This window comes from Callithrix jacchus, chromosome 2 (genome assembly GCF_049354715.1).
Source record: "Callithrix jacchus isolate 240 chromosome 2, calJac240_pri, whole genome shotgun sequence".
Classification (NCBI taxonomy): domain Eukaryota; kingdom Metazoa; phylum Chordata; class Mammalia; order Primates; family Cebidae; genus Callithrix; species Callithrix jacchus.
Genome location: NC_133503.1, coordinates 76727284 through 76849179, shown reverse-complemented (window position 1 = coordinate 76849179; position 121896 = coordinate 76727284). Strand labels below are relative to the sequence as shown.

Here is a 121896-nt window from a genome sequence, read left to right as displayed (position 1 = left end):
GCAGCCTTTTTAAGTTTAACAAGTCAGCAAAGAGGAAATGTAAGAAAGAAAATAATTATCTACTCATTCATGCTGTATCAATGTGAACTATTGGGTAACAAAGATTAGACATAAGGCCTACACTCTCACTCAAGGGTAGAAGATTCAATCTCCCAGTCTGGGTTTCTGTCCACCTGCTTCAAAGATTTCCCTCCTGATAGCATAAAAGACATGGGTACTCTTTGCTATAGGCATGTGCTGGTTACCAAATGTAATGGAACAGAAGGAGTTAATAACGTTTACAAGTCATGGACAGACTCTATATCTTCATTTCCTTATCATTGGGAGCATTCCCAGCTCAGAATTTTCCCAATGCAAAAAAAAAAAAAGGCTCTGAAGAGCCGGACCTGGGAACCTGGCCAGTTCCCTGATCCAATTTTTGGTAAACACCTCAAGGATGTTAGTTACATGATGAAGATGTGGACAGTGTCCTGACTTGACCCTTCTTTGTTTTAAAAAGTATAAAAGATTGTTTAGCAGAAGCCAAACTGAGCTTCGGTGGTGACTTGGTCTGGACTTGCGAAAACCCGTGCTGCTTTACTGCCAGTGTTGAAGTTTGTGAGCGTCTCTAGGTATCCTTGTAAATAAACTCTTTTTCCTTCCTTGTAAATAAACTCTCTTTTCTCTATATACCTTGGCTGGTGTTTTTTCTTCTCACGAATCTGCCTGAAAAGATTAGAAAATCCAAGCTTGGTACTGAGCAGTGCTCACACACCAAATGTAGGAAAAGGTGGCAACGAAACTAAAATCTTCCTCCTTTAACCACCATATTAATAAGTATAGCCTCAATTATGCTGAATTATCCTGAAACAAATTATTTCATTGATAATAGCTCATAACAAGACATTCAAAATCAAGATGATCAAGTATACCTGCCTGAAAAACATTTAGATGGGCTCAAAGTACCTCACTTTTAAAAACTCTTAAACCAACTGACCATTTATTGCTATATAATAAGGAAATGGCAGTAGTCTCAAGCACCAGAAAACATAAACAGTGATTAATTCAACAAACATTTCTTGAGTCCCTCCAACATCTCAAACTCTAGGTATGGGGAATATGGTACTGAACAAGAGAGTCCTTATTCTTAGAAACTGAGTTTTTTTGTGGGAAGAGACAAAATAAACAAGATGTTTGCAAGTTGTGCTAGGAGCTAGGAAAGAAAGCATGGATAGCAAGCAACTAATGGAGACCAAATTTAGATAGGGTGGTCAGGGAAGGCCTATCCAAAGATGGGGATTTGAGCTAAGATGTAAAGAATGCGAAGGAACCAGCCATAGGAAAAAGGTGGTGAAGAACATTCTGGCAAAGGGAGGAAAAAGTACAAAGCTCTAAGAGAGAAATGGTTTGGCCTATTTAAAGAGGAGAAAGGAGGCCAGAAGAACGAAAACATACTTTGAGAATGGGAGATGGTTTGAAATGGTTAGAAAGATACAAGGGACCAGATTACACAGGACCTTGTAAATTATGGAAAGGAGGTCAGACTGAGTGTGATGGGAGCTGTCAGAGGAGTTTAAAACAGGGGAGGGACATGAAACAATTTATGATTCTACCGTGGCTGTTCTGTGGATAAGGAGTTTTAGAAGAGGAAGAATGGAATCAGAGAAACAAAACAGGTGACTACCTGTACTTTAAGAGAGAATTGATGGTGGCGAGCACGCTATTTTGGAGATACACACTTGTAATAGGAATGAAGGAAAGAAAAATCAAAGATGACTCTTAGGTTTTTGCTGTGAGCAACTAAGTAGAAGTCATTTCCTGATTAAAAGACCAGGGAACACATGAATTTGAAGAGGAAAACCAAACATATCAAGTTTGGATGTATTAAGTTTGAATTGCCTATTAGACAGCCATGTGGAGATATTGAGTAGAATATATGGGGAGAAAGTAGGATTAGTGAGAGAAATTTGGGAGGCATTAGCTTCTAGATGGAATTTAAAATAATGGAATGGATGACTTTACCTGAAGGGAGTGTGTATATAAAGAGGGTTCAGAACTAAGACCCAAAGAGGATAACACTTACAGGTCTGAAGGAGAATGATCCAACATAGAAGAATGAGAAGGAGCAGCAGTAAGACAAGAGAAGAAAACATCTCCAAAAAGAGAAATAAGTCAACTATGTTGAAAGTTGCTGAAAATTTAAGTGTTCATTACATTTGTCAATATGGATATCTTGACAAGAACAATTTCAGTGGAGTAATGTGAGTAAAAGCCAGGTTCCAAAAGACAAAAGGGGCAAATAGGAAGTGGTAAAGGAAACGCAGACAACTCCTCTTTTTTTGCTGAGATGGGAGGCAGACAGGAGATGGAGAGGGAAAATTGGTTTTCTTTTGTTTAAAATGGGAAATATGAGAGAATTTTGTATGCAACTGAAACAACCTAATAGAGATGGTGAAAATAAGCATCTACTATGTTCCAGGTGCTAGGAATACAATATAAACAGGAAGGAACAGGCCCTGTCCTTAAGAAACTAAGTAACAAAAAAGTATTACGGATTTCGATAAGTTCTGTTAGGTAATCAAACTTTTCCTTCAAATATAAATTGGCTTGAAATCCTCATCTAGAATTCTAAGTGCACAAAACTATGACAAAGATTATTTCAACAAATATTTTTCAAACATTTAATATGCTTAATATATGTCTGTGCTAGAATCCAGAAATAAATAAAGAAGCAGTCATAGTTTCTGTATTCAAGGACCTTACAGTCTAAGGAGAAAAAGCAATTGACAGGTTGGGTGCAGTGGCTCATGCCTGTAATCTCAGCACTTTGGGAGGCCCAGGCAGGTGAATCACTTGAGATCAGGAGTTCAAGACCAGCCTGGCCAACATGACAAAACCATTGTATGTACTAAAAATACAAAAATTAGCCGGGCATGGTGGTACACACCTGTAGCCCCAGCTACTCAGGAGGCTAAGGCAAGAGAATCACTTGAACCCAAGAGGCAAAGGTTGCAGTGAGCCAAGGTTGCATCAATGCACTCTAGCCTGGGTGACAAAGAGCAAGGCTCTGTAACAAAAAATAAAAATAAAAATAAAAAATTGATGGGCAATTATAGTACATTGTGACTATGATGTCAGAAACTCTAGAAAGATTTTCATTGAGTCCATTAGTCAGGATGTTCTATGTTGCACAAGATAGAAAACTCAAACAAAACTAACATAAGCAAAGAATGAAACTGATGAGCACTCATAACTGGATCTAATGTAGATGAACAGTTTAGGCACAGCATTAACCAAGGACTGCAACAATGGTATTGAGAATTCAGTTTCTTCTTCCCATCTCTAATTTCTCTGTACAGACTCTATTCCCAGGTAGTGTCTCCAATTGTGGACATAAGCTGGCTGCCAGCAACTTCCATGACATATTCTTTCAGATAAAAGTTCAGGAGAAAAAAGAAAGTATGTCCCAGCATTCCAAGAAAAAAAAGCTCTGATATTTAATCCCAATAAGATCATTATAGGCCTTGGACCCATCCCCAAACAATTACTGTGCCAGAGTTGAGAGGGGTAATGTGAATTGGCTTATGCCATTAAAGGCCTACCCCTGGAACTATCATGGGATCAATCCCACCTAAACCATATGGCTTAGAAATTTAAAATCCACTTAGGGTAAAGTTAGAAGGGCAATGGATAGATGCAGGGAGAGTCACCACAGATGTCCACAACCAATATCCATAAGAGACAAAAACATGGGGTCAACTGCACAGAGATAGTAACTAAAGTTGTGAGTAGATGACATCACCTAATGTAAGTGTGCTGCATGAAAAAAGGCCCCAGAACAGAACCCCAGGAAACACCAAAACTTAAAGATTGGGCAGAGGAAAAGAAGCCTTTGGAAGAAATTGAAAAGAGTGAGCTAAAGATGAGATGAAAGCCTGGAGGGTAATGTTTCAGAGAAGTAATTATTTTCTGGAGGCTTTTAGGAAGAAAGTACTAGTCTGCAACATTATTAGCTAGAAGAAGTTGGGTAAGATGAGAACTGAAAAATATCCTTTAGATTAGCATTGAGGAGGTTGCTGGGAGACTTAAGGGGAACCATGTAAGTGGAGAAACAAAGCTGAGGCCAAATTATGTGTGTTTGAGTGTGTTTAGGGAGGGTAAAAGGTGAGGGGTCTGTGAGAAAGTAGAAAGCACACTCTTTAGGAAACGTGAATGCAAACAGATGAGGAATGATGGGTTAGCTAGCAGAACATATGGAGTCAAGGTAGGATTTAACATGTAAGATGATGAAACATTTTTAAATTCAAGTTAGAAAATAAGGGTAGAGCAGGAGAGGTTCAAGATAACTTTTTGGGCATCACATCCTTTCTATAAACACATATGCTATATATACAACATAAAGAGGATATTCATAACTGAACAAGCCATGATGAATGATAGCTTGGAGAGGTGGAAAAAAAAACCCATTGTAGTTAAAAATTTTAAAATGGAAATGACATCACCTTTCAGGTTTTTGTTTTGTTTTGTTTTGTTTTTGAGATAGAGTCTCGCTCTATCTCACCCAGGCAGGAGTGCAGTGGGAAGATCATTGCTCACTGCAATTTCTGCCTCCTGGGCTCAAACAATTCTCCCACTTCAGACAGCTGAGTAGCTGGGACTACAGGCGCGTGCCACCACACCCAGCAAATTTTTGTACTTTTTTTTTTGTAGAGACAGAGTGTCCCTGCATTGCCCAGCCTAGTCTCAAATTCCTGGGCTCAAGTGATCTGCTTGCTTCAGCCTCTAAAATTGCTGGGATTATATAGGCATGAGCCACTATGCCTGGCTCTTTCATGTACTTTTAACTGAACTTTTTAACTGAACAAAAACCTGAGATTTGTTTTTAATGAGATAAAAATTTAAGATATAATTTAAAATGATTAAAAATAAAGTTCAGTTACATGCTGAAGTAAAAGGGTTGGTTTTTTTTTAGATTTCAGTCTATGTTGAAAATGGATGAAAACTATGAGCTCCTCATCCCAGAAAGAGATGAATTCCTTTTTTCATGTTCTTCCAGGGAGATTCAATGAAAGACCTCTGAGGCCTGCAACAGATACAAGATTAAGCATACAGTCTTTTCCAAGGACTTACCAATAGGATTCTTCTTTGGACTTCTCATGTTACCAGCCAGCAGGCTTCTTCTGCTTTCCTTGCTCTTAATCATAATTGAAGTTGTTGTGTCCTCAGTCCTAAGTCTTGAATACAAATACCAATTCCAATTCCTTACCCCCTCCCATCTTTCCTTGTACTCCAGTCTATAAAACAAAAATATTGGCCGGGCATGGTGGCTCACGCCTGTAATCCCAGCACTTTGGGAGGCTGAGGCGGGTGGATCATGATGTTAAGAGATCGAGACCATCCTGGCCAATATGGTGAAACCCTGTCTCTACTAAAATACAAAAATTAGCTGGGCATGGTGGCACGTGCCTGTAGTCCCAGCTACTCAGGAGGCTGAGGGAGGAGAATTGCTTGAACCTGGGAGGCGGAGGTTGAAGCTAGCTGAGATCGTGCCACTGTACTCCAGCCTGGCGCCTGGCGACAAAGCAAGACCCTGTTTAAAAAAAAAAAAAAAAAATTGAATGTGCCTTTTCTGGGGAGAAGAAAAAAATATATTATACTCAAATGCTACTGCCTCATATCTTGGCTCCACCACTTCCTAAATTACATAACCCTGGCCAAATACTTACCTCTCTGAGCTACCTATGTTTTATTCATCAACAGTATGAAACTATCAAATGTTTATTTCTTCCAACCCCACCAGGCCCAATCTAAGAATCAAGTATCATTCTTTCTCATAGGAACCTACCACCTGATAAGAAACTAGCAAATAATTCATTCTCATTCTCTCCCATCCCACCTGAATTATAAACTGCTTGAAGGCAAAGAACAAGGTTTCTACTTCATTCTTTACTTATCACATTTCTTCTAAACTCACCACAAGAGTTGCTGACTTAATTGAGTATTAATTCAGAATACAGGTCTAAATTTTATGCTAGCCTCCATCATTAATGGTCTCATCTATGTTTCTTCACAACTTTTCCATATTTCACCTTCAGATGAAATCACAAAAATCACAAATAGCTTTGTTAGTGGCTTAAAGCCTTGACAAATCATTACAAGGATATCTTCATAGGGATGCCTTGTTAAAAATGAATACCATACAGGTTATTTAACTACAAATTAACTCATAGATGTTATAATTTTTCTTAATCCTGAAGTTTTTAAAATTTGATTCTTATGAATATATAATATTAGTAAAGCCCTTTAGCATCAAGGACTAATCAGGTTAAAATCCCTCCAAGTTTTACAACTGGACTCTGCTCACTGTGCAGGATTACTGCTTTTAAAGAAGGGCATTGTTAAGATACTGCAAGTTATATTACCAAATTTTAAAACATCCTACAGATAGTATTAGCTAAAGATGGTTTTTTTGGGATAAGGTAATATATTAAATAATATGGAACTGATTATACATATTATATATCCCCTGCTTCAGCAAACCTTGAGTATAGAGTTTCTTTCAGTCAGACCTGAAATTAGGTCTCTAACTCATGTGGTTTCAATTAAGTTCTGTTAAAAATAGCTCATAATATAAGCATTTTCATTTTTAGCACTTCAGTAACTTCACTACCTTTTTGTGTTTTGTTTGTTTTTGTTTTTCTCTACATTGCTTTAGAGAAAGATTTACTACTTTTAATCATACTAACAATAAACTTTGAAGGAAAAAAAACATCAAAGGAAGTTACATTGTACCCCGGCATTGGCTTTCTTTTTTCCTTCTCAGACCTCTCAGGGATGAAGCCTCCTTTTGAATAGCTAAAACCATCTATTTTAGTGTACTGTCTTCTAATACTAGTGATTTGGTTCTTTATCTTATAATATAAATACACATATTTAAGAAGCATATGAATAATGTTTTTTTCTTAACTGATTAAAAGTAAATGACAAGAACCTTGACTGAATTTCAACACAGAGATATATCATAAATAACTACAGAATTTTTAATTTCACAAAATTTCAGGCAGACATTCTGCTTTACAGACTTTGACTTCACATTCCTATCTTCAAAGTACTGAAAATTCAGCAACAGCTGTTTTTTCATGCCATTTTTATTATGATATCTGGAGGAAAAAAACAAAACAATAGATTACTTCATATACAAGCAGTTGTCCAATAGTTATTAATAACTAGCCCACAGGGAGAGAGCACTTGATGCCCAGGCCACTCTAGTTTCACCCTATCAAGCCTTAGGAAACAAATCCAGAGGCCATTAAAAAAAAACAAAGAAAAAAAAGGAATATTTGGCTCATCCCTTCTAGGGCATGCGGAGGACATGTTCTCTTTGGAGAAACAAGGAGATCTACTCAATAACATTCTGGTGGAAAGCCCAGGAAAAATCACTGTTAGTGGCCATCACAGGGTATTTAACCCCAGCCTTGTAACCTGGAGCACCTGATACAGTTGTGCTTTTCATCCCTGTCCTCAGTCACCACCCAGGAAGAAGCCTCTCGTATTCTCTCACCTGCCCTTCCTTTGTGTTTTCCTGCCCTTTGTTGCAGTTGAACCCAGGTTCCATCCCAAAGACAGGATTGATTCTGGGGCCTTTGCCCCCACATCTTGGGCCAAGAGATCAAGAGTGGAACCAGCTTTACCTAGTTAGCATTGTTACTTTTGTGCCATGATATACCTCATCCTGTGGTCTAATCAGCCTATCTCAATGGCTCTGAAATTTTGTTGCATCTAAAACTACCTAGGATTTTAAAATCCTGATATCTAGGCTATCCTCCATACCAATTAGATCAGGGACCCAAATATCAGACAACAGGAAAGTATGATGTGCAGCTAAGGTGAGAACCAGACTCCTGTATCTTTGCTATTCAAAGTGGGGTCCATGGACCAGTTACATCAGCATCACCTAAAAGGTTGTGAGAAATGTAGAATCCTTGGTCCCATTCTAAATGTACTGAATCAAAGTCTCCATTTTAACAAGATCCTCAAGTGATTCAAAAGCACATTAAACTTTTGGAAGTGCTGGTTATATTATACTATTCTCTACTCCTCCCTGTTTCCTGACCTCAGACACTGCTCATTCACTGAAGACTTTGGAAACTGGTTCACAGTCGTCCTCTCCACATGAACTTCTAGGTAACTTCCCAAGTGGGTAATCAGCCAACCCAACTATCTTGTCTCACCTACCGTTTACCTTCTCAGTCTTGAAATACACATCAAAGACCATGAGCTATATTTTCCTTCATCATCACCTACAGTGCATCATTTCTGACACTTTACAATACTAGAGACCCAAAAGTCATCTCTAACTACCATTCTTTCTTACTATCCTGCACCAACACCTATGTTAGTCACTAAGCTCTGTCAATTATACTAATAAAAGTTTTTTAGTTTAGACTGGTTCTCCTAAATCCTACAGAAATCCTAAATCAGATCCCTGAGGCAATGACCTAGGAATGTGCATCATTTATAAATTCATCTGGTGGCCTGAGTACCACATTTTGAGATACACTAGCTCAGATACTTATTTTTTCAACTTTGCTCACTGGAGCTTTTGCAAAACTCCCATTTAGCCTTTTTGCTTCTAGGGTCAAATTTCTTCTCAAATCACCCCTATACTTCTTGTGAGAATGAGCAAATAAAAAGTAAATTTGGGCCAGGTGTGGTGGTTCATGCTTGTAATCCCAGCACCCTGGGAGGCTAAGGTGAGCAGATCGCTTGAGCTCCAGAGTAAAAGACCAACCTGGGCATCGTGGTGAAACCCCACCTCTACAAAATATATAAAAATTAGGTGGGCCTGGTAGCACTTGCCTGTAGTACCAGCTACTTTGCAGGCTGAGACGGGGAAGAATCACTGGATCCTGGAAGGTAGAGGTGGCAGCAAGCTATGATCACACCACTGCACTCCAGTGTGGGCAACAGAGCAAGACTCTGTCCCAAACAAACAAACAAAAACACATATATACCTCCACTGGGCTTGTTTTATATATTTGACTTCCTCTATAAAACTATAAACTTTATGAAGATAACTATGTCTTTATCTCAATATCACCAGCAACTATTTCTAGCATATGACATCCAGACTCAATAAATATTTGCTGAATGAGTGAACTAAACAACTAGAGAACCTCATCTTTTCAATCTATAACCACATGATACTAAAACAAGAGACTTAAATGGCCTCCATGATGTCAGACTAGCTTGATTTCTTTATCCCCAAGGCATTTGCCGGCATATTTCATCTCTGTTTTTTCACTAGAACAATGGATCTGTGTCAAAGACTATACACACTTACCAATCACTGTTTACATGAGATGGTATAACCACATTTATAACTAACCAGTCAGCATAGTTTAGGCTTTTTGCAATTTCAAAAAGGGAAACAAAGAAAGCTAAGCTTGAGAAACTAACCTAACCTATAGAAAGAAATAATAATCATTGTATAATGAGTGATTATTATATGTCACACACTTTACAAAGATTATCTCAAGTCCTAGCAACAATTCATTGAGGTAATAACTACTATTTTACTAATTTTACAGATAGGAGGCTAAAATTCAGAAAGTTTAAGGAATTTGCTTATATGACAGTTAGGATTTGAACTTATGGATGTCCTGTTTTTTTTTTTTTGAGATGGAGTTTCGCTGTTGTTGCCCAGGATGGAATGCAATGGCGCAATCTCGGCTCACTGAAACCTCCACCTTCTGGGTTCAAGCCATTCTCCTGTCTCAGCTTCCTGAGTAGCTGGGATTACAGGTGTCTGCCACCATGTCCAGCTAATTTTGTATTTTTTACTACAGATGGGGTTTCTCCCTGTTGGTCAGGCTAGTCTCGAACTCTCAACCTCAGGTGATCTGCCCACCTCAGCCTCCCAAAGTGCTGGGATTACAGGCTTGAGCGACCACACCCAGCCAGATGTCCTATTCTTAAGTGATTTCTACTGCCATCTTTCAGATACTCAAATTAATATGTTTCTACTTTGTCATATATCTGTGTGACACTTCTGCATGCTATAATCTAGAAAATCAAACTTATCACTAAAGATAACATATGCATCTAGTTAAAGGCTGTGATTCTACAGTACTAGCCTGAGATATGAATTCATAACACATAAGTTATCATCTCTTCTAGAGCTCAAAATAAGATAAAAAATTTAATATTAATATAAGGTTAGCTACAGGTTTTGTCTGATTTATCAAACAGTATTATTAGACTGGAAGTCTTCTCTAACACCTTAAAGTTAAAAGTGTCCTCTCTTGGGTTTCTACAGTGTCTTGTTCTAGTTCCGATTCTGCAAGTAATAAGCTCTGTGAACTTGGGCAAGTCACTTAACCTGGCCAGGTCATTTTTGCTACATGTAAAATGAGTAAAACAGACAAATGAAATGGTTCTCAAATGTTTGTGTTTAATGGAATCACTTTCAAAATGCAGGTTCCTGTGCCATCTGTAGAGACTGTAGTTTACCAAGTCTGCAGTTATTTTGGTGGAGGTGGTCAGAAGGACCACGTATTGAGAAACCTTAGAGATGTTTTCTATAGCCTCCTTTATCTGGCTGTCACTATTCTGACTACTTACCCACACCACCTCCTCTATCACATCTCTTTGGTTCACTTTCACCATTGTTTTTTCTTTAATCAGCATAATGCTGGTTATTAATGAACAAAAAGCATACTGATCACAATCCTAGACTGAAATTCAAAAGTGAATTTCACCCTGTAGTCCTGATTAGAGTACTGCCAAAACAGCTAAAACTTTAAATGCCAGGACTAAAAATAGGCTGCTGCATGTTTAAAATAACATGATCACTAGTTAGCTTGGTGCTTTGCTATTTTTACTAAGGAAAGAGACAAGTGGCCAGAGGTTGAAAGGGAAACAGGAGGCAGCTGTTATGGTAAGAGCCTAGAAAGAGGCCAGGAGATGGCACCATTAGTTCATTAGTTCAAAAGTAATGGGGTGGGGAAGTGAGGGCAGTTATCTCTGTAAATTAAATTAAAAGACTTCAGTCTGAACACTCAAAAGAACCACCCACACACATTTTGGTTTAGATTTGTTGCATACTTTAAGCCCAGAATTTTGACATATCTAATGTCAGAAACTAATATGACAGGCCAAAAATCAAATTAAGAGTGTTTCTGGTCACTCTGTTGTCTAGCCTGGTGTGCAGTGGCGCAATCTTGGCTCACTGCAACCTCTGCCTCCCAGGTTCAAGCAATTCTCCCATCTCAGCCTCCCAAGTAGCTGGAATTAGAGGCACCCGCCACACACCCAGCTAATTTTTGTATTTTTAGTAGAGAGGGGGTTTTGCCATGTTGGCCAGGTTTGTCTCAAACTCCTGACCTCAGGTGATCCACCCACCTTGGTCTCCCAAAGTGCTAGGATTACAGCCATGAGCCATCATGTCTAGCCAACTTTTTCTTAAAGTATAACAAAGTATGTATATGCATAACAAATACATATATGTACAGCTTGATAGGTTGTCACAAACAGAACACACCTGTGTAAACAGCACTAAGATAATGAAACACAACATTACCAGCATTCTAGAATTCCTCCTTGAGATCCCTTTCAAGTAATGCCCCACTCCAACAAGGTGATCCACTCTGATGATTTTCATTATAGTTTAAGTTTTGCCAGGTTTTATACTATATGTAAATAATGTTAAATGCACTCAACCATGTTTGGCACCCTTTGCTAAATGCATCTTTATGTTTGTAATTGTGTATCTAGCATGCAATATGTAACAGTTGCATCTCACTTTATATTATTGATTTTCACTGCTATATAGTACTCTAATGAATGAATATACCATAGTTTACTTATTCATTTTACTTAATGGGCATTTAGATAGTTTCCAGCTTGAGGCTATCATGAAAATTGATGCTATTAATATTCTGGTATATATATTTTTGATGACACACATATACATTACAGTTGGGTATATTCCTACAAATGGAAACGGTGGGTCTCCAAAGGCCTTCCATCTTTGTAATTTCCAGGGGTCCAGTGGTATAAGGGACATCCCTATTGAGGTGAGGAATAAGGTGTTGCCTCTGGCACCTCCTATAACCAAAAGGGAGATACAATGCCTAGTCAGCTTTTTTTGATTTTGGAGTTAACATATTTCTCATTTGGGTGTACCACTCCAGCCCACTCACTGAGTGACTTAAAAATCTGCCAGATTTGAAGAGAGGCCCAGAACAAGAGAATGCTCTGCAATAGGTCCAGGCTACTATGGAGATGCTCTGACAATTATGCCAAATGATCCAGCAGCTCCAACAGTGCTTGAAGTGTTAGTGGCAGATAGAGATGCTGTTTGGACCTTTTGGCAGGTCCCTGCAGGTGAATCACAAGGTGAACATTTAGGATTTGAGCAAAGCCCTTCCATCCTCAGTGGAAAATTACTCTTTTGAGAAACAGCTTTTAGCCTATTGCCAGACTTTAGTAGCCACTAAACATTTAACCAAAGGCCATCAAGTTACCATGTGACCCACACTGCCCATCATGAACTATGTGTTGTCTGACCTACCAAGTCATAAAGTTGGTGGTAATGGCTGTACTCCATTATCAAATGGAAATGGTTTACGTAAGATTAAGCTTGAGCAGGCCCTGAAGTCGTAAGTAAATAGCATGAGGAAGTGACCCAAATGTCTATGGCCCCCACCCTTACTACATTACCTTTTCTCTTACTACCTGCTCTTAATATGACAAGAGGAATTCTCTACAGTTGACTGAGAAAGAGAAAACTCATGTTTGATTTACAAATGGTTCTCTACAATATGCAGGTACTGCCTAAAAGTGTACAGTTAGAGCACCTACATCTTCTTTCTGGGACATCCCTAAAGGAAATTGGTACAGATAAGTCCCCCCATGGACAGAACTGAGAGGAGTGCACCTGGTTGTTGAAAGGAGAAATGGCGAGGTGTTTAACTATATTCTAGAGTGGTAGCCAATGATTTGGCTGTAGGGTTAGGGACTTGGAAAGAACATTGCATTAGTCAGGGTTCCCTAGAAGGACAGAACTTATAGGATATATATACACAAAGAGGAGTTTATTAAGGAGTATTAACTCACATGAACACAGAGTCCCACAGTAGGCCACCTGCAAGAAAGCCAGTCTGAGTCCCAAAGCTGAACAACTTAGAATCCGATGTTAGAGGGCAGGAAGCATCCAGCTTGGAAGAAAGATGTAGGCTGGGAGGCTAAGCCAGTCTAATCTTTTCACATTCTACTTCCTGCTTTTCATTCTGGCACAATGGCAGCTGATTAGATAGATGGTGCCCACCAAATTGAGGATGGGTCTGCCTCTCCCAGTCCACTGACTGAAATGTTAATCTCCTCACAGACACACCCAGGAACAATACTTTGCATCCTTCAATCCAATCAAGTTGACACTCAGTAATCCATCAAAAGTGGGCTGAAAAATTTGGGAGGCATTGGACAGACCTTTCTTTTTTTTTTTTTGAGACAGGATCTCACTCTTTTCCTTAGGCTGTAGTACAGTGGAATGATTACAGCTTACAGCAGCCTCCATCTCCCCAGGCTCAGGTGATCCTCCCACCTCAGCCTCCCAAGTGGCTAGAACTACAAGAGTACACTACCACACCTAATTTTTGTATTTTTTTGAAGAGACAGGATTTCACAATGTTGCCCAGGCTGGTCTCAAACTCTTGGGCTCAAACGATTCACTCATCTCAACTTCCCAAAGTGGTGGAATTACAAGCATGAGCCATTGCACCCAGCCAGGACAGACCTCTCTCGGGGGGGAGGAAATGAAGATGTATCCCATAAAATTTCACCAAAAGGTGACCTTAGCAGAGGAGGATTTTAATAATAAAGGGAATATAGGATAATCAAGTCTGTAGAATCCAGTCAGTCTCTCCCAGCCACCTCTGTCAAAACAGGGCTGGGGAAAGAGTCTAACTAGTATCCTCTTTGTTCATGGCTCATGAGCAAAGTATCCATAGTGGCAAGAATAGAGTTCATACATAGGCTCAGCAATATGGATTTCCATTACCCAAGGCCAACCTGGATGCCACTGCTGGAATTAGGTGTGGTGGTGTACTCTTGTAGTTCTAGCCACTTGGGAGGCTGAGGTGGGAGGATCACCTGAGCCTGGGGAGATGGAGGCTGCTGTAAGCTGTAATCACTCCACTGCACTACAGCCTAAGGAAAAGAGTGAGATCTTGTCTCAAAAAAAAAAAGAAAGGTCTGTCCAATGCCTCCCAGCAGTGGCATCCAGGTTGCTGAGTGCCCAACCTATCAGCAGCAGACAACAACACTGACTCCCCAGTATGGCACTATTCATCTAGGTGCTCAGTCAGCTTTGTGGTTGATTACACTGAACTACTTTCATCATGGAAGGAGTAGCATTTTGTTATTACTCGAACAGACATTCAATACAAATTTTCGTTCCTCATACAAAATTTTGCCCAAATTGACATCCATGGACTCATGGAATGCTTTACCCATGGTCATGATATTTCATACAACATTGCCTCTGATCAAGGAACTCACTTCACAGCAAAAGAATTGCAGTATAGGTCCTTACTCCTGGAATTCGCTGGTCTACGTTCCCTATCATGCTAAAGCGGCTGTCCAAATAGGATAGTGGGATGGCCTTTTGAAGAGGCAATTACAGTATCAGCTGGGGGAAATAACTTGCAGGCTAGGGCAAAGTTCTCCAGAAGGCTATATATATGCTCTGAATCAGCATCCAATAAATGGTACCTTTTTCCCCTCTGTAGCCAGGAATCAAGGGATAGAAACAAAAGTGGCACCATGCATTATTAATTCACTAGCTAAATTTATTCTTCCTGGTCTCATAATTTGATGCTCCACTAGCTTAGAGGTCTTAGTTCCAAAGGGAGGAATTCCTCCACCAGGATATTGATTCCATTAAACTGGAAGTTAAGACTGCTCCCACTTTGGAGTCAATAGGCTAAGGGGCTTACAGTGTTGTCTGGGGTGACTGATCCGGACTACCAAGGGGAATCTGAACTACTACTCCACAATGATGGTAAGGAAGAATATGTCTGGAGATCTCTTAGGGTATCTGTTAATTTTATCACACCCTGTGATTAAGGTTAATGGAAAACTACAATAACCCAATCCAGGAAGGACTACTAAAGGCCCAGATGCTCAGAAATAAAGGTTTGTGTTACCCAGCAGATAACCATGACCACTGGAAGTGCTTGCTGAAGGCAAAAGGAATATGGCATGGGTAGTGGAAGAAGGAGTTATAAATACCTGCTATGATCACTTGATTAGTCAGGCAAATAGCCTTGTTTTTTTTCCCTCTCTTATCCCCTTATCATATAATATATTAATAATAGTTAACTTTCTATCACAGTTTTTAAGTTACAGGATAGCAAGAAGGGTGAACATTGACCAAAACTTTGTATCCTCTTCTGGAGAAAGAGTTAGCACATTTTCAGTTTTATGCAGGACAACTGTAGCATGTTAGGCAAAAATATGACTTTATTATTGTCTTTATTTGGAGATTAAATATGGTTTAAGGAGATGCAAATGGATGAGTAGTTGATAAGGAATGCACTGTGATGGTTAGTTGTATGTGACAACTTGCCTAAGATATATTATACAATTATTCAGTCAAACTAATCGAAGTGTTGCTGCAAAGGTATTTTGTAGATGTGGTTAATATCTATAATAAACTTTATATGAACTTTAAGGAGATGATCCCTGATAATGTAGGTAGACCTCATCCAATCAGTTGAAAGGCCTTAAGAGCAAATCTTAAAAAGTTTATCTGAACAAGAAGAAATCTGTGTGTAAACTGCATCATCAGCTCCTGCCCTAGAGTTTCCAGCCTTCTGTACAGTTTGCAAACTTGCCCAGCTAGACTTGTACAATTCCATAACTGTATACGTCGATTCCTTGTTTTGTTCTCTCTAGAATGGTAATTGGCATACATTAGGCCTTATTCTATCCTCTATAACTTTCAACCTCTCTTTAATATTTTCCACATCTTATTGGCTCTTTTTCTTTGGTAGAATTCTGACAAATACAGGATCTTGCTATTCCCTACCACTATGCTGATGTTATCAGAGATAGAGATAGAAAGAAGTCCATTACATTCTTTCTCCTTGAAAACTTCATAACCTATGGAATATGAAATATGAAAAGTCAGCACTGTAAATTAGGTCAGGTTGCAATATATTATTGTGATAGTCAATTTTAGATATCAATTTGGCTGGAACAAGGGATACTCAGAAAGCTAGTAAAGCATTATTTCTGAGTAGATCTGTTTCTGTGAGGATGTTTCCAGAAAAGAATGGCATTTGAATCAGTAGACTGAACAAAGAAGATCTGCCCTCACTCAAAGTGATCAGGTACCATCCAATTGGTTGAGGACCAGAATAGAAAAGGCAGAAAAGGCTGGGCGCAGTGGCTCACACCTGTAATCCTCAGCACTTTGGGAGGCTGAGGCGGGTGGATCACGAGGTCAAGAGATTGAGCCCATCCTGGCCAACATGGTGAAACCCCATTTCTACTAAAAATACAAAAATTAGCTGGTGTGGTGCCGTGTGCCTAGAGTCCCAGCTACTTGAGAGGCTGAGGCAGGAGAATTGCTTGAACCAAGGAGGCAGAGGTTGCAGTAAGCTGAGATCGTACCACTGCACTCCAGCCTATCGAAAGAGCAAGACTCCATCTCAAGAAAAAAAAAAAGAAAAAGAAAAGAAAAATAAAGAAAGAAAAGGCAGAAAAAGGCAAATTTGCTCTCTCTTCTGGAGCAAGGACATCCATCTTCTCTTGCCCTTGGACATCAGAACTCCAAGTTCTCTGGCCTTTGGATTCTGGGAGTTGCATCACAACTCCCCAGTTTCTAAGCCCCCTGGACTTGGACTTAGCGATGCCACTAGCCTCTCTGGTTCTACAGCTAGCAGATGGCACGTCATGGAACTTTTCAGCCTCCATAACCACATTAGCCAATTCTCATTAAAAATCCCTTCACATATCTCTATCTATCTCCTTTTGGTTCTGTTTTTCTGGAGAATGCCAACAAATATAATTATTAAGTATCAAATGAGTAGCACTGAATTGAATATTCAAGGAACTTGTTAAAAAAGGAGAGATCTCTATAGACTTAGAGAATGATCAGGGCAGGCACTGTGGAGGAAACAAGTACAAGAATTAAGAGTAGACATCTTGGTTGAATTGAAGTTGTACATATCTAACTAAGGTTCAATTGCTTCATTGGCTGTTTACTCATAAAAATTCCAAAGTGCCACTGAGTCATTAGACATTCTGCCTGGGCCGGGCGTGGTGGCTCAAGCCTGTAATCCCAACACTTTGGGAGGCCGAGGAGGGTGGATCATGAGGTCAAGAGATCGAGACCAACCTGGTCAACATGGTGAAACCCCATCTCTACTAAAAATACAAAAAATTAGCTGGGCATGGTGGTGCGTGCCTGTAATCCCAGCTACTCAGGAGGCTGAGGCAGGAGAATTGCCTGAATCCAGGAGGCGGAGGTTGCGGTGAGCCGAGATCATGCCATTGTACTCCAGCCTGGGTAACAAGAGCAAAACTCCGTCTCAAAAGAAAAAAAAAAAAAAGACGTTCTGCCTGAAGCATAGTGAGGGGAGATGTTAAGCCTTCTAAACTGAAAAAAACAACAACACTGCAAATGATGCACTTGGATTTAGCAGGCTTAAAAGATTGAATTCCTCTCTACCACTTGGAAGAAATATGATGTTGAACAAACTGCATACTACTTTAAATCTCAGAGTCTTTATATGTAATATGGGAATAACAGTACATATCTCATCTATTATAAAGTCATAGTGAGAAATAAATGAAATATAAGGTTCTTAGCACAGTGCCTTTCACAGAGGAAGTACTTAACCAATACGAGGTGAATGCAAAAACATATCCACATCTCTAAAAAGAATGCAACTGAAATTGAAACCAAAACAATACAAAATTTCACATAATTGTAAGAGGAAGTATCCTGGATAGATTTTACATCAGTGTTATAAGCTAATTTTTCAAAAGATAAAATATCTGTCTTAAAAAAAATTATTTTACCCTGGTTCCAAAATCTGACCAGACATTTTTTTTTTTAAATAAAGAGACAGGGTCTCTCTCTGTCACTCAGGCTGGGTGAACTGATGATAGCTCATCATAACCTTGAACTCCTAAGTTCAACTAATCCTCCTGCCTCAGCTATCCAAAGTGCTGGGATTATAGGCAGGAGCCACGAGTCTACCCCTGACCAGGCTTTTATAATTTTACCATTCCCACTTTGTGCAAGAACTACTGGAATGCAATTTATAACTGAATTTCCTGTGTATATAAGGCATTTATAATGAAAAAAATGATATCATTCAAAAAGTATGCTCTGCATTCATACTACAGTACCTTGAGGGATATCCTTAGGAAAAGAATATTTCTTCTTCTTTACAATAACACCTTTATTTTTCACTTGTCTAGTTCCTGGTGATTCTCTAATAATACAACATATTTCTGATGTATTTGCAGGAAACTGAAAAATAAAAAAGGCAGATATTGCATAATTCCTCCAAATATTACACTTGTATATTGCTTTATTTCAAATGCAACTAGTCTCAATATCTGTATTTCTTAGATATTAATAACAGCAAGCATTTATTAAATGCTTACTCCACTACCAACAGTAATTGGTTTTATAACATATGTTCATTTAATATTCACAAAGACCAAGCAAGGCAGATTATATTACCTACATTTTATAAATGAGAAAACTTTCAGAGAGATTAATTGACTTACTTAAGGATAGGGAGCAAGTAATGGTAGAGTTGAGATTCAAGCATGCTCAAGTGAGAGAGAAAATTTGCATGTTTTATTGAGTTAAAACACAAATTTAAAGTTAACTGAGTTAAACACTAAATTCCTTGATTTTTCAAATCAGGTAATTTTGACAATTTTCCATAATAAAGAAATACTGGCCAGGCACAGTGGCTTATGCCTGTAATTCCAATACTTTGAGAGGGACTCTTTGAGGCCAGGAGGATGAGAGAGCGAGAGAGAGAGAAAGAGAGAGAGAGAGAGAGAGAGAGAAACACCATATCTTTCAGAAGTGATATATCTTCTTTTTCAGAATTCAGAAGCAGAGATGTATTTATCAAGAGTTTTTATTATTTTAAATAAAGACTGTATAGAAACTTCTTATGTAATTTTTGTTTTTTTGTGACAGGGTCTCGTTCTGTTGCCCACACTGGAGTCCAGTGGCATGACCTCTGCTCACTGCAACCTCTGCCTCCCAAGTTCAAGTGATTTTCATGCCTCAGACTCTCGAGTACCTAAAACTACAGGTGTGTGCCACTACATCCTGCTAATTTTTTTTTTTTTTTTTTTTTGAGACAGAGTTTCGCTTGTTACCCAGGCTGGAGTGCAATGGCGCGATCTCGGCTCACCGCAACCTCCGCCTCCTGGGTTCAGGCAATTCTCCTGCCTCAGCCTCCTGAGAAGCTGGGATTACAGGCATGCGCCACCATGCCCAGATAATTTTTTGTATCTTTAGTAGAGATGGGGTTTCACCATGTTGACCAGGATGGTCTCGATATCTTGACTGTAATCCCAAAGTGCTGGGATTACAGGCTTGAGCCCCGCGCCCGGCCCATCCTGCTAATTTTTATGTGTTTAGTAGAGACAATATATATTTTTTTCATTTTTAAGTTTCATAAGTACATAGTAGGTATAAATATTTATGCAGTACATGAGATATTTTGGTACAGAAATGCAATGCATAATAATCACATCTATAGAAAATTGGGTATCCATCCCCTCATTGTTTGTATTACAAACAATCCAATTATACTCTTTTAGTTACTTTTAAATGTACAATTTAAAATACCAGACTTTTATAATTTTACTGTTTCCACTTTGTGCAAGAACTCTAAGAATACAATTTATAACTGAATTTCCTGTGTACACAAGGCAATTTCCTATAGTGCTACCAAATACTAGGTCTTATTCATTCTTTCTATTGTTTTGTACCCATTAAACATCCCCAACTTCCCCCACCAACCCCCACCCCTAGCACCTAGCTATCCTTCACAGTGTCTGGTAACTATCCTTCTATTCTCTATCTCCATGAATTCAATTGTTTTGATTTTTAGATCCTACAAATAAGTGAGAACAAGTGATGTCTGTCTTTCCGTGCCTGGCTTATTTACCTTAATATAATGACCCCCAGTTCTGTCCATGTTGTTGCAAATCACAGGATCTCATTCATTTTTATGGCTGAATAGTACTTCATTGTGTATAAGTACCATATTTTGTTTACCCATTCATCTGTTGGTGGACACTTAGGTTGCTTTCAAATCTTGGCTATTGTGAACAGTGCTGCAACAAACATGGGAGTGCAGATATCTCTTTGGTATACAGATAAACATGGGAGTGCAGATATCTCTCTGATATACTTTCTTTTGGGTACATACCCAGCAGTGGGATTGCTGGATCATATGGTAGCTCTATTTTTAGTTTGCTTGTTTGATTTTTTTGCCAAGACAGAGTCTTGCTCTGTTGCCCAGGCTGGAGTGCAGTGGCACAATCTTGGCTCAATGCAACCTCCACCTCCTGTATTCAGGCAATTCTCCTGCCTAGCCTCCCAAGTAGCTGGGATTACAGGTGAGCACTACCATGCTCAGCTAATTTTTGTAGTTTTAGTAGAGACAGGGTTTCACCATGTTGGCCAACCTGGTCTCAAACTCCTGACCCCCTCATCCACCCCCCTTGTCCTCCCAAAGTGCTGCAATTACAGGCATGAGCCACTGTGCCCAGGCTTTTTTTTAGTTTTCTGAGGAACCTCCAAACAGTTCTCCATAGTGGTTGTACTAATTGACAGTCCCACCAACAGTTTTAATAAGAGTTTCCTTTCTGTACATCCTCACTAGCAACTGTTATTGCCTGAGATTTGGATAAAAGTCATTTTGACTATGGTGAAATAATATCTCACTGCACTTTTGATTTGCATTTCTCTGATGGTCAGTGATGTTGAACACTTTTTCATATGCCTTTTTGCTATTTGTATGTTTCCTTTTGAGAAATGTCTTTTGAAATCTTTTCCCCATTTTTGAGTGGGGTTATTAGATCGTTTCCAACAGAGGTGTTTGAGCCCCTGGTTATTAATCCCTTGCCAGATGGGTAGTTTGCAAATATTTTTTTCTCTTTCTGTGGGTTGTCTCTTCATGTTGTTGATTGTTTCCTTTGCTGTGCAGAAGCATTTTAACTTGACATGATCCTATTTGTGTATTTTGCTTTGATTGCCTGTGCTAAAGGAGTATTATTCAATAAGTATTTCCCCAATGTTTCCTTGCAGTAGTGTCATAGTTTGAGGTCTTAAAGTATTTAATCCATTTAATTTTTTGTATAAGGTAAGAGGTAAGGATCAACTTTCACTCTTCTGCATATAAATATCCACTTTTCCCAGCATTATTTACTGAAGAGACTTGTCTTTTGTCTCTTGTCCTTGGTACCATTACAGAAAATGAGCTTACTGTAGATGTGCAAATTTATTCTAAGTTCCCTATTATCGCCAGCTGGTCCCACCTTTGACAAGTGGGGATTACTATAATCCAAGGTGAGATTTGGGTGGGAACATAGAGACAAACCATATCAATAGCTTTGGCTATTCTGGATCTTTTGTGACTGCATATAAGTTTCAGAATTGTTTTTCCTATTTCTGTGAAGAATGTCATTGGTATTTTTATAGGGATTCCATTAAATTTTTTACATTGCATTGAGTAATATGGTTTTTTTTATAATATTGACTCTTCTAATCTATGAACATGAAATATATTTCAATTTCTTGGTGTCCTCTCCAATTTCCTTCATGTTTTATAGTTTTCATTGTACAGATCTTTCACTTCCTTGGTTAAGTACATTCCAGGATATTTATTTTATCTGTGGCTATTGTAAAAGTGATTACCTTTTAAATTTCTTTTTAAGATTGTTCACTGTTGGCATATAGAAATGCTACTGATTTTGGTATGTTGATTGTGTATCCAGCAACTTTCCTGAATTTATTTATCAGTTCCAATAACTTTTTGGTGGAATTTTTGGGTTTTTCCAAGTATAAGATCACATTATCTGTATACAAAGATAATTTGACTTCTTCCTTTCCAATTTCGATGCCCTTTATTTCTTTCTCTTGTCTGACTCCTCTAGCTAGGACTTCCAACACTATGTTGAATAACGATGGGGAAAGTGAGCATCCTTATCTTGTTCCAGGTTTAATAAGAAAGGCTTTCAGTTTTTTTCTCCTGCAGTATTATACTAGCTGTGCATCTGTCATGTATGGCTTTTATTATGTTTGACAGAGCAGAAGCACCATCATCTTGCACAAACACTGCCACTGTAAGTTCCAGCTCCCTTTCTAGCCTCATGCATTTCAAGGAAATCACTTCTAACTACAAGCAGTAAGAAAGAGCAGACAGTAAAACACAGCTAAGACAGCTCTGGCACAGAGGAAGGTGAGTGAAGATCTCTTGGGTAATTACCAAACTTCATACAATGGGCCACAGTAAAACAGTGGAAGAATCATTACATTCTCTTACTAAACTAACCCCTTTATCTTTATGTAATAACCTGCTTTGTCTTTTATTACAGTTTTTGCCATTAAATCTGTTTTGTTTAAGTATAGCTTACTGCTCTTTTTTGGTTTCTATTGGCATAAAATATCTTTTTACATCCCTTTATTTTCAGTTTGTGTGTATCTTTATAGCTAAAGTGTGCTTCTTGTAGGCAACAGATCACTGGATCTTGTTTTTCTTTTTAATCTATTCATCCACTCTATGTCTTTTCATTGGAGAGTTTAATCCATTTACATTCAATGTCATTATTGATAAATTAGGGATTTACTTCTGCAATTTTATTATTTGTTTTCTGGTAGACTGATGGTCTTCTCTTTATTTTTCCTTCCTTCCTGCCTTTGTTTTAGTGAAGATGATTTTCTCTTGCAGTACACTTCAGTTACTTGCCTTTTATTTTTTGTGTAACCATTATATGTTTTTTGATTTGTGATTACCATAAAGCTTGCAAATATTATAACTTATTATTTTGAACTGATGACAAGTTAAAACTGATTTGCAAAACATGCAAAAGACTATGAAAACTTGATACTTGATGGGGAAGATCCAAGATGACCATTTAGGAACAGCTCAGGATTGCAGCTCCCAGTAAAAGTGCAGAGGGTAAGTAAATGCCACATTTCCAGATGGATTTGTATTGCCCACAGACCAGGAGATTCCCAGGTGGAGGAGGCCCATGGGTGGCCAGCGCAGCTGTTTTGGCCAGCACAGCTGTTTTGGCCAGCGTGGCTGCTTTGTCTGCACCCCTGTGTGGCGGTTCTCTGTACAAAATACACTGGTCCAGGTGCCCTTTTAGCTGGCAATTCGAGCCCTGGGAAGTCACCCATTCATCTGATTATAAATGAGAATGAACAGGGGGCCAGGCCACGAGATTCCTGGGCAAAGAAAGTGCCACGAATCTCAGTGCTGCTGTTTAAGCCGGAGGAGTGAGTCACCACATGGGAAATCACAGGATCCCAGCACCTTTTCAACAGGCAACTGGCACACCTGGGAGAGAGTCTACTGTTCAACTAAAAAAAAAAAAAAAAAAAAAAGGCTCTGACTCAGGGAGCCAGGTGATCAGGCTTGGCTGGTCCCACCCCCACAAAAGAACAGCAATAAAAAACTCTCTGAATTGATAGTTTCACAGCAAGCATAGCTGAACCTGGGACAGTCCAGCTCTGTAGGGGAGGGGTGTCCACCATTACCAAGGCACTCTACCACTATGGAGGTAGTTCACCAATGCTGTGGCAGCCTGCCATTGCCAAGGCAACCCGCCACTACAGAGAGAGTCCGCCAATACAGAGGTGGGCCACCATTGCCGAGGCACTGCTAACTACCCCCATATAAACAGGACTGCAGGGAAGTTCACACGGCAGCTGGTCGGAGCCCACAGCAGCTCAGCAAAGCCTCTGCAGGCAGACAGTGACTAGGCTTCCTCCTTGCTGGGCAGGGAAGCCCTGAATAAAAAAAAAAAGCAACAGCACAATGGAAACTCATAAATAAAGCCCTAACTCCCTGGGACAGAGCACCTGGGAACAAAAAGTGGTTTATGAGTTCTGCTGCAACAGACCTAAACGTACCTGCCCAGCAGCTCTGAATGAACAATGGAGCTCACAGCTCAGCACTTGAGCTCCTATAAAGAACAGACAGTCTCCTCAAGCAGCTCCCTGACCCCTGTATATCCAAAGAGTCACCTTATAAAGGAGAGATCAGACTGACATTTGGTGGGTATCCTTCTGGGACAAAGATAGCAGAAGAAGAAACTGGTAGCAACATTACTATTCTGCAGCTGCTGCAGGTGATCCCCAGGCAAGCAGAGCCTGGAGTGGACCTCAGCAGTCCTACAGCAGAGGGGCCAGACTGTTAGAGAGAAATCTAAGAAACAGAAATAATTTCATCATCAACTGAACATCCATTCAGAGACCCAATCTGAAAATCAGCAACTACAAAGATGCCTGGTGAATAAATCCAGAAAGATGGGAAAAAACCAGTGCAGAAAGGAGGAATACATCCGAAACCAGAACACCTCTCCTCCTCCAAGGGATCACAATTCCTCACCAGCAAGGAAATGAGGCTGGATGGAGAATGAATGTGATGAAATGACAAAATCAGACTTCAGAAGGTGGGTAATGAGAAACTTCTATGAGTTAAAAGAACATGTTCTAACCCGAGGCAAAGAAACTAAGAACCTTGAAAGAAGATTTGATGAAATGCTAATGAGAATGGACAACTTAGAGAGGAATATAAGTGAATTGATGAAGCTGAAAAACACAATACGAGAACTTCGCGAAGCATGACAAGTTTCAACTGCAGAATTGACCAAGCAGAAGAAAGGATATCAGAGGTCGAGGATCAACCCAATGAAATAAAATGAGAAGGCAAGATTAGAGAAAAAAAAAACCAAAAGGAATAAACAAAGTCTCAAAGAAATATGGGACTATGTGAAAAAACTTAATCTACGTTTGATAGGTGTACCTGAATGTGACGAAGAGAATGAATCCAAGCTGGAAAATACTCTTCAGGACATTATCCAGGAAAACTTCCCCAACCTAGCAAGGCAGGCCAATATTCAAGTCCAGGAAATACAGAGAACACCACAAAGATATTCCTCAAGAAGGGCAACCCCAAGGCACATAATCATCAGATTCACCAGGGTTGAAATGAAGAAGAAAATGCTATGGGCAGCCAGAGAGAAAGGTCGGGTTACCCACAAGGGGAAGCTCATCAGACTCACCGCAGATCTCTCAGCTGAAACCCTACATGCCAGAAGAGAGTGGGGGCCGATATTCAACATCCTTAAAGAAAAGAACTTTCAACCCAGAATTTCATATCCAGCCACACTAAACTTCATAAGTCAAGGAAAAATAAAATCCTTTGTGAATAAGCAAGTACTCAGAGATTTTGTCACTTCCAGGCCTGCTTTACAAGAGCTCCTGAAAGAGGCACTACACATAGAAAGAAACAGCCAGTACCAGCCACTCCAAAAACATACCAAATGGTAAAGAGCATAAGCAAAATGAAGAATCTGCATCAACTAACAGGCGAAACAGCCAGCTAGCATCAAAATGGCACTATCAAATTCACACATAACAATATTAACCCTAAATGTAAATGGACTAAATGCCCCAATCAAAAGACAGAAGCAAATTGGATAAAAACCCAAAACCCATTGGTGTTCTGTATCCAGGAAACCCATCTCACATGCAAGGATACACAAAGGCTTGAAATAAAGGAAAGGAGGAAGAATTACCAAGCAAATGAAGAGCAAAAAAAGCAGGAGTTGCAATTCTCATCTCTGATAAAACAGACTTTAAAGCGACAAAGATCAAAAGAAACAAAAAAGGCCATTATATAATGGTAAAAGAATCAGTGCAACAAGAAGAGCTAATAATCCTAAATATATATGCACATAATACAGGAGCACCCAGATACATAAGGCAAGTTCTTAATGACTTACAAAGAGACTTAGACTCCCACACAATAATAGTGGGAGACTTTAACACCCCATTGTAAATATTAGGCAGATCAACCAGACAGAAAATTAACAAGTATATCCAGGACTTGAACTCAGACTTGGACCAAGCAAACCTAATAAACATTTACAGAACTCTCCACCCCAAATCCACAGAATACACATTCTTCTCAGCACCACATCACACCTACTCTAAAATTGACGACATAATTGGAAGTAAATCACTCCTCAGCAAATACAAAAGAATGGAAATCATAACAAACAGTCTCTCAGACCACAGTGTAATCAAGTTAAAACTAAGAATTCAAAAATTAACTCAGAACAGCATAGCTTCATAAAAACTGAACAACTCGCTCTTGAATGTTGACTGGATAAAAAATGAAATGAAGGCAGAAATAAAGGTGTTCTTTAAAACCAATGAGAATGAAGACACAACATACCACAATCTCTGGAACACATTTAAAGCAGTCTCTAGTAGAAAATATATAGCAATAAGTGCCCACATGAGAAGAGTGGAGAGATCCAAAATTGACACCCTATCATCAAAATTGAAAGAGCTAGAGGAGCAAGATAAAAAAAACTCAAAACCTAGCAAAGACAAGAAATAACTAGGATCAGAGCAGAACTGAAGAAGATAGAGAAACAAAAAACCCTTCAAAAAATCAATAAATCCAAGAGCTGGTTTTTTGAAAAGATCAACAAAATAGACAGACCACTAGCTAGATTAATAAAAAAGAAGAGAGAGAATAACCAAATTGAAGCAATAAAATATGATAAAGGAAATATCACCACAGATTCCACAGAAATTCAAACCATAATCAGAGATTATTACAAACAACCCTATGCACATAAACTAGTAAACCAGGAAGAAATGGATAAATTCCTGGACACATGCCTCCTCCCAAGCCTAAACCAGGAAGAAGTCAAAACCCTTAATAGACCAATAACAAGGTCTGAAGTTCAGGCAGCAATTAAGACCCTACCACCCAAAATAAGCCCAGGTCCAGACGGGTTCACAGCTGAATTCTACCAGACATACAAAGAGAAGCTGATACCATTCCTTCTGAAACTATTCCAAATAATCCAAAACGACAAAATTTTTACCAAATCATTTTATGAGACCAACATCATCATGATACCAAAACCGGGAAGAGACTCAACAAGAAAAGAAAACTTCAGGCCCATATTATGATGAACATAGATGCAAAAATCTTCAACAAAATACTGGCAAGCTAATTGCAACAGCACATCAAAAAGCTTATCCACCATGATCAAGTAGGATTCATCCCAAGGATGCAAGGCTGGTTCAACATACACAAGTCTATAAATGTAATTCACCACATAAACGGAACCAAAACAAAAACTACATGATTATCTCAATTGATGCAGAGAAGGCCTTTGACAAAATTCAACAGCCCTTTATGCTAAAAACCCTCAATAAACTAGGTATTGATGGAATGTATCTCAAAATCATAAAAGCTATTTATGACAAGCCAACAGCCAATATCATACTGAATGGGCAAAAAGTAGAAGCATTCCCTTTGAAATCTGGCACTAGCCAAGGATGCCCTCTCTCACCACTCCTATTCAGTATAGTACACTCCTATTCAATATAGTACTGGAAGTTCTAGCCAGAGCAATCAGGCAAGAAAAAGAAATAAAGGGTATTCAGATAGGAAAGGAGGAAGCCAAATTGTCTCTATTTGCAGACGACATGATTGTATATCTAGAAGACCCCATCGTATCAGCCCAAAATCTCCTGAAACTGATAAGCAACTTCAGCAAAGTCTCAGGATACAAAATCAATGTGCAAAAATCACAAGCATTCATATACACCAATAACAGACTTAAAGAGAGCCAAATCAAGAATGAACTGCCATTCACAATTGCTACAAAGAGAATAAAGTACCCAGGAATATGACTAACAAGGAACATAAAGGACCTCTTCAAAAAGAACTACAAACCACTGCTCAATGAAATAAGAGAGGACACAAACATATGGAGAAACATTCCACAATTCATGGTTAGGAAGAATCAATATCATGAAAATGGCCATACTGCCCAAAGTAATTTACAGATTCAATACTATTCCCATCAAGCTACCAATGACCTTCTTCACAGAACTGGAAAAAAATACCTTAAACTTCATATGCAACCAAAAGAGAGCCCGCGTAGCCAAGTCAATTCTAAGCAAAAAGAACAAAGCGGGAGGCATCACACTGCCAGACTTCAAACTATACTACAAGGCTACAGTAATCAAAACAGCATGGGATTGGTACCAAAACAGAGATATAGACCAATGGAACAGAACAGAGGCCTTGTAGGCAACACAACATATCTACAACCATCCAATCTTTGACAAACCTGACAAAAACAAGCAATGGGGAAAGGATTCCCTGTTTAATAAATTGTGTTGGGAAAACTGGCTAGCCATGTGCAGAAAGCAGAAACTGGACCCCTTCCTGGCACCTTACACTAAAATTAACTCCAGATGGATTAAAGACTTAAACATAAAACCTGGCACCATAAAAACCCTAGAAGAAAATCTGGGAAAAACCATTCAGGACATAGGAGTAGGCAAGGACTTCATGACCAAAACATCAAAAGCATTGGCAACAAAAGCCAAAATAGACAAATGGGACCTAATCAAACTCCACAGCTTCTACACGGCAAAAGAAACAGTCATTAGAGTCAATCAGCAACCAACAGAATGGGAAAAAAAAGTTGCAGATTACCCATCTGAAAAGGGTTGATATCCAGAATTTGCAAAGAACTAAAACAGATTTACAAGAAAAAAAACCAAACAAGCCCATTCAAAAATGGGCAAAGGATACGAACAGACACTTTACAAAAGAAGACATACATGAAGCCAACAATCATATGAAAAAATGCTCATCATCACTGGTCATCAGAGAAATGCAAATCAAAACCACATTGAGGTACCATCTCACACCAGTCAGAATGGCAATCATTAAAAAATCTGGAGACAACAGATGCTGGAGAGGATGTGGAGAAATAGGAACACTTTTACACTGCTGGTGGGAGTGTAAATTAGTTCAACCATTGTGGAAGACAGTGTGGCGATTCCTCAAGGACCTAGAAATAGAAATTTCCATTTGACCCAGCAATCCCATTACTGGGTATATACCCAAAGGATTATAAATCATTCTACTATAAGGACATACATGCACACGAATGTTCATTGCAGCACAGTTTGCAATAGCAAAGACTTGGAATCAACCCAAATGCCCATTGATGATAGATTGGACAGGGAAAATGTGGCACATATACACCATGGAATATTATGCAGCCATCAAAAACAATGAGTTTGTTTCCTTTGTAGGGACATGGATGAACCTGGAGACCATCATGCTCAGCAAACTTACACAAGAATAGAAAATCAAACACCACATGCTCTTACTCATAGGTGGGTGTTGAACAATGAGAACACATGGACACAGGGAGGGGAGCACTACACAATGGGGTCTGTTGGGGGGAAATAGGGGAGGGACAGCAGGGGATGGGGAGTTGGGGAGAGATAGCATGGGGAGAAATGCCAGATATAGGTGATGGGGAGGAAGCCAGCAAATCACATTGTCACATGTGTACCTATGCAACAAACTTGCATGTTCTTCATATGTGCCCCCAAGCCTAAAATGCAATAATAAAATAAAATAAAAAAGAAAACTTGATGCTTTAACTTTGTCCCCTTGCTTTTTAACTTTTTTCTCTTTATATTTTATTATACTGTCTATGTCTTGAAAAGTTGTTGTAGTTATGATTTACTGCTTTGCTGTTTAGTCTTTCTACTTAAGTCAAGAGAAGTTTACACACCATGATAACAATGTTATACTATTCTATGTTTTTCTCTGTGCTTACTATTACCAGTGAGTTTTCTACCTTTAGATGATTTCTTATTGTTTATTAACATAACATCCTTTTCTTTCAGAATGAAGAACTCCCTTTAGCATTTCCTGTAGGAAATGTCTGGTCTTGATAAAATCCCTCAGCTTTTATCTGTGGAGATCTCTATTTCTCCTTCAAGCTTAAAGGATATTTTTGTCAGATATACCATTCTAGAGCAAAAGTTGTTTTCCTTTAGCACTTTCAATATGTCATCTCTCTCTCTCCCAGCCTGTAAGGTTTCTACTGTAAAGTTTGCTGCCAGATGTATTAGAGCTCTATTTTATGTTACTTGTTTCTGTTTCCTTGCTGCTTTTAGAATCTTTTCTTTATCCTTGACCTTTCAGAGTTTGATTATTAAATGCTTTCATCCAGTCTTTGGATTAAATCTACTTGGTGTTCTACAAACTTCTTGTCTTTGGTTATTGATATCTTTCTCTATGATTGGGAAGTTCTGTTATTATCCCTTTGAATAAACTTTCTACCCCTATCTCTTTCTTTATCTCCTCTTTAAGACCAATAACTCTTAGGTTTGCCCTTTTGAGGCTATTTTTTGGATTTTGTAGGTGTGCTTCCTTCTTCATTTTTTTTTCTTTTGTCTCCTCTGTGTCTTTTCAAATAGCCAGTCTTCAAGCTCACTAATTATTTTTTTTGTTTGATCAGTTCTGCTGTTAAGAGACTCTGATGCATTCTTAAGTAGGCCAAATTGCAGTTTACATCTTCACGATTTCTGTTTGACTCTTTATAATTACTTGAATATCTTTGTCTAATTTATCTGATTGAATTATAAATTCCTTCTCTATATTATTTTCAATTTCCTCAAAACAACTACTTTAAATTCTCTGTCTGCAAAGTCATATATCTGTTCTCCAGGATTGATTGCTCGTGCCTTATTTAGTTCTCTGGTGAGGACATGATGCTGGTGGCTATAGATGTTCATCAATGTCTAGGCATTTAAGAATTAGGTATTTATTGTTGTCTTTACAGTCTGAGTTTGTTTATGCCTGTCATTCTTGAGAAGGGTTCTTAGGTATTCCAAGGGACTTGGGCCCCAAGCCCAGTAACACTGGTTTTTGCAGATTTGTAGCAGTACCACCTTGGTAGTGTTGGATAAGATCTTAAAAAATGATCTGGATTCCTAAACAGAGACTCTTGTTCTTTTCCCTTACTTTCTCCCAAACAAATGGAGTCTCTATCCCTCTTTGCAGAGCCACCTGGAACTGAGGGTATGGTGATGCAAGTACCCCTGTAACTACCACCAATAGGACTAAACTGGGTCAGACCTGAAGCCAGCACAGCATTAGACCTGGCCCATGGCCTTTCCCTTCAGTGTGGTAAGTTCTCCCAGGACCCAGGCTCTCAAGGATGAGCAAGCAACCAAAAACTATCATCAATAAAATGCAGGCCAGGCACAGTGGCTCGCACTTGTAATTTCAGTACTTTGGAAAGTCAAAATGGGAGGATCACTTGAGTACAGGAATTCAAGACCAGCCTGGAAAGCATAGTGAAACCTGACTCTAAAAAATATATATAAAAAATTTTTAAAAAATCAGAAAATGTAGCCAGGTCTGGTGGTCCACACCTGTAGCCAGAGCTACTCAGGAGGCCAGGACAGGAGAATCACCTGAGCCCAAGAGTTCAAGGTTACAGTAAGATGTAATCCCACTACTGCACTCTAGCTGGGTAACAGAGAAAGACATCCTGTCTCAAAACAAAACAAAACCCAGGAATGAAAAGCAGATTTGAAAACAAAACAATCAGAATTTCTTGAAATGAAAAATAAAGTTGTTGAAGTAAAAAATTCAGTTAAAGGCTTAAGAAGCAGAGTAGATACATAAAGAGGGCATTACTAACAAAAACTGCCCAGACTATAAAAAATAAATGAAAAATATTGAACAGAGGTTGAAAGATATGGAGGATAGAATGAGGCCTAACATTTGATAATTACCATTCCAGAGAGAATATAATAAATAATAGTTGAAAAATGTCTTAACCTAATACAAGATATGAATCTACAGATTTGGGAAGCCCAATCCCAAGAAAAACTAAAATTTAAAAAGAACAGCAAACAAAATTAATAATTAAGCCAGGTGCAGTGACTTACTGTAATCCCAGTACTTTGAGAGGCTGAGGTGAGAGGATCACTTGAGGCCAGGAGTTCAAAACTAACTTGGGTAACATAGTGAGATCTCATTTTACTAAAAGTAAAAAAATAGCTGGGCATGGTGGCATGCATCTGTAATCCCAGCTACTCAAGAGGCTAAGGTGAAAGGATCACCTGAGTCCAAGAGCTCAAGGATACAGTGAGCCATGATCTTACCACTGCACTCCAGCCTGTGTGACAGAGTGAGACCCTATCTTAAAAATCATCATCATGATTATCCATTAACAGAATTTAGAAAAAAAAGATATATTGTGTCAGGCCCCAAGACCACTCTTAAACTCTGTGATTTGCTAGGACTCACAGGATTCAGAAAAGCTTTTAAACTCACGGTTACAGTTTATTACAGCAAAAGCATACAGATTAAAATCAGCAAAGGGAAAAGATACAGGGCCAAGACATGGAGCAGAAGCTTCCAGTTGTCCTCCTCCAGTGGAGTCACATGGTCAGCAATTAATTCTTCCACGTGCAAAAAGGAAGCTCACTAAGCCTTGGGGTCAGGGTTTCTATTTGGGGTCAGTCACACAGGCATGTAGTTCCTTCATGACAGACCTCAGCTACTCAGCTCCCAGGGGTCAAACAGATACTGGGTAGACCAAAGCCTCAGGCATCAAAAACAGTATTTACCATAAATCGCATTGTTTGCATAAGCTATCTGGCAAAACCCAAGGCCTCAGGCATATGAAAACATTTTTATGAAAAAGAATACTCCAAGGACTCAGAGGTTATCTCTCAGGAGCCTGGCCACAGGACAGTCTTAAGGACTTTGGGAATGTGCAAGCCTGTTGAGTTAACCCTTTCCTGTATATATATTTTGCAAGAAAATGACAGTTATACTAATAGGACGACTGTAATTGCAACATGTAAGTCAAAACATAGTGGAAATAATATCGTCAAAGAGCAGCGAGAAAATGACTGTAAACTTGGAAATGTGAATGAAGAAACACTATCTTTTAAGAATAAAGGCAAATTAAAGGCATTTTTTAAAAAGCCTAATGCAATCTACCACCAAAGATCGTCACTATATAAACAAATCTAAATGGTGAATTTTTCTTGTTTTCTTTTTTTTAACTAAAAATGGAGTCTCACTATGTTGCTCAGGCTGGTCTTGTATTCCTGGGCTCAAGTGATCCTCTCAACTTGACTTCCCAAAGTGGTTGGATTACAGGCATGAGTCACTGTGCCTAGCCTGAATGGTGAATTTCAAAATGAAGAAAAATGATCTGAGAAGGATGTTCTAAGAGGCAAGAATAAAAGATAAGTAAATTTAAATATATTTAATATAAACAAACATTGTCTAAATCATAGCAATAATGCTGATTATTATATTTTTGGGTTAAAGAAAGGTCAGAACCAAAATACTATATAACAAAATATGTAAGTTGGGAGAGGATCATTGAACTTAAAGGTATTATAAGGTCCTTATATTTTTTCACCAACAAATTTGAGTTACTGTTTAATTTTTAGACATTACGAACTTAACTATGTCTGGTAAAATTTCAAGAGTAGCCATTGATTGATATGGTTTGGCTCTGTGCCCCACCCAAATCTCATCTTGAATTGTAATCTAAATTATAAACCTGTGTTGAAGGAGGGTCCTGGTGGGAGGTGATTGGATCCTGCAGGCAGTTTCACCCATGCTGTTCTTGCGATAGTGAGTGAGTTCTCATGAGATTTGGTTGATAAGTGTCTGGCATTTCCCCTGTGCTCTCTCTTTCCTACCACCTTGTGAAGAAGGCAGCTGCTTCCCCTTCACCTTCCACCATAACTGTAACTTTCCTAAGGCCTTCCCAGTCATGCAGAACTGTGAGTCAATTAAACCTCTTTCCTTGATAAATTACCCTGTCTCAGGTAGTATCCTTATAGCAGTATGAGAATGGACTAATACAATGATTAAAAAAAAATAGAAAGTATAAATTCTAACACAGTAGGGGTAAGAAGTAAAATTAAAAAAAAGTTAAAAAATTTTTTTTTAATTTTAATAGTTTCACTGTGTTGCCCACACATGATCATGGCTTACTGCAGTCTCAAACTTTTGGGCTCAAGTGATCCTACCATCTCAGCTTGCTGAGTTGCTAGAACTACAGGCATGTGCCACCAGGCCTCGCTATTTTTTTTTCTTTTGTAAATACAGGGTCTCTCTATGTTGACCAGGCTGGTTTTGAACTCCTGACCTCAAGCAAACCTCCAGCTTTAGCCTCCCAAAGTTGGAGGCTGATATTCAAGTGTGAGCCGCTATTACCAGCTAAAATTGTTTTTTCAATGAATCAAAAATTGTTAAGAAGAAAAAGGAAGCATTTAAAAAATTGGATAAAAGGATATAATAATTACGATCACAGAAACAAGTCCCAGTATATCAATAATCACAGTACATATAAATGGACTAAATTTGAAAGTTAAAAGACAGAGTTTGTCAGACTGGAAGAAAAATCCAGCTATTTATAAGAGACCTACTATAAACATAAGGCTGTGAGAAGGTTGAAAATAAAAGTGTAGAAAAAGATATGCCAAGGAAATATATAAAGAAATGGGGATAACTATATAGTGGACAAAACAATTCAAGACAAAAGAAAACATTATTAGAAGCAGAAAAGCTTGCTAAAGAATGAAAACAGGTTCAGTTCACCAGAGAAACATAACAATCATAAACATTCATGGAATAAATAAAAGAGCTTCAAAATATATAAAGTAAAAATTTATAGATCTATAGGAAGAAAGTAGTAAATCTACCATCATAAGAGTGGCTAATTTTAACAAATTCCTCTATATTATTGATGGCTTAAATTACAAGATATTAGGAAAGAAAGAAATATTAAAAAACAGAATTAACAAGTTTTGTTTCATTGATACATGGAGAAACTCTACTATCAACAATTACAGAATAAACATTACTTTCAAACATATGCATCACTTAATAAAAATTGACTATGTATTAGGCTATAACGCATCTATTAATAAATTTCAAAAGAATTTGCTGGGCTTGGTAGTGTACACCTGTGGTCCCAGCTACTCAGGAGGCTGAGGTGGGAGGATCACTAGAGCCCAGGAGTTCAAGGTCATGAATGCACCATTTAAAAAAATATATATATATAAAGATTAGAAGATGTTTACCACATGAAATAGTGAAGTACCCAGAGAACAAAAAACAACTCTTGTACATTAAAGTACATTAAAAATATTATTGCATAGTGCAAAAGCTTTAATATAAGATTTGTTTTGTTTTGTTTTGAGACACATCTGGCTCTGTTGCCTAGGCTGGAGTGCAGTGGCATGATCTCATGATCTTGGCTCACTGCAACCTGTGTCTTCTGGGCTGAAGTCATCCTCTCACCTTAGGCTCCTGAGTACTGGGACTATAGGCACACACCACCATGTGCAACTGATTTTTGTATTTTCTTGTAGAGAGGGGATTTCACCATGTTGCCCAGGCTGGTCTCAAACTCCTGAGTTCAAGCAATTTGCCTGCCTTTGACCTTCCATAGTGCTGGGATTATAGGCGTGAGCAACGGTGCCTGGCCTAATATAAGATTTGGAAAGTAAATTCAAGGAAATCTTAGAGAGAGTAGAACAAAATGACAAAAGGATTTTAGAAAAATAGAGGAAGATGAGAAGGCCAATACAGAAAGTCCAACCTCCATATAACAGATGCTTAAAAAAAGAAAGAAGTAGAGATTATCAATGAAATAATTTTTATAATTTCCTCAAACCAAGGTGCATATTTTTCCAAATTAAAAGAATGCACCATGTTCTAACATATTACATAGAAAAAGACTCATACTAAAACACATTTCAAAAAATCCATACCAGAGATGCTACACTTTCTCTGACTACAATGTAATTAAATTGGACATGTACAACAAATATATAAGGTAAAAGTTCTCGGGCCAGGCGCGGTGGCTCAAGCCTGTAATCTCAGCACTTTGTGAGGCTGAGGCGGGTGGATCACGAGGTCAAGAGATCGTGACCATCCTGGTCAACATGGTGAAACCCCGTCTCTACTAAAAATACAAAAAATTAGCTGGGCATGGTGGCGCGTGCCTGTAATCCCAGCTACTCGGGAGGCTGAGGCAGGAGAATTGCCTGAACCCAGGAGGCGGAGGTTGCGGTGAGTTGAGATCATGCCATTGCACTCCAGCCTGGGTAACAAGAGCGAAACTCCATCTCAAAAAAAAAAAAAAAAAAAAAAAAAAGAAGTTCTCATACACTCAGAATTCTAAAATCCACATTTCTAAGAAACTCCTGACTCAAAGGAAAAATTATAATGGAATTTAAAACTACATAAACCCAAATAATACTGAAATTATAACCTATAACTTGTTGGATAAAGCTAAACCAGTATTAAGCAATGTATAAAATAAGCTGAAAGAAAATAGAAAAAAAAAGTCAATAAAGATAAAAGCAGAAACCACTGAAGCACATCATCATAAAATTTCAGAACACAAGGGACAAGGAGAAGATCCCTCTATCTTCCACAGAGAAATAGTTGATCATTAATAAAGGAGAAAAACTCAGCATTGCTTTCCAAAGCAACACTGGAAGCTAGAATTATAATAACGTTATGCTGAAAAAAATTATAAAACTCTCTAGCCAACTTAAAAAATCAAATATGTAGATGAAATAAAAATATTTTTGGTCATGAAAAGTTTCAATTTCTATATCACGTACCCTCTCATAGGAATCCAATGGAAAATTAGCTTCTAAAAAAAGAGAATTGTCAAAGCGAATTCTCTGGATGATGGTATGAGGAGATCCCAGGATGGGGCATAGAGGGCAATAGCACCCTATGTGGGAACAGGTCAGAATGCTCTAGGAGAGATTTTCTTAGTAAATTGAAACTTGTGGTAAATTTGGTAAATCTGAAGATCTAAAGAGGCAATATAGGCAATCAGCAAAGAGTTCAGGATGGACTAGACAGAAAAATAAGAAAACAAGTGTTATGGGTTGAATGGTGTTCTCCCCAAAAAAGATATGTTGAAGTCCTGACTCCCAGTACTTGTGAAGGTGACCTTATTTGGAAACAGAGTCTCTGCAGATGAAATCAAGTTCAGATAAGGTTGTTAGGATGGGCTTTAATCTGACTAGTGTCCTTATAAGAAGAGGGAAATTTGAACACAGACGCAGACACACAAGGAGAACACATGCAAAGGCACAACAACAAACAAAGGGAAAAAATAGTCATGGGAAGTTAGGAGGTAGATATTGGAGTTATGCTGCCACAAGCCAAGAAATGCCTGAGTGTAACAGAAGACAGAAGACAGTGCCTGCCCTCAAGGCTGTGAAGAAAGCATGGCCCTGCCAACACCTTGATTTGAGACTTCTGGCCTCCGCAACTGAAAGAATATATTTCTGTTGTTTTAAGAAACCATCTAGTTGTGGTCCTTTGTTACAGCATCTCTAGGGCATTAATACAAGAAGCAAACAAGATAATAATTTACTCTAGGAGAAACACACAAAAAAGTGGTCACAGTTTACCATATGCCATAAATTGGGTAGCATCTCCACTGATTTTAAGATTTATGAGACTATGCACAGTGACTTATGCCTGCAAATGTCAGCACTTTAGGAGGCTGAGGTGGGTGGATTGTTTGATAACAGAAGTTCTAGATCAGCCTGGGCAATGTGGTGAAACCCTGTCTCTACAATAAAAAAAAAAAAATACAAAAATTAGCCAGGTGTGCTGACACATGCCTGTAGTCCCAGCTACTTGGGAGGCTGAGGTGGGAGGATAAACTGAGCCTGGGAGGTCAAGGCTACAGTGAGTCATTACCATGCCACTGCATTCCAGCCTGGGCAACAGAGTGAGATCCTCTCGGGGAAAAAAAAAAAAAGATTTATGAAACAGAAAACAAAACAAACCAAATTTAAAGACTATTTGCATTGCAAAAAAAAGTAAATGAAACTAGGCAATGATCAGAGATATAACAGAAAATGAGCTTAATATATTTTAAAAAGAAAAATATCTGAAACTCCACAGCTTCTGCACGGCAAAAGAAACAGTCACTAGAGTGGATCGGCAACCAACAGAATGGGAAAAAATTTTTGCAGTTTACCCATCTGACAAAGGGCTGATATCCAGAATTTACAAAGAACTCAAACGAATTTACAGGAAAAAAACAAACAAGCCCATTCAAAAGTGGGCAAAGGATATGAACAGACACTTTACGAAAGAAGACATATATGAGGCCAACAATCATGAAAAAATGCTCATCGTCACTGGTCATCAGAGAGATGCAAATCAAAACCACATTGAGATACCATCTCACGCCAGTTAGAATGGCGATCATTAAAAAATCTGGAGACAACAGATGCTGGAGAGGATGTAGAGAAAAAGGAACGCTTTTACACTGTTGGTGGGAGTGTAAATTAGTTCAACCATTGTGGAAGACAGTGTGGCGATTCCTCAAGGCCTTAGAAATAGAAATTCCATTTGACCCAGCAATCCCATTACTGGGTATATATCCAAAGGACTATAAATCGTTCTACTATAAGGACACATGTACACGAATGTTCATTGCAGCACTGTTTACAATAGCAAAGACCTGGAATCAACCCAAATGCCCATTGATAATAGACTGGATTGGAAAAATGTGGCACATATACACCATGGAATATTATGCAGCAATCAGAAATGATGAGTTTGTGTCGTTTGTAGGGACATGGATGAATCTGGAGAACGTCATCCTCAGCAAACTGACACAAGAACAGAAAATGAAACACCGCATATTCTCACTCATAGGCGGGTGATGAAAAATGAGAACACATGGACACAGAAAGGGGAGTACTAAACACTGAGGTCTATTGGGGGGAAAAGGGGAGGGCTAGTGGGAGGGGGAGGTGGGGAGGGATAGCCTGGGGAGAAATGCCAAATGTGGGTGAAGGGGAGAAAGAAAGAAAAGCACACTGCCATGTGTGTTCCTACGCAACTGTCTTGCATGCTCTGCTCATGTACCCCAAAACCTAAAATCCAATAAAAAATTAAAAATAAATAAATAAAAAATAAAAGCCACTGATACGGTTTGGATTCATGTCTCTCCCCATATCTAATGTTGAATTGTAATCCCTAGTGTTGGGAGGTGGGGCCTGGTGAGAGGTGACTGGATCATGGGAGTGCTACTCCATTGGGGGTGGTCCCAATGGTTTAGCATCATGCCTTTGTTGCTGTTCTAGTGAGGGAATTATTGTGAGATCTTGCTGTTTAAAAGTGTGTGGCACCTCCCCATTTTCTCTCCTCCTCCTGCTCTGGTCATGTAAGATACCTTGCTCCCCTTTTGCCTTTCACCATAATTGGAAGCTTCTTGAGCCTTCTCCAGAAGCAGATGCCAGAATCATGCTTCCTGTACAACTTGAGGAACCATAAGTAACCTCTTTTCTTTATAAATTACCCAGTCTCAAGCATTTCTTTATAGCAATGTGAAAATAAACTAATATGGCCATATATGAAAACCCCACAGTAAACTTCACATTCAGTGGTAAAAGATGTAAAGCTTTTCCTCTAAGACGAGAAAAGGGCAAGGATGTCTGCATTTTCAACATACTACTGATAGTTCTAGCCAGAGCAATTAGGCAAGAAAAAGAAATAAAAGGCATCCAAATTGTAAAGCAAGAAGTAAAATTATTTCTGTTCACAGATAACACATTATCATTGTGGAAAACCCTAAAGATTGAATTAAAAATTGTTAGAATAAATGAATTCAGCAAATTAGCAGGATGCAAAGTCAAAACACAAAAACCAGGTGAATTTCTACATATTAACAATGAGCAATCTGAAAATAAATTACAATTCAATTCATAATAGCATCCAAAAGAACATTTAGTAATTAACCAAATAAGTCAAAGACCTACACAATGAAAACTACAAAACATTGGTGAAATAAATTAAAGAAGATATAAATAAATGAAAACACATCCCATGTTTATGGATTGGAAGATATAATGCTGTTAAGATGCCATTACTACCCAGGGTGATCTACAGATTCCATTCAATCTCTATCAAAAACCCAATGATTTTTTTTTTTTTTGCAGAAACAGAAAAACTAATCTTAAAATTCACATGGAATCTCAAGGGATCCTGAATAGTAAAAACAATAATAAAAAGGAAGAACAAAGCTGGAGGACTCACACTTCCTGATTTCAAAATGCACAGAGCTTCCGTAATCAAAGCCGTATGGTACTAACATAAAGACAGACACATAAATCAATGGAATAGAGAGCTAAGAAATAAACCCTCACATGTATGGTTAAATGACTTTTGGCAAGGGTGCTGGACCATCCACTGGGGGAAAGGATGGTCTCTTCAACAAATTATGCTGAGAAAACTGGATATCCACATGCAAAAGAGTGAAATTGGGCCCTTACTTAACACAATACACAAAAATTAACTCAAAATGGATCAATAACCTAAATGCAAGACCTAAAACAAAAAACATTTGAAGAAAATACAGGACAATAGCCTGGACACCATGACAAAACACTGCCTCTACAAAAAAATGCAAAAAATTAGCTGGGCATGGTGGTGTACACCTGTAGTCTTGGCTACTTGAGAGGCTGAGGTGGGAGAATAACCTGAGTCCTGGAAGTCAAGGCTGCAGTGAGCCTGTGAGCCTTAATTGCACCTTTGCACTCCAGCATGAAGGACAGAGTGAGACTGTCCAAAAAAAAAAAAAAAGAAAGAAAAGAAAATATAAGGCAAAAGCTTCAGACATTTGATTTGACAATGATTTCTTGCACGGGACACCAAAGGAATGAGCGACAAAAGAAAAAACAGACAAATTGTCCTTCATGGACATCAAAGACCCTAACCAAAGTGTATAAAGGTAACCCACAGGAGAAAATATTAGCAAATTATGTATCTGATGAGTTAAGAGATTTCTTAAAGTACCTCATATGCAAAGTATCTAATGTAACAGTAACTGTTCTCTTTAGTAATCAAAGGAAAAATAGAAAATACTACCTCATTTGAAGAATTTTCCTGCAAACTTGATACAGGGACAATTTCATTTGAATTAACATAATTGCTGACATTTGAGAACAGTTCTTCACAAGATGCTTTTTGCACTGAGGACAAATCAATCTATAAAAGAATACATTATTCTTTTGCAGAAGTTAAATATTGCAAAAGCAATGATTTTTAAGTAATTAAAGAAAAGTTTTAAAATACCGTATCATTGGAAGCATTTTCCTGTAAACTTGACACAGAAACAATTTCATCTAAATAAACATAATTATTGACATTTGGAAATAACTCTTCAAAAAATGCATGTTTAGAGACAAATCAATCTGTAAAGAGGGTTATAACATTCTTTCACTTTAAAGTTATTTTTTAGTTAGGAATTTTTGTTTGCTATGAAACATGTTTTTTTTTTCTATTCAGCCATCCAAACATTTATCAAGTGCCTACTAAACGAAATTTATCTATCCAGCAACCATGTTTCCTACAGTAATTTCCCCTGCTCTTCCTTTAAATGTAAATTCCCAGCATTCTTCCCTTATGTTCTTGCCTACCATTTGAACAACAAAGATTTTTAAAATCACTGTCTCTAACACAGAACTCTCTCCTAAGCACCATATCAATTTTTCTGTCAGGTTATTGAAATCACATTTCTGTAGCAAATTCAAAATTTCAAAAAAGATGACCAGTTGATTTAGAGATGATTTAAGGTATACAGGATGCACACAGATTACATGAAAAAAACAATACCATGCCATTTTATATCAGGAACTTTAGCATCCATGTATTTTGGTATCTTTGAGAAGTCCTGAAACCAATTCCCCATGGATACTGAGGGATGGCTGTGTACAGTCAAGACAACTGAAAACACAGACTAATACATTGGTCGTAAAAAGAGAAATGCAGGCCGGGCGTGATGGCTCAAGCCTGTAATCTCAGCACTTTGGGAGGCCAAGGCAGGTGGATCACAAGGTCAAGAGATCGAGACCATCCCGGTCAACATGGTGAAACCCCGTCTCTACTAAAAATACAAAAAATTAGCTGGGCGTGGTGGCGTGTGCCTGTAATCCCAGCTACTCAGGAGGCTGAGGCAGGAGAATTGCCTGCACCCAGGAGGCAGAGGTTGCAGTGAGCCGAGATCGTACCATTGCACTCCAGCCTGGGTAACAAGAGTGAAACTCCGTCTCAAAAAAAAAAAAAAAAAAAAAAAAGAGATTGACACCATCCTGGTCAACATGGTGAAACCCCGTCTCTACTAAAAATACAAAAATTTAGCTGGGCATGGTGGCGTGTGCCTGTAATCCCAGCTACTCAGGAGGCTGAGGCAGGAGAATTGCCTGCACCCAGGAGGCAAAGGTTGCGGTGAGCCGAGATTGCATTCCAGCCTGGGTAACAAGAGAAGCAAAACTCCGTCTCAAAAAAAAAAAGAAATGCCGTACTGATACTTGCTAAAACATAGATGAACTTTTGAAACATTATGCTAAGTGAAAGAAACCAGGCACAAAAGGCCACGTGTTACATGATCTCATTTACATGAAATACTCAGAAAGCAAACCTATAGAGACAGAAACTAAATCAGTAGTTTCTTGGAATTGGAGGGTGGGATGTGGGAATGAGGAATGACTACTAATGAATGGGGTAATGAAAATGTTCTTAAATAGGATTGTGGCGATAGCTGGACAGTTTGTAAGTATGCTAAAAACCACTGAATTATACACTTTAGCATAGTGAGTTTTATATAATGGAAATTGTACCTCAGTTTTAAAAATATGTCAATATTTTTAAAGTAGTCACTAGTCATTAGTTTTGCCACAAAAAAATCATTTTGGTACATTTATTGTTCATCAATACACTTAAATTCCAAATATCAACCAAGAATGAATAAAAAATGAGACACTCATTTATTTTAAAAAGTACTGATTTTTGGACTGCTGGAAAGACTGTGAGCAGAGTATTAACAAAACTCTTTCTCCCATCAGGAGCATCTCATCTTTGGTTATCTCTGTAACTCTTTTCCCCTAGGAACCTGAGAAGTATAAGAATGCAACTATGTTACTAAGCAATGTTGCTTATGGTAAATAATGTCTAATTGGAAAATTGCATCTCTGGGAAGAACTATAAATGCACTATAAATAAACAAATATTGCACTATAAAAACTAAAATACTTTGGGTTTCCCTGAGTGCAGGAATACTGCAATTACACATGTCCTTTGTGGAGACCATAGACGTTATGTATACGTGTTGTTACAAAAGATACTGGATTTTATCTCTCTGTGCCTGAGCAGTCCCCACACTGCTTTGTAAGCTGCTGCATGGACCTCTATGAGAATTGCTCACACTGAAGAGGAACACCTGATGATGTGCTGCTGGCAAGTTGTATTCCTGTTATTTAGTTGAACCTAAGAGAATCCTGGTCAGGTGAAAGCTGAAATTATAGAACTCTTAGAAGAAAACATAGAGAAATTAAAACAGAGAAAAGACTGCATAGCATTGGATTTGATAATGATATCTTGGATATGACACCAAAAGAACAGGTGACAACAGAAAACAATAAATTGTACTATGACAAAGTAAAAAACATTTGTGCATCAAAGGACACTATCAACAGAGTGAAAAGGCAACCCACGGAAGGGAGCAAATTATTTGTAAATCATATATTGAGTAATGGGTTAATATCCCAAATATATGAAGAACTACAACGCAACAATTTTAAAAATTCAAAAATAAACAAAGGGCTCAAATAGACATTTTCCCAAAGAAGATATACAAATAGCTAATTAACACATTAAAACATGCTCAACACCATCCTTATTAGGGAAATACAAACCAAAAACCACACTGAGATACCACCTCAATAGCCACATAAGAATGGCTATTACAAAAAAAAAAAAAAGAAAATAATAAGTGCTGGTAAGGATGTAGAGAAACTGGAACTCTTGTGCATTTGCTAGTGGGAATGTAAAATGGTGCAGCTACTGTGGAATACAGTGTGATGGTTCCTCAAAAAGTTAAAAATATAATTACCATATGCTCTAGCAATTCCACTTCTAGATATATGCCCAAAAGAGTTGAAAGCAGTGACTCAAAAATATATTTGTACACCCATGTTCATAACAGCATTATTCACAATCGTCAAAAGTCAGAAGCAACCAAATTGTCCATCAGAGACGAATGAATAAACAAAATGTATCACATACATACAATGGAACATCAATTCATCCTTAAAAATAAAATTCTGATGCATGTTGTAACATAGATGAACCTGAAGATGCCATGCTAGTGACATAAGCTAAACACAAAGGACAAATACTGTATGGTTCTACTTATATGAGGTACCTAGCAGAATCAAATTATAGAAACAGAAAGTAAAATGGTAATTTCCAGGAGCTGAGGTAGGAAGGAGTAGGAAGTTACTGTTTAATGAATATGAAATTTCAGTTTTGCAAGATGAAAAAAGTTCTAGAGATTAAGAGTGGTGATGGTTACATCACAACATGAATGAATGTACTTCGACTGTACACTTAAAAATGGTTAAAATTATAAATTTTATGTTACATGTTTCACCACAATTTTTTAAACTGAAGGGAAAATAAAGAAGAATCCTGGTTGTTGTTAGAGTACTCTAATCTCTCCTCTCTTGCATGTATAGGAGTATACAGAGTACTTCCATTGAAAGTGTGCTTTAGCAACAGAAAAACACAGATATTATTCTCTATAGGCAATATACCCCGATATGAGAAAAACAGAATAATGGGGAGAGAAAGAGCCAGAAAATAGATATTACAAGCACCAAATGCTAATGCTTACCACAAAACCAGCTGTCTCTGAAGATGGAGTACTTGTCAAAAGGCCTCTCTTTTTCTTATCAGAAGTACTGGAATTTGTTTTCTATAAATGTTTTTATAAAATAGGGATTAGACAGCAGAAATAAACTAGTATAGTAAAACTATAATTTAAAGTTAGTTGACTACATCATAATATGGAATACAAAAAAATCCGCAATCTGTTTATTAAATTTTTCCTTTTTTTTTGACACAGAGTCTTGCTCTGTTGCCCAGGCTGGAGTGCAGTGGAGTGATCTCAGCTCACTGCAAACGCCACCCACCATTCAAGCAATTCTCCTGCCTCAGCCTCCCGAGTAGCTGGGATTACAGGCACATGCCCTCACACCCAGCTAATTTTTGTATTTTTAGTAGAGGCAGGGTTTCACCATATTGGCCAGGCTGATCTCCTACTCCTGACCTCAGCCTCCCAAAGTGCTGGGATTACAGGCATGAGCCACCACACCTGGCCCTGTTTATTAAATTTTAAACTAACTCACAGGAAACTAAAGAATTTTCTCACTTGAGCTAGATCAAACAATGTCCAAGAGAACTCTATACGGGATAGCAACTATATGAGAATACCTTGGTTGAAATTTTGGTTAATTTAGGAAGAAAAGCTAATTAGAGTGTTGAGTTAGGAAATAGTTCCTTGGTTATCTTTGTTAACTGCTAAGAAAGGTATTTTACTTTCAGCATTTAATTCTTAGTATATTACTGTCCTTTTTGTGGAAAGAGATTATAAGTTATTTCTGAAGCTGTGAAAACATATGTAGCAAGGATAATTAGCTTAAAATATATGATTTTAAATGTATATACTTTCATTTATGGAAGATTAAAATTAAAGAAATTATAAAGTAGGATGTAGGCTCATTTTCTACTTCTTGCAGATACAAAGAGGCAGGCAGACAAAGCAAGAAAGAATGAAAGAGTAAGGAGAGAAACAGACAAAATCCAAGATCTAAAGAAAGTGAAAGAAAGGAAGGGAGAGACCAAAACAGAGGGAAGGGAGGAAGAGAGAGAGAGAAAGAGAGGAAGGGAAGAGGGGAAGGGAGAGGAGACGAGGGAAGAGGTAGAGAAAAGGAGAGGAGGTAGGAGAGGGAGAATGAAAAGCAAAAGTGAAGGAGAGAAAAAGAAGACTAAGAGAAGGAGAGAGGAAAAAAGAGAGAGAGAAAAAACAGAGATCAACATAGATTGTAAGCAAAGATTGAGAGAGAAAGATTGATGAGGATAGTGAGAGAGATCAAGACAGAGACCAAGGAAAAGAGACAGAGCTTGAGACTGTGAAAGAGAAAATCTGGGATAGCAACAGCAAAGAAATAAGAAGAAAGGTAGAGTAGAAAGTAAGTGATAGTTAGACACATACAGGCAGCTTTCTTTCTAGAAATCAGCTGCCTTTTCAACCTTTAGATTCCATGAAACAACCATTTCCTTCTGATAAATGCTTTTTTTGAATAGGTGTCTATTATAAGATCTCAAGTCTGGAATCTTACTTTCATTCTTTCTTTCCCTTCTGGCTTAAAATCTCTTAAACTGATTGTTGGTACAAGACATAATATGGAATAGTTTATTAGGAAAATTTTTGTCAGAAATATTTCTGAGTGCCTTTACAATAAAAACACATCAGCCTCTAACTTACTGGCTATCTTTTAATTTTCCTATTTGAACAATGAAGGTTATTTTATCGCTAGGGACTGTGATGCAAGAGTTACAAATAATATATGCAAAGATAACCTGTGGTGCCTGGAGAGTAGGAATTACTCAATGATAACTATTATCATCACCAATGTGGCAACCCTGAAGGTCCTCTGCTCAGGTCTCCTCAAACAAAGAACCAGCTGTTCCAATGCAAGGAGTGTAGTTAGCTGATAGTCCCCAACTACAACAGCTTTAGAATATGCTTCAGCTTTCATGCTGAGGCCACCATCTTTTCAAGCAGCCCCAGCCAATGTCTGGGCAAAATAGCCCAACACAAGATTTTCGTAATAGATAATCTTTGCTCCAGAACTCCCCATTGTGAGAGCTTCTGTCAGATCTGCATTGAAGACTGAGACTATCTCTGCACAATCCTGCTTCTTCTCTGCCTTCCTTTCTTAGTCATTACCCCCTGATGTTTGACCTCTTTATTGTGTCTGAATATCTGCTTCCCAGTGCTCTCATTGGACACAACTGTCAACTATCAGTCCAATTTAAAAAATATCAGCATGTATGTAGCTGTAAGCATATAGCTTCCCTATATTTTTCCTAGATTTGTTAAAAAATATATATATTTCTAAATCTTTATATTCAGTACATATTTATGGTCTTTTCAAAAAATTATTAGTTAATAAAAGATTAGTGCTTAACAATGCAGGTTTTGGGGACTGAGGCAACAAAACTAAAGTGTTCTACCTGCATTGCTTTCAAAAGCAGACCTATAGTGGGAAGATGGAACCTTGACTTTTCAATAATGAGAGTTTAACTTTGAAAATTTGTATCTCTATGTTCAGAATCTTTTTCAGATGAAACAATTCATAATCATGAAATACATTTCATAGTGCTATAAAAACATTTCCAGCACTTCTCATGTGTCCTATTATCTCAACTTGAAAAAAATATTTAAACTTAAAAAAATCAATGATTTCCTGGAAAAAAATAACATGTCATATATTAAGTAAAAAAAATCTGCTGAAAGACAAAATAGTTTAAAATATAGGTGGAGCAGGATGGCCAGGGATGCCCATCCTCCAAGGCTTGCCATACTATTGTAGGTGGCTTTAGCCTTTGGGTAACTGTAGGACCTAGACAGAGTAGGGCAGTCTTGTCCATGGGATGCGGCCAATCTGATCTGAGTATCCCATCTGCCAGCCTCTCCTGGGGCCCCAGCCTGGTGTGCTTGCTTGCAGCACAGCCTCACATGACCAACCAGGGTGCTTCCTGGGGACCCTCCTCATAGCTCCTTCACTAGCAGACCATGTCTAAATGTCAGAGAGCTCCCACCAACCAGCCATCATGGATGCACACATGCCTACCTACAGCCTCCACTCCCCTACAGCCTCCCCCAACCTTGCTTTGCCATCATACACTCACCCAAGGTCTTCTCCACTGCTTTGTTGGCCTGCAAGTTCAGGTGAGCTTACCTCCTCCCTCCCACTGGCATGTGTGTGTGCATGCACCCTGTCTCGCCACCATCACTGGCGTGAGCACACCCTGCCACCGTCAATGTACAGCACTCTGACATGCCAATGTGGCCTGCATGAGGGTGTGTACAGAATCCAGTGCCTCACTGCTGCCAGCACCTGGCTACCCTACCCACCACGGCTGCTGCTGCCACACTCAAGCTAGTATAGACCCTGCTATGCTATGCCACCACCTGAGGAAAGGCACTGGTCAGCACTTTCCATTATAATACTGTGGATGGCAGAGGAGGAACACCTGGGCCCCACCACAGCAGTTTCCTAAGCTCCTGAGGCCAGAGAACAAAGCTGGGGGCCTGGTACCAGCAGCCCTGGAGTTAGAGCGGGCAAACTAGGAATACTGAGCTAAGCTCTGGCCCTCTAAATCTTCCTCAAACAAACTTAACAAACACATAGACCAATGGAATAGAATAGAGAGTCCAAAAATAAAACTGCCCACCTACAATCATCTGATCTTTGACAAAGCTGACAAAAACAAGCAATGGGGGAAGGACTGTCTTATCAAGAAATAGCGCTGGGATAACTGCCAGCCATATTCAGAAGATTGAAACTCCTTCCTTACACCATGTACAAAAATCAAGATAGACTAAACACTTAAATGGAAGATCTAAAACTATAAAAACTCTAGGAGAAAACCAACGAAATACCATTCTGAACATAGACCCTGGCAAAGATTTCATGATGAAGAGGCCAAAAGCAATTGCAACAACAACAACAAAAAATTGACAAATGTGACCTAATTAAAGAGCTTCTGTGCAACAAAAGAAACAATCAACTGAGTAAACAGGCAATCTATAAAATGGGAGAAAATATTTGCAAATTATGCATCCAACAAAGGTCTAATATCCAGGCACTTAAATTTAGGAGCAAAAAACAAACAACTCCATTAAAAAGTGGGTAAAGGCATAAACAGACACTATCAAAAGAATGTATACAAATGGCCAAGTGTGTGAAAAAAATGCTCATCACGAATCATTAGAGAAATGCAAATCAAAACCACAATGAAATACCATCTCACACCAGTCAGAATGACTTACTAAAAAGTCAAGAACTAGGCTGGGCATGGTGGCTCATGTCTGTAATCCCAGCACTTTGGGAGGCTGAGGCAGGTGGATCACCTTAGGTCAGGAGTTTGAGACCAGCCTGGCCAACATGGTGAAACCCCGTCTCTACTAAAAATACAAAACTTAGCTGGGTGTGGTGACAGGCGCCTGTAATCTCAGCTACTCTGGAGGCTGAAGCAGAAGAATTGCTGGAACCCAGGAAGCAGAAGTTGCAGTGAGCGGAGACCACACCATTGCACTCTAGTCCGGGTGACAATAGTGAGACTCCATCTCAACAAAAAAAAAAAGTCAAAAACTAATAGATGCAGGCAAGATTGTGAAAAGGTGGAATGCTTATCCACTGCTGGTGGGAATGTAAATCAGTTCAGCCACTGTGGAAAACAATTTGGTGATTTTTCAAAGAACTCAATGCAGAACTACCATTCAACTCAGCAATCTCATTATTGGGTATATAGTCAAAGGAATATAAATTGTTCTACCATAAAGACACATGCACACATATGTTCATTGCAGCACTATTCACAAAGCAAAGATATGGAATCAGCCTAAATGCCCATTAATGGTAGACTAAATGAAGAAAATGTGGTACAAATACACTATGCAGGTATAAGGAAGGAGTCATTTCAGCATGCTTAAGTCTTTAATCCATTTTGAGTTGATTTTGGTAGATGGTGATGATGTAGTGTGAATATGTGTCCCCATCCAAAACTCATGTTGAATTGTAATCCCCAATAATGGAGGTGATTGGATAATGGGGATAGATTTCTCTGGAATGCCTTAGCACCATCCCCTTAGCATTGTTCTCTTGATACTGAGTGAGTTCTTGTAAGATCTGGTTTTTAAAAGTATAGTACCTCCTCCACCTTCTCTCTTGTTCCTGCTTTTGCCATATGAGCTTTTGTTCTTGCTTAGCTCTCCACCATGAGTAAAAGCTCCCTGAGGCCTCCCTAGAAGCAGATGCTGCCATGTTTCCTGTACAGCCTGCAGAACCATGAGTCAATTAAACCTCTTTTCTTATAAATTACCCAGCCTCAGGTATTTCTTTATCACAACACAAGAACAGTCTAACAAAGCTGAGTAATAGAGGTCTAGTTTCATTCTTCGGCACAGAGATATCCAGTTTTCTCAGCATCATTTACTGAAGTGACTGTCCTTTCTCCAGTGTATGTTCTCAAAGGCTTTGTTGAAGATCGGTTGGCTATAAATATGTATATTCATTCCTGTGTTCTCTATTCTTTTCCTTTGGTCTGTGTGTCTATTTTTCTATCAATATCATGCTTGTTTTGGTTAGTACAGCCTTGTAGTGTATTTTGAAGTCAGGTAGTATAGTGACCTGAGCTTGTTCTTTTTGCTTAGGACTGCTTTGACTATTCTGGCTCTTTTTTGGTTCCATATGAAGTTTAGGGTGTTTTTTCTACTTATGTAAAAAAGTACACTGACATTTAATTAGGGATTGCATTGAATCTATGGACTGCTTTAGGCAGTATGGTCATTTTTAATGATATGAATTCTTCTGATACATGAGCAAAGGATGTCTTGTCTCTTCTTCAATTTCTTTCATCATTGTTTTATAATTTTCCTTGTAGAGATCTTTCACTGCTTGGTTAAATTTATTCCTAGGTTTTTGTTTGTTTGGGCTTTTTTTTTTTTTGCAGGTGTTGTAGATATGATTCCCTTCTTGAATTTTTTTCAGATATTTCACTATTGGTATATAGAAATGCTGATTTTTTTTTTTGGATGGAGTTTTGCTGTTGTTACCCAAACTGGAGTGCAATGGCATGATCTCGGCTCACCGCAACCTCCACCTTCTAGGTTCAAGCAATTCTCCTGCCTCAGCCTCCCAAGTAGATGGGACTACAGGCGCGCACCACCATGCCCAGCTAATTTTTGTATTTTTTTAGTAGAGATGGGGTTTCACCTTGTTGACCAGGATGGTCTCGCTCTCTTGACCTCATGATCCACTGCCTCAGCCTCCCAAAGTGCTGGGATTATAGGTGTGAGCCACTGCGCCCGGCCAGAAATGCTGATTTTTGTTTGTTTGTATCCTGCAGCTTCACTGAATTTCATTATCAGTTCTAAGAGTTATTGTTGTTGTTGTTGTTATTTTTCTTTGAGACAGTGTCTTGCTCTGTGACTCAGGCTGGAGTGCAGTGGCACAATTTTGGCTCACTGCAACCTCCACCTCCTGGGCTCAAGTGATTCTCATGCCTCAGCCTCCTGAGTAGCTGGAATTACAGGCATGTGCCACCATGCCCAGCTAATTTTTGTATTATTTAGTAGAGTTGGGGTTTTGCCATGTTGGCCAGGCTGGTCTCAAACTCTTGGCCTCAAGTGGTCACCTGTCTCAGCCTCCCAAAGTGCTGGGATTACAGGTGTAAGCCACTGTGCCTAGCCCTAAGAGTTTTTTCTTGGAGACTTTGGTTTTCTAAAAATAAGAATAATGTAGTCCCCAAAGAGGGTCAATTTGAGTTCTTCTTTTCCAACATGGATGCCTTTTTTTTTTTGCCTGATTGCTCTGGCCAGAACGTCTAATAGTATGTTTAATAGGCACGGGGAAGGTGGGCATTCTTGTCTTGTTCTTAAAGGAAAGGCTTGTAACTTTTCCCCATTCACTCTGATGTTAGCTGTGGGTTTTGTCATATATTACCTTTATTATTTTGAGATATGGTCTTTCTATGCCTAGTTTGCTGAGTTTTTGTCATGAAGGGATGTTCAGTTTTATCAAATACTTTCTCTGCATCTATAAAAATAATCAGGTAGTTTTTGTTCTTGGTTCTGTTAATGTGATGTATCAAATTTACTGATTTGCATAGGTTAAACCATTCTTGCCTCCCTGGTATAAAACCCACTGAATCAAGGTGTATTTTCTTTTTGGTGTGCTGTTGGATGAAGTTTGCTAGTATTTTGTTGAGGATTTTGGTGTCTATGTTCATCAGGGATACTGGTCTGTACTTTTCTATTTGCTGTTGTTGTGTCCTTGTCTAGTTTTGGAATCAGGTTAATGCTGGCCTCAAAGAATGAGTTAGGGAGAATTCCCTCCTCTTTGATTTTTTGAAGTAGTATGAGGGTGATTGGTATTAGTTTTTCTTTATAAGTTTGGTAGAATTTGGCAGTGAATTCATTTGGCCCTGGGCTTTTCTTTATTGGGAGACTTTTTATTACTGATTCAATCTCACTACTTATTATTGGTCTGTTCAGGTTTTCTGTTTCTTCCTTACTCAATCTTGGTCTGTGTCTAGGTTCATGTTTTTGCATTTTGGGGTCCAGTTACTCAAGCACCATTTGCAGAAAAGACCAACTTTTCTCCATTATATTGCCTTTGCTCCTTTGTCAAAGATCAGTTGATTATATTTACATGGGTCTATTTCTGGGCTCTCTTTCCATTCTGTTCCATTAATCTGTTTGTTTGTTCTTTTACCAAACTCACACTGTCTTGATTATTGTAGCTTTACAGTAAGTCTTGAATACAGGTAGTATCAGTCCTTTGACTTTTTCTCCTTCAATATTGAGTTGGCTATTCTGTATCTTTTTCCTCTCTATATAAACATTAGAACCAGTTTGTCTGCCACATTGGTCCCCCAACAGGTTAGGTTCTAGAAAAATACTTTCTCTTTAGGCCAGGCCTTGTTATAAAAAAACCCAGACTGTTCTGACATTCTGTTTCAAATAGTTCCTTTCTGCTCCCACTGCTAGAAGCATGAGGGAATTTTACTCTAACATTTACTATGAAGATCTGGTAGTAGAGCTCCTGGAAATAAAACTCTCAAAAGTGGCAGGGACACCCCCTATGACTCTCAGATTTGTCCATATGGAGCCTCCAGCAATTCATAAACACTGTTTAGGTCATCCTATCCTGGCAATGGTTCCCATGGAGGTTTCTGTTCATGGGTTTCTGTGGTAAGCTGTGATTCTCTGTATCCTCCTGTTTATCTATCTAATATTTGGTGAAGCAGTTTTCTCTATGTCCTTACTTCTCTGATGAACCTAAGAAGAACCAGTGACTTTTCAGTTCATTCGACTCTTTACTTGTTGTTAGGACAAAGTAATGACTTAAGATTCTTACATTGCTGCACTAGAAACTGGAAATCCTACAATTGACTTTTAAATTCCTTTTGAACACAAAGAAACAATAAATTTTGAGATGATGGATATCCCAATTACCCTGATTCGATTATTATGCATGTGTGGCTTTATCAAAACATCATATGTACCCCATAAATATATATAGCTATTATGTACTCATAATAATTAATACTTTTAATATAAATAAAATAACATAGGCACAAAAAACAAAAAAAAAAATTTTTTTATAACACTGGACCTTCAAGCAGCATTGTTCATTCCTCCTTTTATGGGTGAAATGATATCCTCTCTTGATATCTATGATACTATATTCTGTTTATTTTTCTCCTCTTTTCCAGCCACTCTTCCTTTTATACCTGACTATGGAGTTTTCCAGGGACCAACCTGGGACCACTTCTCTTCTTACTCCATAGATATTCTTTCCTAGGTGATTTTACCCTTTTCTATGTCTTTAAAAAAATATCTATAATAAAGTACATCTCTTCCCCTGACCTCCAGATTTATAGCCAATGGCCTTCTCAACATTTTCATCTTCGTGCATCCTCAGAACTCCTTTTTTCCTGTCACACTAAATAGCATCTTTATCCATCAAAGATGCTGTTCTTAACATTTCTCTTTCCTTCATCATTTGTATCCAATCTATCAACTCTACAGGCAAAATTATCTTGAATACACGCATATATCTTATCTCTCCTATCAAACACTCTAGTCAAAGCCATGACAATCTTTCACCAAAAATCTTTGTAACTTCCTACAAATGGGTCTCCCTATTCCCACTCTTGCTCCCTTTCAATTTGCTCCCTAATTCCTTATGGTGACAATCTAGTGTAGTAAAAAGAGTATATAGGCTTTAGATCCAGAAATACCTGCCATAATCTCCTCAAAAAAACTGGTGAAAATCTAAAGCTCAGTTTTCTCAGCTATAAAATAGGTAAAAAACAAACAAACACTAACTACTAACCTGCCTGGAATGATATAAAGAAAAGACGTAATTAATGAAAAGCTGAAAAGCCACTCAAAAAGTAGCTCTTGCTACCTACAAAATAAAGTCCCAAATTTTCCCCAAAGACCTCCAGATTCTAGCTGGGCTTGATGGCTCATACCTGTGATCCCACATTTTGGGAGGTTGAGGCAGATGGATCGCTTGAGCCCAGGAGTTCAAGACCAGCCTGAGCAACATGATGAAACCCTGTCTCTACAAAAAATGAAAATTAGCATGTGTGGCAGTGTGTGCCTGTAGTCCCAGCTACTAGGCAGGCTGAGGCAAGAGGATCATCTGTGTCTAGGTAGGTCAAGGCTGCAGTGAGTAGTCAGTAAGCCACTGCACTCCAGCCTGGGTGACAGAGCAAGACCCTATCTCAAAAAAAAAAAAAAAAAAATCTCCAGATTCCAAGCCTAACATATGATTCACTAGTAATCTTCAGCATTGTTCAAAGGGAAGTTGGAAAAAATGTAAAGTACACTGGTCCCCCTTACCCACCCACAGTTTTGTTTTCCACAGTTCAGTTACCTGTGGTCAACCACAGTCCAAAATATAAAAAGGAAAGTCCTGGAAATAAAACAATTTGTAAGTTTTAAATTGCACACCATTCTGAGTAACATGATGATAGCATGATGAAATTGTGTGCCATCCCCCTCAGTCCAGTCCACTTCAGGATCAATCATCCATTTATTCAATATATCCATTATAGACATACTACTCGCTCATTAGTTACTCAGTAGATGTCTCAGTTATCAAATCAGAAAAATACAGTATACACAGGGTCAGTACTATCCACATCCACTGGGGGTCTTGGGATGTATCCCTTACAGATAAGGGGGACTACTGTACATTTTCATTCTTTTTCATAAAATTAAATAATCTATTTGATAAACTCCCAAAATACTTTTAATTACTGACTTAAATAGTTGAAAAAGAATTCCTTTAAAGGTGTTAGTTAAGGCTAGGCATAGTGGCTCATGCCAGTAATCCCAGCACTTTGAAAGGCTGAGGTGGTAGGATCACTTGAGGCCAGGATTTTGAGACTAACCTGGGCAATAAGGAAAACCTCATTATCTACAAAAAAAAAAAAAAAAAAAAATTAAAAATTAGCTGGGCCTGGTAGTGCATGCATGCCTGTAGTTCCACTACTCAGGAGGCTGAAGCAGGAGAAAAGCTTAAGCCCAGAAGTTCAAAGCTGTAGTGAGCTATGATCGCAGCACTGAACTTTAACCTAGGTGATAGAATGAGACCGCATTTCTTAACAACAAAAAAAAGTAAATTTAAAGTGTTAGTTAAAAGTATATTCTTTATTAATGAAATTCATTATGATTTATGTAGTTATTCTGCTTCAATACTTGCTTTTTTCTTTGTTTTTTCAGGAGTTGAAGGGCAAGTTTTCTCAGCAAGCAAAATCTCACAAGCTGCATTATCTATAAATAAAAACATAGTTTAGCATTCTACTTATTTCATCTGTCATTAACTATAAGTCCAAAAACTAACAGAATTCAAATTTGACAAAACAGTGTTTTTTAAACCCCCTTATTTTAATGACTGTGACTTTGTTAATAATTAAACAAGAAAAATTTATGTATGTTGAATAATAAAAACATCCCTGTCTTAAGAGCTCCAGGTTTCACAGAAGCAAATAAGATACATATAAAATATTTTCTTTTCAGTTAGTAGGGAAAGTTGTGATTATAATTCTTCATTCATTATCCAACCATTTTCACTCTCCACATTTTCAAGCTCTTTTTCTACTGCAATTTTTTCTTTTTTTTTTTTTTAATTTCAATAGCTTTAGTGGTACAAGTGGTTTTTGGTTATGTGGAAAAATTCTATAGTAGCAAAGTCTCGGCTTTTAGTGTACCTGTTTACTGCAACTTTTCTATCAACATCTTAAACATACTCAAGCCTCTTTCTTCAAAAACTTTTCCTGTACCTCATATCCATCTCCTGCTACAGCCCCTATACCTCTTCTTTCCCGTAGGCACTCTTCAAAGATCTGTCCACATATACTAACTTTATCTCCTCTCCCGCTATTTACTTCCAAATCTAAAGTATCCAGTTTTACTCCTACCAATATCAGCAGAAACTTTTCCTGTCCTACCTCATTGGACCTTAATACAACAGGCTGGAACATTTCCAGCTTGGCTCCTTTTTATGTCTCCTCTTCAGTCTTGAGTCTTCCCTTTTCCTCTTTCTGGACTCAATCTAAGCAACAAATATTTATTGAGTGCTATGTGCCAATTTTGCCTATCACATGGATTTAAAATTGCATATTCAGCTTTTCTTTTTCCTTTTCTTTTTTATTTAATTTATTTATTTTGAGATGAAGTCTTGCTATGTTCCCCAGACTAGAGTGCAGTGGTGTGATCTGGGTTCACTGCAACCTCCACCTCCCAGGTTCAAGTGATTCTCCTGCCTCAACCTCCCAAGTAGCTGAGATTACAGGCATGCACCACCATGCCTAGCTAATTTTTATATATTTTTTAGTAGAGATGGGATCTCACCATGTTGGCCAAGCTGGTCTTGAACTCCTAACCTCAAGTGATCCATCCACTTTGGTCTCCCAAAGTACTGGGATTACAGGCATAAGCCACCATGCCCTGCCCAGCATTTTGTTATTTTTAACACCACTACCTTGAATTAAGGCACCAAAAGATTTTTCTTTAGATTTCAATAGCATTTCAATTCACCTCCCTCTGCAGTCCATTATCCTTGTATACCTAAAATACAAATATTGTTTCCTTAAACTCTTCAAAGTCTTTCCACTGCCCTAAGTTAAACTCAAGCTCCTTAAATTACCATTATAAAGTCCTTTTTACAATCTGTGTATTGCTTACGTATTCCTCAGCCTCACTACAGAGGCTAATAAGGTTGAAGACAAAATACACTATGCCCAGTTAAATGTGAATTTCAGATAAACACTGAATAATATTTTAGTATATCACATTTAATAGCACAAGGATGAGCAGTATTTAGAACATACTTACATTAAAAATTATTTGCTGTTTATTGGAATTCAAATTTGACTGAGCATTCTGTAACTTTATTTTCTAAATCTGTCAACACTAGAGACTAATCACTCCTGCCATATGGATCTTTGAGGGTAAGATGAAGCAGGTGGTTTGAGAGCTCTGTAGGAGACAAAATAAATACTAAGATTTGGAAATAGATTAGATAGTATCCTGAGAAATGATAAAAAAGGAAATGTCAAGGTTGACCCTCAGGTTTCTGGTTTGCTAAACCACATCTGATAACCAAGCTGGAGGATAATAGAGTAGAACCAGTTTAGATCTTGGCTGTGATGATTCTTAGTCCTCAATCCCCATTTTATTTTATACTCTTGATAACCTTTGTCATAGCTGGGATTATTCTGTCCTTAAAACACTCTCCTCTCCTGGCTTCTGAGGCATCATTCTTCCTGGTTTTCCTATTTCAGCACCAGCCACTAGGTCTCAGTTTCCTTTGCTGAATATTTTTCCCTTTTCCTACTTTTAAATGTTGGAGTGTCCTATTTCCATTCACTGTATGTTTTTTAAAAATTATTTTTACCTCCTACATTAATTCATTTAATCCTGTGGTTTCAAAACATCTCTTTGCTGACTCCAAATATGTATCCATAGCCCCAGCCTCTGGCATGAACTCCAGACTCCTCATCATAAACTGTCTTCATAACCCCTCTACTTGAAAGCTAATAAGCCTTTCAGTTTTAAAATATTTTATTGAAGTATACCATAAATATAACAGTCACAAATATTGGTATATACATATTCATCCATGTATCTACCACCCAGATCAAGATATAAAATATCTCCAGCACCTGAGAATTTTTCTACATGTTCTTTCCTTGTTGGCACCTCCTTTCCAAAGACTACCAGTGTTTTGACATGTCACCCTGAATAGTCCTGCCTGTTCTTGAAGTTTATATGTATGAAATTATATAGTATATACATGTTGTAGGTATGTTCTTTCACACAACATTATGTGTATGGTCTGACAGATCAAATTTAATATGTCCAAAAAAATTTCTATTAATGGTTCTTCCAACTTGCTCTGCCCTATAGTGCTCCTATCTCAGTAAATGGTGTCATCATTCATATGATTTCTCAAGAATTTAATATTCATCCTTGACTTCTATTTTTCTCTCTTACCTAATATCCAGCCTAATCACAAATTCCTGGTATACCTGCCTTTAAAATATATTCCAAACCAGACCACTGCTACCACCTTGGTCCAAAACACTATTATCTGATCACTTATAATAATTTAATAAGGTCTTCTGGCTTCCACTCTTGCCTTCTTAGTCTATTTTCCACATAACAGCCCAAATGATTATTCTAAAATATATATCTGAGCCTTTGGAACATAGAAAAGTAACACGTCTTAGAACCTTAGGACCACAGACTCATTGGACCTAGAAACACAGAACTCAAGGGCTCTTAGAAGCTTGGACTTTCTCCAGCTTAGCGCTTGGTCCTGTGGAGTAATGGATAAAGCAAAAAGAATAGGTGAAACACAGTGGTTTTTCAGATATTATATTTAGATTATTTTACATCTTACTACAACATTTATGAATATCCTAAAATGGTAATGTCCAGTGTTGTAGTTACTGACCTATGGGGCTATTTAAATGTATTAAAATGTAAACTAAAAAAATATATATCTGATCATGTCATCCCTCTGCTCTAAGATGATCTAAGATGTATTTCTCAGTACATTTAGAATAAATGGAGGAGTGCATTGTAGGGAAGGTGGGGGTGGATAATGGGTATTTAATTGTACATTTAAAAATAACTAAGAGTAGACTGGATTATTTGTAACACAAAGGATAAATGCTTGAGGGCATGGATACCCCACTTACCCTGATGTGATTATTATGCATTTCATGCCTGTATTAAAATATCTTATGTAAGCCATAAATATATATACCATCTATGTATCCACAAATATTAAAAATAAAAAATTTAAAAAAGAAATGTGTAAAAAAACCTCTAGAGCAAGAAGTGAACTATTTAATTTTAAATTTAAAATTACCACACAAAAGTAAGAATACAAAAACATACAGAATTCAAGAATCACTATTCTGCCTACCACCAAGCTTTATAAATATTTTCCATAGCAAAAGGAACACTTTTTATTAGGAAAAACCTAGGTAAAATCATGGTTGTTTTTGGTACCCTTACCACTTTCCCTTTAATTATCGCTCATCTGTTATTGACACATTCCCTTATTCTTTGATCTATAAAACAAATCCTTCTTCTAATGCTAATCCTCCAGGGTAGAAGGCATTACTCCTTCCAAGGATTTTGTGCTTTTACAAGATTAGTTTTTATCACTAGACTAGTTTTGCTTAGAACAGAAAGCATATTAATTGTCTTATACCTATATTTCCTAACTTAATGTGCAGCACTTTGTAAATGCTCATTAAGATACCGTCTTAAAGTGAAGATTTTGCACATACACATGCATACAAACATTTACAACCATCAAGAGCAAAATCAGTAATTCTTCAAGTTTACTCTCAAATGGATGTTATAAAACTTGATACAAGAAATACAGAAAAGAGAAATCTGAGATATAGCAGAGGTTAATAAGGATGTAAACATCTTGCTAAATTTATTCCAATAGTAAATTCCATAAGACAGGGTTAATAATGCAAGACACTTTGCTGATCCCTTTATTTTTCAATCATTATGCATAACCATAATATATCTGTTTACTTACTGTCCTCTCCTACAATTGAAACTTACAAGGGTAGGAAAAGTGTATCACCTCCCACTAGTATACATAACAATGTCTAGTACAGAGTTTATGTTCACTAAATGTTTATTAAATGAATAAATGATTGATGCTGTGGAGATAGCTAAGACCCACTTTCTAATCCCACATATCTTCATTTCTTAAATACAATCAAGCTAAAAAGTACTCAGTTCACCAAGCTACTAACTTCGTTAATGCATGTTGCATGTAGCAAAAATAAATACAGAATCATTTATTTTAATAGAAATATTATAATTACTACAGAAAATAGTTTCATTATTTGTTACCTGATTCTGAATTTGAAGCACACTTTGTTTTTGGAGAAATATTTTTATCTTCTACTGTCATCACTCTAAAACAAGAACAAACTAATCAGTAGTATTTCTAAATCTTGCCTTTCAAAAATCCTCAAATAATATTTAAAATAAAGATATTTATATGTGATTAATTATCCTGTGGGAAAATATACAGTTGATTAGAAAATGTTACCATATTTATATAAACAAATAGTTTAGTAAAAAAGACAATAATACATTTTGTACATTTATCGGTGTAAAGCAATATGTATAATATGTATAGAGGACATAACATAGTGTTTAGAATAAGACAGACCTTCCTTTAAACCCCAGTTCCACTACTTACAATTGAGTAGCCTCTGAAAAGCTACTTAGCCTGTCTTGAGTCTTGGTTACCTCGTTTATGTAAAAGGGATAGCTATCTAGTTTCTTAAGATTCTTGTTGAAAGACTTTTAAGATACATGAGAGATTGATGATGATTATTATGATTATTGATAGTCTTGCTTTGTTACCCAGACTAGAGTGCAGTAAAAGATTTTTTTTTTGAAATTAATATCCTGGGTTTTTTTGATACTTCTACAAATTAGACCACCTCCAATTCTATCTAAATGTGTAGGAAAGGACTGGCTATCACAAGAGGAATAAATACCAAAGGATCAAAGCTCAGCCTTTGACCAAAAAAATGGGATTTCTGAGTCCCTAGCAAGAAAATGCAGTTGAAACCAAAGGTGAGAAGGGGATTTTCTAAATTCCTATACCGATTAATTGAATAGTTGAACTCAGTAAACAGATATAATTTTATTCTTTCATATTTCCCTTTAAACACATCCTGTCAAAATACTACTTTCTTGCCTCTGAATGAACTTTCAGGGTAGATTTCTTTTTACTAATGACTTTCTGGCATTCTCTTATAATAAGTAGTTATTTTTAGGTAACACAAAGTTCAGTGTAATATCACAACTCCAAACTCTTCTTATCTAATTTAAATTTTTTCCTTTTCTCAGCTTGGGCTTGATTTAGACTCAGAATATGCTGTAGGAAGAGCAACCACCACTGCTCTTGTCTCTATTTCTTGTTCTTTTCTCTTACCTATTTGGAAGTAACTCTTCTGGTTCCTCTGGCAGTGAATTACAGTGAGTTCTAGAAATGCACAGGAAAGGTCTTTCTCAATCTTGACTGATACTCTTATGTGCCATTGGTATCTCAGAGGTATGAAAGATAATCAAATGCAGACTCTTTCAAACTTGAAGTATTATGAAAAGTTCTTTGGAGGTTTACTTATCACTGGGGCTCTCTCACTTGCTGTTTTGTATTGTCTCCTCAGCTTTTGCCTTTGATGAGAGAACACCCAACCACTTTTGAGTGAGGTTACTTCATCCTTTGCAGGAAGTCATATTGGGAATAATCCCTTTCAAGATTATCCATAATTATTCCCCTTCTATGGAATCCATATTTGACCTATAGGCACTATGCACAAATCTTTGTCATGTCAAACTCTTAAAGTATATCTAGCTTCCTCTTTATTCCACCATTCCAAAGCACTTAATAGATTCTGTTGCCTTTAGAGTTATCAGGTATGAGTCAGAAACTAACTCCCAGGAACATATGTTGAACCTTTCAAATGGTTCTCTTGGAGATTCCTCGCTGGTGTTAAGGTGAGGGGGAAGTCTCCTCACTCCCTCCATATGACACCAATAATAGCTCTTATCAAAGAAATAGGCATTCTTGGACTTTGCATCCTTTCCATGTATTCTTAGCCTTTTCTTAGTTTGGAGATGAGTAATGAGCGAATGCTGGTAGAATTGGATTTTGATCTCACCTTTTACAAACTCCACATAGATAATTCTACACAGAATAAGGAATGGGTGTACTTGACAACTATTTGTTTTCATCTGTAAGGTCATTATCCAAACTCTAAGACACCGTGAAAACCACATTTAACATTCTGCTACATTCCTCAAGTTCCTATTAGCATATGTAAGTTAAAACACAACTACAGAGTTCTACTATTAGCCACTGCTATGGTTTGAATGTTTGTTCCCTCCAAAATTCATGTTGAAATTTAATTTCCAATGTGGGAATATTGAGAGACAGGGCCATTAAGAGGTAACTGGATCATGAGGGCTCTGCCTTTATAAATGGATTAAACCATTCATGGATTAATGGATTAATACGTTATCATGGGAATGCTATGATTGGCTTTACAAGAGGAAAAAGACCTGAGCTACTGTGCTCAGCCCCTTTGCTATGTGATGCTCTTTGCCACCTCAGGACTCTGCAGAGTCCTCACCAGCAAGAAGATCCCCACTAACTGCAGCCCCTTGACTTTAGAATTCTTAGCCTTTGTAACTGTAAGAAATAAATTCCTAGCCAGCCATGATGACACGGGCCTATAGTCCTATTTACTCAGGAGGCTGAGGATGGAGGATCACTTGAACCCAGGAGTTTGAAGATACAGTGAACTAGGATAGTGCCACTGCACTCTACCCTGGGCAACAGAGTAAGGCTCTGTTTCTTTAAAAAAAAAAGAAAAAGAAAAAGAAATAAAGTAATATAGGAAGAAAGGAAGAAAAATAGACGGATGGAAGGAAGGCAGAGATGTAAGGAGGGGTGGAGAGAGAGAAAAAGAAAAGAAAGATAAAGGAAAGAAAGATTAGAAAAAGAAAGGAAAGGAGAGGACTCAAGATGGCGCAGTGAGAACAACCCAGGATTGAAGCTCTAGGTGAATGCGCGGACAGGGTGAGTCTGGGTCACATTTCCACACGGATCTTTGTTGTCCACAGAATGAGGAAATTCCCAGGTATAAGAGAGACGCGGGATGCCAGGCAGAGGTTTTGGCTGGTGCAGCCGGCAGCTGGTGCAGCTGGCGGCCGGCGATGTAGCGCAGTGGTGCTACACAGCGCTCCGCACAAAGTGCACTGGTCTGGGTGCCCTGTTGAACCGGCAACCTGAGACTTGAGAGGGCTGAACTTGAGACTGCATGGGACTTGGACAGTGAGCGAGCCCAGGAATTTCCAGGAAAACAGCGTTTGGGGTAGTGCAGTGGGACAAACAAAATGGCAATTCCAAACGCTCCCGGGGGAGAGGTTCCCTTAGGGCACAGCTGAACCCAGTACGGTGCAGCTCCATGGGGGAGGGTCGTCCACCATTACCGAGGCAATCCACCCCTACTGAGGTACACACCCATTGCTGATGCAGCCTGCCGTTGCCGAGGCAACCCGCTACAACAGAGAGACTCCGCCACAGGGCATAGCCTGTGGCAGCAGGGTGGAGACCGCAGCAGAAGGGCAGAGCCTGCAGCACCAGGGTGAACCTGACACCAGCAGAACGTAGCCTCGGCAGGCAAATAGTGACTAGACTGCCTCCTAGCTGGACAGGACAGCACAATGGACACTCACAAAGAAAGCCCCAACCCCCGAGACAGAGCATCTGAGAAAAAAAGGGTTTTTTTAATGAGTTCTGTTGCAGCAGAATTAAATGTAGCAGCCTAACAGCCCTGAATGAAAAACAGAGCTCACAGCTCAGCACTTGAGCTCCTATAAAGTACAGACTGTCTCCTCAAGCAGTTCCCTGACCCCTCTATATCCAGAAGACTGACATTTGGCAGGCATCATTCTGGGACAAAGATAGCAGAAAAAGAAACTGGTAGCATCCCTCACTGTTCCACAGCTGCTATAGGTGCACCCCAGACAAGCAGGGCCTGGAGTGGACCTCAGCAGTTGTACAGTGGAGGGGCTAGACTGGTAGAAGGAAAACCAAGTAACAGAAATATTTCATCATCAACAATCTGGGCGTCCACTCAGAGGCCCAATCGAAAAGTCAGCAACTACACAGACGACAGGTGGATAAATCCACAAAGATGGGAAGAAACCAGCGCAAAAAGGAGGAAAACACCCGAAACCAGAACACCTCGCCTACTAGAAAGGACCGAAACTCCTCACCAGCAAGGGAACAAAGCTGGACAAAGAATGACTGTGACAAAATGATGGAATTAGACTTCAGGAGATGGATAATGAGAAACTTTTGTGAGCCAAAAGAACATGTTTTAAATCAATGCAAAGAAACTAAGAACCTTGAAAAAAGATTCGAGGAAGTAATAACTAGAATGGATACCTTAGAGAGGAATATGAATGAATTAAAGGAGCTGAAAAACACAATACGAGAACTTCACGAAGCATGCACAAGTTTCAACAGCTGAATTGACCAAGCAGAAGAAAGAATATCAGAAGTCGAAGATCAACTCAGTGAAATAAAATGAGAAACCAAGATCAGAGAAAAAAGTGCAAAAAGGAATGAACAAAGTCTCCAGGAAATGTAGGACTATGTGAAGAGACCTAACCTATGTTTGATAGGTGTACCAGAATGTGACGAAGAGAATGAATCCAAGCTGGAAAATACTCTTCAGGACATTATCCAGGAAAATTTCCCCCACCTAGCAAGACAGGCCAACACTCAAATGCAGGAAATACAGAGAACACCACAAAGATATTCTGCAAGAAGAGCAACCCCAAGGCACATAATCGTCAGATTCAACAAGGTTGAAATAAAAAAGAAAATACTAAGGGCAGCCAGACAGAAAGGTTGGGTCACCCACAAAGGGAAGCCCATCAGACTCACAGCAGATCTCTCAGAAGAAACACTACAAGACAGAAGAGAGTGGGGGCCAATATTCAACATCCTTAAAGAAAAGAACTTTCAACCCAGAATTTCATATCCAGCCAAACTGAGCTTCATAACTGAAGGAAAAATAAAGTCCTTTGCGAACAAGCAAGTACTCAGAGATTTTGTCACCACCAGGCCTGCTTTACAAGAGCTCCTGAAAGAGGCACTACACATAGAAAGGAACAACCAGTACCAGCCATTCCAAAATCACACTAAATGCTAAAGAGCATCAACATAATGAAGAATCTACAACAACTACTGGGCAAAACAGCCAGCTAGCATCAAATGGCAGTATCAAATTCACACACAACAATATTAACCCTAAATGTAAATGGACTAAATGCACCAATCAAAAGACACAGACTGGCAAATTGGATAATAATCCAAAACCCATCAGTGTGCTGTATCCAGGAAACACATCTCACATGCAAGGATACACAAAGGCTTAAAATAAAGGGATGGAGGAAGATTTACCAAGCAAATGGAGAGCAAAAAAAAGCAGGAGTTGCAATTCTCATCTCTGATAAAATAGACTTTAAAGCAACAAAGATCAAAAGAGACAAAGAAGGCCATTACATAATGGTAATAGGATAGATACAACAAGAAGAGCTAACAATTCTAAACATATATGGACCCAATACAGGAGCACCCAGATACATAAGGCAAGTTCTTAATGACTTACAAAGAGACTTAGACTCCCACACAATAATAGTGAGAGACTTTAACACTCCACTGTCAATATTAGACAGATCAACCAGACAGAAAACCAACAAGGATATCCAGGGCTTGAACTCAGACCTGGAGCAAGCAAACCTGATAGACATTTACAGAACTCTCCACCCCAAATCCACAGAATACACATTCTTCTCAGCACCACATCACACATACTCGAAAACTGACCACATAATTGGAAGTAAAGCACTCCTCAGCAAATGCAAAACAACTGAAATCATAACAAACAGTCTCTCAGACCATAGTGCAATCAAGTTAGAACTCAGAATTCAGAAATCAACCCAGAACCGCACAGCTTCGTGAAAACTGAACAACTTGCTCTTGAATGTTGACTGGATAAACAATGAAATGAAGGCAGAAATAAAGAAGTTATTTGAAACCAATGAGAATGAAGACACAATATGCCAGAATCTCTGGGACACATTTAAAGCAGTCTCTAGAGGAAAATATATAGCAATAAGTGCCCACATGAGGAGAATGGAGAGATCCAAAATTGACACCCTATCGTCAAAATTGAAAGAGCTAGAGGAGCAAGATCAAAAAAACTCAAAACCCAGCAGAAGACAAGAAATAACTAAGATCAGAGCTGAACTGAAGGAGATTGAGACACGAAAAACCCTTCAAAAAATCAATAAATCCAAGAGCTGGTTTTTTGAAAAGATCAACAAAATAGACAGACCACTAGCCAGACTGATTAAAAAGAAAAGAGAGAACAACCAAATAGATGCAATAAAAAATGATAAAGGGGAAATCACCACAGATTCCACAGAAATTCAAACCATCATCAGAGAATATTACAAACAACTCTATGCACATAAACTAGTAAACCTGGAAGAAATGGATAAATTCCTGGACTCCTGTGTCCTCCCAAGCCTAAACCAGGAGGAAGCTGAAACTATGAATAGACCAATAACAAGGTCTGAAGTCGAGGCAACAATTAAGAGCCTACCACACAAATAAACTCCAGGTCCAGATGGGTTCACAGCCAAATCTACCAGACACAAAAAGAGGAGCTGGTACCATTCCTTCTGAAACGATTCCAAATAATCCAAAAAGAGGGAATCCTTCCCAAATCATTTTATGAGACCAACATCATCCTGATACCAAAACCTGGCAGAGACCCAACAAAAGAAAACTTCAGGCCAATATCCATGATGAACATAGACGCAAAAATTTTCAATAAAATATTGGCAAGCCGATTGCAACAGCAAATCAAAAAACATATCCATCATGATCAAGTAGGATTCAACCCGGGGATGCAAGGCTGGTTCAACATATGCAGGTCTATAAACGTAATTCACCACATAAACAGAACCAAAACCAAAAACCACGATTATCTCAATCAATGCAGAGAAGGCATTCGACAAAATTCAACAGCCCTTTATGCTAAAAACCCTCAATAAACTCGGTATTGATGGAACATATCTCAAAGTAATAAAAGCTATTTATGACAAACCAACAGCCAGTATCATACTGAATGGGCAAAAACTAGAAGCATTTCCTTTGAAATCCGGCACTAGACAAGGATGCCCTCTTTCACCACTCCTATTCAATATAGTACTGGAAGTTCTAGCCAGAGCAATCAGGCAAGAAAAAGAAATAAAAGGTATTCAAATAGGAAAGGTGGAAGCCAAATTGTCTCTATTTGCAGACGACATGATAGTATACCTAGAAGACCCCATTGCCTCAGCCCAAAAACTCCTGAAACTGATAAGCAACTTCAGCAAAGTCTCAGGTTACAAAATCAATGTGCAAAAATCACAAGCATTCCTATACACCAATAACAGACTTAAAGAGAGCCAAATCAAGAATAAACTGCCATTCACAATTGCTACAAAAAGAATAAAATACCTAGGAATACAACTCACAAGGAACATAAGGGACCTCTTCAAGGAAAACTACAAACCACTGCTCAACGAAATCAGAGAGGACACAAACAGATGGAGAAACATTCCATGTTCATGGTTAGGAAGAATTAATATCGTGAAAATGGCTATACTGCCCAAAGTAATTTACAGAATCAACACTATCCCCATCAGGCTACCATTGACTTTCTTCACAGAACTGGAAAACCCACCATGAACTTCATATGGAACCAAAAGAGAGCCCGCATAGCCAAGTCAATTCTAAGCAAAAAGAACACAGCGGGGGGCATCACACTACTGGATTTCAAACTATACTACAAGGCTACAGTAATCAAAACAGCATGGTACTGGTACCAAAACAGAGATATAGACCAATGGAACAAAACAGAGGCATCGGAGGCAACACAGCATATCTACAACCATACAATCTTTGATAAACCTGACAAAAACAAGCAACGGGGAAAGGATTCCCTGTTTAACAAATGGTGTTGGGAAAACTGGCTGGCCATGTGCACAAAGCAGAAACTGGACCCCTTCCTGACACCTTACACTAAAATTAACTCCAGATGGATTAAAGACTTAAACATAAGACCTGGCATCATAAAAACCCTAGAAGAAAATCTAGGCAAAACCATCAAGGACATAGGAGTAGGCAAGGACTTCATGAACAAAACAACAAAAGCATTGGCAACAAAAGCCAAAATAGACAAATGGGACCTAATGAAACTCCACAACTTCTGCACAGCAAAAGAAACAGTCACTAGAGTGAATCGGCAACCAACAGAATGGGAAAAAATTTTTGCAGTTTACCCATCTGACAAAGGGCTGATATCCAGAATTTACAAAGCACTCAAACAGATTCACAGGAAAAAGACAAGCCCATTCAAAATTGGGCAAAGGATATGAACAGTCACTTTACAAAAGAAGACATATATGAGGCCAACAATCATATGAAAAAATGCTCATCAACACTGGTCATCAGAGAAATGCAAATCAAAATCACATTGAGAGACCATCTCACGCCAGCTAGAATGGTGATCATTAAAAAATCTGGAGACAACAGATGCTGGAGAGGATGTGGAGAAATAGGAACACTTTTACACTGTTGGTGGGAGTGTAAATTAGTTCAACCATTGTGGAAGAAAGTGTGGCGATTCCTCAAGGCCTTAGAAATAGAAATTCCATTTGACCCAGCAATCCCATTACTGGGTATATATCCAAAGGACTATAAATCGTTCTACTATAAGGACACATGCACACGAATGTTCATTGCAGCAATGTTTACAATAGCAAAGACCTGGAATAAACCCAAATGCCCATTCATAATAGACTGGATTGGGAAAATGTGGCACATATACACCATGGAATATCATGCAGCAATCAGAAATGATGAGTTTGTGTCGTTTGTAGGGACATGGATGAATCTGGAGAACATCATTCTCAGCAAACTGACAGAAGAACAGAAAATGAAATACCACATATTCTCACCCATAGGCAGGTGATGAAAAATGAGAACACATGGACACAGAAAGGGGAGTACTAAACACTGGGGGAGGGGAGTACTAAACACTGGGGTCTATTGGGGGGAAAGGAGAGGGCCAGTGGGAGGGGGAGCTGGGGAGTGATAGCCTGGGGAGAAATGCCAAATGTGGTTGAAGGGGAGAAAGGAAGCAAAACACACTGCCACGTGTGTACCTATGCGATTTTCTTGCATGTTCTGCACATGTACCCCAAAACCTAAAATGCAATAAAAAATTTAAAAAAAAAGAAAAGGAAAGAAAGAAAAAGAAAGAAATGAAAGAAAAATAAAAAGAAAGAAAGATAGATGATTAATGATAGATAGATAGATAGATAGATAGATAGATTCCTTTTCTTTGTAAATTATCCAGTTTTGGGTATTTGTAATAAGCAACAGAAAGCAGACTAAGACAACCGCATGATAAAGACAAAGCTAAGGAAGTTAACAAAGATAGATCCCTCCTTTACATCTTCCAGTCTAGAGCATTATTACAAAGAAAAGGGGGACAAAGACTTAGAAAACAGACAGTGGGAGCTGACTTTTCTCCCTCAAGCCCAAAATATAAAGATAGGGGTAATAAGTGGGAAGATGACATTAGAAGAGGTGAAGAGAAAGCCAAAAGGATAAGGGGTATGTACTAAATTTCATGTTTAGAACTCTAGGAGATGTCCACCCAGGGTGGAAACAACAAGAAGAGCTGGGGATGCTCAGGCAGAGAGGGGACCTCAGTCAGCCCTTCTGAGATTCTCTCGATTCCTGTGCATTGAGAACAAGTTCTCAAGGTTCCATATACCATGCACAATGAAGAAAGTGACCAAATTTATACCCAAAACACATGAATAGGAGTGCTGGGGTGAGGTGACTCTACTACAAAGACTGCAGAAAGTCACCTAGTCATAGTCCAGATACTTCAATGATACTCAAAAGGTTTGGGAAAGCAACAGAAACCAAGGTGAGGTAAAATCAGCAATGGAGGAACTCAGGTCCTAAATAAGGCCTTAAGTTTATGAGTCAATGATTTTTTTTTCAATGGAGCCTAGACCAGGTATAAAACCAGTCTAGAAACCTTGCAGCGTCAATCAGTAAAAATCCAGAGACAGCTTATGGGATTCCAGATACCCTCAGGTCCCAATCTTACCCTTTCCCCAGCCATGCTAGAAGGCTACATTAGGTCTACCCCTATTCCTATACACCTATGTTTAGAGTGCATAGGATTATACACTGTCCAAACTGGAATATTTCTGAGAGTACAAGAGTACTCTATTAAGAATTAGGCCAAAAAAACAGGTACATACTGAGACTGCCCAGGCAGATAATGGGATATGATCACCTACCAATATGCCATTCTCAGGACTATGGAATGGGGATAAAATCCAAGATTCAGCATTCTCCCAAAAAGGACTTCTAACTGGAAGTAAATGGATGGCAATAAGTAAGTTTAACTCATGATTTCCCAGCTAAATAGGGGAGAAGGGTGATGAGGGTTTATGAGAACTTTAGATGAGTTATTTTTTAAAAACAAAGCTATATTTTCTTTGTACATGTAAGTGGTAGGTTTTATTTTTCAAAGAGAGGTCAGTATTTAGATGAGACACGAAGTAGTATCAGATACACATGATCAAGTGTTTTTATTACATTTGCTCCATGTAAATACATATGCAACAGTCATTAAAGTGGATCTACAAAGAAGTTATAGCAATATAAATAAAACTCCCTTTCTCCATTAGCTACTATGTTGAAGTTGTAGGGATTTTACTTTGTGAATGTGCCACTTAAATAAAGAGAATGCCAGATGTCTAGTAGATAATAGGCACTCAAATCTGGTATCATTATTATCCAAATATCATTCTATCCTTCTTAAGAATATATTATATTATAAATTGTAGAAGGAATTTTTTAAGGGACCTTAGTCATTTATATTTACAATTTTCATTGTAATTTACTAAAAGACAATTCCCCCGAAAACAACAGTAACATTTTATTTTCTTCAGAAATTTCTCACCATTTAGATGTGGCATATTTATAAAGAGGCTATTACACTAACGCTACTCTCTTCTCACTTTACAAACTTTCCTAAGGAGGCAACTATGCCTTCAGCACAGGACTTTTCCCTTGCTCTCCAGGCTGGGCCATCCAACTCCTTGCTGGACATCTCCACTTTAAAATACTGTCAGTACCTCAGTGTCACCCCAACCCACTCTTGCTTTTTCATTTGTGTTCCCTCACCTAGTGAATACGTTTTCATACAATTTCCTAAGTCAGAGGGCTGGGGGCCAACTTGAATTTCAACTTTTTCCAATTTGTCATTAAAAATTATTGACTATCCCTCTTGAATTTTTCTTCAACTTTTCCTTTTTGCTATCATTGCTGAAGGCAGAGAGTTTTTTTTTTTTGAGATGGAGTTTCACTCTTGTTACCCAGGCTGGAGTGCAATGGCGCGATCTCAGCTCACCACAACCTCCGCCTCCTGGGTTCAGGCAATTCTCCTGCCTCAGCTTCCTGAGTAGCTGGGATTACAGAAACGCACCACCATGCCCAGCTAATTTCTTGTATCTTTAGTAGAGATGGGGTTTCACCGTGTTGTTGACCAGGATGGTCTCGATCTCTTGACCTTGTGATCCACCTGCCTCGGCCTCCCAATGTGCTGGGATTACAGGCTTGAGCCACCATGCCCAGCCGAAGGCAGAGATTTTTTAATCAATTTTGTTCACTACTACATCTCTAGCAATTACAACAGGTCTGACACATGGTGAGTCCTCAACAAATAATAAATGAACACCTGAGTTTGTGGACCATCATACTTGCTATAAAACTATTATAAAATAGGGTTTCAAAAGCTCAATACAATTTAAAATTTTTTAGTTCTTACATTTTTCTATGGCACTTCTGATAGTCTTCTAAAGAGGTACCTAGGAAAGAAAATAAAAACAATCTATTAGAAATATAATTGAATCCACATCCAGATGAGTTCACAGCCAAATTCTACCAGATGTACAAAGAAGAGCTGGTATATCTCTTCTTTGGTACCATTCCTTTTGAAATTATTCCAAACAATACAAAAAGAGGGAACACTTCTTAACTCATTTATAAGACCAACATCATCCTGATACCAAAACTGGCAAAGATACAACTAAAAAAGAAAATTTCAGGCCAATATCTATGATAAACATCAATGCAAAAATCTTCAATAAAATACTGGCAAACCAATTGCAATAGCACAACAAAAAGCTTATCCACCACAAATAAGTAGGCTTCATCCCAGGGATGCAAGGCTGGTTGAACATATGCAAATGTATAAATGTAATCCATCACATAAACAAAACCAAAGACAAAAACCACATGATTATCTCAATAGATACAGAGAAGGCCTTGAACAAAATTCAACAGTGCTTTATGCTAAAAACTCTTAATAAACTAGGTATTGATAGAACATATCTCAAAATAATAAAAGCTATTTATGACAAACTCACAGATAATATCATACTGAATGGGCAAAAACTGGAAGTAATTCCTTTGAAAACTGGCACTAGACAAGGGTGCCTTCTCTTACCATTCCTATTGAACATAGTATTGGAAATTCTAGCCAGCAGTAAGGCAAGAAAAAGACATAAAGGTATTCAATTAAGAAAAGAGGAAGGGGTCTTCTAAATATACAATCATAAAAATTTGACTCTATTGGCAGATGACAAGATCATATATTTAGAAGACCCCATTGTCTCAGGCCAAAATCTCCTTAAGATGATAAGCAACTTCAGCAAAGTCTCAGGATACAAAATCAATATGCAAAAATCACAAGCATTCTTATACACCAATAACAGACAGAGAGTCAAATCATGAGCGAACTCCCATTCACAATTGCTACAAAGAGAATAAAATACCTAGTAATACAACTAACAAATAATGTAAAGGACCTCTTCAAGAAGAACTACAAACCACTGCTCAAGGAAATAAGAGAGGACACAAACAGGTGGAAAAAAATTACATGCTTATGGTTAGGGAGAATCAAGATCATGAAAATGGCCATACTGCCCAAAGTAATCTATAGATTCAATGCTATCCCCATCAAACTACCAGTAACCTTCTTCATAGAACTGGAAAAAACCAACTTAAACTTCATATGGAACCAAAAAATAGCCCACCTAGCCAAGACAATCCTAAGCAAAAAAAAAAAATAAATAAAACACAAAGCTGGAGGCATCATGCTACCTGACTTCAAACTATACTACAAGGCTACAGTAATCAAAACAGCATGGTACTGGTACCAAAACAGAGATATAGACCAATGGAACAGAACAGAGGCCTCAGAGGCAACACCACACATCTACAACCATCTGATCTTTGACAAACCTGACAAAAACAAGCAATGGGGAAAGGATTCCCTGTTTAATAAATGGTGTTGGGAAATCTGGCTAGCCATGTGCAGAAAGCAGAAACTGGACTCCTTCCTGACACCTTACACTAAAATTAACTCCAGATGGATTAAAGACTTAAAAATAAGACCTAATGCCATAAAAGCCCTAGAAGAAAACCTAGGCAATACCATTCAGGACATAGGCATAGGCAAGGACTTCATGACGAAAACACCAAAAGCAAAGGCAACAAAAGCCAAATAGACAAATGGGATCTAATTAAATTTAAGAGCTTCTGCACAGAGAAGCTCTGTGCAGAGAAACAATCATTAGAGTGAACCAAGAACTAATAATAGAATTATTGGAAAAAATTTTTGCAATCTACCCATCTGACAAAGAGCTAATATCCAAAATCTACAAAGAACTAAAACAAGAAAAAAACAAACCCATCAAAAATTGGGCAAGAGATATGAACAGACACTTTTTAAAAGAAGACATTTATGTGGCCAACAAACATATGAAAAAAACTCATCATCACTGGTCATTAGAGAAATGCAAATCAAAACTACATTGAGATACCATCTCACGCCAGTTAGAATGGTGATCATTAAAAAATCTAGAGACAAGATGCTGGAGAGGATGTGGAGAAATAGGAATGCTTTTACACTGTGGTGGGAGTGTAAATTAGTTCAACCATTGTGGAAAACAGTGTGGCGATTCCTCAAGGATTAAGAACTAGAAATACCATTTGACCCAGGAATCCCATTGCTGGGTATATACCCAAAGGATTATAAACCAATCTATTATAAAGACACATACATTCATATGTTCATTGTGGCACTATTTACAATAGCAAAGACTTGGAACCAACCCAAATGCCCATCAAAGATAGACTGGATAAAGAAATATGGCACATATATGCCACAGAATACTATGCAGCCGTAAAAAAGGATGAGTTCATGTCCTTTGCAGGGACATGGATGAAGCTGGAAACCATCATTCTCAGCAAACTGACACAAGAACAGAAAACCAAACACCACATGTTCTCACTCATAAGTAGGTGTTGAACAATGAGAACACATGGACACAGGGAGGGGAATATCACGCACTGGGGGCTGCTGGGGTTTGAGGGCTAGGGGAGGGATAGCAGGAGGTGGGGAGATTGGGGAGGGATAACATTAGGAGAAATATCTAATGTAGGTGACCAGGGGATAGAGGCAGCAAACCTCCATGGCATGTGTATACCTATGTAACAATCCTGCAAGATCTGCACATGTATCCCAGAACTTAAAGTAAAAAAAAAAGAAATATAATTCAGAGACAAACCAGAGGCAAAAATTAGGTAAAAATGAGTATTTCCCCCAAAGTGTAGTTTATTTTCATAACTTAAGTTTTTGTGTGTCTGCCACTTAAATTAGGTAAAAATATTTTCAAAATATCAAAGCAAAAAAAGTTGCAAAATTTTATGAGATACAGGAATCTCTCCCTTGTATTTGAATAGTTCTTTATAATTTTTGAAGTCTTTTTATATCTATTATTTTACTTGATTCTTACAACAATCCTGTCATGTAAATATATCAATTTATTATCCCTATTTTATATAAGAAAAAAATAACTGGTCAAATCACAAAACTAGGCCAGGCATGGTGGCTCATGCCTGTAATCCCATACTTTGAGAGGCCGAGGCATGTGGATCACCTGAGGTCAGGTGTTTGAGACCAGCCTGGCCAACATGGTGAAACCCTGTCTCTACTAAAAATACAACAATTAGCCAGGTGTGGTAGCATGCACCTGTAATCCCAGCTACTTGGGAGGCTGAGGCACAAGAATCGCTTGAACTCAGGAGGTGGAGGCTGCAGTGAGCCAAGATCACACCACTGTACTCTGACCTGGGCAACAGAGTGAGACTCCATCTGAAAAAAAAAAAAGATTTATAAAACTAATAGTCAAATACTACTTGAACACCAAATATACAGAAACACATACTAGTAGATTGATTAGTCAAGAGAATTTCTGCCAACCCATATTTGAATGCCTTGGGTACATTAGGATATTACTAGGAATATAAAGAACCATGAGTATAGTTGTCTGAAGAAATTAAAATCTTCAGTGGCTGTGGCACTTTGCTTATGTTAGAATAGAATTTTAAAATCTCCCCAATAAAGCAGAGACAAAGTAAATGATGCCTTTAAGCATTTCCTAAAAGGGAAGTTCTCAGAACATAAAGGCTACACTGGCTACTTCTCATCCAGCATCTACTCTATTTTTGCTGGTAACAGTCACTTATTTTGTTTTGTTTTTCTTGATGGTTTAGGCATAGCCTACAATTCAATGCAGTGAGAGTTCTGCATCTCCCTGGACACAGTGACTGGTTCAGGGAAAGGCATATAAACTAATTAAGCCCATGCATAAGGTTCAGGACTTCTGTTCAAATACTTGGGAAAGAGAAACACTTTTTAAAATGGATTTGAGGCTGTGAGTATGTAACCCTAGAGCTAGCAAGAGTTGCTCTATGAAGGGACTTGACTGGGAGCATAACTGACATAGAGGGATCCAGAGCTGAGAGATAGAGAGGAATTGGGTCCTACTGGCATCATTTGAAACCCTGGATCAAGTTGCTTATATTTACCTGATTTATTGCTGAATTTTTCAGGTACATGTGGTAACAAATTCCCCTTTTAACCTAATAGTGTTATATTTTTTGACATTTGCAAGGGACAAGGATCCTAACCAAAAAATTTGCTAAAGAGACAGGCTGCTTCTTTGAGCACTTTACTTCAGCAAAGAGATGCCAAACTAAACATAATACAGAAGACAAGGCTTTCAAACACTGTAGAAACATTGCCATCTAGACAGCTATCAACTTTCCAATAAAGGACCTCTAACTCAATGTTTAGTTCTTTGACTAATATGCCCCTTTCTTAGCAGCAGGCACTAATAGGTGGGCAGACAATATCCATTCCTACTCCCCTTCTCCATTTTCCTTGCCTTCTACCACAATAGAGGATAGGAAAGCAAGGTTTCTCAGCCTCCCTAGATGCATGACCCAATTCTAGCCAATAGACCAAAGTAGAGATCGGCTGGGAATTTCTGGGAAAGCTTGTCTTCTTCCAATAAAAGGATGTATATGTGGCTACTCCTGCCCCTTCTCTTTCTTTCTACCAGAAACATGGCTGTGACACTTAGAGGTTTAGCAACCACCTTGCAACTATGGGGTAACAAGCCAGCACACTTGGTTGTATGTTGACATAAGAGCCTATGATCTTGATGATATTATAGAGTTGCTACACTAGCTCTGGGCTGGTAAACATAAACCTAATATAAATAAAAAATTTTTTGCATGACAAAAAATATCATAAACAAAAAGACAACTGACAAACTGGGAGAAAATATTCATTACATATGAAAAAAAGGTCACAGACAAAAGATCAATATTCTTCAAATAAAAATGACACTTAAACATATCAAAAATGTTTAAACTCACATATGATTATGGAAATTATATTATTGTGAGTTTAAACATATAATTAAAATAGCACAGAGATACCATTTCTCACCTATGAGAGTAGCAAAACTTAAAAAAAATATGGACAACACATTCTTGGTAAGGATATGGGGAGACCAGCACTTTGACACATTACTGTTGGGAATGCAAACTGTTATAATCCTTCTGGAGGAAAATTTGGCAATACCTAATAAAACAATAAATGCATTTACCTTTTGACCCAGATAGTCTACCTCTGGAAATCTACCTTGAAGACACACTGCCAATAACATGAAAATATATATCATAAGTTTATTCATTAAGTATTGTTTATAGTGGCAAAATATTGGGGGGAAATCTAAATACCCAATTTACAGGTATTTTTGAATAAACAAAAGTACATCCACACAGTGGAGTACTGTGAGGCTGTAAAAAATAAGAGGAAGATCTCTATGTAAACCAACGTGGAGTGATTTCTACTACATAGTATTAGGTGGAAAATCAAAGTGAAAAAAGAGCGTGCTACCCTTTATGTAACAAAGAGGAGGATATAAAGAAATACACAGATATCTCCATTTTTGTATAAAAGAAACACAGGAAGGATAAGCCAAAAACTAAAAAGACCAGTTACCCACAGAGGGTAGGTGAGAAAGTGATAGAAAGAAGAGAAGAATGGTAGCTGGAAGAAGGAAAAAGTGATAATTTTCTGATAATACATATTTATATAGCTATGACTATTAAAACCACAGTGATATTTCATATTCCTGAATACATAAACAAAACCAAACAGGACAGGTGAATGCAAAAGTAAATCCAACAATAATAAATAAGTCTAACTATACATATTACAAGTGAATAACTTCTCATATGCTAAGAGCAGTGGGAAGAAAATGAACTTACATAACTTTGGAAAATTAGTATTTTGACTGGATGCTATAATGCTAAAGACAAACAGAACTGTACATAAATGCTGTAATTTATTTACTAAATGTGTTTTTTACAGGGGCCTGAGTTAACACTTCTGAAACTACTCTATATAAATACTAGAATTAAATAAATAAATAAATTCAATAAATAAATGATGAAAGTATTGGATTTCAAACCATAGAATAAATATCCACGAGTATACAGTGAATAAGAAACCAAATAAATAAACAAATGGCAGAAAAGAGAAAGTTCTTCTTTTACAGTAGAATTCTAATTAATAAAAATAGCAGGAAAGAGTAGACTAAAAAAACACCATTAGACAGATACCACAGTAACATAGGTTGAAGTTAGCTGGCTCATTCGATAGCTGCTAAAATTAGTGAAATAAAGTTCTAGGAGAAACAGAGTTTACAGTCTCAAACTATCTTTTTGTAGATATTCAAAAATTACAAAGAGAAAACAGCAATTTTTAATTGGAGAAACTCAGCAGACACTGGGTTAACCAAATGATGAAGTTTAACATCACCAGTAATCACGAACCCCTTGACATAATATGAGGCACTGCAAAGGCAAAACATCATTTCTGTGGTATTCTTACCCAAAACTCCATAACTTCATTCCCCTACCCAACTTTTTTTGGAGAAGATTCTCATTCTGTCACCCAGGCAGGAATTCAGTGGTACAAACATGACTCACTGTACCCTTGACCTCCTGGGCTCAAGTGATCATCTTATGCTCCCATCTCAGCCTCCTGAGTAGCTGGGACTACAGGCACGCACCACAACACCTGGCTCATTTTTTATTTTTTGTAGAGATAGGGGTCTCACTATGTTGCCCAGGCTGATCTCGAACTCCTGGCCTCAAGCATTCCTCTCCCAAAGTGCTGGGACTACAGGTGTGAGCCACTGCTCCCGGCCACAACTTCATTCCTGTCATGAGGAAATATCTAGAAAAATCCCAACCAATGGACATTCTACAAAATAACTCATCAGTAATCTGAAAGACTGAGGAACTATTACAAATTGCAGAATATTAGGGAGAAATAACAATTAAATGTGACATGGGATCCAGGATAGGATCATGTAACAGGAAAAAAAAAAAAAGACTAAAAGAAAAGTCTAAAAATAGTTCAAAATAAAGTTATAAAAGGCTTGGTGCAATGGTTCATGCCTGTAATCTCAGCACTTTGGGAGGCCAAGATAGAAGAACTTCTTGAGGCCAAGAGTTTGAGTCCAGCCTAGGCAACATAACAAGACCCCATCTCCACAAAAAATTGTCTAAATTAGCTGGTTGTGGCCAGGTGTGGTGGCTTATGCTTGTAATCCCAGCACTTTGGGAGCCCAAGGCAGGTGGATCACCTGAAGTCAGGAGTTCAAGACCAGCCTGGCCAACATGGTGAAAAACCCTGTCTCTACTGAAAATACAAAAATTAGCTGGGTGTAGTGGCATGCACCTGTAATCCCAGCTACCAGGGAGGCTGAGGGAAAAGAATTGCTTGAACCTGGGAGGCAGAGGTTGCAGTGAGCCAAGATCGTGCCACTACATTCCAGCCTGAGTGACAGAGCAAGACTCTGTCTCAAAATAAGTAAATAAAAATAAATTAGCTGATTGTGGGTGTACCTGCCTATAGTCCTAGTTACTCCGGATGCTAAGACTGGGAATATCACTTGAGATCAGAAGTTAGAGGTCATAGTGAACTATGACTGTACCACTGCACTCCAGCCTGGACAACAGAGTGAGACCCTATCTCAAATTTTAAAGTTATTGAAAAAGTAAACCCAGCCCAGGGCAGTGGCATGCCTGTAGGGAGGCTGAAGCAGGAGCATCACTTTAGCCTAGGAGTTCAAATCCAGCCTGGGCAATATAGCAAGATCCCCAAGCTAAAATTTTTTTAATTAAAAAAAGTGGCTCACGCCTGTAATCCCAGCACTTTGGGAGGCCGAGGTGGGTGGATCACGAGGTCAGGAGTTTGAGACTAGCCTGGCCAACATGGTGAAACCCTGTCTCCACTAAAAATACAAAAATTAGCCAGGTGTGGTGATGGGCAACTATAATCCCAGCTACTTGGGAGGTTGGGAAAGGAGAATCGCTTGAACCTGGGAGGTGGAGGTTGCAGTGAGCCAAGATCGTGCCATTGCACTCCAGCCCAGGTGACAATGCAAGACTCCACCTCAAAAAAAAAAAGTAAATTCATACATACTTATACTATTATTAGATATTATCTGTAGCCAAAGGCAATCCAACTGATAAACTTAGCTTAGAAATCATTCAAGAGAAAAAATACTTTGCTTTTCCAACATAGATAAGAAATGTTCTTCTGTATGTGTGACTCACTTAAAATTGCAGAGACATTTGAAAACTGTGGTGCCTTCTCTATCGCTACTGCTTTACTGGTATCCAGAAGAGTAGAATTCTTCCACTGCATGTGTTCTTCTAAGTTGGGACACTCCCAGTCTAAAACAGCAGAGAAGAGATAGTGTAAGACGGAACAACAGCCTACAAATGATGGGTTACCCCACCTCACCTTAGGTCCCCAGCCCATACCAAATGATGGTATTATAATTGAAGGTTTTGGATGAGACAGAAAAAAAATAAGCCTGATGGATCAATGTAGTAAGTCTATGTTCTATTCTGGTTCTCTTACCCTGTCTTCCTTTCTAGACTTTTGTACCATAGGATTATTGATCTAAGAAACAGGTAGCACACATGTGAGCTCCCTGTTATATTTTATATATGTTATGCCTACGTGCCATTAAAAATAACACCACTAAGTAACACACAGTCGGCCCTTTGTATCTATGAGTTCCACATTTGTGGATTCAATGAACCATGGACTGAAAATATTCAGGAAAAAATTGCATCCATATTCAACATATGCAGACTTTTTTTTTCTTGTCATTATTCTCTAAACAATATGGTATAACAACTGTTTATATAGCATTTACATTGTATTAAATATCATAAGTAATCTAAAGATGATTTAAGGTATATAGGAGGATGTGTATAGGCTACATGCAAATACCATGGCATTTTATATCAGCATCCACAGATTTTGGTATCCAAGGGAAGTCTTGCAACCAATCTCTATGGATACCAAGGGACAACTGTACATAAACTGCTATTACTTAATATCAGTTTTAAGCTTTCCAGTGACTTCCCACTATGGAAGAATAAGGCTATCCCCACCTTTCCTACCCCTCCCATTGTCCCCATATTGTTATATTGCATATTAATGTAGATTAATATTCATGTAGAAATTATGATGATAAAATGTTATAAAAATGCTGTTTACTCTGGTGGTATATCAAGACCACCTTTTGTTTTTCCTGAAGTCAATACAAGTCCCTTTCCTCATTTGTTTAGTTTTACACACACACACACACACACACACACACACACACACACCCCACAAGCTTTTTTGAGATAGAGTCTTGATATCTTGCCCAGGCTAGAGTGTGGTGGTATGATCTTGGCTTACCACAACCTCTGCCTCCTGGGTTCAAGTGATTCTCCTGCCTCAGACTCCCGAATAACTGAGATTACAGGCACCCACTACCATGCCAGGCTAATTTTTGTATTTTGTAGAGGCAAGAGTTTCACCATGTTGGCCAGGCTTGTCTTGAGCTCCTGACCTCAAGTGATCCACCTGCCTCAGCCTTCCAAAGTGCTGCAATTACAAGTGTGTGCTGCTACTCCCAGTCTCTATATATTTTTAAATCTATTTAATCTCAAATGCTACCAAACTGCATAAGTCCATTCCATTTATTCCACTCCTGGTGTTCTAGAATTTCATAATGCTGTCCCTTGGTGTTTTTCATCTACTGCACTAGGCACACTATGGTCCTTCTAACCTGGAAACTCATAATTTATAGCTTGAAAAATGTTATCGAATTATTTCTTTCATAATTTTCTTCCTTTTTTCCATTATCTTTTTGAGGAACTCCTATTATTTGATGTTGGATTTCATATACTGTTCTTCTATCTTATCATTTTTCCTCTAAATTTTAATCTTTACTTTCTCTTTTTTTCTTATTTTTTTCTAGTAAATCTCAGCTTAATATTTTAATCCTTTTACTGAGTTTTCCATTCTGCTATTGCATTTCATTGTTCTTCGAATAGCCCTTTTTTAAAATAACAGTCTATTCTTATTTAATGGATAAAATATGGATTTTCTTATCTCAAGGAAGATTTAAAAAAATATTTTCTCCTTCTTCCTATTTCCCCTTGATTCTTTTTCCTATTTAATTTTCTTGTTTCAAGATTTTTTAATTTTAGAAGTTTAAACATTTTAATTTTTAAAATTCCTCTTCTTTATTGTTAGAACACTTCACATGAAAGCTACACTCAAACTTTCAAGTATACAATCCAGTGTTGCTAACTAAAGGCACAGTGTTCTATAGCAGCTCTCTAGAACTCACTCTTATATGTGTAAGTGAAACTTAATAACCATTGATAGGAACTCCCAATTTTCCCATTCTGCGAGATCCTGTCAAACATCATCCTACTCTCTGCTTCTATGAGTTTGACTATTTTAGATAACTTATGAGTGGAAACATGAAGTATTTGGCCTTCTGTGACTGGCTTATTTCATTTAACATAATGTCCTCAAGGTTCATCCATGTTGTCACAAATTGCAGGATTTCTCTTTAAGGCTGAATAATATTCCATTGTATGTATACACCACATTTTTAAATCCATTTATTATCAATGAACATTTAAGTATTTTCCCACATCTTGGCTACTGTGAATAATGCTGAGGTGATTAAGGGAATGCTAGTATCTCTTTGAGATCCTGATTTTAATTATTCTGGATATTCATAAGCGGGATTGCTGGACCACATGGTGATTCTGTTTTTAATTTTTAGACACACCTCCATACTGTTTCCATAGCCGCTGTGCCATTTTACATTCCCACCAACAGTGTACAAGGGTTCTAATTTATCCAAACCCTTGCCAACATTTGTTATCTTTTGTTTTTTGATAATAGCCATCTTTTTTAATTTATTTATTTTTTGAGATGGAGTTTTGCTCTTGTTACCCAAGCTGGAGTGCAATGGCGCGATCTCGGCTCACCGCAACCTCCGTCTCCTGGGTTCAGGCAATTCTCCTGCCTCAGCCTCCTGAGTAGCTGGAATTTACAGGCACGTGCCAACATACCCAGCTAATTTTTTGTATTTTTAGTAGAGACAGGGTTTCACCATATTGACCAGGATGGTCTCGATCTCTTGACCTCGTGATCCACCTGCCTCGGCCTCCCAAAGTGCTGGGATTACAGGCTTGAGCCACCACGCCTGGCCGATAATAGCCATCTTAACAAGTGTGAGGTGATATCATGGTTTTGATTTGCATATTCCTGATGATTAACGATGAACATTTTTTATATACTTATTGGCTATTGCTGCTGCTTTGGAGAAATATCTATTCAAGTTCTTTGTCTATTTTTAAAATTAGATTGTCTTTTTGTTTCGTTTTACTATTCAGTTTTAAGAGTTCCTTATACATTTTAGTTATTTACCCTTTTATCAGATATATGATTTACAGATATTTTCTCCCATTTTTTTTTTTTAATTTTTTATTGGATTTTAGGTTTTGGGGTACATGAGCATAGCATGCAAGACAGTTGCGTAGGTACACACATGGCAGTGTGCTTTGCTTTTCTTCTCCCCTTCACGCACATTTGGCATTTCTCCCCAGGCTATCCCTCCCCACCTCCCCCTCCCACTGGCCCTCCCCTTTTCCCCCTATAGACCCTAGTGTTTAGTACTCCCCTTTCTGTGTCCATGTGTTCTCATTTTTCATCACCCACCTATGAGTGAGAATATGCGGTGTTTCATTTTTTGTTCTTGTGTCAGTTTGCTGAGGATGACGTTCTCCAGATTCATCCATGTCCCTACAAACGACACAAACTCATCATTTCTGATTGCTGCATAATATTCCATGGTGTATATGTGCCACATTTTTCCAATCCAGTCTATTATCAATGGGCATTTGGGTTGATTCCAGGTCTTTGCTATTGTAAACAGTGCTGCAATGAACATTCGTGTACATGTGTCCTTATAGTAGAACTATTTATAGTCTTTTGGATATATACCCAGTAATGGGATTGCTGGGTCAAATGGAATTTCTATTTCGAAGGCCTTGAGGAATCGCCACACTGTTTTCCACAATGGTTGAACTAATTTACACTCCCACCAACAGTGTAGAAGTGTTCCTTTTTCTCCACATCCTCTCCAGCATCTGTTGTCTCCAGATTTTTTAATGATCGCCATTCTAACTGGCGTGAGATGGTATCTCAATGTGGTTTTGATTTGCATCTCTCTGATGACCAGTGACGATGAGCATTTTTTCATATGATTGTTGGCCTCATATATGTCTTCTTTCGTAAAGTGTCTGTTCATCTCCTTTGCCCACTTTTGAATGGCCTTGTTTGTTTTTTTCCTGTAAATCTGTTTGAGTTCTTTGTAAATTCTGGATATCAACCCTTTGTCAGATGGGTAGACTGCGAAAATTTTTTCCCATTCTGTTGGTTGCCGATCCACTCTAGTGACTGTTTCTTTTGCCGTGCAGAAGCTGTGGAGTTTCATTAGGTCCCATTTGTCTATTTTGGCTTTTGTTGCCAATGCTTTTGGTGTTTTGTTCATAAAGTCCTTGCCTACTCCTATGTCCTGGATAGTTTTGCCTAGATTTCCTTCTAGGGTTTTTATAGTGCCAGGTCTTATGTTTAAGTCTTTAATCCATCTGGAGTTAATTTTAGTGTAAGGTGTCAGGAAGGGGTCCAGTTTCTGCTTTCTGCACATGGCTAGCCAGTTTTCCCAACACCATTTGTTAAACATGGAATCCTTTCCCCATTGCTTGTTTTTGTCAGGTTTATCAAAGACTGTATAGTTGTATGTATGTTGTGTTGCCTCCAGTGCCTCTGTTTTGTTCCATTGGTCTATATCTCTGTTTTGGTACCAGTACCATGCTGTTTTGATTACTGTAGCCTTGTAGTATAGTTTGAAATCCGGTAGTGTGATGCCCCCCGCTGTGTTCTTTTTGCTTAGAATTGACTTGGCTATGCGGGCACTCTTTTGGTTCCATATGAAGTTCATGGTGGTTTTTTCCAGTTCTGTGAAGAAAGTCAGTGGTAGCTTGATGGGGATAGCATTGATTCTGTAAATTACTTTGGGCAGTATAGCCATTTTCACGATATTAATTCTTCCTAACCATGAACATGGAATGTTTCTCCATCTGTTTGTGTCCTCTCTGATTTCGTTGAGCAGTGGTTTGTAGTTCTCCTTGTAGAGGTCTCTTACGTTCCTTGTGAGTTGTATTCCAAGGTATTTTATTCTTTTTGTAGCAATTGCGAATGGCAGTTCGCTCTTGATTTGGCTTTCTTTAAGTCTGTTGTTGGTGTAGACGAATGCTTGTGATTTTTGCACATTGATTTTATATCCTGAGACTTTACTGAAGTTGCTTATCAGTTTCAGGAGTTTTTGGGCTGAGGTGATGGGGTCTTCTAGGTATACTATCATGTCGTCTGCAAATAGAGACAATTTGGCTTCCACCTTTCCTATTTGAATACCCTTTATTTCTTTTTCTTGCCTGATTGCTCTGGCTAGAACTTTCAGTACTATATTGAATAGGAGTGGTGAGAGAGGGCATCCTTGTCTAGTGCCAGATTTTAAAGGGAATGCTTCCAGTTTTTGCCCATTCAGTATGATATTGGCTGTTGGTTTGTCATAAATAGCTTTTATTACTTTGAGATACGTTCCATCGATACCAAGTTTATTGAGGGTTTTTAGCATAAAGGGCTGTTGAATTTTGTCAAATGCCTTCTCTGTGTCAATTGAGATAATCATGTGGTTTTTGTTTTTGGTTCTGTTTATGTGGTGAATTACGTTGATAGACTTGCGTATGTTGAACCAGCCTTGCATCCCTGGGATGAATCCTACTTGATCATGATGAATAAGTTTTTTGATTTGCTGTTGCAATCGGCTTGCCAATATTTTATTGAAGATTTTTGCATCTATGTTCATCATGGATATCGGCCTGAAGTTTTCTTTTCTCATTGGGTCTCTGCCGGGCTTTGGTATCAGGATGATGTTGGTCTCATAAAATGATTTGGGAAGGATTCCCTCTTTTTGGATTGTTTGAAATAGTTTTAGAAGGAATGGTACCAGCTCCTCCTTGTGTGTCTGGTAGAATTCGGCTGTGAACCCGTCTGGACCTGGGCTTTTTTTGTGTGGTAGGCTCTTAATTGCTGCCTCAACTTCAGACCTTGTTATTGGTCTATTCATAGTTTTAGCTTCCTCCTGGTTTAGGCTTGGGAGGACCCAGGAGTCCAGGAATTTATCCATTTCTTCCAGGTTTACTAGTTTATGCGCATAGAGTTGTTTGTAATATTCTCTGATGATGGTTTGAATTTCTGTGGAATCTGTGGTGATTTCCCCTTTATCATTTTTTATTGCATCTATTTGGTTGTTCTCTCTTTTATTTTTAATCAATCTGGCTAGTGATCTGTCTATTTTGTTGATCTTTTCAAAAAACCAGCTCTTGGATTTATTGATTTTTTGAAGGGTTTTTCGTGTCTCAATCTCCTTCAGCTCAGCTCTGATCTTAGTTATTTCTTGTCTTCTGCTGGGTTTTGAGTTTTTTTGATCTTGCTCCTCTAGCTCTTTCAATTTTGACGATAGGGTGTCAATTTTGGATCTCTCTATTCTCCTCATATGGGCACTTATTGCTATATACTTTCCTCTAGAGACTGCTTTAAATGTGTCCCAGAGGTTCTGGCACGTTGTGTCTTTGTTCTCATTGGTTTCGAAGAACTTCTTTATTTCTGCCTTCATTTCGTTGTTTACCCAGTCAACATTCAAGAGCCAGTTGTTCAGTTTCCATGAAGCTGTGCGGTTCTGGGTCGGTTTCTGAATTCTGAGTTCTAACTTGATTGCACTATGGTCTGAGAGGCTGTTTGTTATGATTTAAGTTGTTTTGCATTTGTTGAGCAGTGCTTTACTTCCAATTATGTGGTCGATTTTAGAGTAGGTGTGATGTGGTGCTGAGAAGAATGTGTATTCTGTGGATTTGGGGTGGAGAGTTCTGTAAATGTCTATCAGGTTTGCTTGCTCCAGGTCTGAGTTCAAGCCCTGGATATCCTTGTTGATTTTCTGTCTGGTTGATCTGTCTTAATATTGACAGTGGAGTGTTAAAGTCTCCCACTATTATTGTGTGGGAGTCTAAGTCTCTTTGTAAGTCATTAAGAACTTGCCTTATGTATCTGGGTGCTCCTGCATTGGGTCCATATATGTTTAGGATCGTTAGCTCTTCTTGTTGTATTGATCCTTTTACCATTATGTAATGGCCTTCTTTGTCTCTTTTGATCTTTGTTGCTTTAAAGTCTATTTTATCAGAGATGAGAATTGCAACTCCTGCTTTTTTTTTGCTTTCCATTAGCTTGGTAAATCTTCCTCCATCCCTTTATTTTGAGCCTTTGTGTATCCTTGCATGTGAGATGGGTTTCCTGTATACAGCACACTGATGGGTTTTGGATTTTTATCCAATTTGCCAGTCTGTGTCTTTTGATTGGTGCATTTAGTCCATTTACATTTAGGGTTAATATTGTTTTGTGTGAATTTGATACTGCCATTTTGATGCTAACTGGCTGTTTTGCCTGTTAGTTGTTGTAGATTGTTCATTATGTTGAAGCTCTTTAGCATTCAGTGTGATTTTGGAATGGCTGGTACTGGTTGATCCTTTCTATGTGTAGTGCCTCTTTTAGGAGCTCTTGTAAAGCAGGCCTGGTGGTGACAAAATCTCTGAGTACTTGCTTGTTCGCAAAGGATTTTATTTTTCCTTCACTTCTGAAGCTCAGTTTGGCTGGATATGAAATTCTGGGTTGAAAGTTCTTTTCTTTAAGGATGTTGAATATTGGCCCCCACTCTCTTCTGGCTTGTAGTGTTTCTGCCGAGAGATCTGCTGTGAGTCTGATGGGCTTCCCTTTGTGGGTGACCCGACCTTTCTCTCTGGCTGCCCTTAGTATTCTCTCCTTTATTTCAACCCTGTTGAATCTGATGATTATGTGCCTTGGGGTTGCTCTTCTTGCGGAATATCTTTGTGGTGTTCTCTGTATTTCCTGCAATTGAGTGTTGGCCTGTCTTCCTAGGTGGGGGAAATTTTCCTGGATGATGTCCTGAAGAGTATTTTCCAGCTTAGATTCATTCTCTTCGTCCCCTTCTGGTAGACCTATCAAATGTAGGTTAGGTCTTTTCACGTAGTCCCACATTTCTTGGAGACTTTGTTCATTCCTTTTTGCGCTTTTTTCTCTGATCTTGGTTTCTCGTTTTATTTCATTGAGTTGGTCTTCGACTTCAGATATTCTTTCTTCTGCTTGGTCAATTCGGCTATTGAAACTTGCGTTTGCTTCGCGAAGTTCTCGTATTGTGTTTTTCAGCTCCTTTAATTCATTCATATTCCTCTCTAAGTTATCCATTCTTGTTATCATTTCCTCGAATCTTTTTTCAAATCTTTTTTCAAGGTTCTTAGTTTCTTTGCATTGATTTAATACATGATCTTTTAGCTCACAAAAGTTTCTCATTACCCATCTTCTGAAGTCTAATTCCGTCATTTCGTCACAGTCATTCTCCGTCCAGCTTTGTTCCCTTGCTGGTGAGGAGTTTTGGTCCTTTCTAGGAGGCGAGGTGTTCTGGTTTCGGATGTTTTCCTCCTTTTTGCACTGGTTTCTTCCCATCTTTGTGGATTTGTCCGCTGGTCATCTGCGTAGTTGCTGATTTTTCGATTGGGTCTCTGAGTGGACACCCAGAATGTTGATGATGAAGTATTTCTGTTGCTTGGTTTTCCTTCTACCAGTCTAGCCCCTTCGCTGTACGACTGCTGAGGTCCACTCCAGACCCTGCTTGTCTGGGGTGCACCTCTAGCAGCTGTGGCACAGTGAGGGATGCTACCAGTTTCTTTTTCTGCTATCTTTGTCCCAGGATGATGCCTGCCTAATGTCAGTCTTTTGGATATAGAGGGGTCAGGGAGCTGCTTGAGGAGACAGTTTGTACTTTATGGGGGTTTAATTGCTGAGCTGTGCGCTCTGATGTTCCTTCAGGGCTGTTAGGCTGCTATGTTTGATTCTGCTGCAACAGAGCTCATTAAAAAACCCTTTTTTTTTTTTTTCTCAAATGCTCTGTGTTGAGGGGTTTGGGGTTTATTTTTGGATGTTCGATGAGGTGTCCTGCCCAGCTAGAAGGCTGACTAGCCACTGTTTGGTTGCCAGGCTCCGCCCTGCTGTTGTGTGATTCGCCCTGTTCCTGCAGGCTCTGCTGTGGTCTCCGCCACGCCCTGTGGCAGAGTCTCTTCGTTGTAGAGTGTTGCCTCAGCAATGGCAGGCTGCGTCAGCAGTGGGCATGTATCTTAGTAGGGACGGGTTGCCTCAGCAACGGCTGGCTGCGTCAGCAGTGGGCGCGTATCTCAGTTGGGGCGGGTTGCCTCGGCAATGGCTGGCTGTGTCAGCCGTGGGCGTGTATCTCAGTTGAGGTGGGTTGCCTCAGTAGTGGTGGACGCCCCTCCCCCACAGAGCATCTCGGGCCGTCTGCTTGGGGTAGTTTGAAATCGCGGTTTTGTTCGTCCCACTGGGTATCCCAAACGATCTGTCCCTGCAATCCCCTGGGCTGGGCTACTGTGCAAGTCTCGTTCAGTCTCAAGTCCAGCCCTCTCAAGTCTCAGGTTGCCGGTTCAACAAGGCACCCGGACAAGCGCGCCCTGTGGGGATTGCTGGGTAGGGCCGGCCGCCGCCGCCCCGGCTGCCGGCTTCGCCAGGCAGACCTACTGCCTGGCGTCCCGTGTCTTTTTATACTTGGGAGTTTCCCCGTTCTGTGGGCAACAAAGATCAGTCTGGAAATGCAGCACTGACTCACCGTTTGCGGATTCAACGCGGGCTCCAATCCTGGGTTGTTTTCACAGTGCCATCTTGAGTCCCCTCCTCTATTTTCTCCCATTTTTGTAGGTTGTGTGTTTACTCTGTTAATTGTTTCTTTTGCTGTGCAGAAGCCTTTTAGTTTGATGACATGTCACTTGTTACTGCTCCTGTTGCCTAAACTTTTGGCATCACATCCATGAAATCACCACTAAGACTAATTTTATGAAGCTTTTCCCCTGTGTTTTCTTCTAGGAATTTTACAGCTTCAGGTCTTATATTTAACTATTTAATACATTTTGAATTAATTATTATGTATCGTGTCAATGTTTAATTTCATTATTTTATATGTAGATACTCAGTTTTCCCAATAGCATTTGTTGAAGAAAGTATCATTCCTTCATTGTGTATTCTTGGTACTTCAACCTGTCAAAAATAAGTTGGCCATATGGATTCATTTCTCTTATGACAGTACCATACTGCTTGAATTACTATAGTATTGCAATGTATTTTGAAATCAGGAAGTATGATGCTCCTACTTTGTTCTTCTCAAGATTGTTTTGGCTATTTGAGCTCCTTTCTGGTTCCATATACAATTCAGGGCTGCTTTGCTATTTCTTTCTTTCTTTCTTTCTTTCTTTCTTTCTTTCTTTCTTTCTTTCTTTCTTTCTTTCTTTGAGATGGAGTCTCATTCTATTTCCCAAGCTGGAGTGTAGGGGCATGATCTTGGCTCACTGCAACCTCTGCCTACTGGGTTCAAGTGATTCTCCCGCCTTAGCCTCCTGAGTAGCTGGGATTATAGACATGCACCACCATGCCTGGCTAATTTTTTGTATTTTTAGTAGAGACAGAGTTTCACCATATTGGCTAGGATGGTCTTGAACTCCTGACCTCGTGAACCACCTGCCTTGGCCTCCTAAAGTGCTGGGATAACAGGTGTGAGTCACTGCACCTGGCCACTTTGTTATTTCTATTAATGCCATTGAGACTTTGATAGAGATTGCATCAAATTTGTAGATTGCTTTGGTGTATGGGAATTTTAACAATATTAAGTCCTTCAACTCATAAACATGGGATGTGTGCCCATTTGCTTGCATCTTTTTAAATTTTGTTCATCATTGTTTTTCAGAGTACATATCTCCTACTTCTTAAGTTTATTCCTAAGTATTTTGTAGTTTTTGATGATATTGTAAATGAAATTGTTTTATTTCCTCTTCAGGTAGTTTATTGCTAGTATATAGAAACACAACTGATTTTCATATGTTGATTTATAATCTATAATTTTACTGAATTCACTTATTCGTACAAATAAGTTTTTGTGGTGTCTTTAGAGTGTTTTACATATAAGATCATGTCCTCTGCAGATATGGATTATATTACTTCTATTCAACTTAGACACTTTTTATTTTTTTGTTGCCTAATTGCTCTGGCTACGACTATTTTGAATAAAAGTATTCAGCATACTTCCTGATATTTGAGGAACAGCTTTCAGTTTTTCACTACTGAGTAAGATGTTAGCCATGGGCTTCTCATATATGATCTTTATTATGTTGAGGTAATTGCCTTCTGTTCCTACTTTGAGAGTTTTTATCATAAAAGATATTGAATTTTGCCAAATCCTTTTGCTGTATCTATTGAAATTATTGTGTAACTGTTACCCTTTATTCTGTTGATATGGTGTATCACTTTAGTTGATTTTTATATATGGAACTATCCTTGCATTCCAGAGATAAATGCCACTTGGTCATGGTATATTATCCTTTAAATGTACAGATGAATTTGAACTGCTAGTATTTTGTTGAGGATTTTTACATCTATGTTCATCAGGGATATTGTCTTATAGTTGTCTTTGCTTATAGAATTTACCTTGCTTTAGCATGAGGTCTCAAAGAATTCGTTAGAAAGTGTTTTTTACTCTTTAATTTTTTAGAAGAGTTTAAGAAGAATTGGAATTAAATATTCTTAAATGTTTGGTAGAATTCACCAGTGAAGCCATCTGGTCCTGGACTTTTCTTTGTTGTAAAGTTCTTGATTACTGGTTCAATCTCCTTACTAGTTATAGGTCTGTCCAAAGTTTATTTCTTCATGACTCAGTCTTAGTAGGTTATATGTTTCTAGAAATTTCTTCTTTCTAGGTTATTCAATTTATTGTCCGATAATTAGGCATAGCAGTTTGATAAATATTTTTGTTTCTGAGGCAACAGGTATAATGTCTCCTCTTGCACTTTGGATTTTATCGAGTCTTCTTGTTTTCTTAATCTAACTAAAAGTTTGCCAAATATGTCTTTTTAAAAAACCAACTCTTAGTTTCACTGATTTTTTTCTATTTTTTTCCATTCTCTGTTCCATTTATTTCTGCTCTATTATTTCCTTACATCTGATAATATTTGGCTGTTGGTTCTTTTTTCTAGTTCCTTGAGGCATAACACTAGCTTATTTGAAATTTTTCTTTTCACATGTAGTTATTTATTGCTATAAAATTTCCTCAGTACTGCTTTTGCTATATCCCATATGTTTTAATATGTTGCGCTTTTGTCTCAAGATATTTTCTAATTTCCCTTTTGATTTCTTCTTTTACTCACTGGTTATTCAAGCCTATGTTAAATTTCCACATATTTGTGATTTTCCAGTATTCCTTCTGCTACTGATTTCTAGTTTTGTTCCATTGTGGTCAGAAAAGATACTTGGTATGTTTTCAATCTTTCATTTTTTAAGGCTTGTTTTGTGACATAACATGATCTATTATGGAGAATGTCTTATCTGTGCATGAGAGAAATATATATTCTGCCACTGTTGGGTAGAATGTTTTGTATATATGTTAGGTCCATGTGGTCAACAGCACTGTTCAAGTCTGCTGTTTGCTTACCTGTTTTCTGTCTGAATGTTTTATCCATTGTTAAAACTGGGTTATATTGAATACCCCACAATTATTGTATTGCTATGTTTCCCTTCAGTTATATCATTGTCTGTTTTACATATTTAGGTGCTGATGTTGGGTGCATATGTATCTATAACTGTCTATCTTCCTGGTGAACTGACCCTTTTATTATTATATATTTTTCTTGTCTCTTATGACTGTTTTGGATTTAAAGTCTGTCTTGTCTTTCATTAATATAGCTACCCCTGCTCTCTTTTGGTTACCATTTGTATGGAATATCTTTTTCCATCTCTCCACTTTTAGTGTATGTATCCTTAAATCTAAAGAGGGTCACCTGTAGACATCACATCATTAGATCTTGTTCTTTTATCCATTCAGTCACTCTGTGTTTTGATTGGGAAGTTTAACTTATTTAAAATAATTATTGACAGATAAGGACTTATTGTCATTTCACTAATTGTTTCTGTCTTGTGTTTCCTTTGTCCCTCTTTCCTTTAGTGCTATCTTCCATTGTGTTCCACTGTTTTTTATGTAACTGAGAATGCTTTTCTTTTTCTTTTGTGTGTCTTCCACAGCAATTTTGTTTGTCTTGACCACGGGGCTTACATAAAATGTTATATAGTTGTGACAGTCTAAGCTGATAATTTCAATTGCATACAAAAACTATACTTTTACTTTTTCCCCTCCTGTACTTTATTCATATGACAATTTATTTATGTTGTATTATTAACATCTTCAGTTAGTTTTTAACATTTTTATCTTTTAACTCATAAATCAGAATTTAAAGTGATTTAATTCTGGTATACTACTATTACAATATTACCGTATTCTATACAGTATACTATTACCCTACTATTGTAATAGTAAACTATCTTTACGGTATTACTGTATTCTGTATTTATCTATATATTTACCTTGAGTTTTATACTTTCATGTTGCTGTTTAGCATCCTTGAGTTTCAACTTAAATAACTCCCTTCAGCATTTCTTGTAAATCAGGTCTAGTCATTGTGAACTCCCTCAGCTTTTCTGTCTGGGAAACTCCTTGTCTCTTCATTTTTGAAAGACAGTTTTTCTGGGTATACTGCTCTTGGTTGATCATTTTTCTGTCAACACTTTGAATATATCATCCCATTTTCTCTGATCTATAAGGTTTCTGCTGAGAAATCCACTCATAGTTTCATGGGGGTTCCCTTGTACATGTTGAGTCACTTTTTACTTGTTGCTTTCAAAATTCTCTTTGTATATGACTTTTGACAAATCAGTTATAGTGTATCTCAGTCTGGATTTATTGGGTTCCTTTTACTTGGGTCCACTGGGCTCCCTGGATCTAAATGTCCATTTCATTCCCCAGATTTGGGATGTTTTTAGCCACTATTTCTTTGAATACACTTTCTAGTCCTTTTTCTCTTCTTCTCTGGGACTCCCATGATACAAACATTGGTCTGCTTGATAGTGGCTCACAAGTCTCTTAGGATATCTTCAATCTTTTCATTCTTTTTTCTTCACTATGGCATAATGCTAAATGACCTTTATTTTTCTCCCAACTTTTATTTTAGATATAGGGGGTACATGTGCAGGTTTGTTACATGGGTAAACTGTGTGTCACTGACGCTTGATGTACAAATGGTCTTGTCACTCAGATAGTGAGCATAGTATCCAATAGGTATTTTTCAATCTTCACCCTCTTCTCACCCTCCAACCTCAAGCAAGCCCCAGTGTCTATTGTTCCCTTCTTTGTGTCCATGTGTCCTCAATGTTTAGTTCCCACTTATAAATGAGAACATACAGTATTTGGTTTTCTGTTCCTGCATTAATTTTCTTAGGATAACAGTCTCCAGCTGCATCCATGTTGATGCAAAATATATGATTTCATTCTTTTTTATGGCTGTGTAGTATTCTACGGTGTACACGTACCACACTTTCTTTATCCAGTCTACCACTGATGGGCATTTAAGTTGGTTCCATGTCTTTGCTATTGGGAAAGTGCTGCAACAAACATATGTGTTCATGTGTCTTTATAGAATGATTCCTTTGGAAATATATCCACAGTAATGGGATTGCTGGGTCAAATGACAGTTCTAGGTTTTTTGAGAAAATCTGCAAACTTCTTTCCACATTGGCTGAACTCATATATTCCAATTCCCCAACAACGTATAAGCTTTCCCTTTTCTCTACAATCTCACAAACATGTTATTTTTTGACTTTTTAATAATAGCCACCTTGACTGGTATGAGATGGTATCTCATTGTGGTTTTTGAACTGCATTTCTCTAATGAGAAGAAGACATACTCATTTAGTCTTCTTTATATTCATGTCCATTGCCCATTTTTTAATGAGATTGGTTTTTTCTTTCTGATTAAATTCCTTATAGATTCTGGATATTAGATCTTCGTTGGATGTACAGTTTGCAAATACTTTCTCCCATTCTGTAGGTTGTCTGTTTACTATGTTGATGGTTTATTTTGCTGTGCAGAAGCTCTTCAGTTTAATTAGGTCCCATTTGTCAATTTTTGTTTTTGTTGCAATTGCTTTTGGAGTCTTTAAAAATGAGCTGTCTTCAAGCTCACTAATTCTTTATTCTTCCTGAGCTAGTCTGCTGTTATATTGCTCTACTGAAGTTTTCTTTTATCTTTTTTTTATTTAAGAGAGGTCTTGCTTTGTCACCCAGGCTGAAGTGCAGTCGCATAATCATAGCTCACTATAATGTCAAACTCCTAGCCTCAATTGATCCTCTCACCTCAGCCTCCCAAAGCATTGGGATTACAGGAATGAGCCACTGTGCCTGTCCTCAGTTCAGTGAGAGTATTCTTCAGGTCCAAAAATTCCTATTTTTTTCTTTCTTTTTAAAACTTTATTTTTGTTGAAAGTCTTATTTTGTTCATTCATTATTCTTCTCAGCTTGTTGAGCATCTTTTTAATGATTATTTTGAATTAGCTATCAGATAATTTGTATATCTCCATTTCATTAGGGCCAGCTTCTGTGGATTTATCTTATTCCTTTGTTTAGACTACATTTCCCTGCTTCTTAATTTTCCTTGACTCTTGGTATCAGTATCTATGCATTAGACAAAACAGCCACTTCTCCCAGTCTTGAAGACTGGCATTATACAGAAGACCCTTACCAATATAAGCCTATCCAGAGATCTCTCAAATCTCTGTGCTAGTCCAGACCATCATCTTTGTTCTTGTTAGCCTTCAGGCATTTAGAACATGACAGATCCTGTCTACATTCTAAAACAGGTGTGACAGAAGCTAGTGCAAAGAACATCTCTTGAAAAGTTAGAATACTGAACACAGAGTTCAACTCTTTCTCTCCCCAGGTTGAAGCTAGAATCTGCGTTTTTTCCCCACTGACTCTGCACGGAGCTAGGTGGAGGGCCTACGGCAAATGTTTGTGTCCTAGACCAAATTGTTATCTTTGTTCTCGGCAGTCACCAGGCACCTTGGACATGTTGGTTCCCATCAGCGCTCTAAGACTGTCAAGACAGAAGTCAGTTGCCTCAGGCATTCCTCAGAGAATTTAGAACACTGGATGTATCATCCAGTCCCTTATTCTGCTCTTCCCCTCAGGGAGAAGCTGAAAGCTGTGGTATGGGTTTCCTTACAATTATATGGTGCTGTGCTAGGAGTAGGAATTATGGTGAGGATGTCTCAAATTTTCCTACTGGCTTTGATGTGGCTGGCCCCATGCTTGCCAGGGTGCAAGAACCTGTCAACTGTTTTCTGAATTTCTCTCAAAGGAAGTTGGTCCATGTATTGCTGTTGAATTGGTGTGTCCATAAGGAGCAGGCAGGTCCACAGCTTCCTGTTTCAACATCTTGCTGACACCATTCCCACATTTTGTTTTGTTTTGATATTTCTTTTTAATGTTAGAGGCTTTCCTCAGAAATCTGGTGATCCTTGGCTCTCTGTTCATATTTAAAAGTGGGTCCTAAAAGGCTAAGTGGTATCCTTATGGCCTAGGCAGTGCTTGTTACACAGCTGGCTTCACTGTAGGGTCTTCTGTCTGGTCAGTTTCACTGAGCACTCCTGAGGTCAGTATTTTAGATATTTTCTTCTGAGGTAATCAGTTCCTGAGAAAATAATCTTCCATTTTCTCAACAGAAGGTTCAAGTCTGGAAAACTGACAGAGAAATGGGCTGCTGGGGTAGGGTGGAAATAAGCATTGGGTGAGCAGATCCCATAATTTAGGATGTACACTTTTACTTAATTCCCTCTCCAACATTCAGTACATTATCTGCAGCAGTCAGCTTTGGTAGTATAATAAACAACCACAGAATCTCAGTGGCACAAAGTGAAAAGCATTTATTTCTTGTTCCCATGTCTATTGGCTCAGGTAACTCAGATTACAGTTCTGCAGATGAGCTGGGGCAGTTCTCTGCAGTGAGTGGATTGCCTGGGCTGCTCTACTCTGTAACTCTCATTCTGGGGTTCCACAAGAGAGGCAGCAGCTAATTAGGATACATTCTCATGATAATGGCAAAAGTGTAAGAATACAGGCCCAATCATTTAAGCAATTTCAAAGCTTTTCTTAAATTTGGTTTGTTGCTGAAAGCAAGTGATGTGGCCAATCCCAAAGCCAAAGAGTGGAAAAGAATACTCCACCCATTATGAGGGTATGAATACAATACTACAGAGAAATGAATAACTGGGACTGACATTTCAAAATACCACAGTATCCCTGCTATTAACAGTACCTAGTATTCTCTGGTCTAGAGTCTCTGTTTTAAAACATTCTAAAGAATAAAACTCCTTGCTCCCTTTGAGCAGTAAACAAGCAGTTCATCACATCTTTCATGTCTTTGACATCTATTTATAAGTATTTGGAACAACCAAATTATGAGCTTTTCTGTGACACCATAGTGCAAATTGGCTGTTTCTAGGGTATTCACATTGTTGGTTTAGGACTCCGATTTCTTAGGTCTGCTGTATCAAACCATCTGATCTCTAACTTTCCAAACTTTGTACCTTTTTTCCCAATTATCTTTGTCCTTATGAATGTATTACTTTAAAGAAAAAGCTGTTTTCTGCCATTGCAAGATGGTAGAGTAAGGCATGTATTTGATCTGCCATCATTAACCTAAGGCTGCATTTATATATATAATAAATGTAAATAACTCTTAATTTGTTGAGAAAATTCAAGCAGGGACTTGGCCTAGCCAACATTTAAGTTACTTGCTGAAAATAAAGAGAAGTGCAGGAAAAAAAAGATAACCCATGGTTCAAGAGAACAAGTATACATTCATTAGGTGCAAAATTCATTAATAATTGGATGTGCATTACATATAAATGCTAAATGACATTACTTCATCCTTCCTTGATCTACTTTTGCTCTACTGTGTGACTGGGAATGAAATACAATGGGCAATGGTCAAGGAAGTGAGGTGTTGGTGAGGAAGAAGAGTATGCCTTCTTTAAGGGACATTTATTCATTGGAGGATTTGTGGACAAAGGAATAATTTTTATAGTAGAGCAATTTAAGGTTGGAATTACTTTCTTACCTAAATAATCTGATTTTCTGAACAGTTCAGGTGATGGGAAGTTCTCTTCAAAACTCTGGTATTCTGTGTAAGAGTCTGTGACTGAATTGTTCAGATGAGAACTGGCTATATCATGCTGCAAACTTAATCCTGTAGAATAAAGGAACAAACAAAATAGATAAAATGTTTTGATATAAAACAGATGTGAAATCCTAAAAATTAAAATGTATGGAAATGGACATGCTTAGTTATATATTATTACTATGAATGTAAAACTGCTTCTACATACAACTAAAAAGGCATAATATTTTAAATGATTTTAATTTGACCTTAGACAATCGTTCTATTTTTGATGGTGATAAATTCTTTATAAACCTCTTTTGTTGTTTTTGAAAGTTTTACAACTTACTCCTTTTCTCTACTTTGGTTCAGTCATAATTCTTGGCTCAAAAATTTAAGTTTTATATATAAGTAATCCACTAATCATAAGCTAAAGCTGAGGAAAGGGTGATTCCAGTTATTTCATCTAAAAAACAATGAGCCTACACATACACAAATAGGTTAAAGGAACTTAATAAGAGAGCATAGAAACAGATTCACACATAGATGAGCAACTGATTTTTGACCAATGTGTAAAGACAATTCAGTGGAGAAAGCATAGCCTTTTATACAAAATGTGCCAAAACAACTAGGTATCCATATGACAAAACAAACAAACAAAAAAAGCTTGCACTCATACCTTACATCATGGAAATAAATTAAATCTAAATGCATCATAGATCTAAATGTAACTCCTAAAACTTCTATTAAAAAGGGAGAAAATTGTGACGCTGAGTTATGCAAAGAATTTTTTGATATAACATTAAAAAAATTCATAAAACAACAGCACTGATAAATGGACTTTACCAACATTTAAAACTTCTCTTCAAAAGAGACTATTAAAAGACAAGCTACAGATAGGGAGAAAATATTTGCAAGTGGACTGAAATCCAGAATGTAAAGAACTGGCTGGGCACGGTGGCTTATGCCTGTAGTAACAGCACTTTTGGAGGCCAAGGGGAGAGGGTCATTTGAGCCCAGGAGTTTGAGACCAGCCTGGGCAACATAGTGGGACCCCAACTCTATTAACAAAACAAAACAAGGAAAACCAGAATATAAAGAACTATGAAAACTCAGTAATAAGAAAGCAAATCCTCAATAAGAAAATGGACAAAATATTTGAACAGAGTATTTTCCCAGACTCAGCGGTCTTAAAGTCATTCCTATGGGAGTGAACTAGAATGAAGAACTGTTCAATAAATGGTGGTGACAGAACACAGTACTAAATGTTGAGGAGAACCAGAGGTTTGGTAAGAAAAGGGAAAATGTGCTCTGCTATATTTAGTCTGCACTTATTAAACATTTCCAATATGACAGGATAGAAATCAACACTGATAAAAACTGGTTGCAGGGGTCTGGGGTGGTAAGTAAGAGATCAAAGGGGAGCATTATTCTGAAAACCTATTATATCCTACCCTGGAACTAACTTACACCTATCTCTGCTCATCCATTACCGACCTGAGACAACTAACTCTTTGTCCTTCCTCCCTTGACCTCACCACAACTTTTTCTCCTATGCCAACTCCCTTGTTAAAAATGAGAATTGTTTCCCACCTGGCCATCTTCTCCAACCACCACTGCAACACATAAATTGATTGACTCAATCTACCATCCTTCTCCATATCCTCTGCTGTCAAGAGTAGTAGACTGTCCCTCTGAGCATCCTTTGCTTTCCCTTCTCCAACTGCCCTAGAGTGTCCTGTCCCTACCCTTGCTAACTTTCATCCTTCTCAAACTGTCTTCATCCTTCCCATCCAGAAGTTGTATCTGTCTTGCCTTCCATTTCTCAAAATGTTATGAATACCTCTCATAGATGAGCTATCCTTAACACTAAGCCCAGAACTCAAGCCAGGCTCAGAAATAAGGAAAACACACCATCTGGGTAGTTGAGTAGAGAAAATAATAAATGTTAATGCTGTATAAGTGGGAGGTAAATGCTGTATCAGTGTCACAAGTTGGAAATGTAAATGCAATTAAAATATATTTTTATCAGTACCATTCCTTCTGAAACTACTCCAAACAATCCAAAAAGATGGAATCCTTCCCAAATCATGTTATGAGATCAACATCATCCTGATACTAAAACCTGGCAGAGACTCAACAAGAAAAGAAAACTTCAGGTCTATATCCATGATGAACACAGATGCAAAAATCTTCATAAAATACTGGCAAACCGACTGCAACAGCACATCAAGAAGCTTATCTGCCATGATCAAGTAGGCTTCATCCTGGGGATGCAAGGCTGGTTCAACATTTGCAAGTCTATAAACATAATTCACCACATAAACAGAACCAAAGACAAAAACCACATGATTATCTCAATAGACGCAGAGAAGGCTTTTGACAAAATTCAACAGCCTTTTATGCTAAAAACCCTCTATAAACTAGGTATTGATGGAACATATCTCAAAATAATAAAAGCTATTTATGACAAACCAACAGCCAATATCATACTGAATGGGCAAAACTGGAATCATTCCCTTTGAAATCTGGCACTAGACAAGAATGCCCTCTCTCACCACTCCTATTCAATATAGTACTGGAAGTTCTAGCCAGAGCAATCAGGCAAGAAAAAGAAATAAAGGGTATTCAATTAGGAAAGGAGGAAGTCAAATTGTTTCTATTTGCAGATGACATGATTGTATATTTAGAAGACCCCATCATCTCAGCAAATCTCCTGAAACTGATAGCAACTTCAGCAAAGTCTCAGGATTCAAAATCAATGTGCAAAATCCACAAGCATTCCTATACACCAATAACAGACTCAAAGAGAGCCAAATCAAAAACAAACTGCCATTCACAATTGCTACAAAGAGAATAAAATACTCAGGAATACAACTAACAAATAATGTAAAGGACCTCTTCAAGGAGAACTACAAACCACTGCTCAACAAAATCAGAGAGGACACAAACATATGGAAAAACATTCCATGTTCATAGTTATGAAGAATCAATACGGTGACAATGGCCATACTGCCCAAAGTAATTTGCAGATTCAACACTATCCCCATCAAGCTACTGATGACCTTCTTCACAGAACTGGGAAAAAACCACCTTAAACTTCATATGGAACCAAAAGAGAGCCCACAAAGCCAATTCTAAGCAAAAAGAACAAAGCTGGCGGCATCAAACTACCTGACTTCAAACTATACTACAAGGCTACAGTAATCAAAACAGCATGGTACTTGTACAAAACAGAGATATAGACCAATGAAACAGAACAGAGGCCTCAGAGGCAATGCCACATATCTACAGCCATCTGATCTTTGACAAACCTCACAAAAACAAGCAATGGGGAAAGGATTCCCTGTTTAATAAATGGTGTTGGGAAATCTGGCTAGCCATGTTCAGAAAGCAGAAACTGGACTCCTTCCTGACACCTTACACTAAAATTAACTCCAGATGGATTAAAGAATTCAACATAAGACCTAACACCCCATAAAAACCCTAGACGAAAATCTAGGCAAAACCATTCAGGACATAGGCATAGGCAAGGACTTCATGACCAAAACACCAAAAGCATTGTCAACAAAAGCCAAAATAGACAAATGGGACCTAATCAACTCCACAGCTTCTGCACAGCAAAAGAAACAGTCACTAGAGTGAATCAGCAATCAACAGAATGGGAAAAAATTTTTGCAATCTACTCATCTGACAAAGGGCTAATATCCAGAATCTACAAAGAACTAAAACAGATTTACAAGAAAAAAAAAAACAAGCCCATTCAAAAGTGAGCAAAGGATACGAACAGACACTTTTCAAAAGAAGAAATATACGAGGCCAACAAACATATGAAAAAGTGCTCATCATCACTGGTCATTAGAGAAATGCAAACCAAAACTACACTGAGATACCATCTCATGCCAATTAGAATGGCGATCATTAAAAAATCTGGAGACAACAGATGCTGGAGAGGATGTGGAGAAATAGGAACACTTTTACACTGTTGGTGGGAGTGTAAATTAGTTCAACCATTGTGGAAGACAGTGTGGCGAATCCTCAAGGACCTTGAAACAGAAATTCCATTTGACCCAGCAATCCCATTACTGGGTATGTATCCAAAGGATTATAAACCATTCTAGTATAAGAACACATGCACACAAATGTTCATTGTGGCACTGTTTTCAATAGCAAAGACTTGGAACCAACCCAAATGCCCATCGATGACAGACTGGACAAGGAAAATGTGGCACATATATACCATGGAATACTATGCAGCCATAAAAAACAATGAGTTTGTGTCCTTTGTAGGGACATGGATGAACCTGGAAACCATCATTCTCAGCAAACTGACACAAGAACAGAAAATCAAACACTGCATGTTCTTACTCATAGGTGAGTGTTGAACAATGAGAACACATGGGCACAGAGAGGGGAGCATCACACACTGGGGTCTGTAGTGGGGAAAGAGGGGAGGGACAGCAGGGGTTGGGGAGTTGTGGAGGGATAACATGGGGAGAAATGCCAGATATAGGTGATGGGGAGGAAGGCAGCAAACCACACTGCTATGTGTACCTATGTAAAAAACTTACATGTTCTTCACATGAACCCCAAAACCTAAAATGCAATTAGAAAAATAACTGGTTTGGGATAACCAGATGCCCTGCATTTTAGCAAGAACATTAGAAATTGGGGCCAGAGAAGTGGCCCAAATTGTCCCTCCTGGTCCCTCCCTCTATGCTTCACAACATAACCCATATTTATTTACTTATTTTTAATTTAATTTAATTTCACTTTTAGAGTTGGGGTCTCACTTTGTTGTTCAGGCTGGAGTGCAGTGGCACAATCACAGCTCACTATAACCTGAAACTTCTGGGCTCAGGCAATCCAGTCTCGCCTTCCCAAGTAGCTGGGACTACAGGTGTCTACCACCATGCCTGGCTAATTTTAGAATTTTTTTTTTGTAGAAATGGGGGTCTTGCTATGTTGCCCAGGCTGGTCTTGAAACCCTGGCCTCAAGTGAGCCTCCTACCTTGGCCTCCCAAAATCCTGGGATTATAGATGCAGGCCACTGTACCTGGCCCCATATTCATTTATTAATTACATTTTATTCATTTATTTAACTTTCCCGTGAAGTTTTTCAAATGGCTTCCTCAATTCTCCAATATTAAGCCTTTTTTCCTTCTAGAACCGTGCTTAAATCCTTTCTGGTTCCAGTCACATATTTTCAGTCGGACGGTCTAGTCCTAGCACTGTACTTTTAATATCACCTGTAGTGACTTCAGAGACTTCTTTGAAGCCACGAGACCATCTGGTTCAATACCAATATTTTGAATCTAATCACTATTCTAGAACATTCTCAATATTAAATATCTTAAAGATGGCTTACTTTTTAATTTAAATAAATATATGGAAAACAAAAATCTTTTCATTTAAAACCTACCAACTATAGCCAGACATGGTGGGGCACACCTGTGGTCACAGTTTCTCGGGAGGCTGAGGCAGGAGGATTGCTTGAGCCCAGGAGTTCAGGACTGCAGTGCACTATGATTGCACCTGCAACAGCCTGGGCCACAAAGACCAGTTTTTTGTGTGTTTTTTGGTTTGTTTTTGAGACAGAGTCTTGTTCTGTCGCCCAGGCTGCAGTGCAGTGGCACAATCTCAGCTCATTGCAACTTCCACCTTCAAGTGATTCGAGTGATTCTCCTGCCTCAGCCTCCCGAGTAGCTGGGATTGCAGTGGCACACCACCATGCCCAGCTAATTTTTGTATTTTTAGTAGAGATGGGGTTTAACCATGTTGGCCAGGCCAGCCTCAAACTCTTGGGCTCAAGTGACCTGCCCACCTCAGCCTCCCAAATGCTGGGATGACAGGCTTGAGACACCGTATCCAGCCACAAGACTATTTCTTTTCTTTTCTTTTTTGTGGTGGGGGGGATGGAGTTTCACTCTTTTGACCAGGCTGGAGTGAAGTGGTGTGCTCTTGGCTCACTGTAGCTTCTGTCTCCAGGTTCGGGCGATTCTCCTGTCTCAGCCTCCTGAGTAGCTGGGATTGTTGGCATCTGCCACCACGCCTGGCTAATTTTTGTATTTTTAGTAGGATTATAGGAGTGAGCCACCGCACCAGGCCAGCAAGACCCAGTTTTTAAAAAAACAAAATAAAATATAGGCCGGTGCTGTGGCTCATGCCTGTGATCCCAGCACTTTGGGAGGCCAGGTGGGTGGCTCATCTGAGATCAGGAGTTCAAGACAAGACTCATCAACATGATGAAACCCTGTCTCTACTAAAGGTACCAAAAATTAGCCAGGTGTAGTGGTGGGCATCTGTGATCCCAGCTGCTTGGGAGGTTGGGACAGGAGGATTGCTTGAGCCTGGGGGGCGGAGGTTGTGGTGAGCTGAAATCATGCCACTGCACTCCAGCCTGGGCAACAGAAGCAAAACTCCTTCTCAAAATAAAACAAAAACAAAATAAAAAATAAACCTACCAACTATTTGTAAAATATATTTTTTATCAAATTATTCATTGTTAAAATAATAAATAGTTTTACAAGGCTTATAGCTTGTCTCATACCTCCCCATCATAATTTCTTACTCTCTAGAGACAATTACTTTCAACTCTATTAAAAGTTTATTTTGATAGGCACCTCCTTTACATTTCTAAATTAAATGTATTCAATGTTTCTATTATTATGACTATTCAAATATATTCATAGCCAAGCCCTATATTGTGAGCCACATTCATCACCTTTTTGCTACAATTTCTTTTAGAGTTATTCATTAACTAATTTTAAAATTTGTTTTCTAAGTACTTATTAAGTATTAATACTAAGTACTATTTTGTACCAACTTTTTTTCTTTTTGAGACAGAGTCTCTGTTACCCACTCTGGAGTGCAGTGATGGGACCTTAGATTACTGCAATCTCTGCCTCCCAAGCTAAAGCGATCCTCCCACCTCAGACTCCTAAGAAGCTGGGATTACAGGTGTGCACCACCATGACTGGCTAATTTTTTGTATTTTTAGTAGAGATGGGATTTCTCCATGTTGGCCAGGCTGGTCTCAAACCCCTGACCTCAGGTAACCCCCCTACCTTGGCCTCCCAAAGTGCCGGCATTACAGGCATGAGCCACAGCACCTAGCCTTGTTCCAACTTTTTACAAGAGTATAAATTTCCTCTCAATACTTAAAAAAAAATCAGGTTATCTATTTTTTCTTTTCTTTCCTCTCCTTTTTTTCTTTTTTTAAAATAGTATAGCTATTGGAGATCTCAATCCATTTGCTCAAATTTGGATTGTTTGTCCTCTACACATCCTACACAGTTGTCTTCTTGGGATTACCTTTTACCATTATCCTAAGAAATTAACATATTTCCTGTATTAGATAAGAATCTTTGATTCCTAGATCTCATGATCTCTTCTTTATTATTTCCTGGTTTTCTTGGAACATGTGCTCCACTTCTGAGAAAAGGTACAAAGAAGATGTGTCTAAAAATTCCTTTATCCTAACATTTACAAGTGACAGTTTGGCTGAGTAAGAGTTCTAGGTTAGTATATTTAAGAGACTGGTTCAATTTTTGATGTGTGACAGCTTTTTTTTTTTTTTTTTTTTTTGAGACAGAGTTTCATTCTTGTTGCCCAGGCTGGAGTGCAATGGCACAATCTCAGCTCACCACAACCTCCACCTCCCAGGTTCAAGCAATTCTACTGCTTCAGCCTCCCAAATAGCTGAGATTACAGGCATGTGCCACCACTCCTGGCTAATTTTGTATTTAGTAGAGACAGGGTTTCTCCATGTTGGTCAGAATGGTCTTGAACTCTCAACCTGAGATGATCCTCCCGCCTCGGCCTCCCTAAGTGCTCGGATTACAGGCGTTAGCCACTGCACCTGGCTTATGTGTGACAGCTTTTCAACCTCACTGTTCTTTCTTCCCCTTCCCACTTAACATCTGAGTGACAAGAGAGCCTTGGTGTTCCATCTTTTTGCAATGGTTCCAAGTTCAAACCATGCACAGGAAGCCTCAACCTGGTCCCATCCTCTAAACATCATGAAAACTCCAGGCCAGTTCTCCTTCCCCTGCATTCTCAAGTCATTTTGAGTCCTGCTTGGAGTCACCTTTCTCCCGAGAAAGGCTCATTATATGAGTACTATACCTTTCCATACCTTCTTAGTGTGTGGATGGCACTGAAATCCAGGACAACTTTTGAGTGGGAGTCCATCTTGACTCTACAAAATCAGTGTTCTTCAGAATTCTGAATATTTTTCTCCCCATCATGTTCTACCTTCTGGAGTTGTTCTTCAGAAATTCAGTGCCACTCATATTCTTCATTGCTTATTGCAACTGATTATTTTTTCTCTGGAAAACTAATAAATTTCTCTATCTTAAGGATTTAAATATTATATAATGTTATAGCTTGGCAATTTTTAAAAAATTTGTTGTGGTGAGCACAGTTTGCACCAGCCAAATTTGACTCTCCATATCTCCATTCATACTATTCAGAATCTGAATGTCTCTTTCAGCAAATATACTCATGACCATTTTTAATTCTAGGAAATTTTCTAGCTTTCTGTGTTTAATAATTTTCCTTCTGTTTATAGTGTCTGAACTGCTGTTTTTTAGATATTAGAATCATTGGACTCATCTTCTTTTTCTTTTTAAAATAAGAATTTTATTGAGATATAATTCACATGCCATAAAACTCAAAAAAAATTTTTTTTTGAGATCTCTATCTTGCTCTCTTGCCTAGGCTGGACTGCAGTGGCATAATCTTGGCTCACTGCAACCTCCACCTCCTGGGTTCAAGCGATTCTCCTGCCTCAGCCTCCCGAGAAGCTGGGATTACAGGTGAACACTGCCACGCCAGGCTAATTTTTTGTATTTTAGTAGAGACAGGGTTTCACTGTGTTGCCCAGACTGGTCTTGATCTCCTGAGCTCAGGCAATCCACCTGCCTCGGCCTCCCAAAGGTGTGAGCCACCATGCCTAGCCAAAACTCACTCTTTTAAAGTGTACGATCAATGGGTTTTTGTATACTTATGGAGTTCTGTCACCACTGACACTATTTCTATCCTTAATCTTCTCTTTCATGTTTGTTCAAATTATTGGAATATTTCCTTAAATTTATCATCCAATTCTACAGAATGTTTTTTGATTTCATTTTTTATTTTTTTAAATGAATTCTTTTAGTGCTGAATGCTTTTTATAGGAGCCTGCACTTGTTTCATGGACATAACATTTTTTCATCATCTTGAGGATATTAATGATCTGTGGCTTTTTAAAAGAATTTTTTCTTGTATTGTCTGTGTCCTTCAAGTTTTTTTCATTTTTATTTTCTTTTCTTTTAGGATCTGTTATTTTAAATGTTTGCTTCAAATGTCTGGTAATTCATGAATGTTCAAGAATGAGGTACCAAAATGGCATCGTAACTGGGGCTTTGGAAGAAGTGGATTTTACGGAAGAGTATTTAGACAGGGACCAGGCCATAATGCCATAACACACAAATTTCACAGTCTTCTCCTGGGCACACAAGAGGAATCCTCTAATCTTCTAATTGGAGTGTATTTGCCTGAGTGCGTTAGGGGTCTGGGGATTTCACATCAAAATGTAAGACTTTCACTTAATTCCCTTCCTCCCCTGCCACTGCTAGTTTTCAGTACAGTATCCTTGAATCCAGTCCCTCTGCTTCAATATCTTAGACTACCAGGGTGGAAAGAAGCATAGTTGCCTGGCCACAGTGTGTTAGGGAAAGGATCAAAGCATCTAACTGCTACTTTTAAAGAGTCCAAAAAAATCTTATTTTAAAGATTTCCTCCAGGAATATGTAATGCCTCTAATTCCTGAACCTTTAGCCTGAATCAGTTTGTTTCTTGGTTTGTCTCTACTCTAGATGCCTAGTTTTCAGCTTTTTTTTTTTTTTAAGATTTGTTAGGTCAATTATAATTCATTAATCTACCTTCCAAATTCCAAACTTTCATTAATTATCTCTTGCCAGCTGAGGTCTCTTCTTTTTGAACCTATGGCTTTACAACATTTTTATGCCTTTACTGATGTCTTAGTAGGGTTTCAGAAAAGAGAAGTTAATGTGTATTCAATCTTCAACATTCAATATAAATCCTTAATTTTTCAATGTGTTATAAAGTTACTAGATTCTGAGGTAGAATTAAAACAATAAATCATACATCATATGTTAACTAGAATTTTGTGGGCTGCTCAAAACTTAGCCCATCACAATATTTTATTGTGGGAAAAACTATTTCAAGTTTCAAATATCAATTAGCAAATGAACACTTAGAATACAAGCAGTTTGTAAGTTAGAGACAGTTTATTTTCTATTTCCTTATACCTTTCATATGTCAACTTGATAAACCTAGTAATCAAGGACATTTCTCATATATTTAAACTATGATTTTAGAAAATACTGATTATGGTTAGACAGTATTTTCTCTAAATAAAGTACAAGACCCATCCAACAAGCATCTGAAACACTCGACAATTGTCTGAACCTGTATTATCTGTAAAACTGTATTCCAAGCATGGGATAGGAAGATAAAAGGTAGTGCTAATTCTCAATGGCTTTAGAGCTATTTTCCTCTTTTTCAAGAGTAAAAGACAGACAAAAACAATTACACTGTGGTTTTGAGTCTTTTGACAGAAGTATACAGAGTGCCACAGAACTACCAGAATAGAACAAGTCACCTAGAAAAAGAGAACAGAGGTCAGGAGAGGATTCCCAGGAGAAATGGCTCCTAAATTTATTTCTAGAAAAGTTAATAAGGCAAAGAAGGGAGAGTAAGGAGAGAAAAGCATTTCCTGAGTACATCCTATGTTCTTTTGCACTGCACTCTAGGAAATATTCCTCTAGTCTATTTTCTAGCTCACTAGTTTTAGCTGAATTAATTCCAATATTAGGCTCTTTTGTTAAGTTTTTAATCTGACAATATTTTTAGTTCTCAGGGACTATAATTTTTTTATAGCAGCTTGCTATATTATGGATTCAGTGGCCTCTTGTATCTAGAGATAGTTAGTTTTGTGCCATTTCCTCAAATGTTAGTTCTGTTTGCTCTATTTATTGCTTCTTTTCCATAGAACTGGTTTTCTTCAAAAGTTTGGCTATTCCTCATTGTCTTATTCATGTCTCTGAGAATCTTTTTATAAGACAGTAAGTAAAAATTCTGAAATAGTGGCTTTCTTTTGGAGATTTTGGAAGAGTGATGAGACATTCTGGCAACTTGTGTTCTAGGTGGAGATGTCCTGTATTTTCTAGGTATTGTAGGTTACCTGGGGACACTGCCCTAAGTGGCCAGGGTCCACACTGGAAGTCTGTTGTATCAGAAGTCCCACTTCAGAGAGGCATACTAACTTTATTGTAGAGTTAACAAACATAAGAATTGCCTATGTCTTTTACTTTTTTCTTCCTCTGCTATCATGTGGCAATATGGAGTTAATTCAGACTCTCCTCTGTTTTTCAACCTAGTCCCAACATTGACCCATAAGAGCCAGCTCCCCTGATAGTTCACTTTGCTTGGGGTAATTCTCAGGGTCTTCTCCTGGCAGCAGGCACTGGTAGCTGCCAGAATTTCCAATATAAGAAGGGTATAATGAAAAAGGGACCAGATATTTCAAATATAGTTCTTAACCCATCACCTTGACAATTCATTCAAGACCTCTTCTATTGCAGTCTTTTGCATTTACTGATCAAGGATTTAGAGTATTTCTAGAGCTACTTTTACCTCTGCAGTGTTTTTTTTGCTCTTGATATGTTCACCAATCTTGTCTCATTTGCTTTTAAGAATTCTTCTGTATTTCTGATGTGCTGGTGGCCTCCTTGTTTTCAAAATAATTTTGATTATACCAATATGTAGATGGCTCACAAATTTCTATCTCCAGCCCTCCATATCTAACTACCTGTTTGATATTACTACTTAGTCATCTTAAATGCACTCAAAACTTAATATACTAAAAACTGAATCTCTAGTCTTTTCCTCAAACCAGTTTTTCTTTCAGTGAACGGTACTACCTTGTATCCAGTTATACAAGCCAGAAACAGTAGTCATCTTTGACACTTCCATCGCCTTCACTCTTCATTTGCCAAATCCTGTCTCATTACCTAAAACAGTCATCATATCAACAACCTTGTTTCCATTTCCAATGTCACCATCCTAGTAGAAGGTGCATGATTTCTCCCCTAAATTACTTGAACAGCCTCTTAACCGCACTCCTGATTCTTTCCAGTCCGTCTTCCACACTGTAGCTGAAGTGATCATATCACTCTCTATTAAAATGACTTCAATGACTTCCTGCTGCTCTGAATATAAACATCAATATTTTTTATATAGACTACAAGGCTGTGCAGGGCCTCAAACTGGTTGTCTAATCCTGTCTTACAATCACATTTCCTCCTACTCTCTGTACTGCAATCATACTGGCCTTCTTCAGTTACTCAACACATAATGCTCAGTCTCATGTTAGAGCTTCCCTCTGCCTGAATTTCTCTTTACCCATCTCTGCAAAGTTAATTTCTACTCTTCTTCAGATGTTAATTCAATTACCATTCCCTCATGTAAGTCTTCCCTAATTTCTCTAACTAAACTCAATTAATCACACTCAAGTCAATCTCTTTTATAGTGCTTATCACAACTGTAATTACCACATTTACTGGCATGTGCCTAAAGGCTTTCAGGATGAGATTTACAGCACAGTCAGAGGGATTCACTTTGGAGTAGGAAAAAGACACCTCTTCCACTGAGATGGGAAGATGGGGAGAGATATGAATGGATGCTTATGTTTGGAGGAAAGGCAGAAAGCAGAGGGAGTTCACATCAGACAGTCTTACCTGATACTAGTTCGCTATTTGATGAACTACTGTCAACCTGGAGGGTATCAGTAACTGATTCCTAAGTGAAATAAGAATTAAAAATACAGCAAAATTATGAGATTGACCATTTTTATATTATTATCTTGTACCATATTGATTTGATTAGCTTGGAAACATCAACTTGGATATGTTTCATATATATAATATTTTCATTCAGTTTATTGTTTAGATTTAAACTGATATTTAACATTAAACCTAAAAATAAATATTAAATTATAATACTATGAGCATATCTTGTAAACAACAATATGCTAGTCAACTAACTACTGTGGGATGACAGCAAATAGCAGATAGAGGTGAATACTTCTCTGGTTCCCTCATGGGGAGGGGCTTTTTTTTCCATCTATAGAGGGAAATATATAAATCAAAAGAAAAAAACTGTTAAGTCTAAAATACTAGAAATAAAATTAAAGGCAAGTAAACAAATATGGAAACATTGGTTATATATGTGTATACAAAAGTATAACTATCTTTAATATATAATAGACATTTCACGGAAAAGTACAAATGGCCAATAATTTGAGAAAAAAAATCAACTTCCCCAGCATTCAAAGAAATGAAAAGTAAAATAACATGCTACTTTTCATCTATCTATCTATATTTCACACACACACATATATAAAAAAGTTTCAGGTAAGTTGGTGCTGATTTATCAACATGAATCAAAAACTTGAAACATGATCCAACCTGTGATCACTGCAAAGTATCTTAGGGTAACAATGTGGGGTACAACAAAAAGCTTTTGTAACAGAATGTCTATGGATATCAATAACAGCAAAACCTAGGAAACAATCTCAATTTCCCAACCACAGGGAAACAGTAATACAAATTACAGTGTATCTATCTACAAAACAAAAAAATTTGAAGACACTAAAGGTCACATTTTTGAAGACTATTTAATGCATGAGAATATACAATAAGACAATTTGTAAGTTTTTTTGAAGCACAGCAAAAAAAGGAACAGAAAGAAATACATTAAAATTTGAAGAAACTTTCAAAACACTATTTTTGTATAGTGTAAATACAAGGACTATTTTACACTGTTAAAGTATGGGATAAAAGCCTTAAAAAAAATGCCTTGTGGGCCGGGTGCGGTGGCTCAAGCCTGTAATCCCAGCACTTTGGGAGGCCGAGGCGGGTGGACCACGAGGTCAAGAGATCGAGACCATCCTGGTCAACATGGTGAAATCCCCGTCTCTACTAAAAATACAAAAAATTAGCTGGGCATGGTGGTGCGTGCCTGTAATCCCAGCTACTCAGAAGGTTGAGGCAGGAGAATTGCCTGAACCCAGGAAGCAGAGGTTGCAGTGAGTCGAGATTGCACCATTGCACTCCAGCTTGGGTAACAAGAGCAAAACTCCGTCTCAAAAAAAAAAAAAAAAAAAAAAAAAGGCCTTGTGTTGAACCTGCCTTTCCCAAGAAACATGTTATAAAGGAATTATTAAGTTAAAAAAATAGAACTTGGCCAGGTGCGATGGCTCATGCCTGTCATCCCAGCACTCTGGGAGGCCAAGGTGGGTGGATCACTTGAGGCCAGGAGTTCAAGACCAGCCTGGCCAATCTAGAGAAACCCTGTCTATACCAAAATTAACTGGGTGATGGTGCATGCCTGTAGTCCCAGCTACTCAGGAGGTTGGGGCAAGAGAATCGCTTGAACCCTGAAGGCAGAGGCTGCAGTCAGTGAGCCAAGATTGCACCACTGCACTCTAGCCTGGGTGACAGAGCAAGACTCTGTCTCAACAACAATAAAAAAGGAAACTTAACTATGAAGTTTAATGCTAATGTCAGATGAGTCACAAGCAATTTTTAAAATCTGAGTTTCCCTAAATTAGTGCTGTGTAGTTTTAAAATATAGTACAGAATTCATATTAAATACAGCACCTCAAGAAGTTACATAATATTCTAATGAATAAAAATTAGAATGCTCTGCAACATATTAAATACAATATGTTTCCAGTTGTTAATGGAAAATCAAATGGAAAACATGAAAAAGGAGTTATTAAGTAATGTTTTTTCTCATACAGAAAATTCACCAATTATGGACGTTTCTCCAAAACTTGTCAAAGGAAAGAGAAAAACAAAACTGTATGACTGAATGTGAATCTACCCCAAGTCATAAATTCAAGGCCCTGTCTAAAGACACATCAGTCTTTGTAAAAATACTGGAGAGCTGTGTAACATCTACTGAACAAAGAACGTTTTATTCTTTCATCTGGAGGTACCTCAGGTACTGATAGTCTCTACACTGAGTGTATCCAAGGACTAAATGAGAAACATACATACACTCAACGGTGCAATCTTCTCATCCTGGATGTCTTCACTAGACCTGTTTTCTTGTAGGCTTTTCTCTCCTGTAATTCTTAAACGAGGGCTAACAAACAACACAATTAGTTTGCACCATTTGAACTTGGCTCTCCCTGTCTCTGTTCAGATTGTTCAGAATCTGAAAGGCTCTTTAGGGACATCTTTAGGAATAAGGACCACAGTGATGACTTGCACCAATACCCAAATGCAGTGACACAATCATAGCTCACGGACCAATTTATCTCACTTCCTTTTATGTAAATTGGCAAACCTTCCCCAGCCCCCTTTTTTTTATTGCCCATGAACTATGCAATGTTATCCACCATAACTCAGGGAAGCCTTCCCCCTTTTAAAAATAAATCTTTCCACAGTAAAATTTTGGGGCCTATTTTCTGAGAAGAGTGAAATCAGAGTACTGTATTTGTTTTCTTCACTGACTGTTAGAATAAAGGGCTACTAGCAGAAAATTCAGACTGAAGTTTTCTGAGGCAGCCAGCCAGGGTGGGGCTTTTACTCGAGGCTACGTACCTGGGCGGTCTAGAGCTGCTACTTCCCCGGCTGCTCTGCTCTGTTTTCTCTGCAATCTTAGGCAACCCGTGCGCCTTGCTTTTTCTCTTCGAACCTGAGAGAGGGCGGCATGTTTCAGGGCAATAGCCCTGGAAACCCACCCACCGGCTTCAGGGGGGCCCTGGGCCCGAGGCCTAGCACCCCCGCCCGCCCCCGGTCCCGCCCCGCAGGGCTGTTTGGCGAGGTTTACAGTGAGCGAGGCTTGAGCCTGGACCTGGTGGGGTCTCCGCCTTCGTGGGAGAGCCTAGGTCTGGCGTCGGGGTGAGATTGAGCCTTTGACCCGCCCGCTTTTTGCGGGTATACACCCGTAGCGACCACATTGATATCCCACCCTTCCCCCAGGCCTCGGGCGCCTCTGGACCCTCGATGGCCTGCCTTCCAGAGGATCTGGGCTAAGTCCCAGGGAGTCAGTGTCCAGGCTATGCCCTGGGAGCAGCCCCACAGCAACTTAAGGAGCTAAAACAAAATCCCCAGAACTACAGCCGCCGGGTCCGCTCCCGCCTTTTTAATCTCTGTGAAGCCGCGCAGAGGCTTCTGGGAAGGCGGAGGAACGAAGCAGCCGCGCAGCCCCCTGAAAGGGCCGTGTGGTTACTGGGCCGCTAGTGCAGGCTCCCTCAATGCCAGCGAAATGGGAGTTTTTTGGAAAAAACTTTTTTTTTCTCCAGGAGAAGGTTAATTCAGCCCCTCTCCTGGGTCTGAGCACTTAGGTTTCCCCTGTAGCTGCATGCTTAATTCATCTGGGCATGCAGGAGTAAAGGCGTTCCCTCCTTTGAATGGGCCCAACACCTCCTCCAAGCGAGCTCTTCTTATCAGCGCTGCATAAGGCCTAGCAATGGAGTTTTAGGCCACGAGTACAGGCAGTCTTTTGAGGGGTCAACCTCAGAGAAGGAAGGTCACAAAGAGGACTGAATACACCTTAAAGTGACAAGGAGCTTCTCCCTGAGGAATCAACTTCAGTCCCCTGGGCCTTCAACTTACTGGGAGCCTATGGTAATTAAGACTCTAACCAAGCCTCTGAAGATCCCTGGCTCTAGGAGGCTGCTTCTGGGTAACAGTGTCCCTTAGCCTGTGTCCAGGATCCATCTCTGGACACTTGGGCATCCTTGTGGTTAAGGTAGAAGATATCATAAGGGCTCTCTTTTTAGTGCCCTGGGCCTTAGCTTGTTGCTGCACCAGATCAATCTGTTTCAACCTTTTTTTTCCTTGTTTTTTGAGACAGGGTCTGGCTTGTCACCCAGGCTGGAGTCCAGTGGTATAATCATAGCTCACTGCAGCCTCAAACTCTGGGCTCAAGTGATCCTCCCACCTCAGCCTCCTGAGTAGCTAGGACTACGGGCACATGCCATTGTGCCCAGCTGATTTTTAATTTTTTTTTATAGAGACAGGGTCTTGCTATGTTATCCCCACTGGTGTCTTGAACTCCTGGCTTCAAGTGATCTTCCTTGGCCTCCCAAAGTGTTGAGACTACAGGTGTGAGCCACCTCGCCCAGCCTTGGTTTGACTTTTATGTAACAAAATTGTGAGTTGTTTTTCAGTTGCCATGAACCCTCAGGTCATGTAACCTGAGCATGCTGCCTAGATGAACCAAGCATGCGGCCACAGGGGAAACCAAGTGCTCAGATCAAGGAGGAGGGCATCAAGCAGATATGACATGGCAGGATCCAACGTTGTTGAGCTCTGACTTCATCCCATCCAGGATCCAGTCAGAGCCTCCCAGCATCACCTCATTACAAGATCCAATCAGATCACATCTCATTACTCTATGCTTATAAAAACCAACCCAAACCCCACCTTAGGATGACAGATTTGAGCATTTCCTCCTGTCTCCTTGCCAGCCCACTTGCAATAAAGCTTTTCTTTTTCCAAAAGCCGGTGCCATGATATTAGCCTCTATATGCATCAGGCAATAAGCCCATTGATTGATCATTAACAAAATCTTCTTCTCTGTCAATTAGAGAGATGTTGGAATTACCTCCCTTTCTCTCCATACCCTGGGTTGAACCATCTGTTATTGTTATGCACATAAAAATAACCATCTTTTTATTCTAAAAAGTGGAAATATTGCATAACATTTAAAATGCAGTTTGAAGAGATAAAATTACAAAAAGCTCAAAGATTTTTCTATAACACTTCAATCTTGTATGTGTGAATTTAAGTACATATATATCCAGAATATTTTTGTAATATAATCATTCCAAATATTTTATTTAAAATCTGCTCACAAAAACATTTTGATAATCAATTTACTAGATAATTAATCATCAAAATATAGCTTTGTAAAGAACAGATGGTAGGCATTCTTACCTGGTTTTACCTAGTGTTTTGAATCACTGAATCAATATTTACTGAGCACCTTAATCTGTATTAAGCACTGTGGTAGGCCCTGGAGATACAGAGGTGAATCGGAAATGGTCCTTCAGTTAAGGATCTCACAGCACTGCTGCTGAGTCAAGCTCTGACAGAACTGGGCTAGAAGAGGGGGCTCTTTGGGAACCAGAGCCTAGCTAAGCACCTGCCATACTGCAGTAAACGGTAAACTGCTAACTCTGCTGCAAAACCCGCTATCTTGGTCCATATTCTGTTGCTTATAACAGCATGCCTGAAACTGGGTAATTTATATTTAAAAATATATTTCTTATAGTTTGGGAGGACAGGAAGTCCATGACAAGGGGGTGTATCTGGTGAGGGCCTTCTTGCTGATGGGGACTCTGCAGAGTCCTGAGGAAGTACCAGGAATCCCATGGGGAGGGCGCTAAGCATGCTAGCTCAGGTCTCTCTTCCTCTTCTTATAAAGCCATCAGTCTCACTTCCATGACAACCCACTAATCCATTGATCCATGAATGGATTAATCCATTAATGAGGGCAGGACCCTCTGACTCAATCACCTCTCAAAGGCTCTATCTCTTAACACTGCCACATTAGGGATTATGTTTCAATATGAGTTTTAGAGGAGACAAACATTCAAATCATAGCACCCAGCTTGAACTAGGCCAATCTTAGGCCCACCTTGGACAAGTGATGAACAGGTGAGCTCTCCATTGTGGTTTTCCAGGCTGATCAGAGCCAGCTGAGCTCACACATGTCCTGACTGCAGGGAGAGCAGAGCTCACTTCCCAAAGGAAGAGCAGGGACCCCTCATCCCAGGCTGTCTACCAGCTGCCCTAGAGATTGAGCCATCTATGGCAGTAGCCACTAGCTATCCATGGCTACCTACATTTAAGTTGAAATTCATTAAACTTAAAATTCAACACTGGGTTCCTCAGTTGCATTAGCCATACTTTCTAGAGAGTTCACACTGCAGCAGGGAGGAGGACTGAGTCCAGGGAGTTCAAGTTGGCTGGGGTTCACAAGGCAGAGCGCCAAAGAGGAGCAACTGCATGGAGAGAACTCCTAAGACTTGCAGAAGGGTTCCTCGATGTATCCATCGGAGTGCTGAACAGTGCACATATGTGATGAAACTACTCCCTCAAAGAATTCAAGAAGCAATCCTCAGAGCTCACACAGGGTCAGCAATAGTTTGTGTTCCCAATAGCCAGAGAGGAAAAATCTAGTGACTCATAGGACATCAGGTGGAATAGTCAGAAGGTTATTGCCTCAGTACTGGGGAAAAATTAGCCCCTAGTAAATGTTACTTAGGTTCTGGCAAACAAAGCTTAAAAGCAAGCCTCAGAAGAATTAAACTGTTTTCAAGTAATTTTACTGCATTCCAGAATAAAGCTGAAGAATATTTATAAGAATACAGGGAGGGGACTCAAGATGGCGCTGTGAGAACAACCCAGGATTGGAGCCCGCGTTGAATTCGCAAACGGTGAGTCAGTGCTGCATTTCCAGACTGATCTTTGTTGCCCACAGAACGGGGAAACTCCCAAGTATAAAAAGACACGGGACGCCAGGCAGTAGGTCTGCCTGGCGAAGCCGGCAGCCGGGGCGGCGGCGGCCGGCCCTACCCAGCAATCCCCACAGGGCGCGCTTGTCCGGGTGCCTTGTTGAACCGGCAACCTGAGACTTGAGAGGGCTGGACTTGAGACTGAACGAGACTTGCACAGTAGCCCAGCCCAGGGGATTGCAGGGACAGATCGTTTGGGATACCCAGTGGGACGAACAAAACCGCGATTTCAAACTACCCCAAGCAGACGGCCGGAGACGCTCTGTGGGGGAGGGGCGTCCACCACTACTGAGGCAACCTGCCCCAACTGATATACACGCCCACTGATGACGCAGCCAGCCGTTGCAGAGGCAACCCGCCCCAACTGAGATACACGCCCACTGCTGACGCAGCCAGCCGTTGCCGAGGCAACCCGTCCCTACTGAGATACACGCCCACTGCTGACGCAGCCTGCCATTGCTGAGGCAACACGCTACAACGAAGAGACTCCGCCGCAGGGCGTGGCGGAGACCACAGCAGAGCCGGCAGGAACAGCGCGAATCACACAACAGCAGGGCAGAGCATCGGCAGCCAAACAGTGGCTAGTCTGCCTTGGAGCTGGGCAGGACACCTGATCGGACATCCAAAAATAAAGCCCAAACCCCTCAACACAGAGCATTTGAGAAAAAAAAAAGGGTTGTTTAATGAGCTGTGTTGCAGCAGAATCAAACATAGCAGCCTAAAAGCCCTGAATGAACAACAGAGTGCACAGCTCAGCAATTAAACCCCTATAAAGTAGAAACTGTCTCCTCAAGCAGCTCCCTGACCCCTCTATATCCAAAAGACTGTCATTAGGCAGGCATCATCCTGGGACAAAGAGAGCAGAAAAAAAAACTGGTAGCATCCCTCGCTGTGCCACGGCTACTAGAGGTGCACCCCAGACAAGCAGGGTCTGGAGCGGACCTCAACAGTCATTCAGCGAAGGGGCTAGACTGGTAGAAGGAAAACCAAGCAACAGAAATACTTCATCATCAACATTCTGGGTGTCCACTCAGAGACCCAAACGAAAAGTCAGCAACTACGCAGACGACCAGCGGACAAATCCACAAAGATGGGAAGAAACCAGCGCAAAAAGGAGGAAAACACCCGAAACCAGAACACATCGCCTCCTAGAAAGGACCAAAACTCCTCACCAGCAAGGGAACAAAGCTGGACGGAGAATGACTGTGACGAAATGACGGAATTAGACTTCAGAAGATGGATAATGAGAAACTTTTGTGAGCTAAAAGATCATGTATTAAATCAATGCAAAGAAACTAAGAACCTTGAAAAAAGATTTGAAAAAAGATTCGAGGAAATGATAACAAGAATGGATACCTTAGAGAGGAATATGAATGAATTAAAGGAGCTGAAAAACACAATACGAGAACTTCGCGAAGCAAACGCAAGTTTCAATAGCCGAATTGACCAAGCAGAAGAAAGAATATCTGAAGTCGAAGACCAACTCAATGAAATAAAACGAGAAACCAAGATCAGAGAAAAAAGTGCAAAAAGGAATGAACAAAGTCTCCAAGAAATGTGGGACTATGTGAAAAGACCTAACCTACCTTTGATACGTGTACCAGAAGGGGACGAAGAGAATGAATCCCAGCTGGAAAATACTCTTCAGGACATCATCCAGGAAAATTTCCCCCACCTAGCAAGACAAGCCAACACTCAATTGCAGGAAATACAGAGAACACCACAAAGATATTCCGCAAGAAGAGCAACCCCAAGGCACATAATCGTCAGATTCAACAGGGTTGAAATAAAGGAGAGAATACTAAGGGCAGCCAGAGAGAAAGGTCGGGTTACCCACAAAGGGAAGCCCATCAGACTCACAGCAGATCTCTCGGCAGAAACACTACAAGACAGAAGAGAGTGGGGGCCAATATTCAACATTCTTAAAGAAAAGAACTTTCAACCCAGAATTTCATATCCAGCCAAACTGAGCTTCAGAAGTGAAGGAAGAATAAAATCCTTTGCGAACAAGCAAGTACTCAGAGATTTTGTCACCACCAGGCCTGCTTTACAAGAGCTCCTAAAAGAGGCACTACACATAGAAAGGATCAATCAGTACCAGCCATTCCAAAATCACACTGAATGCTAAAGAGCTTCAACATAATGAAGAATCTACAACAACTAACAGGCAAAACAGCCACTTAGAATCAAAATGGCAGTATCAAATTCACACATAACAATATTAACCCTAAATGTAAATGGACTAAATGCACCAATCAAAAGACACAGACTGGCAAATTGGATAAAAATCCAAAACCCATCAGTGTGCTGTATCCAGGAAACCCATCTCACATGCAAGGATACACAAAGGCTCAAAATAAAGGGATGGAGGAAGATTTACCAAGCTAATGGAAAGCAAAAAAAAGCAGGAGTTGCAATTCTCATCTCTGATAAAATAGACTTTAAAGCAACAAAGATCAAAAGAGACAAAGAAGGCCATTACATAATGGTAAAAGGATCGATACAACAAGAAGAGCTAACGATCCTAAACATATATGGACCCAACACAGGAGCACCCAGATACATAAGGCAAGCTCTTAATGACTTACAGAAGGACTTAGACTCCCACACAATAATAGTGGGAGACTTTAACACTCCACTGTCAATACTAGACAGATCAACCAGACAGAAAATCAACAAGGATACCCAGGGCTTGAACTCAGACCTGGAGCAAGCAAACCTGGTGGACATTTACAGAACTCTCCACCCCAAATCCACAGAATACACATTCTTCTCAGCACCACATCACACCTGCTCTAAAATGGACCACATAATTGGAAGTAAAGCACTGCTCAACAAATGCAAAACAACTGAAATCATAACAAACAGCCTCTCAGACCATAGTGCAATCAAGTTAGAACTCAGAATTCAGAAACCGACCCAGAACCGCACAGCTTCATGGAAACTGAACAACTGGCTCTTGAATGTTGACTGGGTAAACAACGAAATGAAAGCAGAAATAAAGAAGTTCTTCGAAACCAATGAGAACGAAGACACAACGTGCCAGAACCTCTGGGACACATTTAAAGCAGTCTCTAGAGGAAAGTATATAGCAATAAGTGCCCATATGAGGAGAATGGAGAGATCCAAAATTGACACCCTATCGTCAAAATTGAAAGAGCTAGAGGAGCAAGATCAAAAAAACTCAAAACCCAGCAGAAGACAAGAAATTACTAAGACCAGAGCTGAGCTGAAGGAGATTGAGACACGAAAAACCCTTCAAAAAATCAATAAATCCAAGAGCTGGTTTTTTGAAAAGATCAACAAAATAGACAGACCACTAGCCAGATTGATTAAAAATAAAAGAGAGAACAACCAAATAGATGCAATAAAAAATGATAAAGGGGAAATCACCACAGATTCCACAGAAATTCAAACCATCATCAGAGAATATTACAAACAACTCTATGCACATAAACTAGTAAACCTGGAAGAAATGGATAAATTCCTGGACTCCTGTGTCCTCCCAAGCCTAAACCAGGAGGAAGCTGAAACTATGAATAGACCAATAACAAGGTCTGAAGTTGAGGCAGCAATTAAGAGCCTACCTCACAAAAAAAGCCCAGGTCCAGATGGGTTCACAGCCGAATTCTACCAGACACACAAGGAGGAGCTGGTACCATTCCTTCTAAAACTATTTCAAACAATCCAAAAAGAGGGAATCCTTCCCAAATCATTTTATGAGACCAACATCATCCTGATACCAAAACCCGGCAGAGACCCAACGAGAAAAGAAAACTTCAGGCCAATATCCATGATGAACATAGATGCAAAAATCTTCAATAAAATATTGGCAAGCCGATTGCAACAGCAAATCAAAAAACTTATTCATCATGATCAAGTAGGATTCATCCCAGGGATGCAAGGCTGGTTCAACATACGCAAGTCTATCAACGTAATTCACCACATAAACAGAACCAAAAACAAAAACCACATGATTATCTCAATTGACGCAGAGAAGGCCTTTGACAAAATTCAACAGCCCTTTATGCTAAAAACCCTCAATAAACTCGGTATCGATGGAACGTATCTCAAAGTAATAAAAGCTATTTATGACAAACCAATAGCCAATATCATACTGAATGGGCAGAAACTGGAAGCATTCCCTTTGAAATCTGGTACTAGACAA

At 38.7% G+C, this 121896-nt stretch overlaps 1 protein-coding gene across 6 annotated transcripts; it reads right to left on the bottom strand.

The window, feature by feature from the left end:
• Positions 1–6998: 6998 nt before the first annotated feature.
• On the bottom strand, positions 6999–114367 carry MEIKIN (meiotic kinetochore factor). Of its 6 annotated transcripts, none has more exons than XM_035290918.3 (13): positions 114056–114367; positions 113803–113896; positions 113254–113341; positions 110929–110989; positions 98084–98212; positions 80141–80260; positions 71916–71955; positions 60259–60323; positions 55568–55638; positions 44890–44970; positions 41085–41204; positions 18406–18529; positions 6999–7139 (listed from the first exon to the last, which is right to left on the bottom strand). In XM_035290918.3, the coding sequence occupies exons 1-13, from the start codon at positions 114159–114161 to the stop codon at positions 7117–7119; spliced, it is 1122 nt and encodes a 373-aa protein (XP_035146809.1). In that variant the 5' UTR covers positions 114162–114367; the 3' UTR covers positions 6999–7116. The 6 variants fall into 6 exon arrangements, with proteins under 6 accessions (XP_035146809.1, XP_035146808.1, XP_035146810.1 ...); XM_035290917.3 differs by having other exon boundaries at positions 114032–114209; XM_078364921.1 differs by lacking the exon at positions 6999–7139 and adding an exon at positions 8756–8958.
• Between the last annotated feature and the right edge of the window lie 7529 nt (positions 114368–121896).

What these genes read in the sequence shown, in the direction of transcription:
- MEIKIN (XM_035290916.3), bottom strand. Translation starts at nt 114,161, where the DNA reads ATGTGGTCGCTACGGGTGTATACCCGCAAAAAGCGGGCGGGTCAAAGG. An exon ending in CAGAAAATCAGATTATTTAG is followed by an intron (nt 80,261 to 98,083) that starts GTAAGAAAGTAA and finishes CTGCTGTTTTAG; the next exon opens with ACTGGGAGTGTCCCAACTTA. An exon ending in AAATGTCTCTGCAATTTTAA is followed by an intron (nt 71,956 to 80,140) that starts GTGAGTCACACA and finishes TTTCTTTCCTAG; the next exon opens with GTACCTCTTTAGAAGACTAT.